The 143,070-nt window shown below is 44.2% G+C and overlaps 5 protein-coding genes and 1 long non-coding RNA gene across 20 annotated transcripts; 2 read left to right on the top strand and 4 right to left on the bottom strand.

Moving 5' to 3' along the window:
• Nucleotides 1-5,567: 5,567 nt before the first annotated feature.
• On the bottom strand, nt 5,568-13,185 carry pigo (phosphatidylinositol glycan anchor biosynthesis, class O). The gene is made up of 11 exons (XM_040198071.2): nt 12,925-13,185; nt 12,179-12,657; nt 11,585-11,728; nt 11,363-11,486; nt 11,025-11,184; nt 9,852-10,034; nt 8,187-9,771; nt 7,882-8,085; nt 7,241-7,425; nt 7,078-7,148; nt 5,568-6,842 (listed from the first exon to the last, which is right to left on the bottom strand). Exons 2-11 carry the CDS (start codon nt 12,654-12,656, stop codon nt 6,713-6,715), a joined length of 3,264 nt encoding a protein of 1,087 aa, XP_040054005.2. The 5' UTR covers nt 12,657; nt 12,925-13,185; the 3' UTR covers nt 5,568-6,712.
• A 562-nt stretch (nt 13,186-13,747) lies between these two features.
• stoml2 (stomatin (EPB72)-like 2) lies at nt 13,748-17,564 on the bottom strand. Its single transcript, XM_040198146.2, has 10 exons — nt 17,376-17,564; nt 16,718-16,870; nt 16,526-16,625; nt 16,370-16,428; nt 16,180-16,281; nt 15,941-16,075; nt 15,422-15,566; nt 15,181-15,260; nt 14,957-15,085; nt 13,748-14,859 (listed from the first exon to the last, which is right to left on the bottom strand). Exons 1-10 carry the CDS (start codon nt 17,418-17,420, stop codon nt 14,758-14,760), a joined length of 1,050 nt encoding a protein of 349 aa, XP_040054080.1. The 5' UTR covers nt 17,421-17,564; the 3' UTR covers nt 13,748-14,757.
• Nucleotides 17,565-18,022: 458 nt separating this feature from the next.
• unc13bb (unc-13 homolog Bb (C. elegans)) lies at nt 18,023-81,893 on the top strand. 13 transcript variants are annotated; one of them, XM_078088254.1, is made up of 50 exons: nt 18,023-18,303; nt 25,756-25,785; nt 35,120-35,219; nt 36,660-36,777; nt 37,391-37,514; nt 41,027-41,100; nt 41,292-41,349; nt 41,629-41,658; nt 43,716-43,941; nt 45,259-55,290; nt 56,580-56,855; nt 56,968-57,058; nt 63,811-63,857; nt 64,003-64,081; nt 64,808-64,882; nt 65,034-65,253; nt 65,349-65,576; nt 65,692-65,833; nt 65,968-66,137; nt 67,266-67,381; nt 67,621-67,784; nt 67,920-68,070; nt 68,238-68,306; nt 68,639-68,728; nt 68,895-69,032; nt 69,118-69,248; nt 69,396-69,481; nt 71,577-71,703; nt 71,854-71,950; nt 72,373-72,516; nt 72,927-73,004; nt 73,306-73,383; nt 73,563-73,583; nt 73,888-73,935; nt 74,057-74,080; nt 74,770-74,796; nt 75,011-75,076; nt 75,356-75,370; nt 76,039-76,059; nt 76,346-76,366; nt 76,746-76,834; nt 76,922-77,068; nt 77,193-77,316; nt 77,402-77,455; nt 77,536-77,613; nt 79,032-79,179; nt 79,370-79,426; nt 79,570-79,662; nt 79,743-79,902; nt 80,069-81,893. In XM_078088254.1, exons 1-50 carry the CDS (start codon nt 18,282-18,284, stop codon nt 80,352-80,354), a joined length of 15,090 nt encoding a protein of 5,029 aa, XP_077944380.1. In that variant the 5' UTR covers nt 18,023-18,281; the 3' UTR covers nt 80,355-81,893. The 13 variants fall into 13 exon arrangements, with proteins under 13 accessions (XP_077944380.1, XP_077944381.1, XP_077944382.1 ...); XM_078088255.1 differs by lacking the exon at nt 75,356-75,370; XM_078088256.1 differs by lacking the exon at nt 73,563-73,583.
• Nucleotides 81,894-82,776: 883 nt separating this feature from the next.
• atp8b5b (ATPase phospholipid transporting 8B5b) lies at nt 82,777-96,933 on the top strand. Its single transcript, XM_040197728.2, has 28 exons — nt 82,777-83,093; nt 83,968-84,051; nt 84,168-84,226; nt 84,302-84,415; nt 84,683-84,781; nt 84,921-84,982; nt 85,510-85,582; nt 86,158-86,228; nt 86,344-86,426; nt 86,622-86,780; nt 87,519-87,607; nt 87,746-87,939; nt 88,025-88,233; nt 88,329-88,372; nt 88,465-88,630; nt 88,826-89,014; nt 89,533-89,648; nt 89,731-89,895; nt 90,205-90,316; nt 90,517-90,622; nt 91,758-91,908; nt 92,272-92,455; nt 92,566-92,789; nt 93,314-93,397; nt 93,558-93,803; nt 93,977-94,115; nt 94,199-94,329; nt 95,267-96,933. The coding sequence occupies exons 2-28, from the start codon at nt 83,997-83,999 to the stop codon at nt 95,558-95,560; spliced, it is 3,618 nt and encodes a 1,205-aa protein (XP_040053662.1). The 5' UTR covers nt 82,777-83,093; nt 83,968-83,996; the 3' UTR covers nt 95,561-96,933.
• A 5,735-nt stretch (nt 96,934-102,668) lies between these two features.
• Nucleotides 102,669-108,773, bottom strand: stbd1 (starch binding domain 1). Of its 3 annotated transcripts, none has more exons than XM_078088265.1 (4): nt 108,686-108,773; nt 106,816-107,469; nt 105,893-106,116; nt 102,669-105,395 (listed from the first exon to the last, which is right to left on the bottom strand). In XM_078088265.1, the coding sequence occupies exons 2-4, from the start codon at nt 107,267-107,269 to the stop codon at nt 103,479-103,481; spliced, it is 2,595 nt and encodes an 864-aa protein (XP_077944391.1). In that variant the 5' UTR covers nt 107,270-107,469; nt 108,686-108,773; the 3' UTR covers nt 102,669-103,478. The 3 variants fall into 3 exon arrangements, with proteins under 3 accessions (XP_077944391.1, XP_077944392.1, XP_040054081.2); XM_078088266.1 differs by lacking the exon at nt 108,686-108,773 and having other exon boundaries at nt 106,816-107,248; nt 107,370-107,429; XM_040198147.2 differs by lacking the exon at nt 108,686-108,773 and having other exon boundaries at nt 106,816-107,261.
• A 25,558-nt stretch (nt 108,774-134,331) lies between these two features.
• Nucleotides 134,332-135,883, bottom strand: LOC144388240 (uncharacterized). Its single transcript, XR_013452555.1, has 4 exons — nt 135,507-135,883; nt 135,140-135,369; nt 134,927-135,041; nt 134,332-134,832 (listed from the first exon to the last, which is right to left on the bottom strand). It is a non-coding gene; the product is annotated as an uncharacterized LOC144388240 (long non-coding RNA).
• Nucleotides 135,884-143,070: the final 7,187 nt, after the last annotated feature.

The following is a 143,070-nucleotide window of genomic DNA, read 5'->3' on the forward strand; positions in this document are numbered from 1 at the left end:
TGTTGTTGGTGTGGGGTTTGGTCTGGTAGGTCTGGCTACTCTGTAGCAATCGTCACACAGTCAGCTGCACTTGATCAAATCCCAACGCTTCCTTTCCCGTGCTCCATTAATAAACAGAAACAGAAAATTTAAGTAAAATATGAAATTCATTGGAGCAGCTGTCCAAGGTGCAGTTAAAAAATTAAAAAGGTTGTGGCCGTTTCCTATATCTCTGTGAGATTACGTTGGACAGGTGCACCCAGTGACCACATGTGTGTTCTATGAATACAATATTGTGTATGTAAAGAAAAAGACTTTTAAAAAGTTTATGAAATAAACATCAAACGTTTGGGCTTGAAACACATACATTAAGAAACATTGTCATAACAGAGGAATATCGGTTTCATCTGACCCACTCAGACTTAAGATAATTCTGGTGGAATGTTGTTAGAAACCAGATTGTTTGTGTCATCCATCTGCGTTTCCTCTGCTGACGGGCTGCAAATCACAAATCAGTTCACTGGTGTTCTCTTCTAAGAAGCTCGCCATTTCCTCCCTGTCCTGCTTAGTGCACACCTGCTACCAATTCCCTCTCCAGCTCCAGTATAACCCAGTATAGCTTTGACACTTGCTGTGTCATTCAAGCTGCAGCCTCTTTGGTTCTGATCTTGTCCTTTTAGCAATAGCCTGGTTTGTTTCTCATGTTTGTGCTCTTTTGGACTTGGGTGCTCTTACCAGGTGCCCCACTGTCTTTCCCGGCAACACAAGCAAGTAAGACAAGCAAAATGAAGTGCGAGCAGAAAACAGTGCAAGACACGTAACCTACACTAAATTTATTTTTGTCATGGCTGAATACCTTAGTGTGACAATAAATTGAGTGATTGAATCAATGCATGGATCAACTGTTAATTTGTCTTCTTAAAACCTCATAAAGCATTCCAGATTCCCTAAACCTTGCTGCAAGAATTAGAAACTTCTGTCCTCGCCAAAGCAACCAAGCAAAAGACCTAAACAAATGCTGTTTGAAGGTGGAAGCTGCTTTGATTCCCCCCAGGGTATATTGTCTGACCACCATGTGTTTGTTTAGAGGAGAACAAGACTACTGAATCTTTCGACTCACCTCAGGCTCTCAAACACATTCCTCATAAGCAAGTCGGGATAGAAAATAATGTGGGTAATTTGTAATATGCCCATAAGTTGACAGCAGGAATCTTTGATTCAGATTGATCAAATTTCACAAAGGTTTGAGTCAATGCATAGCTGTTGAACCTCTTTTTGGACTGTGGTTCTGAAATATTAAATTCACCATTTTATCTGCCACCAAATAGTTTTTTTTCCAACAAGTGAAGTGATGTAACCAAATCTAGACCAGGGGGAAGTGTGAGGCCATGAGTGAACTACGATGGCACCTGAAGTGCAAAACACAACGGCAAACGAAATTAAATTCTCACGTAAAGGGTAGGGCCTTATAGCAGAGGACAGACCCTTCTGATTGGACTATCTGCTATAAGGCCCTACAATTTCCGTAAGAAGTTAATTTCATTGTGCTTTCCTACTTGCCGTTGTGCGTTCCTATTTGCCAATGTGTTTTGCACTTCAGGGCCACCGTAGTAAACCACACAACCTGTCAATCAAATAGTAGCAGCGCACTAAAGCATAATTTACAAAATGACCATAATTTACAGAACGAAGAACATGCTGTATTGAAAAAAGAAAAAAGAGATTGAGACCATAAGCTCATGTTTACAGAGGTAAATAATCAAGTGAGAAGTACAATCATTTTCTCATAGACTTCTAATCAATTTTGACTTATTTTACCAGGGGCGTCACTCCCTGATGGCACAGAGAACACAGGTTTAAACCATTTAGCCTATGCTATGTCCAAAATGGGGTTAATAGAATGCACACATTTCAACAGTCATTCTTTTTAGTAATTTACTTTTTAGACTTTCACAACACCATCCAATATGGCTTGATGCAGTAAACCCAGTCTGTGCATCCTGCTGCTGTATTGGCCAGCGACACACTAGCCATGTCCCAATACAGTGGTATTATCCTCCAGAGGCTGCTCATCATCCGTCGACCGCATGCGCCACAGGCCGTCCCATTCCTTCGCCTCCTCCTCAACCTTGGAGTCTACTATTTGGAGGACAATTTAGTTCCAAATTACCGTAAAATGTTCTTCTCTCAGCTGGAAATATATCACACCCTAGGGGTGGAGCGTATCTTACTAAATTAAATAAGAAGAAGATTACCATCTCTATCAGCATTTTATATGTTTTTCAAGTTATAAAGCTTTCACGGTCCAGCGCAGCAGGTTGCTAGGCAACCAAGAGAGCGGAGGAAAAAGCTGGTGACACAAGCAGGAAGTCCCCCACAAACCAAACTGCTTGGTTCAGCCCATGCAGCCGTTGAAGGACCCAGCCCACATCGACCGCAAAGGATGCAGCCGCCAAAATGAAACCCAGCATCTCGACCTTTGACATCTCGCCCTCGGGAAGATGGAGTAACATCACAAGGTCACTGTTAGGCCAGCCAGCTGATCTGTCTGTGCCTTTCTTCCACTCCAAACCAACAGTGGTGAAGTAAAATCCTCTCAGCTGTGTATTTAGAAGCTTCTGAGCTCTGTGACCTTTAAAAAATGTAGGGGAAAACTGAGGTTTCCCAAAAGCTCAGAAGCTTTTACCAGCTTTCAAAAGCAGCGATGAAACCCTCATATCAACAGGAAATAACTGTAAACTGTGTGATGCAATCATTGTCTTATTAAAGCCATAACCTCTCTTTCCCACTTCAAAACACCTACAAGCTATTTCTGTTTCTCCAGAAATATAACAACTCGCCCAATATTTATGGTTTATTGTCTGTATGTTATTCTTTGGGCTTTTTTTTCAGTTGAAGCGAGGCTGGATACTCCACCCAGCAAGTTCTTGTCAAAGATTCATATATGCACTGATGAGGTCACTGGCCAGAGATGAGAACGTCAGATTACAAAGCGTACCGACTTTGAACTCTCAGAATGGATGCTGGGATAATGCTTGAGAGGCAGAGGTTTTCACAGCAGCAGTCAGCGCCCTTGTGTGTGTGTGTGTGTGTGTGTGTGTGTGTGTGTGTGTGTGTGTGTGTGTGTGTGTGTGTGTTTGGTGCCAGCTGGGTGAAAGAGCATGATTGTCACACTCTCCCTGTGCCATCTGTGTTTGCTGTAGCCTTAGCCTTTGCTATAGCCTCCTTGCTCCACCGTGCTACAACGTTTTTTTTAATTTAAAAACAATAAAAGGCTCATGTCTGTTCAAAGCGACAAAACAATTTCCCCAACGCTGCGTACCGTAGCGCTTATCGCCGCTGCTAACGACCAACGCATCGGCCCTACAAATTATAATCAGTTCTTAGCAGAATGTATGTATCCAGAAGATGCAGAGCATCATTCATCTCCCGCCCACGTTGGAGGAGGCGAGGAGGAGGAGCGGGGAGTTGAGGTGATGGCCATTTTGTGGGCAAAATATGAAAATGTGACCATATAATATATGTAATCTATGTTGTCGTGTGAGGCACCTTTAAAAATAAACCTATTACATACATCCATGATTAAATCCTGTCCATTTGTATGATGACATATAATATAGCGTTTAGTGATTCATCTATTTATAAAGCCGGCAGTTTTCAACTGCAAAACTCAAACTCAGGATGGCAGACTTTTGGATTCTTGTGTTTTTATTGTGACTTTCTCATCTAGAGCCATGCAAGGAGAGGCGGATCACTTTTTGAACTCCTTCTGCGGAGCCTTGTGCTGGTTGTTCCTGGACATCAGGACTGGTTCAGGGCCTAAAGTTTTGCGGTCATTCAGAACTTTTTGTTTGCAAAGTTGTTACATTTTTGTAACGTGCAAAAAGCGTGCAATTACCTCTGTCTCAGAAAAAAAGTACCTCTGCTAACCCAAAGCATTGAAGCAACAAACTGCCTCCCTGCGTGGATACACACATGTCAATCAGGGGATGAATCTCTCCCCGCGGCTGTGCATGTGCACGTCACTGAGGCACAGGTGACTTTTGACTAACAGATACGGCACAGTATTACAGTGTTTCTTTGTGTGCCACATTCATTTATTTCCTAACGAGTAACATATAAACTAATATTTACACATCAGAACACTCCCAGGGGTTCCCCTGTATCCTGACAGAAACGAATTATTGTCCAGATAGACAAAGTAGTTCCAGAGTAATAACTTTTTATCGTGTGTATGCACTTTTCGGAGTCGAAGCCCAAAAAACAGGCCAGTCACCAACGGGCAGTTCAAGGACAAAGACTAGGGCAGCTAGAATTTTAGGTCAAGTTTAAGAAATAGATTTAAATGAAGGTTGAGTGTACTCACAGGTACAGAGATCCACGGTTGAGGGTGTGAGTCTGTATGTTGACATTATCGGCATAATAGCTGTTCCACAAACATCATATTATGGGCTTACACTCACTTGTATATGTAAAAGGTGAAAGGTCCATGATGGGATTCAGATTTTAAGACTCAAAGTAGAGTCACATGTCTAATCCCAATTGAAATGCCCTGCTGACTTCAGAAATACTTATTAATAATCCATTCATATATTCTCAGTTACACATAATATGATTGTACTGCATTCATTCTATTTCATTAAACCCATATTAAAGAAAACATCAACCACTATTAGCAACTCATATCCATTATTTCCCCCCATCCCTAGAACTCGAGAGTGCAAAACATCAGAGGGCAGCTGAAAGTATTTTTCTCCACCCCCATGACACAAAATTGCTCTGACTTTAATGGTGCATGCGAGGAGGAACTCGAGCGTTGTTGTCCAAAGGGCGCGTTCATCGGATAATGAGCCATTAGAGGAGCACCGACGCCTCGAATGAGAGCTGCTGCACAATTGTAATGGGGTTCCAACTGTCAAATAAGACATCCAAAAGCTTCAAAGAGCGGCCTGACTTTATTTTCAAAGTTTACTTTTCTGACTCAAACCAATAATTGCTGAGAGGTTGGAGGGGGCTGGGAGCAGGACGTGGGAAGGCCGTGGCCTGATTAGAGGCTATGTGAGGGGATTGAATTACAGTGTGAGCCCGACTGGCAGTGGACAATAAAACACAAAGTAGATTCTCCTTTTGTGTTGTTGTTGCTGTGCAATTCACTTGTGTGACGGTGGGCCTCAGATTGCAAATAAAAATATGAAATGAAACGGACTGATATGAATTATCGGTTCAATAATGAGTTTGTGGAAAACAGGTCCGAGGCAGGCAGAGGCAGAGAGAAAATCTTGATTATGATTTTTGACCTCTGCCCGTTCGTAGAAGTGACATGTTTGACAACTTCCAGACTGATGAGAGGAAATGTTGAAAAGCAACAGTGAATAATGGATGAAGAACCGCAGTAAAAACGTCTTGGCAGCCCCCTAACCTCCCATCAAGGCCTCGGATCTATGAACAAAACATTAAAATTCACTTTTGAGCACCAGATACATAGTTTTTTCTGCAGCAATGAATAAAGTTGAAGCAGTGGAACGCACAGTAAATCGCAAACGGGGGAATCTGGAGATATATCCAAATTAATCAAGGAGGCCAAGACGTCACATAAAAATGTTTTTATTGCATTTTTTTTTCTTTTACAGAATGAAAAACCTTTTCATTGATTCTGAATTAATCAGATATTAGTATATTAAACATTTTCAAACAGGAAAAAAAAGCACTCTGTCATCCCAGCAGAACCGTCATTACAGCGTTGACATCATTAACAAATGAGCGGTCGCTCCCCTGCAACCAGCAGGGCTTTTGCTTTGTAGCCGACTTAATATCGTGCATCGCCTCATGTGTGTTAGCTGCACTGCGGGAACACAACTCAAGTCGATCAGCGAGCCCGACCCGCCGCAGAGATCAATCAACTGTCGGCGTTTCTGGAATTCAGCCATTTAATGAGGTCAGCGTAATGACATCATTCAGGAGGAGGGGAAAAAAAGGCATCGGTCAGAGCTGAGCACCTCTTCCAGAGAACAGGAAATACGGGTCTAGTCCCAAATCAACACAAAACTTCAAATTTCAGTTTTTTTTTTTGTTTAAACGTATGATTAGTAATTTAAAAAGAATCAGAGTTAGAAATAGAACCAAGAATCACAAAACTGTAATAAAAAATAAAAAGATTTTTAAAAAGTTCAGAGCAATACAATACAACTGCAAGTTGGCAGTAACCAGATGTGTTGGTTATTTCGGCATCCTAAAAATACAAAAACAATACAGCTGTGACACTTACTCGTGTAAACTGGTTCATGTGAAGGCCTTTTGCAAGCCTGCCCTCGAAAGGTTTCATCCACGCTCTAAGTAAGAGACGGCTGTTCCTTCTACGACCAAGTACAAATAAAAGCTTTCCCCTTATGAGCTGAGCGAGGCCGTCTACAAGCGTATCATCTCACATTTGTCCAAAATAAACAAAACAACATAAAACCTCTTCAATGCTACTCAGGATTTGATGTCCAGGATTTGAGATCCTGAAGAGGAGGCGCTCAGTAACGCACGAGTCCTCCAAGGAGCTACAGGAGACGTGTTTTCAAATATCCTAGACACAGATGGCAATATTTCCCTATGCAATTGTGAAGGATCAAGGTCAAAAGAAGAAAAAATATGTTACAGTGTCCCAGCCATGTCATTTATCGGTGCGGCACAGCGAGCTGTGGCGGGGAGGGGGGGATCGGTAGCAGCAGCAGCACCGTCAACACCGTCGCTACCTGGATGCATCGGGGATGAGTCTCTTAAACCAGCGGCCCACGGCCACGTCCACCCGCAGCACCAACGTGACCCCGATCAGCAGAGACGCGCTGCTCACCAGGAACCCCGAGGCCTCGAACATGAGCCTGCAAGCAGCACACAAAGGGCTGTGTAACTCCCTGATTTCTACTCAGCGTACTTCTAAAACCATGATGTTCTGCAAAGTCCCTACCTAAGATCAGTATGTATTTTTCCTTTTCACAATGTTTCAAAAAAATAGTTTAATTATAAGCCAGGTATTCAAGATTAGCAGGTGTAACTATGTACATCTCACAGTGGTCGCCTGCGGCTAAGGTGTTAGCGGTCCTTTGAGGCACTCACTTGGGCGCGAACACCTTCCACACCATTAGGTGTCTCCTGAGGATAGCAGCGGCACACACCGACGCAAAGACCTGAGGAAGTTACACAGGGGGAGGGGGTTGTGACACACTTGTGATAATGAAACAAAATGGAACGGGGCCGAGCGGACCGGAGGATGGCGTACCTGCGCTCCGAGGACGAAGAGGTAGCGCGTGGAGAGCTGCAGCAGCGCCGAGCTGAACTGCTGGGGGTTTTCCCTTAGCCTCATCTCCATCACGGCGTCCTCCCCCTCCTCGCTGCAGGCTGTTCCTGGCCGGCCCCCGCGCACCTCACACACCAGGGGCCAGAACAGCAGCAACGGGCATCCCACTGGCGACAAAGAGATGAGAATCAACAGTTTTGTCTCCTGCAGCGAGTCAACAGCTCTATCAGAAGGCAACATTATTTCATTCGATTCCTTTTTAACTTTCTCATAGATTTTTCATACTGTATATATTTCATTGTTTAAATACATTCATTATTTAATGATGAAAAAGTAAAAAATATGCATTAGCCTTGCTATTCACCATGTATTTACTTTAATTCTTTTATAACAAATTGCTGTTTTGGGGGAATTTGTGTGTTCCAACTGCTTTTAGGACTGCTCTGAGAACACTGTATTGTATTGCATTTTAAATCATGTTATCTTATTTATTCTAAATATTCTTTAATCTTCTTGGGTAATCTTTGTTCAATCTTATTACTTTTACAGATGCTACAGGAGAATTCCTCTAAATCATCATTAAACGAACACTTTCGTTGCCTCTTATCTTTAAATATATCTACCAGAGAAAAGGATGTGTGAGGCAAAAGTGTTGAGGGTGACCAGGGAGGCGGGCAGCACGGTGCCTGTGTGTCCCTCGGGGAATCCCACGAAGGCGGCGCCCCACTGGATGGAGGGGAAGGTGGGGAGGTGACCCGTGGCGTGGAAGAACTGGGTGGCAGCGAGCGACCACAGCACCACTGGAGTCCATTGCACATTAAAGCAACCTGGAATGGGGGGGGGGGGGGGGGGGGGGTCAGATCAGAGGGAGGACGTGTGATGGTGTACAAACAGAGCACCAAACGGGAAAACAAGAAGAGCATCTCACCGGAACCCGCCCCGTGCAGGCCGCTGAGCGTGGTGGAGGAGGCGTGGATGTGCAGCACCGCCCCCATCTGCAGCAGCAGCAGGAGGAAGGACAGAGCCATGCCCTCCGGGTGCAGCAGCAGGAGTCCCATCCCCAGCAGGCCACAGAAGAGCACCAAAGGGGCCGAGTAGACCGTCCCCAGCCCGTAGGCCTCCACAGCGGGCCTGCCGTCCGCCTCACTGCCCGCGCTCAGCTCTCCGTCGTCGTCGAGGGAGCGACGCATGCGCTGGTAGATCTGCGGGATGAGATGGTGCAGCTCGGCTTGGGGGCTGATGGCCGTGCTAGCCCGGTAGCGCGGCGGCACCGAAGGACCTCGGGCCGAGGCCTGCACCTTGGTCTTTGCGTACACAGTGAGGGGGTCGAGCCAGATCAGAGCCAGACCCAAACCCAGGAGGCAAAAGGCCGCCCTGGGGAGGGCCAGCTGGGCCATGGCGATCAGCTCGGCCAGATTCCTGAAGCTGTCCTCCGGGGTGGCGCTGACGGCCCAGTACAACGCCAGGCACACAGATAGCAGCAGGAGGACCCAGCGAGCCGCGAACACCGCCCCGCTTGCCGAGTTGAGGTTGCCGTAATGCCGGAGGCAGCGGCGCAGCAAATATGTCCACAGGGCCAGGGCGAAGACGGAGAGGACGTAGTGGAGGTTCTTCAGCCGGCTGTCCTGCAGCCGCGAGAGTGGAGAGAGGAACGGAGATGGCTGGCAGGAGCCCTGCTCCTCCCGGCAGGCGTGGAAGGAGAGGGAGAGGTACAGGCTGCCGACGAGGAGCCCCAGGCAGGCGAGGAGGGTGCCACTTTCCTTCCTCACCGTTGACGGGGACAGGGCGGGGGGCGGCAGGATCCCTGCCGCCTTCAGGGAGTCGTGGCTGGGGGGCAGGAGTAGACCGTCCCAGTTGAGACGGATGGGAATATAGAGGGCCAGGGAGAGCACCAGGAAGGTCACGGCGCGGCCCTCGGCGATCACGTAGCTGTCCGAGAGCAGGGAGGCGCAGCGGAGAAGCGGCACCAGGACCGGGGGGGCAAGGAGGCGCCGCGGAGTCAGCCAGCCGGACGTGGGGCCGATCTTTTCCGCACCGGCAATCCCCGATCGACGAGCCCTCCAGAGGAAGAGCAGCTCCGAGCTGAGGGCGGCGGCGGCCAGACACCACGCGACCTCCACGTAGCCCCGCGCGCTCAGCTGACCAGCGGCCACGCACCCCCCCGTCATCAGTGCCGCGGCAACTGGGGCCCGCAGTCCGGTGCCGTCCTCCCTGATCAGTTCGAAGGAAAGCTCGGACAGGACGAAACACGTCAGGCAGGCAAATGCCAAAATGGCTAGGCCCGCCGCCATCTTGAGCGGGTTGAAACGAGCCCAGGTGGCTCGGCAGGTGTCCCTCACAGATGTGAGGTAGGCCTGCAGCGAGGCGGCCAGCTGTGGGGAGGGGGGCCGACCCCGTCGAACCGTGGCGAGGTACTCCGAGGAGAGGCGGGAGAAGTCGGCCTTCAGCCGAGAGAGGCTCTCAGGTGGGATGTCTTTGGCCATGCCAGAGTACGTCTCCAGGAAACGGTTGACCTTCAGACGACAGAACCGTCACAAAAGTAATGACACACTCACATCATTTTTTCCGGACGGTTTTTAACTGAGCTTTCTACCTGTTTCGCATTGATCCACAGCGCCTCCAGCTGGCTGAGACCTCCAACTGCGCCCTTTGTCTGACCGTGGGGAGGGAACACGGGCAGGAGAACCTGCCCCACGCTGCTGTATGGGATGGGAACCCCCAGGAGCAGAGCCAGGGTGGGGACCAGGTCCGTCTGGGGCACCACGTCCGGTTCACTCTACAGACAGGAGGAAGATAAAAAGATGACTATTGTGATTTGAAGGTTTGCTCTTATATTACAATGTGTCCGTATTGTGACAAGAAGAAGTAAATAAGCCCCCAGTAAGTCTTATTTGCAAAAAAAAAGTATTCTTGAGGAATAAAACCCTAATAACTGCAGGACATCACCTGGTCTGCTATGACTAGCAGCTCATGGGGGCTAGTAGAAGCAAACTGTAGACGGACGTGCTGTGTACACTGAGTCTAGAAAAAAAAAATATGATTGGGCTCTTCATATCAGAAACTCATTTGAGAGAATCTTGGGAAACTCATGCCTCATCTTTCATTTACCACCTGTGACCACATGGTGGAGCTGTTCAGCTAAAGTTACTAAGCATTGGCAAAGCTGCCTCTGCTGCTGCTTGGGACCAAGCCAAAAATCGAAAAAATTAATTTTTAGCGTCAGACTTCTTTTCCAGTGGCGGTTGGAGAGTAATTTTTGTTCATACATTGCGTGAGAAATGTTGTAATTACCACATTTTTTTTGTTGTGTAAACGTTTCACAGCAGTGTTTTCCCCTACGTTTACAACTTCAGAGAGGGGGTAAACGGTTCAGCCGACCGGGGGAAGGGCGTAGTCACTCTGGTGTTGCGAGCGCCACAGTGTAGAACTGTCGTCGTTGTTTTTTTATTTTTATTTTTTTTTAATTGCAGTGTTCTTCTCTCACACTGAATTACCAGCTACTTAACCAATTACCGCATTTACGCTTTTGCGTGACGACGTGGTCATTATTAGTTTAGACTTTGCAGGACTGGTTATGATCCCTTTGTATGTAGCTTAGGTTTAAATTAATTAACGTTAAATTGATGTCCTCCCAATGGCACAAAAGTATTTTCTAAGACGGAGCTCTTCTCATCGAGTCCTCTGCCACAAAACAAAATTTCCCAGAGTATGTCCCATGTCCACCACGTTCAGACCAACTGAGAAGACTTCCTACTCTGCCACCGACCTCGCTCGGCGCTGCAGGGAACAGAGGCGAGGGGCTGTAGAGGAAGATAGCGGCGTCCGTCTCCTTCTGACTCTCCCCGCCGTGGTCTCCGGTGTCGGTCATGCCGTGGTCCCCCATCACCACCAGCAGCGTGTCATTCTGCAGGCGGTCCATCACAGACCTGCAGGGGGAAAAGCATGAAGATCAGAGGAAAATAATGGTCCTGCATTAAAACCTCATGTCTCTGCAGCAGTTGATTAATAACTATCCAACTCAGCGTGTTACAATAACAGTGTTGCTAAGCATGCTATGCTTTCCAGGTGAAGGGTATGCTGGGAAAAAAACTCTTGCGGTCTGACCTGATGACGCCGTTCATCTGGGTGAGCTTGTCGGCCATGGCCGGGTGGTCGGGACCGAACCGGTGACCGCAGTGGTCCACGCCGAGGAAATGGGCAACTAGGATGTCCCAATCGTCGCTGACCACTGTCCAACAGAAGAATAAAGGAGAAGGGACAGAGGGAGAGACGTGAGGCACGAGCAGAGATCGGGGACGGCGCACAGGTGCGGGCGTGAAAACGTACTGGTAGTGTAGAGGTGCTGGAGGATGCCGTTGTCCACCGTGTGCAGGTCCTTGACATTGAAGGAAGGGAAGGGCAGCGAGCGGTGGAACTTCTTCGGAAAAAGGTTCTCCCAAGTGTCATCGCCCATGAACACCACCCGTTTGCCTGTGAAAAGAAGAAAAACAACGTCATCATCACTCTGATGAAAGGGGTTGGACTCGTACAAAGTGTGGAACTGAAATAACAGAATCTACAGTGATTATTTGTCATTGTATAATCTTTACCGGCAGATTCTGCTCATCCGGCTGTTTTAAAAAAAATATAAACAATCACAAAGAGAAGAAAAGCTGCCTTTAACAGTTTCACCAACGGTTCATGTGGCTTTTGTTTGTTTTATCTCCATGTTTTCATCAGTTTGTTTCAGTCTCGTGTATTCTCTTTGTTGCAAAGCACTTGAACTAAACGTCCTGTACAAAAAGGTGTTTTATGAATAAAACAAAATAAAGAGGGTATTCTTTATTTTCCCACTGTATATATCATGAAACCATGGAAATCCATCCTTTCTTATTTTGCTCCTTGATGATGACTATGTCGATCTACTGTGGAGCCACTCACCCACTTGCCCGAACTGGTGGATGAGGTTGTCCTCCAGAATGGCACTGGACGCGAAGTTGTTGCCCACGTCCACGAAGGTGGGCAGGGAGCCGGTGGTGAAGCCCTTGATCCTCTGCATGGTGGTCGTAGGCGGGTCCGCGCGGAACGGGTAAAGGCGGCTGTGCGCGGGCCTGGAGGACACAGTCTCCTCCAGCACCGGCAGCTTGTTCTCGTAAGGTCGAGGCGCGGCGTTGTCCGGATCGAACCAGGTGAAATCGATCTTGAGGGCGTCGACGATGAGGAGGACAGCCCGGCGGAAACGCGGCTGCACGCGGCAGAAGTCCGCCGGCTCCTCCCCGGGCTGCAGCACGTCTCCGCAGGTGCTGGTGCGGTTCACCTCAAGCCTCACCAGCAGGAACCCGCCGACGAACAGGTAGATGCCCGCGGAGTACAGCGCGCACACCCAGAGGAGTAGCCACAGCACCGGGAGCCTCTTCATGCTACCCGGACGGGCCAAAAGTGCAGGTTAAAAAATAAAAAGAATACCTCAAGCACACTTGTTTCACACAGGGTAAAGAACAGTCAAATAACCCATGCGGCCGCGGAAGTTATGTGGTAATTATGACCACTTTGAGCCAAACGCGAGGCAAGCGCCGTTAAGACATTAACGGTGGTGCGAACCAGCTAACGTTAACGTTAAGAGGGGGCACGGTGGACAAGTTAACGGCTGTTACCCGCGGCTAGCTTGTCTCGCTCTCGTCACTGACCTTGTAGCAGTCGGGTCTTCGTCCTGTCGCGGCCGTAGGGAGGCGGGGTGTGTGTGTGCTAACAACACCGGGGCCCAGGTGTCTCAGGTACACGGCCAACAGCGCGACCCCTCCCTCACCTTCATATGGGACTCCTGTCCGATGAGGTTAGGTGGATGGTGACAGCTAGGAACTGCAGCGCGCATGCAACCCGGCGGAAATACGGAGCGGGCGGCTTTCGGTGTAACACCAAATTATTTGGAATGTTGGTGCCCTGAACTCGGGCTAACAGACACAACGTTGTCATGGATACGTTGTGTCTCATGAAACGTTTTCTAAGTTCAAATTGTTAAATGTTGGTTAAATAACTAATTGGTGGTATCGATGTATAACTCAATATGAAGCCTAAATTAGACGACAGGCTTCCATACCGCCTGTGATGCAAAGACGAGGGCTGTAATAACCCGTATAGGGCGAAAACAAGCTGATATGTCACGCTGTCATTGGTTTTTTTTTAAAAATTTTATAGTATCTGGCACCCTGAGACCGGTTGTTGAAGAACGCATTATAAATAACCCTGCACGTTTGGGGATGAAATACAAATTGCATTTAGTACTTGTAGGACTAAACACTGGAAATCCGTTTTAGTTTAAGGTGTAATGGTATTAGAGAATACACGTATTCAACACCATTTCTTCCATACTTCCACAGATGTGAGAGGGAATTGCTCTATACATTTGTTGACACATAGAAGTCATCACCTTTTTTGTTATTCTTAAGTTAACTGAAACTAAACACAGACTGAAAATGACATAGGTCAACTTAACTTTAACATCCATTGGTCTTTCTTCGACAAAAGTAGGTTTTTATTTGAGAATGTCCAGCTGTTTCTGATTAATTGTTCTACACTACTTCCTCCAACATCATTTTCAGCATTTCACAGCATCCTATTCCACTGCGTCAGAAAAATAGCCAAACACTCTTAGCTTCATGATAACCCCAAAGTGCATACACCAGCCAATTTATGTTTGTCAACCTGTGAGCACTGCTGAAAATCTTGCTGTCTTTGTACAGTCATGACATTTAATAAATATTTTTGCATAAGACACAGGAGTTGAAAACAAATGTGAGGAGTAAAGGAACATTTTTCCCCTACAACCCCCTTCCACACCAGAAAGTTATCTAGAAAAAAAAGGTTGAATAATATTAGAAAATAACCTTTCTTAAAACTACATTATCAGGGAGATTTCCAATCGAACATAAACCAGATTGTGAATGAACTAAACTTTGGGTCCCTCGCCGCCATCATCAAGAAGCATCCAGACATCAAACGTGGCAACTGAAACGGAAGAATTGTCCCTGGGGGGGTTTCAGTAAGGTTTTTTTTTTCAGCTTGATCACTGGATGCCACTAAAAACCTGCACACTGCTCCTTTAAAGTTTAATCCTTTAGGTCCAATTCAACCAGGGTCTGCTCAACAATACCTTTACAGATTGCATGCACGATGCAATTCCCACGCAAGTAATGTGTTATAATAAATCATATTTTCTAGCATTTCATTTCTCCATTTTCAGTCAGCCTGCCAGTGTCATTGGGGTGTGAGTATATGGATGAAAACTGAGCATGAACAGTCAATGACAATTAAAACTCCGTTTTCAAAAGATATTGTTTTTCCCAACACTCCCAAAAGTTTTTGAAGTTGGCAGTTTGTTCTCCTTCTGTCCTGTCTGTAGAAGGTATGTGGGACTTTACCACAATCTCTCACACACAGCGACGTCTTGAAGCCGTAGATTGCTTCTTCTGCTGCTGCTTCAGTGTCTTCCTACTGTGTGGAGTCATTAACCGAGTCCTCTGCTACGGAGACGATGGGCACCGAAAGTTGTCGCTCTTCTCCTCCAACACCGCCACTGCTGCTTTCGGGCTTGACTTGGCCAACGTGCCGTAAATGGTCATGGCCTGTGTGCAGGGAGAGAGAACTCAAGAAGCTACTCATAGATTCAAGAAAAAATCTAAACAAACATTAACACAAATCCAAATGCACATGTGCAAATACCTGTGTGACCATTCCGCTGATGTCCCCGGCGCTCGACGGCAGCAGGATGGTGTTGGACTCTTTGGCGAGGTTGGAGAAGGCGGATACGTACTGCTCGGCCACGCTCAGCGAGGCTGCTGCTCCTCCATTCTGTATGTGGCATGATAACAAAAAGAAATCCATCAAAATTCAATGAATGAGACAGACTATGGATGTGTCACGAGAACAAAAAAAATCCTCTTTACCTGCTCGGTCAGAGCATCCGACAGCATGCCGATAGCCTTGGCTTTGGCCTCCGCTTTGGCCAGGATGGCCTGGGCCTCACCTTGAGGGAACACAGTAATCGGTTAGTGATGTTGTGATGTCTTGGTAACTGATTCAAGTACGTTTATTATCTTTGTGTCATGGACTTAAAACGTCAAAGAAGCGTCGTTAAAAAAACAACAACGCTGACACGACTGAACCGGGTCCTGTGAGTGCACACACCGGACGCCTTGTTGATCTGCTCCGCTTTCTGGCCCTCCGAGGCCAGGATCTGGGCTTGTTTGCGACCCTCGGCGACATTGATGGCCGCCTCCCTCGTACCTTCGGACTCTAGCACCGTGGCTCTCTTCTTCCGCTCGGCCTCCACCTACACAGGACAAAATAAAGGATAGCAAATATCACCGTAAGTGTAGAAGTCCATTTGGAGAAAAACATTTAGTAGGTCTTAATACATGTTGTGTTGAATGCAGTGTGCCAAAAAATACCAGCATATCCAACTGCATTGGGTCATATTTGGCAATATGCAAGCTAGCATGCTTTATTTGGCCTTTCCGACCCACAATGCTCAGAGTATGAGCAAAGGGCCAAAGTTCAAGGTGTAGTAGTGCGTCCAGATTGAATGCATACTACTACATACAACAGTATTACTTTGCGACACTAGAAGAGTGAAAAGTATATAATGTCTGAAGCAGGAATGAGGAAGGATGAGGAGACTTTGTTGTTCCGTTGTGTTCGCCCCACCTGCATCTGCATGGACTCTTTGACACGAGGCGGAACATGGATGTCCTTGATCTCATAACGGAGGCAGCGGATTCCCCACTCGTCCGACGCTTGGTTGATGGAATGGACGATGTTGGAATTGAGGCACTCCCTTTCCTTTAAAAAAATAATTAAGAATAATAATTGCAAAAGGTCCATATCCAAAGTGCTTCTGACATTTTTCATAACAAGCCTGCAGAGTAATGCAGCAGCGTTGTTACCCGGAACACTTTGTCCAGTGTGAGTTTGCCCAGCTCCGACCGCATGGTGGTCTGCGCCAACTGCGTGACGGCATACTCTGGATCCTCCACGCCGTAACTAGCCTGGGGGCGCACACGGAGAACGCTGAATTCTATGATCGGACTACAACAAAGCGTGGGAGAGGCAGAGAATTGTTCCAGCGTGGCGTACCTTGAAAGGGTCGAGGATCCTCAAGTAAAGAACTCCGTCTATCTGTAGCGTGACATTATCTGAAAAACAAAACAAAAACAAGATGCACTGAAACTAAGTGCTTGCATATTACATCAGGTAACACTTGGAATTGGATCCGACATGTTGATCCATCACCTAGAGATACGGCAGACTGCTCCGGGACATCGATGACTATCTCTTTGAGACTTTGCACGTAGCGAATTCGGTCAAGTATAGGTATGAGGAAGTTTAAACCCTAAAAGAGAAAGTTGTCATGTTTTTTTTATTTCCATTGTTAATATTTGGCTATATTTGAACGGCGGTCTTGTAAGACAAAAGGGTAGATACCGGCTCTAAGATCCGGTGGAAGCGACCCATTCTTTCCACCACCCAGGCTTCTTGCTGAGGCACAAACAGGACCACGGTGTTCACAGGCAGGCTGGACGCCCATCTCTGCTGGGCCGGCAGGACCCATAACCTCGGGGTCGCCCGCTGGGTTTGCTAAAAACACACACACAGTTAAGAACCGAACATGCTTTTAAAAGCACGCTATTGTACCAAAGTAGGATCTAAATGGAATTGAAAAGGAAGGGAGAAACTTAAACCGGTCTATAAATTATGTATGAGTTATTAAGAGTATGTAGTGGGACACACAATACTCTTAGGGGTAGGCAATACAATATATTAGACTTATATTTGGTTTCTGCTCACTTCGTATTTGGTTTTGATGATAGTATATAACGGTAACTTTGATTTCGACGTAACATTAAATGGTTATGTATAGGCTAACACTGTAAAGGTATTATAACACAATAGTAAATGGCCCATCTAGTGTTAATAAAAAGGATGTCAGTCAGTCAAAAGACGTATCGAGATGGGGAGCCACATTCGGTGGATTTGCGACCCTCTCGTGCACGCTGAATGAGCCCCACTTCACCAACGAATGGCCATGAACCTTCGCTTGCACGAGCTAACATGCCGGATATGAATACATTAGTTAATTTACCCGCAGAAGGGCGCCACTGGTCCGAGACAGCGTTCGCAACATCATTGAAAGGAACTTCGGTGGCCTTAGTAAAGGTTCGGCTCCGTAAAGTGGACTCTACACAAACTACTCATGTGTATGACCCTCGCCAGGCAGGAAATGGAAGTTACATCAGTGGTGCAACTGTAAAAGAAGTCCCTCAGTGTGAGTTGCAAAAACCGAACGGCGAAGCTTCCGCTTGCAGGATATATGTAATCTACAGCTAATTCCACCACTACGACAACCACTATTATTACAACCACTACTACTGTTGATAATAATAATAATAACAATTAATAATTAATTAATAATAATGATGATATAAATAATAATGAAAATAACCACAATAATTATCAAATCGATGCCGCAGCATTTAAAGAGTATTATGAAACTTTTTATAATGTTTTTATTTTATTAATGAATACAACCAATTTTTAAGCCACAAAAAAGTAAAAAATAACCAATGGAAGCCATCTCTAAACATAGCGTCACCTGTTTCTTATTTCAACCTCATCCCTCTTAGCGATTGGTCTGATTTCTGCTGTTCCGAAGGACTCCGCCCTCGAGCGTAATGCTGCATTCTCATTGGACATGGCGGACGCCGGTAACAGGTGCCTCTGCCCCGCCTCTCCGCTCTCCTCCGTTCCCTCAGGTTGTTCGTCGGTCGGTAAAACCTCTGATAAGAGTTTTAATAATGGCGTGGCCTCGGCGGGGGGCTGCCGCTCTCTGTCCGAGTCCAGCACCATAAAAAACCGTGTAGAACATCATTTCGGAGCTTACAGGCGGTTTGAAAAATCACTTAACCGCGTCACAACGATGCCGGACGGAGTAAATCTCCGCTGAAAAGTGAGTGAAACTACCGGAGCGTCTCTGGAGAAGCGCGGAGACATGTCGCTGCTGTGTGTCAGAGGTACGTTCAACTTGTCTTCTCTCTCCCTCCGGTCGAGTCCAAGTGTTTCTTTTTTTATTCAAACTGATAATATCAATGAAATCTTGTAGAGCAGGTTTCCTACCAAGAGTCCACTCCCTCTCCCCCGCTAGTATTCTAAATATGTCCTGTCGTGATTTAAGTTACATTTTCTAATATTCTCTTCACGTGGATAATGACAGCACTTGTCACGTGGCTGTTTCCCCGAGTTATCTGAGTTTTATCGGAGCTTTCCACTGGCTGCCGCACCAGCTGTTGAGCCATGATCCGTGCTGGATTGACTTTAAAGTACAACACAGCATTTATGATCAGTGTCGGACTTTAAAATAAGAGTCAGGGATCAGGAGAAAAAACTATCTGATAAAGTGATTGCGAAGGGTTATGTTTATTTTTGAAATAACCAGCAGATACTAAAAACAAAAAAAATCCCAAATGCTTCTTTTATCATCTTCCCTGTTGTCTTGGTGCAGATGTCTGCCCTCTCTCCAATATAAGTGGACTCAATGACAAAAGGCTTGTTTTGCTCAAAGCACCATCAAGAAGTCATCACCAGATTTTTTAAGATCATTCATAAACCTTGCAGTGAGCGGTTTCATGGCTCCTACTTTTGGAGTGGAACAGTCCCTCTTTAAAATGATGTGTACAGCAACGACAAAAGAAGTATGGTTTGGTGTATACCTTTTTGTTGGATATTTTATCTTCTCCGACAAAGATGTTAACGTTAAACATATGATACGATTAAAAGCAGTTGCGGGGTACAGTCATTTAGCTGACGCTTTTATCCAAAGCGACTTACATTGCATTTTTAACCCATGGCTTTTTTACATCAGTCCGGTGGAAGTTAGCTTTTATTATTCCATTGCAGAGAAAAATAAAACAAACAAAATATACTATACTTTTCTTTAGGGATCCAAATGATGATAATAACAACAAAACCAATTACTTTTTTGTCTATTCAAAACAAGCTCTGTGAACATTTACATGTTCACGGGCAATAACAAAAAGACTGAAGCCAACAAGGCTGGGGCCGGTTAACGCATCGTTTAGTGCAGCAACGCACATAATGCATCTTCCTGTTCTGTGCCAAGAAGACCAATGGCCAGTCTTTGTCCAGTCTGTGAGGATGGAGCCCCTACCTGCCAATCAAGTATCTCATTCATTTCATATAGAGTTCGGCACAAAGTGTTGTTTTATTTGGTTTGAAAAAATGGCCTAAATAAGGATAACGCTTCATCTTATTTTTCTTCTCTGTAAATGTTTCTTTTAAACTATTATAAATAAAACATCATATTGACATTGTTATAAATCATGGTGTTTTAACATCGAGAAGAGTGCAGCAGATCAAACCCTAATTACACTGCACCAAGACCGTTTGGGGGGGTCTTACCATTTGATCCGTCCATTGACAGGGCGCTTTTTAAAATGTGGATTGGTGACTAGCGAGCTTTAACTCACACAGGTTTCTTTATTCGTTTCCAACATAATTATGTCAAGATAAGTACGTAAAAAGTGTTGGCCACTTCCTCTCAAAAGAATCCCCAAGCCCTTTTGACAAAGTATTAGGAGGTGAACTCGTTGCTGAATTCTAAAAAAGAGACAGCTTTCCAGTGAATTTAACGGCACATATAGGCTGGTTCTTATGAACTATACAAATATCCACCCAATATCCTCTGAAGAGCCCAATGTTTGGCAAACTGAGGCTCTGTGTTCATCCCCCGTCAGATCCTGTTTTGTCCAGTTATGGTCATTTCGTCGTCTAAAGCTCCAAATTATATAATCCGTTCATATTATGCATTTTGTGCCCAGCAAGTATGAGGAAATAACTGTGAGTGTGAAGCCTTTATCTTCCCTCCCTCATCTTTTTAATCTAAATGCTAAACTCTTCAGGCGTCCTCCGCTCATGCATGTTTGCGATCAAGCAAACGCCTTCTGTTGTGATCGGAAGTCTCTCTAATGCCTTTGCAAAGTTCTCACTCTATGCTGTTCTTACAGTACAGCTTGCTAAGCTCAGTTTTAATGACAACTAACTCATTTAAACCACAAGTCGACAGCATTTGGGAAGGTTTTCGCAGTACGATTGTTGCACCGAAGACAAACTAGCCAACTTTAAATGTTACCTCATCGGGAATAAGTTGTGTTTTGAACTAAAATGATGCCCCCATCACCACCTTGCACCTACTTAAACATCAATTATGCAACCACTGCCAGCAGATGTTGTGCCACAGCTCGTTTTCCCTCATACTTGATACACCTACTATAATTCATAAAAATGTTATTTTTTGTGATTCTAGAGGACAACTTTTTTATAATGTTAGACAGGATAAACGCGTTGTTGGCTGTTGGGAAATGTGGCACTTAAATTTACTTTTTAAAGACATTATGACAACTAATCACATCAGCCACTCCACATGTGGCACTAAAAACAAATGCAGGCGACCCAAGCTGTGTCTCACCAAGTACACAACAAGTCCTGCAGAAAATCCTGTGAATCCTTTCAACAACATGCTTCAAAAAATCTCTTGCATCAATTCACAGGGCTAGGAAGGACAGGCTCCTCGCAGGGAAAAGGTCATAAACAAGGCAAGTCGGCTCGGCCCTGCTTACTTCAAAGAGTTCAGCCCGACGGCGCCGACCATCGAGAGTTATTGTGCCAAACGGTCCCCAGAGCTCGCGCACAGTCTTTTTTATTGATTCTGATTGTGGAAAAAAAAAAGTACACTGGCACAGGAACTATGCAGCCCACAGATAACAGAGGGAAAGGGGGGTTGGGTGGATTTAGCCCAATGACGTGACTCATCCCCTGATTGTACAGCTTCCCAATGTCGCTTATTTATCGGTAGTCGAGATGCCCCATCTCCATGGCGATGTCTTTGCACAACAGATAAGTGGTAACCCTTACAAGTGTGGTGGTGGTCGTGGTTGAGGGGAAGGAGCGACTCCTGCTGTGGATCAGGCCAGGGCTGACTGCACGCGTGGCTCACATGGAGCCAGTTATGCAGCGGTGTTGGAGCAGTACAGGGTTAGACACATGATGCTGGAGGACCGGTCAAGAGGCTCATGCACTGGCAGCTTTCAGGGAAATGTCTCTGTCACAAAAGGGTCTCCTGCAAGTCAGTTGAGGGAATGAGTTGTGGATGGCGGAATTTTCTCTCATTGTCCACCGTGTCGTGTGTCATGACCTGTTCAAAGTAGACAGTTTTACTGGGACATGAGGGACACTTCGGGACATTTAGGCAATAAAGCCATTGGATTTTCTAAATAGCGGGTGAAAGTGGGTTACATTTAGGGTTTCATAGATGGCTGTTTTGGGTGAAAGTCTCCCATACAGCCTAAAAGGCTGGATCTGTCCCGGCGAGGACATAAGTCTCTGCTCCAATGAGACGTCACGTCGTTCTGTCACTCATCAGCTCTTTACACTCCACAGAAACTGCAACAACACGCATCACTCGCTACCCGATCCGCACATCCTGTCTGAACAGTTCAGGGCGACGCACCTGGAGTTAGGAAACCCCGAGGGAATCGTCAGGAGGAGACCTAGCTAACGTCAGTTAGCAAACTAAAAGAGGTGAATTAGGATGCGATGCCAGGCAAGGTTTTTATTCCTGTTTGGTGCCAGTAAACCAGCTCCGTGCTGCTCTTGTATTTTTTTTTTTGTGTCCACACACAGGATGTTGAGCTTCTAATGCATCACCGCGCCTTTTGTGTGCCAAATTATCTGTTGACATACATTCAAAATTAATTTGACTCCGAAGAAGTGATGTAGCACTTCTCTGCTACGGCACACGCTCTAGTCATTCTAGTGGGCTAGGAGCAGAGCAGTAGTTAACGCAACTACACGACTGAGAGGAGGAGAAGATATCACAAAAAAAAAAAATGGATTGAAGGAGAAAGGAGGGGCCTCCCGCAGGACAATCACACAGAAGAGAGGCGGGCCGAGTGGGGTCGAGGGTGGCGAGCGGCAGAATAGTGGAATTGCGAGAGGCGGAGGCAGAGTGAGTGCTTAGAGATTGTGGGAGTAATCCCCATGGCCATCTGTTACTCCCCTCTCTGCCTCTCTCCCGCCTACACTGATCACATTCAACAAGACCGTAGATCTACAATGTCACTTCCTGTTCCCGTACTTCCCCACTCTATGCCTCACCTTCCTGCTGACCGTGTGCTTTATATGGAAGGTTCAGTTTCTTCAAAATGATCGGCAAACCTTTTTGCCACAGTTTTTGGGGGGATTATGTATGATGCATCTAACTAAGATCGTAAGTTAAAATAAGAATAAAATGTTTTAGTTGACAGGGGGTAACCAACTACGTCCAAGGTATCAATAGTTATGGTGGAAAGAGGGTGGAGAAATTTAGACTTTTAAATCAAACATTCAGAATAGACCTTTTTATTTTTTAATATGTCATTTCATGAGCTATGTAACTCAATGGTGCGTCTGATCCGATAGACTTTTCCCCCCACTAACGTTTTGACTTTAAAATAAGAGTCAGGAATCAGGAGAAAAAACTATCTGATAAATTGATTGTGAAGGGTTATACATATAATGTTAATGATAACATCTATAATGGCTCTGTGACACCTTTAAAGCATGACAGTGTAGCAGTGAGCCAGTGTGCACGGCAACAGGACCGTGAAATGAGCAGTGGAGTTTAACTGACTGCTTGTTTTATTGTGTAGAAGGTAAACCTCATGGCTAGGAAACAATAATCAGAAGGGTGAGAGGGTATTTGTGCACGTCGCCCTGCTAAATGGCCTGTAAGGCCTTGGAGGCCCTGGAACAGAAGATGATAAGCATCAGTTTCCACTATTAAGGCCCTCTGGTTTATTGCCCTCCGCTCTGGGTCCCACAGTTGGACTGGGCCGTTTCTGGACTGAAAGGCTTCAGTGAAAAGCCCCCCAAAAACATCACACCACTGGTTTCCTTCCCGATGTGCACCGCTCCCTTTCCACTTCACAGTACAAGACAGGAAATAATGTGGAAGCAGTGACGAGTCCCTTAAATATTTATTTGCCCCTCCCCCGCCGCCCCCCCATTATACAGACACGTACATTTTTGGGGACTGAGCCGACTAAAGTTTTGAAAGATTATTATTATTCTTTCACCACTTCAATCACACTTTTGAGGCCTTTATCATATTCAAAAACTGTTGAAGTTTGGCATGCGCATCAGAGGTTCCGGGGTATAACAAAATGGCTCTCTAACAAAAAAGTAAATCATGGTATGCAATAGGCGCCGAACTTCATTTTCCGCCATTTTGAATGTTGTGAAAAACGTGTTTTTGCGAACTTCTCCCAGATGCTCGGTCTGATTTTCACGAAATTTTCAGGGAATGATTATTGAGTGAATGCCTTTTAACGTTTTTTGATATCCCCAAAAGGTTATGGACCAATGAATTTGTTAGGATTGTGGCCTAATAGTTAAAGACCTATAACTTCCAAAGTAAGCTGCAGTCATTCTCAGAATTTGTGCTTGTTTTTTTCCAATATCCATTGTATTTTTGATTCTTAAACAAACTAACTCCTCCGAGAGTTTTAACCCAATCAATTCCAAATTTGAGCAGAATGATCTTGACGCCTGTCTGGTCAAAATGTATCCAAATCAAGAGTTTTCGCAAACTACCTGGGTGTGGCCTGGCATCCATTTTGGATCCAAGGAACATTCATATTTCTGTCTAATTCATGATGCTGGTGTAGCATTCAGAAAATTATAGCGCCACCTATTGTTAAAGGGAAATGAAAAAGCTTTACACTTTGATGAGCTTCTCCTAGCCATTTAATCTGATCAACCTCAACTTTGTGTAGATAAGCCTCAATACTATACTATATACAATACTCAGTTGGGAGTTTTTGAAAAACTTTGTTGGCGTGACAACATGGTCTTCGCATGAAATTTCAAGCCAATATTTCGGTGCCTTGGCAAACTCAAAAACTCTTAAAGTTATGTCAGTGTCCTAGGTGATGACATTACAGAGCTGAGCCACTTGATAAAAGCAGAGATCTGTGGCGTGACACTTGACCACAGCTCTGCTCTCTTCACGAAGCCACCCATGTCCTATAAGTTTAAATGCTGGTAACTTTGTTCTGCAGAGACACTTTCAGTGTGTTCAGTTCGCAAAATATATCTGCTAGACCTACTCAGTCAAAAAGGCGTGTAGTTCACAAGTTAATACTTAAGATGGGTGATTAGCTCCCGTTCTTTGCCTTGAATGAATGGAGGTGATCCTACATGTGTACTTATTGCAGGTTTGTACAGCAAGGCAAGTAGCCTGGCGATGAGGTGATCCGTTTAGGAAGCCACAGGCTTGGGTTTGAATCCCACACATGGCATTGATTTTTGCTGTCTTTTTTTTTTTTTTAATGTATTTTTGACCACGTGTCCGGCTGACCGCTGCCCCCCCGACATGCAAGGGAAGGCGAAGGGAAGTTCATTGCTGCTTGCATCTTTAATTTGGAATGTTTCTGTATAAATGGTAAAAAAACATCTGTTTTCAGAGCGAGTTCCAGGAAAACAAAAATACACTTGTGGTATCAAAGAGGAAGAGGGACCGGTACATGGAAATATGAAAGCTTCATTTGTGGCCGCATCATCCCGTCCTGTCCATCTGCCGCTGCAGGGCTTGGAGGCTTTAGGAGTTTATGTGCCTGAACACACATCCCGGGCCACAGCAATCACGATTAATCCCCTGCAAAGCGCTCCACCATCCAATAAACGTTATTGTGTGCATCAGGAGGCCAAAGAGGGTCTAAAAATACACCACAAGGCTGCTTTTCCCGCTTAAATATTTTAAAGGTTTTATGTCATGGTCGCGAAATATCTGTGCTTTACGTTTTTATCTTAATACCCATCTGACCTGGCCCACTTTTTTTCCATTGTTATATTTGTGTTTTTTTTTTTTACCAGCTGTTTTTTGTGATCTGTCTGGGCTTATGCTTCTTGATTTATATCCAAGTTGGAATTGAGCAATCAGATGAAAATGCTTTCCACTGCTGTGACCCAATGTGGTCCTCGCATGTATTATTACCTTATGTCATGTAAAAGCTCTCACCATTATAACTCGACAACAAACATTGTGATACACATGTGCTCTAATTTCCAAATGATTAGCCGACCCAAGCTGCCATGTTGCTCTTTGTCACAACGTGAATATTAACTGAACCATGTGAAGGAAATGCGACTGCTTGTGGACAAAGACTGTTATCAGCGACTCAGCATTTTCACAAAGCATTGCTGGAAGAATAGATCGCCTGTCAGGAGTGTAAGGACAGGAGTGTAGTTCTGGATGTATGTCCTCTTTTTAATAAATACAGTACCAGTCAAAAGTTTTTGTGTGGTTCCGCTGTGGCCTCAATGACACCAGATCGTGTCCACTTACTCACGTCCACACATGTTTAATACTGATTTGCCTAATCTTTGTCTTTTTCTGTTTTGTGTTACAGTGAAAAAAGCCAAGCTCCAGGGCCCCCCAGGTAAGAGCTGCTGTATCCATGTCCCCCGTGTTGTTTGCTGTAAAGCCATGTGTTAGGTGCGCTCCAATGCAGGTTCATCAGTCAAATTCTGTCAAGTTGGCTTGATTTGATTTTGCATTATGTAATCCGCCGCCCTGCTGCGGCTCGGCCGTGCTCAGGTGAGTTTAGATTGGTCGCCGCTAAATCCAAATCCCCTCGCTCTCCACCTCGGCAAATCCCTCGGGCGTTCAGCCTCGCTCCCTGCCTCCCGGCGCTGTGACACGCCACTGCGGTGACATTTCACTTTCATTTCCTTTTGGAAAATGTTTGTTTTTATTAAGATATTGTCAGTCAGTCAGTTATTAAAAAATTATTATGTTCTCGTTTTTTGTTTTACTATTCTTTCCATATTGTGTTTATATGTTCAACTGGGTATGAGTGTATGTCGGTGTATGCATGTGTGTATACGAGGGTGTGTTTGTGTCTATATGTATTCGTGTAGATGTGCATATCTACGTATGGGTATGTGAGTTTATGTGTATGTATATTGATGATAATGGATGGTTGATTTTTAATGTATATCTGAAAATCAATAAAAAACTGATCACAAAAAAAGCCTTCTCTGCCTGTCCCTGCCCCCCCCCCCCCCCCCCCCCCCCCTCCCTCTGGGCCACACCACATGTGACACCTGTCCCAGAGCAAACATAAGGGAGATTGAGTTAAGCCCGTCGTCTCCGGCTGGTGAAATGTAAACATCAGGCCGCTCTGGGACGGAGGAGGTTTTGTGGCCCCGTCTGGCACGACATCCACAATTCTGTTGTAATTAGTGCGTATGACTAGCCTGTCTGCGGCTGCTTTTGCAGCTTAAATTTATTTCCTATTTTAAATTTCATTAGTAAGTCAGAATTCAGAATTGGGGGGAGATGAAATCATTATGTGCTTCTGGTAGATATTAGGATACACTGTGTATGCTATGATTTATTTATTTATGTCTTCACGTAGATACAAACGAGTCATGTTATCCCCCATCTGTCATTAAACACTGGCAGAATTTGAAGTTTCTGTCTGACGTAACACAGTTCTCCACGTAGAACCAATTTGATTGTGCATTCTGTTACAGTATACACCCATATTGTAAATATAATATTACAATATTGACATTACTTTACCAAACACCAGCATCACAAACAAACCTCTATAAAAAAGTAGATAAAGTCAAAGTCAATGTCAGAAATACTGAAAATAGTTGATGATACAGATGATATTGAAATAGAACCTTAATATGAATTACATTATAAGAAGATAAAAGCCAAACTGTACAAAGCAGTTTTTTGCACACGTTGCACAGTCTTTGATCACACAGTTGTGAGGCTGCTTGAAAGCTGCCCTATCCTGCTTCTTCGGGGTCAGGCTGTACTAGTTACTACCGGTAACTAAACAGAAAAAGTATACTTATGATTCCTCTGACTCTGTGAGATGTGGGATTGGGCTGAAGAGGCCTCACAGTTGACACAGGGCTGGTCTGGGATGTGTGTTTGCCCTTCGCTTTCCACCACGTCTTCAGGTGGACATCTCGGAGGCCCTACGCTGAGCCCTTTCTCTAATGACGCGCATGTGTGGGGAAGCAAAGGGGCCCTTGGGTGGACTCTCCACTGATTGCCAGGGGGGAACAGGGGATTGATAAGGTGCCATGTGGATCTGTGTCAGATCTGTTTAGAACCAGCTTCTTCTTAATGTATACACGTCATATATCGTTCACATTATCGTCGCTCCGGAAGCCTTTCTTACCAAAGATGGTGAAACGTCTCCTTTTGGTTTATGCTTTTGTGTCACATACAATAAAGATGAGTGGTTTGGATGTGAAATGTCATCCTTCCAGCCGCCTGCGTTTCTTTGATTCAAATTCCTTGAAAAAACTCATCACTCAATAATGGATGAAGACGCTCGGCCGAGGGCTCAGCAGAGAGTGGGTCGTCCGCAAAGGACATGCCCAGCGCAAGAGGGGCCACATCATCGCACATCTCTGCCTCTTTACGAAACACACGAGGGACCAAAGTGACTGCATAACAGTTGTTGTGTGTGTGCTTGAGCAAGGTGTGTGTCGCAACACATGACATTGATGGTTATTAATGATCATGTTATTGTCAGTTATAAGTCACTATTGCATTATCAATGACATGTCCGCAGATAGTTAGGAAGTCGTACTGATTCATGTTTGAGAACATTTTTCAACGTTGCTATGACGATACGTCAAGAACTGGAAGTGTTCGTATGTGATATTCACAATCCAAGTGATGTCAGTCTGGTTAGCTTAACGCACAGTTTGTCAAAAGTTTACATACACTTCTAAAGAACATAATGTCATGGCTCTTTTGAGTTTCCAGTTATTTCTACAACTCTTGTATTTTCTACAAGATTTTTCTCTGATAGAGTGTTTGGAACAGATACTTTGTCACAAAAAACATTTGTTAACCCATAATAAAGAACCAATCTGCTGAGTTAAAAAAATACATACAGCAGTGCTAAAATTTGGTTACATGTCCCTTGGCCATTTTCACTTCAATTAGGCGCTTTTGGTAGCCATCCACAAGCTTCTCGTTGAATCTTTGACCACTCCTCTTGACAGAATTGGTGCAGTTCAGTTAAATTTGATGGCTTTCTGACATGGACTTGTTTCTTTAGCATTGTCCACAGGACTTTGGGAAGGCCATTCTAAAACCCTAATTCTAACCTGATTTAGCCATTCTATTAACACTTTTGATGTCTGTTTGGGGTAGTTGTCCTGTTGGAACACCCAACTGCGCCCAAGACCCAATCTTCGGGCTGACGATTTTTGCTTATCTTGAAACATTTGAGGGTAATCCTCCTTCGTTTTTGATAAAATGTCCCAATTTCAAGTTTAGGTTGTGTTTTCTGGTGGAAGAGTTTCCCTCTCGATGTGTTTGAGCAGGCTCAGAAAGCTGAAAAGGGGATGATTAGGACTCATGTTCTTCTGGCAGTGATAAACAATGTGATATTGGTGATTGTTTAAAGAAAAGTTTCCTTCCTCCAGGCGTGTTTAAGGGGTTCCGAGGGTTTTTGTGATTTTTGCCAGACAGACCCAGTCTGTGTATACTGAGTTTCTTTAATTATTATTTACTTATTGGTGCTTTCTCCTCAACAGTGGCACATTGTGTGAAGCACCTGCTGTAAAGGGAGCGCGGCCGCTAAGTGGCTCTCATCTAATCCATGCATCCTCCTCCCTTATCTCCTCTAATCACGGGAGCCGGCCCAAATGTGGCACAAGGCATGGTCTATCTAATTAAGGAAAAGGCTTGAGCATCCCTCAGGCTCCTTTGTAGTATAGCTTGCCCCCCCCAGACACTATTTAGTTCTGTCTCTTTTCAGTCAGGAGGCTTTTAGCAGCGGCAACGGACAATGATTTTCGGTAGGATGGGTCACTGGGGGGCTTTCCACCTGTGTTTATGTTTTAAGGGACTTATTGAATCTTTATTTATGCTGCATGTCGCCGTAAACCGCCTGTGTCAATTGTCGATAGTTGTCATTGTCTCAGGAGTTGTGTTATCTGGCTGCTGCCTTATTAAAGGCTATGTGCAGAGTAAATGTTTCAATACGTTGCCGCAGTAACCCGGAGAAAAATCTTTGTTTAGTGTTGTCAGGTGATCCGTCAAAGGAGCAGCTGATGCCTTGCTTTTATTTCCCAGGGACTGTGTGTGTGTGTGTGTGTGTGTGTGTGTGTGTGTTTTTAAGTGTGTGTGTGTGTTGATAATTGGATTGATTTATTGTTAGCATTTGGACTGTAAAGCTGACATATTTTGTTTTGGCTTTACAGTTCCCCCTCCCCTATATGATTGTAGTAAAACACTTAAGTCCATCCTAAGCCTTTTTAGGAGCAGTGCTGAGCTACTTTGAATGCCCGATCCGTCAACCTTGTGACTGAAGGAGGTCCCGTTCTGTCCCCCAAGCCAGGGCGACCTATAACCGCTTCTCTTTGTGCATTTCTCTACAATAAATCAGACCTTTTATTACGAATGATAATGTTTAAATTAGGGCTGTCAACATAAACGCATTAATCTACGCGATGTGGCCAAGATTAATGCAACAAAATATTTTAACGTAGTTCACGTACGTTTGTTTACTTCCGGAAGTTGACCGTGAAAACTAATCGACCGCTCGCTGCAGTCAGTTACATCGGAGAAAGCAAGACAGTAGCTGAAGATGGAGAGAGCTTAATTTTGTAAAACAAACAGAGGCGCAACATACAGCGGAGAACTGTGCAAAGGAATTCCTCCGTGTGTGAAACAGAAGGGGGGTGAGTGGCAAACACACCACTTAAAGCACTGCTATGCTAAGCTAGCTGCCAGGCTAAGCTAGCTAGAAGAGTTGCTAGTCCAACATGTTCCACCAGGTGGGATTTTGCCTCCAAGATGATCAAATGTGTGTAGATTTGTGTTTAAAATAACATTAACAATTAAACAACAGTGTCTAAAATACAATGTGCGATCTATTGAACGCCCTAGTTTAAATGTGTTGACCTATTGATTCGTCATTTCCTTTTGTAACCTCTAAAATTGTCTTGTGTTCCAAAGGTTGTTCACCATAGATAGACTAGGTGGGTAGACTTGCCAACTAGTGTGTCCGCTGGTGCGAGAGCCATGTGCGTGCATAGACGGACATACAAAAGTGGCACAGATTGTCCAACTCCTCCAGGATGGCACATCCACGCGTGCCGTTGCAAGGAGATGTGATGCGTCTCCAGCACAATCTCCAGAACATGGAGGAGATTCAAGGAGACAGGCAGTTACTCTAGGAGAGCTGGACAGGGCCGTAGAAGATCCTCAACCCATCGGCAGGACCGATATGTGCTGCTTTGTGCAAGGAGAAGAAACCGACTTCCTGTGGGAGGCCTTAGGATGTCCTGTAGTGTTCCCTGTGCTAACTGATCAGTACCGTGGATCATTTGCTATAGAACACCAGGATTGTGCTTTTCAAAGATGAGAGCAGGTCCACCCCGAGCACCTGTGATAGACATGAAGGGGTCTGGAGAAGCCAAGGAGAACGCTATGCTGTCTGCAACATGGTTCAGCATGAGCGGTTAGGTGGTGGGTCAGTGATGATCTGGGGAGGCGTATCCATGGAGGGACACAAAGACCTCTACAGGCTAGAGAACTGTAGTCTGACTGCTATTAGGTATCTGGATGAAATCCATGAACCCATTGTCGTTGGTGCAGTAGGTCCTGGGTTCCTCTTGATGCACGACAATGCCCGGCCTCATGTTACATTACATTACATTACATGTCATTTAGCTGACGCTTTTAACCAAAGCGACGTACAAGTGCATTCAACCATAGGGTACAAACTCAGGAGAACAAGAAACAAGAAAGTCCAATTTCCTCAAATAAGCCAATTTACAATTTGCTATAGATGAGTGACGTTACAAGTACAATTTAAGTGCTACAATTTGTTAGTCTTTAGTCGAGGTAGAGTCTGAAGAGGTGTGTCTTTAGTTTGCGGCGGAAGATGTGAAGGCTCTCTGCGGTCCTGATGTCTTCAGAGAGCGCGTTCCACCATTTCGGCGCAAGGACAGCGAAGAGTCGAGACCTAGTCGAGTGTTTTGCTCTCAGTGAGGGAGGGACGAGTAGTTTTGTAGATGCAGAGCGGAGAATGCGGGTTGGGATGTAGGGTTTGACCATGTCCTGGATGTAAGCTGGACCCGATCCATTCACAGCATGGTACGTGAGCACCAGTGTTTTGAACTGGATGCGGGCGGCCACCGGTAGCCAGTGAAGAGAGCGGAGGAGTGGAGTAGTGTGGGAGAATTTCGGAAGGTTGAAGACCAGTCGAGCTGCTGCATTCTGAATGAGCTGCAGAGGTCGAATGGCGGTGGCAGGGAGACCTGCCAGGAGGGAGTTGCAGTAGTCCAGGCGGGAGATGACAAGAGCCTGAATCAGTACCTGCGCTGCCTTCTGAGTGAGAAGGGGACGTATTCTCCTGATGTTGTAGAGCGTGTATCTACAGGATCGCGTTGTCGCAGTGATGTTGGGAGTCAGGGAGAGTTGGCTGTCGAGTGTGACGCCGAGGTTCTTAGCAGTCAAAGTGGGCGTTAGCACAGAGTTTCCAAAGTTGACTGTCAAGTCCTGGGTAAGCGAATCTTTTCCGGGAAAGAGAAGTAGTTCAGTCTTGTCGGGGTTGATTTTCAGATGGTGGGCGGACATCCACTGAGAGATGTCAGTTAGACAGGCAGAGATCCGAGCCGCCACCTGGGTGTCCGAGTGAGGGAAGGAGAGAATTAGTTGGGTGTCATCGGCATAGCTGTGGTAAGAGAAGCCATGCGAGCGAATGACAGCGCCAAGAGAGTTGGTGTAAAGCGAAAACAGGAGGGGACCCAGCACGGAACCCTGAGGAACTCCAGTAGTAAGAGGACACGGTTCCGACACAGATCCTCGCCAGGTTACCCGGTAGGTGCGGCCATCGAGGTAGGACGAGAGAAGGGAGAGAGCAGAGCCTGTGACACCAAGTTCCTGAAGGGAGGAAATAAGGATCTGGTGGTTGACCGTGATGTTGCGAGTATGCAGGCATTTCCAGCAGGATGGAGCAATTGATTCCATTGAAAGGCCCTCACAATCACCTGACCTAAATCCAATAGAACACACCCCACAAGACTGTGTCAAGCATGCATACGTGCACGTGGGTGCTACATAAGATATTGAGAAGCATTTTGAGTTGCAGAAATTTAGTTTTGACAAAATCTACTTGCCTATATATATGTAATTTATTTTGCTTTGATTTTCAGCGTGTCCATAAAGTTAAGCCCTTTTGTACTAAAATTTTATTCAATCAAAATATTTGGCATCCTTTTGTTCCTGAGACCGTAAACTGTCCATATATGTATTTATATGAAACATTTTATTTTAACATTGAGTTGTGATTTGTTTTCAAAGTGATTCAAACTTGAATTTTTTGAGCAATATATATATGTATATATATGTATATATGTATATATATATATGTATGTATATATATATATATATATATGTATATATGTATATGTATGTGTATATGTATATGTATATGTATGTATATGTATATATATATGTATATATATATGTATATATATATATATAATTGTATATATATATATGTATATATAATTGTATATATATATATGTATATATAATTGTATATATAATTGTATATATGTATATATAATTGTATATAATTGTATATATGTATATATAATTGTATATATGTATATATAATTGTATATATAATTGTATATATGTATATATGTATATATATGTATATATATGTATATATATGTATATATATGTATATATATGTATATATATGTATATGTATATATATGTATATGTATATATATATGTATATATATATGTATATATATGTATATATAATTGTATATATATGTATATGTATATATATATATATATATATATATATGTATATAATTGTATATATATGTATATATAATTGTATATATATGTATATATAATTGTATATATATGTATATATAATTGTATATATATATATGTATATATAATTGTATATATATATATGTATATATGTATATGTATGTATGTATGTATATATATATATATGTATGTATGTATGTATATATGTATATATATATACTTGACTTGTGTGTCAATGCTGCGTCGCCTTGAGAGAAATGAAATGGTCATGGCTGTGTCACCGGCCGTCTAATCCCCCCCTTCATCCCTCAGTCACTGCCAGGGCTGACAGCTGGCGTGTACGGTTGTTACTGGTGATGGAGATTCACCGGGCGCGGAAGTTGTCCTGACAGTGCCAGTTCAAAAAATAAATTAAATTAAAGCTGCGAGCAGCGTTGGACGAGTCCTCGCTACTCTGCACGTCGGGGCACCGGCCAGACGGCTAAAAACGCAGCCAAGAACTCCTGCAGCCGTCGAGCAAAGCATCCAAGAGTCAGTTGTCGTTAACCATAAGGATCGACGCCAGGAATGCCGATTTGCAAATTCATCTTTAACATCCAATTTTCTTTCGAAATCTAATTATTAAAAAAAAATCTAAACTTTAGGTCAATTTCCCATTAGATTTAAAAGGATACTATCAATAGTTACATGATCATTTCACTTCAGACGGACAGTACACATCCCCAAGGTGACACTCGATAACCAGGACATTCTGATGTCCATCCATCCATCCATTGTCAAACCGCTTATCCTGCACACAGGGTCGCGGGGGGGCTGGAGTCTATCCCATCCAACTTCGTGCGATAGACCGGGTACATCGTGGATTGGTCGCCAGCCAATCGCAGGGCTACACAGAGACATGCTACCATTCACACTCACATTCACACACCTACGGGCAATTTAAAGTCCCCAATTAACCTGATCCCCAGAGCATGTCTTTGGACTGTGGGAGGAAGCCGGAGTACCCGGAGAGAACCCACGCAGACACGGGGAGAACATGCAGACTCCACACAGAAAGGCCACTGGGCAGAGTCGAACCCAGGACCTTCTTGCTGTGCACATGTGTGCCAAATTTCAAGTCGATCGGACATCGTCGGAGAAAACTGGCCTAGTGTGGTACTTTTTTACCTTTCTAGGGGGCGCTAAGGAGACATTTCTTCGTACCCAAATGCGAGACCCCCAAAATATCAAATTTTTCACCAGTTCTGATAAGCGTGCCAAATTTAACAACTTTTTGAATCTGATAAGGGCCTCGAAAAGAATAATTCCTTGAAATACAATAGGTTCCTCTACGACTAGTCGTAGCGAAGACCCTAAAAAGAAGCCAGCAAGCAGAGTGCATGTACTACTCTGCTTGTAAAGGCTGTCACCTATTGATCCAAACCAATCTCCCTGTTTCAGCCTTGACAGTATCAGGACTGACGGAGACCTTTTCCTGCAGCAGTGAGAGGTCAGGAGTGACTTGTACTCCACTGCAAGTGGGCTCTCATTCAGAGTGTTTTCGGGAGAAACTGCAGCGGAGTCACAGCCGCCAGTCGTTTCTGCTGCACTGGGCTTAGCGGAGTCAGTTTACTGGACTCTCAAGGTCTGATATAGTTGTCGGGGGGGGGGTGGGGGGGGTGGGGTTTGGACTCATCTGCTTTCACTCTCAGTAGAGCTCTTCTGTATTTCTCTAGCACACAAGGCCAAAGTACAACTGGAACGGTTGGCATTACTAAGCATTACTTGATTGTATTTTGGCTCAGGGTATGTAAAATTCCTGCAGATCTGTTCACACTGTACTAACACGTCTGTATGTTCTGTACTGCTCATCCACTCGCATCCATATGTGTGTGATATCACCGCCTTGCAGTGATTCAGTCTCCCTTTTTTTCTCGTTTCAGACAAGTACAACACCTACGTGACGCTAAAGGTCCAGAATGTCAAAAGCACAACCATCACGGTGCGGGGCGACCAGCCCTGCTGGGAGCAAGATTTCATGTTGTAAGTTAACGGACGCGGTGAGGTCAATAATAAATGCTACGGCAGACTGTTTTTTTAAACGGCCATAATGTTCAACTTGGTATATTGGGATTTGCGTCCTGTGACGTCATCCATATCGTCCCTAAGCGGCGTCTCCCTCCTCTGAGAGCACACGATTTTAGGTATTTTTTGTGAAGTTTCCCTTCCGTGACCTTCACAAAAACGTCTTGAATGTGTACCTACATGCAATGTACAGTGCTTCTGATAGTGGCCCCACAGTATATCCACGCCGCCCTATGACTTAAATCTCTTAAATCACAGGAAATGACTAAACGGATCTAAAAAAAGGAAATGGGCCAGGAGCTCTGAGAGGAAAATGAGCTGCGTGTTTTTATTTCCCCACCATAGTTCCTTCCTAGTGCTTAGTGCGACAGGAGAGCTGTTGTATCTCGTTGAACACCTGCCATTCATTTCCTGCTCGTAATTCATTGCTTCAATTTCCTCGTTTTACTTTCACTGGGAAAGGTTTCTATGGCGACGGGAGAGCCAAGCACGTCGTTGCGAGTGTGTCATTGTTTGTCTTTTGTGAACTCTCTCATTGACGCGCGGTTTGTTTTTCCACACGGTCATCCTTCTACTGTCTATCAATGATGTGTCAGTGTGGTGTCACCCATCTTCTAACATAACCATTCATATGCATTCTTTACAGCTATTTTCCATTACCACCCGATATAGCTAACTGCATCTTTTAAGAATAAAATCTATTCAAAGGAACTCCACATTTACAGACCGTGAAGCTCAGCAGCTAACGGGCTAACTCTGCATAACCTCCACTTCAGAATAACCCAAGCACAAAATGTCCAAGTGGAGGTTTCAGAAGCGCAGTCAGGTCAATTTATTCACATGTTTGGTCTGTACATCTAGAGTTCCTGGAAGGCAAAGGTTGTATCCTTTAGAAAGCCATCTGTGTAGTTCTGCACCTGGACGGTTTTCTCATTTAACTGCTGTCTTTGATTATCTTTCCTCTCATCTTGCTTTTGTTTGTCCCCTCGATAGTTGTAAACGGCCACATATGAGAATATGCAAATGCACTTCTTTCAAAAATGAATGTTGCCGCCATCAAGCTGTTTTGAGCCCTCTTGAATAACAGGCTGAATTAAAATAAACAAGGCCCTGAATCTATTATGACAGCTATTGCACAACAACACATGGATGTAGCCTTGGTTACGAGCCGCTGGGAGGGGCGGACAGTAATTATGGAGACACTTTCTGCTTTATGTAAGAAAGTGTCTTTAAGTGGCTTTAAGTGTGAGTCGAGTGAGATATTAGAAAGTTTTCCCGCTTTAAAAAAAATCTGTAATTGTTGTGCTCTTCTATCCACTTACATTTCACACGCTGTGTAATATTTTATAGAAACTTGACATTACTTGATTCATGAATACTGGAACTTTTCCCCCTCAGCGAGATCAACCGGCTGGACCTTGGCCTCATCGTGGAGGTGTGGAACAAAGGCCTCATCTGGGACACCATGGTGGGGACGGCTTGGATTCCCCTGAAGGGCATCCAGCAGTCAGAGGAGGTCAGAGCGCCGCACACACACACACACACACACACACACACACACACACACACACACACATTCAGCAACGAAAAGACAAACATACAGTAATGTAATTTCCTTGCTCGCATTATTATGTTGTTATTGTGATTCAGTGTGGCCTCTGTGTTAATATATATACGTGTGTGTGTGTGTGTGTGTGTGTGTGTGTGTGTATTCTATGTACAGTTTTGCAGGTTTTCCCACTTACAAACCATGTAGTAGTCTGTCATTTTTATCATGGGTACTCTTCAACTGTGAGTTTGAAAACAAAATCCAGAAAATCACATTGTATGATTTGTATTCTATGACCGAGGGAGAGTGACCGTCATCTTGAACATTCTAATAATTTAACTTTCTCACAGTTGTTGCCTTCTCACAACTAATAGGTCAGTGAGAGCCGGAGTTCTTACTGGTTGGTAGGTGATCAAATATTTTTTTAAATCCTACAATGTGTTCTGGATTTGTGTTTTAGATTCCGTCACTCACAGTTGAAGTGTACCTATGATAAAAATGATAGACTCCTACATGCTTTATAGCTGCTTAATGTGTGTTTTCATAAACCAATACCAACAAATATACATCTCAATTGCAGGAGGGCTTGGGCAACTGGATCTTTCTGGACTCGGAGGTGCTGATGAAGGCGGATGAGATATACGGCACCAAGAACCCGACGCCCCACCGCGTCCTGCTGGACGCGCGCTTCGAGCTGCCCTTTGGTGAGACATCATCAAAACCCCTATCCCTTTTTTCATAATTTTCCTTTTTTGCAAACGGCAGTACCTGCTAGCCACAACAGTACGGGGCACATCGTAAATCCGGGGTGGGGGCGGGGCATTGTTGATACGGGGTCCCCACCAGGGCAAATCAAAAACTCGATGCACGGAGTTACACAAAGGCCGCTCATGTTTCCAGCCCATGTCAGCTGCCTCTTCACCAGGCCTCTCGGGGAAGAGCTCCTCAGCCTGCAGCGCTGCCAGAATAACGGATGATATATTGTGACCCGGTGCCCCGTCGTCTTATGCAAGCATCAACTCAACTTGTGTAAAACAAAAGGTCCGTATGGACCACATGCACGAGTATGAGGGGAAATTAAATCAATCAAAGACAATCCCATTATCTCAATCGGTGATGTGAAGGAGGACACTTGAGTTGAACAGGAAGTGTACATATGTACATATGATTTATTTGTCTTGCTGTCTAATGTTCTCTATCTTCCACTGGGGATCATGACTTCTGTGTTCTGCTTAAATTGAGTGCACTTATTCATCAAAGGCAGATCTCCTTTTATTAATTTAGGTTCAGTAATATAATTTGGTCTTGACCAGGTTTGTTCCATCGTGGCCAACAGGATTAAGCGTATATGCGCAAAAACCCATGGCATAATAGTGTGTACTTCTAACGCATTGACAAAAAACTCTGCTTTTTCAATCGTCCATCAACATTATCCGTCTTTAGCCGTAGGACTGGGCCATATGGCCTCAAAATAAAATCTGAGATTTATTTAAAGAAATGTAGAAAATCAAAACGGATTTTCTTTTTTAAACATCTTTCTGAACCGGTAATTTGAATGCATTGATGTTTTGGCCCTCCGCTAATGAAGTCTTCTCTCTGTCTGCATGACTGATATGAGTCCATATAATAAGTTCAATATTCTATTGAAGAATTCTAGTGATGAATTCATCTCACAATTAAAAGCCGCGTGCCGGACCGGAGGGTGAGGGGTCCCCCCCATGCTGCAGCATTCTGTTTGAGCGCCTCACATCGGCCTCAGACATTGCGATCAAAAGGCATAACAGCCGCAGCAGGGCTGCCTTGTTTTCCATTTTTTTTAGAGGAGACCTTTCAAAGCAGCAGGAGGCCATCGTGGCTCTCTGAGGCATCAGAGCCACTCATTAAAGCTGCAGGCCGGTATGTCTTTGAAACCCAGGCTTTTGTGCGTGTGGCCTTTTAATGTGCGCCCCAAAGCACCCTGAGAGGTGGGACTGGCCAGAGCATCCGACCTGACACTGCTAGATTTATCTTTTTTGGTATTTACTTATTTACTTAGCAGCACATTTCTGCCTGACACAACTAAAAAAGGCTTTTTTAGACGATAAATGCCCCACCAGAGAGGAGAACACGCTGGATCACTGTTACACGACAGTAAGCAGGGCTTATCATGCCGTCCCTCGTGCTGCACTAGGACACTTGATTCCTGTATACAGGCACAAACTAAATCTCTGCAAACCTGTGGTGAGGGAATTCAAGAAGTGGACCAGTGAGGGGCTGGAGGATCTTCAGGCGTGCTTGGACTGCACAGACTGGGATGGTTTCAGGACTGCTACTAACAGTCTGGTTGAGTTCACAGAGGCTGTAACTTCTTAAATCGACTTCTGTGAGGACAGCTGTGTTCCATCAAGCACCAGGGTGAGTTTAAACAACGACAAACCCTGGTTCACAGCGGAACTCGGAAATCTACGCCTGCGGAAGGATAAGGCATTCAGTGGGGACATGTATACAGAGTCAAAATACAAGTTTAGCAAGGCGGTCAGAGATGCTAGACGGACCTCTGTAGTCATGAAGTCTTTTGAACGGCTAGTCCTGTCCCACCTGAAGACCCTCGCTGACCTCCTCCTGGACCCCCTGCAGTTCGCCTACAGAGCCGACAGATCTGTAAACGATGCTGTCAACATGGCCACTACATCCTCCAGCATCTGGACTCCCCAGGAGTCCATCAGTGGCTCCCCTGTCACCACTGTGATCGCTTCCGTTTCCTGGGCTCCATCATCACCCAGGACCTCAAGTGGGAGATGAACATCAGCTCCATCACCAAGAAGGCTCAGCAGAGGTTGTTCTTCCTGAGGCAGCTGAAGAAATTCAACTTGCCAAAGACGATGATGGTGCATTTTTACACGGCCATCGAGTCCATCCTCTGCTCCTCCATCACCGTCTGGTACGCTGCAGCCACAGCCAAGGACAAGGGCAGGCTGCAGCGTGTCATCCGCTCTGCAGAGAGGGTTGCAATCTGCCGTCCCTGCAGGACTTGTTCGCTTCTAGCACCCTGAAGCGAGCTAAAAGGATTGCAGCCGACCCCTCTCACCCCAGACAAAACCGGAGGCTGAGGTCCATCAGGACTAAGACCTTCCGCCACACGAACAGTTTCTTCCCGTCGGCAGTCAGGCTCATCAACAGAGCCCGGTCCCCCACTGACTGACTGACATTCCACCGGTCACTTTCTTTCACACTGCACAAGTCACTTACACTTGTCACTTTCATTTGTCACTTTCTGTTCGCTGGTGGACTTTATTTTTTAATTTTAAAATATTTTACGTATTCCTTTATTTTAAACTAACCCATAGCCTTATTTTTTATTTGATTCCTCGTGCACTTGTCTTGTCGTACTGTCTGCTGTTACGCACCAACCGCCAAGTCAAATTCCTTGTATGTCTGACATATTATGCCAATAAATGTTTCCTGATTCCTGATTCCTGAAACTGAATGAAATGAGGAGAGGTAACAAATCTTTGATATTCAACAAACTTGTAATAATTACTATGTATCAAAAGGTCACAGTGTTCATTTTTGAAACCATAAAGGGAACCAGGCAACTCTGAAGCTTGTATTCAAAACGACTCAAGAAGGACAACTGTTTTCTCTCAAACAGAAATTATAAATCCACCAAGGTTTTTACGTCAGTCCTGGTTAGCTTATTGTTTATTACAGTCCATAACTGAATAAAGTAAGCTTGAGTTCAAAGGATGCTTTATGCTGCCCAGAGGGTTGCTGCTCTCATCTTAATTGACACAATACAGTCTCCTCTGGAACCACTGAGCATGCAAATGCCACTCCCACCCAGCCCAACCTCAACTACAATAGATATCTGATGGAGAAAAGAAAATTCTAAATTAAAGAAATACAAATAAAACATAATGACTAATAATTAAGTAACATTATTATTAGTGGTATTAGTAGCTGTTGTATTCATTCTAATGTTAATATTATTAATAGTTCATATATATTTTTCATATTCAAATTTGTTTGGTTTTCTTGTGTCATGTCTCAACTGTAGAGCCTTTGGACATCAGTTCTCCGTCACTGAGAAATGTTTTAGATGCTCCTCGTCCCCATTGTTGCCATTACTTCAGTAGCTTAGCCTCATGGGAGATGAAATCACTGTGGAAGCGTGAGGGAAAAGGCTTGAAGCGTACGTACATGTTAATCGACTGTGTTTTACTTATTTCTGTCCTAGACATCCCAGATGACGAGGCCCAATACTGGACAGGCAAGCTGGAGCGCATCAATACCATGAGCATCCACGATGAGGTGAGGTGCAACCTGACGACCTTTTTCTACCAATAAATAAACATATAGTGTCTCGCTGCTTTTAAATGTCATTTCCCAATTAAGCAGATTAAGTCAACCTTTAGCTAGTTTCCCATGTTCCCATGATAGCGAAGCTGTGCGAGTAGATGACTGTGAGACATAACGGTGTCCTTTGTTTGTCTCCCCTGTAGTACCCTCTTCAGGACGACGTCCAGAGTCGCCCGCTGCCCCTTGCGGCCTCCCAGTGCTGTGAGTGTTGCTGCCTCTGTCCTCTCTGCCTCTAGATGGACCCACTCAGCACCCTTCTGGCTCTCGGCCTTTGGCATTATTTCCCCTTCTCTTCCTTAAACTGTTGAGCTGCCTGATGGTCGATATTTTTTTTTACGTCCATTTGCATGATATACTTTCTCACTGTTGGGCTTCGCTCGTCCTCCCACTTTGACAACACAGGAGCTCTTTTCTTTGTTTTCACCACCCCTACATCCTCTGACTCTACCTCTCACTTTGTAACGTTTGCACTTCCACCAGGCAACTATTTCGGATGGGCTGAGCCACTGAGTATGTAAAACAAAAGTTTGATAATCCCCCGCTTCCCTCCAACCTCCCCATGCCAACCCTCAATGCCCTCTGCATGTCCCACCATCACCCTACTCCCCCACATGTAATCGATAAGGCTTCCAAGCATTTTACTTTCATCATTTACCCTCAAACATTTGATTTTCCTCAATGATGCCTTAATCCCCCTTTTCCCTTTGCTTCCAATCACGGCTTTTGCATTTTTCCTCTTTACGCTCCTTGCCGATGTCATATAATTCTCATGACCTATTTATAGTTTTATTATCCGTAAATTATTGGTTTAGAATGCGTCCCAGAAAAAGTCGAGACCACTCATCAGAGCACTGCCCTTTTTTAGTTTTAAGAAAGACTGCTTGAATCCAATTATAATACCAAAATAGACAATATTAAGATATAACTTGCAATATCTGTAAAAATCTAAACGTCTTCTTAACAACAAGAGCCCTTAATAAATAGTAAAGGGGCGAAAGTTGCAGTTGCGTCAGCAACCTGACAGGTGGCAGTCTTTGCTAAACTGTCCTCATGGTGCCCATCACCCTGAAAATGTTTCCCCTTCAAAGAGATATCAGCGGAATCAGTTCATCCTTGGCCCTCTCGCTTTGAAAAGATAAACTGTGCTGTCCCTTCTGGCGTGTGGCCTACCGGCTCCTGAGAGAAGTTTCCTCAGTGGAATGATTAAGGTCGGCAAGGTCACTCTGTGATGGCTGTGTGTGTCGGTGTCAAAGTATTCCATCTGAAAGACTCTGAACTTGGTCTGAACTGGTTATCCCACTGCCCTTTTTTCGTTTTAAGAAAGACTTTGCTTGAATCCAATGATAATACCAAAATAGACAATATTAAGATAGAACTCGCAATATCTGTAAAAATCTAAACGTCTTCTTAACAACAGGAGCCCTTAATAAATAGCAAATGGGCGAAAGGGTCGAAAGGGGTGAAAGTTGCAGTTGCGTCAGCAACCTGACAGGTGGCAGTCTTTGCTAAACTGTCCTCATGGTGCACATCACCCTGAAAATGTTTCCCCTTCAAAGAGATATCAGCGGAATCAGTTCATCCTTGGCCCTCTCGCTTTGAAAAGATAAACTGTGCTGTCCCTTCTGGCGTGTGGCCTACCGGCTCCTGAGAGAAGTTTCCTCAGTGGAATGATTAAGGTCGGCAAGGTCACTCTGTGATGGCTGTGTGTGTCGGTGTCAAAGTATTCCATCTGAAAGACTCTGAACTTGGTCTGAACTGGTTATCCCACTGCCCTTTTTTCGTTTTAAGAAAGACTTTGCTTGAATCCAATGATAATACCAAAATAGACAATATTAAGATAGAACTCGCAATATCTGTAAAAATCTAAACGTCTTCTTAACAACAGGAGCCCTTAATAAATAGCAAATGGGCGAAAGGGTCGAAAGGGGTGAAAGTTGCAGTTGCGTCAGCAACCTGACAGGTGGCAGTCTTTGCTAAACTGTCCTCATGGTGCACATCACCCTGAAAATGTTTCCCCTTCAAAGAGATATCAGCGGAATCAGTTCATCCTTGGCCCTCTCGCTTTGAAAAGATAAACTGTGCTGTCCCTTCTGGCGCGTGGCCTACCGGCTCCTGAGAGAAGTTTCCTCAGTGGAATGATTAAGGTCGGCAAGGTCACTCTGTGATGGCTGTGTGTGTCGGTGTCAAAGTCTGTATTTTCCCGTGTCAGATTCCTCCGAAGTTTTTTCTTGTGTTCCAACTGCAGTTGATGTAAACATTGAGTCACTATTGTTCTTGTAGAATGACACAAGAGGCCCAAATTATACAAAACTGAAAACTACATATCAAATTATACCGCAACAGCCTCTACGGAAAAACATTAGTTAATAGTTCAATGAGCTTGTATGCATAAGGGACTTTAAAGGTACCCCACCTTTGTCCCCTATATAGTACAGTATAAAGTTGTGTTTTACCTGCTATACTTTGCTTTTAAGTAGGAGGCAGCGATTTATTTAATTATCAAATGAAACCCACTCAAGGATGAGGAAAGACCGGTATGTTTAGCGCACCCTGTCTCCTTGTCACAGCTCTGGATGACCAGGACAGCGCCGTGGACGACCGGGACAGCGACTACCGCAGTGAGACGAGCAACAGTCTGCCCCCACGCTACCACACAACAGCTCAGCCCAACTCCTCCATGCACCAGTATCCCATGGGGCCCCGGCAGCAGCAGCAGCAGCAGCACCGTCTGGACTCCTGCACAGACTCGCTCCACAGTTTTGACCTGGACTACAGGGACCAGAGGGGACCCAGGTAATCAGTCGCAATATGGAAACTGCAAAAGCAGGCAGGCAAAAATGTAAATCAAATGGAAAATGTATCTTAGTTGACACTGTATTTCATTTCTCCCTCTGTAAGACACATCAGTTAAATTTGATGTCTTAGTTAGTTTGCATGACTAAGAATCCAAGTAAAGCTTCATATTTTTATTTTAGCTGGCTTTCCTATGCGCCACAGTAGCTTCAAACCACCATGAGGGATCTTTATGGAAAGGAAGTGGATTTTGTCACACCCTAGAGGGCATTCATTGTTTATTGTTTTCGACCACTCACGTGCAAGGCTTGTTGTGTGACTAAAGTCAGAATGTAGGTGGATAGCCACATGGTGTCTGTGGTTACTGGCGATTATTTAGATTCAATAAAACCACAATGTTATATTTAGGAACTCTTAAGGCAAATAAACTATTAGTGCTGTATTAATAATAATACATTGTTGATGTGATATTATTACCACTGCACAGCTATTTGACGCCAATTTTGGCCAGTAAGACAAATGGTCTCAGAGCATGGGATCTACTTTTGTGCTTTCATGGATTGTCACGGAGTACATGTGTACCAGTGAGACTGCTGCAAATCTGCCTGTGTGAACAGATAGGGAGTTGATCCGGATAATTCGACATGAGGAATACAGCCAGGGAAAGCTCATTGTTTGTCTGTTGTGTTGGTTAAAGTTCAGTAGTTAGAAAGACTCTGAACTTGGTCTGAACTGGTTATCCCTCGGTGACCAACACGCACATATTTGCTGATTGAGAACTTGTTCAGTGCTGGGCCATTGGGGTGAATTACTGTAGCAGGCCTTCCTCATGATGATAAGCATGCCAGCTGCTGTAGGGATTTACAAACATCTAAATTCACAGAGGCGACTGCAGACAACAGCACACACAAATACTTAGTTTTATTTGTAATTTTAGCTAAGCATACAAAAATGTGTAATATGGTATTTTTCAGGGAGATTCTGCTGCTTATTCTGTTGTTGCAATGTTTTAGTCTAACTTCGCTTTCTGATTAACTGAAGGTATCCTAAATCCTTAAAAGATTAACTGATATTATTCAGCATGCCGCATATGTCAATGTTTTGATACTTTTGCAACATTGACAACCAAGCAAATTGTGTTTATACTGTATATTTGAATGAGGTGTTTCTCGCCTTGAATGTGTTATTGTTCTCCTTCATTTATCATTCTGCTTAACTTTTGTTTGCACTTTTTCTTCTTTGTTTGTTTGCTTCTTCCTTTCTGTCCCTGAATCCTTTCCCACCCCTTTGCTAAATCCATTATTTGACCTAAATTAGATCATTGAACCAGAAAGGAAGGGTGCAAATTATACCTGTAGATTCTGGCATGGGCGTTGAAGATTGGGAAAAAAAATACAAAGGGCTTGGTAAGCCCCAGCTGAGTGACTTCCTGGATGATCGGGAAGACGACATTATCCTTCGAATGGGGAGACACCAGCCCGAGCCATCACATATCTCAAGCAGTGGTGTTCAGCCCTCCAGCTACCCTGAGGGCTATGACACTATTGATCGGCGGCGAAAGAAAAAGATAAGAGACCCAGGGGGGTTGCTCTGTAGAGAGGGAGACAAAATGAGGCAAGAGGCTGCTTCTTCTGACCTTCCACTCCTCCGTGAGAAGAGGGGGGAGCTGTTTATGCGGCAGGTTGTTGAGATGCAGGAGAAGGAGGAGCGTATGACCCCAGGCCTTAGGCCAAACCAAAATGCGCTTCTCCACAAGACAAGGATGTGGGCGAAAAACGAGCTGGACCACACTTTGGAGAATTATGTGGCATACAAAAAAGAGCAAGACTCTCAAAGGAGGGGAAGGTCTGATTTTGATTTAGAAAACCACGAGGATCTGCACTACCCCTTTGGAGCAGAGGAGGACATTGAGGACGTTGCCTTCTTAATGGAAGATTTTCACCCAGATAGTGCAAGGCATTACAAAGACAGGTCTTCTTACTACGGTCACATAGAGAATTGTCAGGGCCCGCGTAAGTGTGGCAAAGCTAAACTTGGAGGATGGGCTCCAGAGCCAATGCTCTCTCCTGTAGAAGAACCAAGTGATGAATATGTAGACCCAATGGATGAGCTTCAGTGTCTGGTTGAAACCGTTTCGGAATACCTTGCTGAAAAAGAGGAGGAGATTAGCAGGTATGGTTCCCTTCCTAAGTCAAGCAAATCAAGGCTATCATCTCTGGGTAGCTATAAAACCGATTCATTGGGAGAGGACCAAAACAGTTCATCAAACGATCCTCCAGGAGACACCCAACCGCGCACCCCTCCTGATCCGGGTATTTCTGGAGTAAAAAGTGCCATGAGCTCATTATTTAGTTCTCTCACTGACCGAGTGGGAGTAGGATCTAAACAGCCAGTCCTGTCTCCACAAGCACCATCTGCTCAACCTTCCAGCCAATCTGGACTAACAAAATTGTTCTCCTTTATTCCTAAATCAAATAGCTCAGCTCCCGTAGCTGTTGTCTCTCCAGTAGAAAATTCTCATGACAAATCAATCAGTTTCTTGCCTACTCAACCACCACATGAAGCCAAGACGCAAGGTCAAGAAACAAAAGATCAAACATGGATTGAGACTCAAACAAGTATAAAAGAACAACAGACATTTGAAACAAGACCTCAAAGTACTCCAATTAACTCAGTCTTGGGGAAATTGAATCCTTTAACGCTTTTTTCAGCAGGGGATAATGACAACTCCGCTAAACAGGGACCAGAGTCTGCATATTTTCAAGGCCATACACAATGGAATGAGAAACGTGCTTGCCAGGCAGTGACAGAAGAAGGAAAAAGAAAATCCGAAAAAATAACAAGTACATCGCAAGAGAAATATTTGGGGCAAAAACACGATCAAAATTTGTATGGTAGAGAAAATCCGACGATTTACGGAAAAGGAAATGTGCCTATTCCAACCAGATTATCTGGCCAAACGCAATCAGCGAACACTGGATTCTTTAGCCCTTTCAAGAAGACATTTGGTTCATTGATCACATCTGCTGCCCCATTTCCACCTCAGGGAGCTCCTCCTGTGGCAGTGTATCCAGTTTTTAGATCCGCAGAGGGTCTCCGAGTAGATAAAACAGTGGACGAGCCATCATTGAGCAGTAAGATCAACCGTCCTTTCCTCTCCTCTGAAAATGTCCCCACTCAGGAGCGTCCCAAATCAGAGGGCGGAATGCTGTCAGGTTTTCTAAAGTTTACATCCAATGAAGATGTTAGGGCCTCCATAAACGCACAGAATCCTGCGCGATCGCATCAAGATTCAACTTCAGCAACAACCACCACATTGACACTCAATCCTGGTGTGACCCAGGAAAACACTGAGAAAGGATGGTTTTCCAGCCTATTTAATCCTACTTCTGCTCCCTCTGTTTCGCACCAGCAAATTCAGAACAGCAAAGTGTCATCTGTCGCACACAGACAAAACATATCAATTCAGCAACCAATAGCAGACCCCCATGGGATGCAGCATCAAGCACCCAGTCAGCCTGAATCCAATTTTTTGACAGGCCTTTTCAAAGGGAGCTCAGGTGAGGACATCTCTCACATGGGCTCTAATCAACCCAAACAAGGACTATCTGGACTTCTTAAATGTGGCAATTTGCCACAGCAGGCTTCCCCCAACAATCAAGCACCCAGGAGCAGTAGTTCCTCCCAATTTCCAAATCAACCTCCCCCACAACAAAGTTATTCTGTACCACGGATGGGGGGTCTTGTCTCCGGGTTATTGAAGTTTACATCCACAGAAAATATGCCACAAAATGTACAGCCTGGTGAAGCTGAAAAGCGGGGGAACATCCCTGGAAATAATTATTGTCAGCAGCAGATTTCAGATGAAACCCAGCAAACGCCATCCCTGCAAAAGGGCTTGTTGTCTGGCTTGCTAAAATTTGCATCTTCTGAGAATGTTTCAACCAGCCAAACAGTTCACCATCAACAAAGCAATGCTCAACACAATCAACAGGGTTACGGCCAACAGAATACCCAAGTGCCAAACCAGGGAGATCCTTTCAGGAATAAAGCATCAGGTCAGCAAGTTGGCCAACATGAGACCAATAAACCAGGCTTTGCTCAACAACAAACGGTTCCACTCCAACAAATGCCATCGCAACAAAGTGGGATTTTATCTGGTCTTTTTAAATTTGCTTCAGCAGACGACATAAATGCACAACAGCAGCCATCTGCTCAACAGCACGGAATTCTGCCCAGTAGATCCAGCTATGAGCAATCAAGAGCAAGGACTGTCCCAATTTCTCACCAAAATATACCACAAAATAGCTCAACACAAACTACTCATGCAAGTGGTCTTCTTTCTGGACTTTCTAAATCTTCCCGGGAAAATACAGCTCAACAGCAACAGCCCCAAATTATCCATGTAACCCAACGACATAATAATGTGCCAAGCAGTCAGGCCACTGCAGCACAAGTGGAACCAGCAGGTCAATCTGGAGTGCTCTCTGGGTTGTTTAACAAGTTAACCAAATCCTCTGAAAACGTCCACACAACCTGCAAAACAAGTGTAGGACAATCTTTGCGTCAGGAAGCCAATAATTACGCAGTTATAGTAAAGACCCCACTACAAACCAAATTTCCCACTAATGTAACACAACAATCCTCACATGAACATGCAGAGAAAGAGAAGAGGAGTCCACGAGCTGCCCAACAAGGGTTCTTATCTGGCCTGTTTAACAAACATGTTACCGAGGACCCTTGTACCCATAAACAAGTAGAAACAAGTCAGATTACACAGCAAGAGATGCCCTTAAATTCAGGCTTATTAAATTTTAGTGGTCCCTCAGACTTTGGAGGAGACAGCTGTACAAGAGTTGTTCGAGATTCTCTTAATCCAAGACAGAGCAGACATGCTTTCATCAATGCCCCTCTCTCAGTAGATACTGAGGGTCTAGACTTAAGAACATCTGCTACCTTTGCAAGAGCTCTTCAAAGTCAGGAACCATACTCCTCAATTAGCACAGGTAATTTATCTCAGTTATATTATTCCAACTCCCTTCAATCAGTACACCCATTAGCTTATAGTACTGGAAATATCCATTCCCTTTTACAGAGCCCTACTCCTTCCTCAGCAATGGCCATGCCGCCATACATTTGGGGAAGCACGTCCTCCTTGTATGGAGCAACGCAGCATAATCCTTACCAAGGTCAGTTGTCCCCTTATGGAAAAAGTCCCTCATATGATGAAAACCAGTGGATCCGTGAAAGTGCTCTCTGGCAGTCTTTACAGAGTGAGTCACAGAAATATCAATTCCAGGGAGAAAATCAAGTTTACAGACATAGCTGTGAAGGTGGCTCATTAGCGACATCTGCTCTTCCCTACAGCTCCTCAACTACATATCCGCCATTTGACTCCTCCATCCCAATGCAAGGTGTCATTTGCCAAGAGCAAATTCCACAATATAAGTTTGAGCGACACATTAATGACGATCCCAGGAAGAGATTATGGAACAGCCACGAAGAGTTGGGAAACCTAGAATATTCACCGAATAAGGAGGGCGCATTGAATTTAACTAATGAACAAAGTAATGCACGGTTTGGGAAATGGCACTCGTTTAATGATGGCAGCACTTACAGCTTGAATGGGGTTTCATATCACGAAGGTTATTACGAGGAGACTGCACCAAGCTTATCTTTTTCAGCAAACTGGCCATACGGAATGGATAATGCAGTCCTACAAAATGTTCATTCTGATGGTATGCTCCATCAAAGTCAGTTTAATTGGAACAGACCAATAGATTCAAGCTATCGTCCAAAAACTCAGACCGAAGACTCGTATCTCGAAGACACTGAATGGTATCAGCAGTGGCTCGCACTTTTGGAGCAAGGAATGTGGTGGCCAGCAGAAGATGGAGACTGTGGCTACTTTGTTTACACAGATCATGAGTACATTTATGCCTTGCTTACAGATGCAGCAGGTGAATATGTGTATGCATGTGCCCCTGAAAGTGAGTGTTGGGGAAATGCACAGAAATTAGATGGTTGTCCGAGTGCTTGGCTACAAAGTGAAATGGTTTTAGTATGTGGCTTTAAAATTGCACTTTACAATGAGGATGAGCTTCTTTGGCTCCCTGGTGAGGAGCACAGCGGTTCTCAACTTCTTAATGCACCCTTAGATTTGTCTGCAGCTTATAGAAAAGGAAATCAGATCATGAATTTAAATCTTGAGCAGTTCTCTGAAATGTTTGAAAATTCATTTCAGTCACAAGGTCAACCATGTGTAGATTTCACATCTTACAGATTAAACAAAGTCAGGATGGATCCCAGACTTCCCAGTTACATCTATGAAGACCAATGCACAGATGTTATTGACCTTTCCTGTCATAATAAAGACCCCATTGGACCATGTTGGAACAACCAGGAAATGAAGACATTTCTTGCTCAAAAGGTTGCAGTTACCCTGAACTCTACTCCAACTGCAAATTCAGATCAGCAGCTACTTCACAACTGTTACAACCCTTGCCAACGGCGACGGTCATCCACTGGGGTTACAGTGAAGCATGTAGATGATGTATCCGAGAAGGAATGGAGAGATAGGGTGTTTCCAGGAGAGGAACAACCCAATCGTCAAGTTAACAAGATTTCTTCCCTCATATCTTCTTTTGTGGGAAAAACATCACAGGCAGAGTTCAACAAAACTAGTATAGCCTCAAGTGAAAAAGCCCTTGACAAAAATGCAAAGAACATTCTTACGTCAGGTTTCCAAAGTGTGAAGTCAAAAATAATCAACGAGGAATCTCCAGCTGACGCAACTCAGCCAGATTTAATTGTTGATCAACAAAAGCAGGGACCAGCTACCACACAGAGAAAAATTTTACCCACAGTATATGCGACTGCTCAAGCGAATCAGCCGTCAATTCAATCACATACAGCTTCACAAAAACCTAAGCTTTTGCGTCAGACTACCTTGGTACATCAAGCAACCCCACAAACACAGCCAATTGTCACAGTGCCTTCAGAATCAGAAGAATATCTTTTTAAACCTGGACAACTTACAGCTGGTAAGCCAGTGGAAATACCAGTTGATAAACCATCTGAACAACAACCAGGCTTCATGAACTTTCTGAAATCTGCAGTGGGAATAGAAGAACCTGTACTAGATTCACAGAAATTACCTCACATTTCATCAAATGAACAGAGCAAAACTGGCATTACAGTTTCCTCACCAGTCAGTGCTCCTACAAATAAAGAGGCAACAGGAGTTTCAAATCTCTTTGGATCAATTAGCAGCCTGTTTACCACAGAGCCCTCTCCACCCCAGAAACTGCAAATGAAACCTAGTGTTACAGAGGGCTCACTGAAATTGGCATCTAGGCCCAAAAGTATACAGAGACAACAAACCACAGACCAAAGTGGTATGTATCAGCCCGTGCAGCGCCAACCCCCAAACAAAAGTCAATCCCAATCATTTACCATGGGTTCTTCCACAGGCCCTACTACAACCCGATCAGACACTATGCCATCTATAGAACAGAAAAAACAAGAAGGAGGAACTAAACCATCTGGGGGACTGTTTGGATTTTCTATTGGAGACATGCTTGCCGGATCAACAGCAGCCACTCAATCTGGACCCACAACTCAATCAGTTTCATCATCTACAGCTCCACAAGAAGAATCCCTTGGTAAAAGTATATTATCAATTTTTAGTGGGCCAAATCCTACACAGGCTGCACCTAAAACTGGGTCCTCGCCTCAAGCACATCCACCAAATGCAGCTCCACAACCTCCTCAGCAGGAATCGCTCGGTAAAAGTTTATTATCTATGTTTGGAGGATCCAGTCCTCCTCATCCTGCCCCTCAAACCAATTCTGCTGCTGATGAACAACAACAGGGAACTGCTCCTCCAAAAGACTCTCCTAATACTGGGTTCCTTTCCATGTTTGGTGGTCCGAGTAACCAACAGCAAGCCCAAACAGGATCTCTTCTAGGGGGGATCCTTCCAGGATCGTCAGGTTCAACTGAAATCCCAAAAAAGGGACTGTTTTCAATGTTTAGTGATCCCAGTCCTCCACAACCTCAGCCACCAACATCGTCAAATCAACAAAGAGTACCCCAGTCAAAAACTCAACCTCAAGGGGAACCTCAGACACAATCTAAACCACAAGCACAAGGGCAGCTACCCACCTCTGTTATTGGGGGCATATTGGGTGGTTTGTCTACCTCTAGTGAAAGTCCAAGAAAAACAATATTTTCTATCTTTAGTGGCCCCAGTACTCCTCAAACACCAGAAACTAGTGGAAGTTCAAATGTGTCTACTCCTCCAGTAACTGCAGCACCAAAAGAACCTACAAAGATTATAAGCTCTGTATGTAATGATGTTGTGTCACCTCCACAACAAACTCCTTCTTCAACACCCTTTGTTGTTACTGATACTAATGAGCCACGATCAGCACAATGTTCTGCCCAAATGCCATCCGTTTCCAGTAGCCATGTCCCAGTGACAGCAGCTGGCAGTGAAATAGTAAGTGGCGTGATTGTTAGCTCACCCACTACTACAGATTCTATACAAGATTCTAAACTTAAAGACACTGATATTGTATGTATGGAGCCAAACTTTGAATGTGACACTATGGAAAAACAAACCGGCATGGACGGTGCAACCAAAGACCCTGCTTTTACTAAAGAACCACCAGCTTCTGGCCTTATGTCTATGATAAGTGGGTCAAGCCCACAGAATCCATCCTCAAATACAGCATTCCTTTTAGATGGTTCAGGTGAAGGTTTAATTTCATTATTTTCTGGCCCCAGCACGAAACCTAGTGCTGGCCAGACAGGTCCTTCACCTATAGGGTCTGACTGTGTATCTTCAGACCCCAAGGACCCACCAGCCACAGGTTTGTTCTCTCTGTTCGGAGGTTCTGTCGCTCAATCCTCTCCGCAACCTGGAAGTTCTTTATTGGGGGCAGTGTTTGGAGGCTCTTCAACCCAAACAACAGCTTCTCAATCAGGTGGGTCGTTATTAGGCAGTTTTTTTGGAGGGTCTGTTCCTCAGGCGGCTCCCCAAGCTGCTCCCAATAAGCTTGGAGTATCTGCTCTTCCGACAGCAGGTTCACAGTCTGGGGCATCCCTACTTGCAGGCTTTTTTGGTGGATCTGCTCCTCAGGCGGCTGGATCTCAAACGACACGGCCTATTTTGGGTGGGATTTTTGGAGGATCAGCAGCTTCAACAACAACGCCTCAGACTAGTGGGTCCTTTGGTGGATTGTTTGGAAGGACTGATAACCAAACTTCTGCACCCCCAAAGAGCAGCTGTTTTTTGGAAGGACCATCTTCTCAAATAGCTACAGCGCAGACTGGTACATCTCTTCTGGGGGGAATTTTACCTGGAGCTTCAGCTCCCCATGAGATACTTGATAAAAGATTGCATTCTGTTGAAGTATCTGACCCTCCCCCAACCCCCACTACAGCAGCCACACCAATATCAAATGATGACACAACTTCACATGCAACTGTTCTACCAAAACCCAGTGATGACAGTAAAACTAGTCCAGCTCTGACTCGTCCTGACATGTGTGTAATTGATACCAAAAGCAAAGAGCAGACGGTAACACTACAACAACCTGATGATAAAGTCCAGTCTCTTGAAACAAGCCTAGCCCAAACTGGCTGCAATGTCATAGAAAAAATGAATTGCCAAGATGCTGACAAGCCAACTACCTTAGCTAAAGATATTCCGTTCCAAGAACAAGCAAAACAACTTGCAGGACAAGAATTTGTGAGTGGCCCGTCACATCAAGATAAAATAACTCCTACAGTAGATGAGGGAAAATCAGCCACTCAACCACCAAGTACTGTTGTACAGGGACAACAAAATCCTCCAGAGCCAGATAATTATATTGGTGACTCAGCAGCAGATGCAGTTACAGGCTTTATGTCATCCATTTTCAAACCAACTGGTCCTCATACTGAAGGTCCTCAGCAACAGCAAAAGAGCTCACTTTTTGGACTTGGAGGAATTTCACCTCAAGCAGGTACTGTTCCGAGTGGAGCGTCCCTATTGGGAGGTATTTTTGGAGGGTCCAACACAGACACAGCAGCTCCTCAGACCGGGGGATCATTATTGGGAGGTTTATTCAAGGGGTCTGGTTCTCAGTCTGGAGCTCAAACCACTGCCCCCAACGCTGGAGGATCATTAATAGGCGGGATGTTTGGAGGAGGATTCACTGCCAAGTCCGCGGGTCCCCAGGCTGGTGGATCGGTACTGGGTGGGATGTTTGGAGGATCTGCGGCAACATCCCAGCCTGGCGGTTCAATACTTGGAGGAATGTTTGGAGGAGTCAGTGCTCAGACTGCAGGATCACAGACTGGAGCATCAATACTTGGGGGCATAGGTGGATCTTTATTTGGGGGTATGGGACAAACACCCAACAAGCCATCTGAACAAATGCCAGCTAAACCCAAGCTATTGCCAGGAACTACACCCCAGTCACAGATTAAGAACGAAAGTGTACCACCAAAAGGGGCACTATGTGACTCTGAGACTAGCATAAATAACATAGTGGACACAACCATACCAGATAATTATCAATTATCTACAGAAAAAAGCCCTACAAGTGAACTCACCCATCAAGTGGAAAAAACGGAAGAAAAAACATCTGCTTATGAGGCAGAAACGATACATGAGAAGCCCATGGTCATTAAAGGAGATCTTCAGAGTAAAGAAAGTGGCACATCAGTGCCACCTGATACTAAGGAAGCAATTACTAATATAGCATCTCCAGTATATCAGTTGCCCAACGCAGAGGCACCTCAAGCTAAGTCTCTTTTTGGTTTTATATCAACACAGAGTGATGCAGGGAAGTCTCTTGGATCCCTATTTTCCCCAACAATGTCATCGGGAGGTCCATCAGTGCCTCAAACAGACGGAGTAAGTGGTCTGTTTTCAGGATTAAAAACCTTTTCTGGAGGCCTATTTCAAGATGAGAGACCTGTTGTTGGAAAACAAGAGCCAGCCACCACTTCAATATTTGGATCAAAACTAAGTTTTCCTTGGCAGGCAGAGCCCCCCAAGCAACAAGCTGTGCCAGTTGTAACATCTCAACCTAAAACTAACAACAAGCCTCCAAATGCTCAAACACTTACTGTACAAAAGATTCCAACATCCGATGCCCAAAGAAATGAATCGGTAGGTTCCACCGATGATATAGCAAACCCCCAGATTTGCGTCTCCGCTCCTGAAGTAGATTCTTCAGCATCCCTGACCCCAAAGGAGAAGGAAGGGCTTGTAGAAACATACCCGTCTGCAGGTCCTACCTCAGGAGTGCAGCTGGACAGCCAGTCCAAGAAGGATCTATTGAATGCAAAAAGGCTAGTAGAAGCATAATAAATGGCATTCCCTCTCACCATTTATGATGCCCTGACCTTTTGGGGAAAAAAATGTATTCCCTGTTCAGCTGTGCAATCCATCATCACTAGATCAGTTTAGTATTATTCAATCTTTTTTAGCTTGAGCCTATGTGTACCTGTATTGTGGTCTATAGCAGTGGTCCCCAACCAACGGAACACTGGTCTATAGGATAATGTGTGTGTGTGTGTGTGTGTGTGTGTGTGTGTGTGTTCTGTGGTATGGATATTTTGTGTGCATCGTCATCATTTTCCAAACAGAATTCCCGAAACAAAATTTCCATATTTATATACTTGCAGTAATAATAATTAAACATATATATTATATATATATGTAATGGTTATAAATAAATTATTAAAGAGTGCCAATATCTCTCCTACTCCTTCGATACTGATTTTCTTGTTCACCTGAACTTCTATAGTCAATAGCAAATTTCCACTCCCCTATAGTTTGTTAGGAAAGAAAATATTTATAGGCTCAAATATGAACACAAACACCCCCAACATTAAAAATAATGTAAATTTTGTTTGAGCAGGAATTCAGATTTATGTTTTAATTTATGTGGTCACAATTATATTCAAGTTACCTTTTAGGATATTTAACTAATCTGTATTATGTCCCTAAAAATGAAAATGAAATTACAGTTTTTCCTCATACACTGTGCCAATTTAACTATCCTCCGACATTCCACAGTCTCTTTTTAGGTTATAATGCGGTGTGTAGAGGTTTTCTGTAGATATGAGGCGCTTAGTACACCCTAAAAAGCTCAAAGCCTAATAGGTTGTTTGCAGATGACGTCACACAGTGGCGTGCTTTCCAGATGGAGGGCAGGCAACTGGAGGCAGGTTCAATACTGCAGCAATAATGTCTAATGGTTTGGGCTGTTAACAGTTGTTCCAACGAATCTAATGATGGGGAAAAAACTTCCTAGGAATTTGTTTTTAGCGATGCTAGCTATCTGGGCAAAAACAAGATTTCCACTATTTCGCCGCTCACAAAATTGTGGTAAGACTTTAGAGTGTCATACACCTTCATCTGGCAAGCTGTATAGTAGGAAGTCTAGGGGACGTATTAAGATTCTTTTTCCTGCCCTCCATCTCAATTTTGGGTGAATAGAGACTTGATTGCAAACAAGCTATTGTGTTTTTCTAGTACTATATAGCATTAAAACTGATAATTACAGTTTCTATTCATTCATTTAATTGACACAATCTGACAATGAATATTTTCCTCGCTCCTCTCGCCTTTGTAGTCCAGTGGAAAGTAGTCGCTTTGGATCATCTGGAAACCTGAGCCAGACCAGCTCCCAGCTTAGTGAGACTGGGCAGGAGAGCACTGGAGGGTCCGAAGTGGAGGAGTCATTCCACGCCTACCACAGCACCAGCTTTCATCCCTCCACCAATGGGCAACCACCCACCAATGGACATTCTACTGTCGGTGAGCGGCAGAAGCATGGGCTGGCCCCTGAAGTAGGACGGGGCCTGCTAAAGGACCCACCAGCAGAGCGGGGCTCCTCCAAACTGCTACGGTATGGTTTATGCACAGAATTCAACCCTGGATATGTAGATCCTCCAATGAAGATACTCAGGGATTGTCTCCAACTCTTTCTGCAACCCTGTCCTGAAATCCATGTAACCCAGGTTCAATGATGATGGGCCGCCTCTACCATTTTCCCCATCCAGAGTTCGTTGGTTGAAGGTCATCAATAAAGTGAGGGTTCAGCTCCGGGAGGTAGGCAGTGGTTCAGTTACTCCACCAAAGTTTGATCTGTCATCACCTCCTGAAGTCTGACGTTCTTTCCTTTTTTAGTTTTTCTATGTGAACATTCGCATTTTCAGTTCTATGACGGTGGTTGAGTTTTACCTTGTTGGTTGTTTAAGACACTGCATATACTGTTTATAGATGTTTTGTTAAGTTTACTCCTCTGCGCCCTCATATTTACAATTATTAATTCTGGGTAGTACACAGGCAAAGTTTTTCAGCAACAGTGGAACAACTTGGGATTCAGCTCCTGCACAGAGTCGCTCCTAAACCATTTTCAAGTTAAGGATAACAGCATTTTGTTTAGTTTCACCCAACCAATATGAAATGCAGTAAACCTTTCATAAACTCGCTCCTCAGTGCCGCAGCTGCCTAGCAGACATAGAGAGGTGAGATAATAGTGTAGAGCTGTCCCTAATGTTATTTGTTACTGAATAACAAGCGTTTTAATTCCGAGGGCTAAAGGTAAATTGGTAAAAATATATATCTCGATACTAAAATTGAACAGAATACCCAAATATTAGAACATTTTGATCCAGCCTTACCATACTGCCCAGTTTGTTAGCTTTGCATTTGCAATTCAGTTTAGATAGGCTGTGTCTGCCTCATTCCCCACTCTGTCACACTCTTCGTTGGTGGATTGTTGCTCTTCACATGGCACTGTGATTGTGAGGCTAAAGTATAGTGTCCCTCTGTTGACTAACGTCCATCACGTATTGCCTAAGGGCCTATAATTTGCCTTTGCAGATGGTGTCAGAGCCCATGCTCCACTGTCAATGGTGACTCAGTGGTGGTCACTGAGTACTTTTCTTGGGAAGTGCTTAATGGGCCTATAAACGGTGGTCCAGGGACAAGACTATATCACCCTACCATCTCTTCTCATTTGAACAGTCTATTGAAAGAGAATGATGTACAGCAAGCGATGAGATGTTACAATTCCATCGTCGGAGCAGTTTATCCCTTCATTTTAGATGTATTTTAATGCATTTGGGGCCCCTCATTTCTTTGAAAAAGTACCATTATACACACAGGAAATCATGGTGTCAAAATGCGATGCCACGTAGCCTCAGAACAACCCAATACCAATCTGGACAATTTGTACGGTAAATCTGGTCTTGAAAATAGTCAGGGAATCTTGAGAGGATGGTCATAATAAAATCATAAGGATCTCTATACTTTAACCCCTGATTATGATTTTTACAGCACAGCAGTAAAGAAGTATATATAACCTCGATTGGCTCCATTATAATAATAGGTTTGCATGCACTCACATTGTAAGTGATATCTGATCGAACACATGAGTATATAGAGAATGCACGGTGAAAGTGCCATTTATTACAGGACAAATAGGAAAGAAGTAGAGACTTATAAAGAGACACTGTAAATGAACCGTGCATTTAGGTTTAAAATACAGAGAATAGAACAAAATATTTACCGTGTTTACGTTTCCTCGAAATACAGAGCAGGAAGTGAAAACTAGCTTCCAGTGTAAGTTTACAATACTAATACCATTCATTATTTGCTGTTCTCAAGTATGGCATTTTGGATATTTTGAAGACTTGAAACTAGCAATTGAAAGGTAATAAATGAAAAGAGGCTAGTTTTCTCATACACCTAAACAAACCGAACCCACTGATGTCCAAGAGAATTAATAATAATATATAAATAATAATTAGTTTGTCACTCACACATTAGAAAAGAATAAAATTACAAAAGAAATTTAGAAATAAGCAAGAAAAACAGTAACTGCTTGTAAGCCATTGGTACAGATATATTTATAAGGGGTTATTTTCACTTTTTAAAGATTAGAAAGAAAATAATCCCAAATATTAGCAGTCAGCAGCATAAACACCGACAAAGGAGTAAATGTGACTAAGAGCTACCTTGGCTCAGCTTTGTGCTGGAATTCTCTGCCAGAGGACAGAAGGAGAGAGCGGGGAGAGGGTGTGTGAGGGGGAGGAGGAGGGGTAGCGATGGCTACTTAACCGAGAGTACCGAGAACGGCTGTGTGATCGGGGTCTGCCGCTGTGACACTTGCCGCTCCAGTGGCAGGAAGGAGTCCACCTCTGTCAATTAGAGAAGATCTGCTGGTGCAATTGAGGCAAAGCACCACTTTTGATAATAACCCCGGGATACATTTTGAAGACAAACCGGGAGCTTACTGTTTCTGGTCTACGGAGCGACTCTAATCTTGCAACATGACATCTTCAGATTGTTCTTGATTTTATTTATTTTTTCAGAATGAGGTAAGGCTTGCATTTTAATATATTTGTTTATCCTTTGAATCACCTCCAATTTAATTAAACAAAAAGAAAAAAGGCATGTTATACTGAGCAAAACTTCTGTTCCTATCTATAATGTACATAGAAAATAACTTATTGCTTCTATAGAAACTTTTCATAGCAAATACTTGTCTTGCCACAGATTTAGTTTGGTGAGAAAATTAACTTCTGCATGCAAATACTGTGACAGTTCTGGAAAAAGGTGTCAAAGCTCAATGGACAAAGTTCATGTCGCTGATATATGTTGAGACTAAATGGAAGGAGCATGTAAGACATATCCATATACTTGCTAAACCAAAGAATATTGTATGTTTCACATGCATGAATTGATTCTTATGCGCATTTAATTCCATTCAATTTATTTTATTTTGTGTAGCCCAAAATCACAAATGAAGGATTTACCTCAGAGGGCTTTACAGTCCACATGCAACATCCCTGTCTCGAAGCCCGCACATCGGCACAGGAAAAACTCCCCCAAAATGTTTTTAATGTAAATGTATACTATGCAAACTGCTGCAATTTCCCCGTAATGATTATGTATGCCATCAGATATATTTAAGTTTAGTTCAAGTCAACTGGATGAGGCTGCACGGTGGTGTGGTGGTTAGCACTGTCGCCTCACAGCAAGTTCTGGAGCAAGGTCCTGGGTTCGACTCCGCCCAGCAGGCTTTCTGTGTGGAGTCTGCATGTTCTCCCCGTGTCTGCGTGGGTTATCTCCAGGTTCTCCGGCTTTCTCCCACAGTCCAAAGACAAGCACTGGGGATTAGGTTAATTGGGGAATCTAAATTGCCCGTAGGTGTGTGAATGTGAATGTGAGTGTGAATGGTTGTGTGTCTCTGTGTTAGACCTGCGATTGGCTGGCGACCGTCTCTCGCCTGAATATGGGATAGACTCCAGCCCCCCCGCGACCCTGTGTGCAGGATAAGCGGTTTGAAGATGGATGGATCAAGTCAGCTGGTATGGGTGTGAAAGAATGACATGGCCTTAGAGGAAAGTATCGAGCTATTATCTAATTATCAAGCTTTCCACAGCATCCCAATTAGAGATGTAGGCAGCTGCATTCTGGCTCAGTTATAGATGTTGCCCATCCCTCTTCTTTACTGTAGACTCTTAAATATTAACAAATACCTTTTATAGCCAATATTATTGGCTAACAAATTGTTAGCATTATTTTTTACCAAATGATCGCATTGTCAAATGTTCGAATCATTAGATATAGGAATTTTATAACTGACAAATTACAAGTAGCACACAAAAGTTGAGTTTTTTTGGCTCAAAAAGTGTTGATCAATTTTTTCAGCAAAATAACTCTGTTTTTTCAGTACAGGCACTCAGCCATTTAAAGTGTAAAATATCAGCTTACGCTATGCTGTACACCACTGTGAGTAGGAGGAGTTACTGAAGCACTGTGTTGTCCATGTGGGGGGACAGCTGACGACCGGTGCCACTTCTCAGAGATGCTCCCCAGAGGACACCCCGGTGGACAGGATGAACTCTACAAACCGGAACCACTCCCAGTGTCGCACAAGAGGCAAGACCTGAAGAGATCACAGAGCCCCAAAGTGGGGCAAAGCCTGCGCAGAAAGCTGCAGCAGTGCCTGCAGGGACCAGAGGATGACTCCCTTCATGACCTCTCATCCGTGGAAACTATCTGCACCAAAGCTGACAACAGCACTTCGGCTTGCCTGGATGGCATCGGGGCTGTGGAGGACACTCTACCCGGGCTTATTGAAAAGATCCGAAACATTGAAGAGAAAAAGGAGAGGGGGGATGAAGAGGAAGAGGGAGGCTCTGGCAACATTGTGGAACATATTCTTAAAGAGCTGAAAGGCATCAACAAGATCCAGGAGGAGATTTCCGACCTGAGGCAGTATCTAACATCTGTGCGAGGCTCGGTCGATGAAGTATCTTGTTGTGTCGATGCAGTGCTCAGTGAAATCGGTGAGCTTTACTCTGGGGCTTCGGCTGCACCTCATCCTACTCGAGCCGCCGAAACGTCACGCATCAGGCGAGGAAGCCTGGGTAGACAGAATGCCATCACATCTCTTCAAGGGAGCGACACCGATCCACTGTTGCATCGCAGCAAATGCGGAGACGATTCCAAACGTTTGCCTTCCCATAGATCACCTAAAGATTGGCACAATGACACAGTCAACCCCCAATTGGAACACCAAACCGACAATGAGAACTCAAAGCATGATTCGAACATGAGCATGCTCGGCCCTTCTAAACCTGAACCCAGCTACTTGGATAGGGGCCATGACTACCAAAGCACCAGCTCTCTGTCCTCGTGCCACAGTTCCAATTTCCCAGGAGCGAGCCTACGCTCTGGTGACACCGAATATGAAGGGTGGCCTTCTGATGATATGCAGCACAGCGTCAGTGGGGAAGGAGCTTGGAGTGAGGAGGACATCTGCTCTTGCGGGAACAGTGGAGAGGAGCTTGAGAATGGTGTCAGTGTTTGGAGGGGGTGCACCACAGAGGGGACAAAAAGCATCACACCAGGTCATTCGTCACACAACAGCTCTGAGCATTTTGCGTTGCTGTTCGGACACCAGCACAACTCTCCTTCCAATTCTTCCAGTAGGCTTGACTGGATTAGACTACCAACCGAGCAAGAAAACCTGGAGTGCGACTGTTCTGCAAACTGCCCATACTCCCGTAGCTCTGGTTACCACACCATGGATGCTTGCGCAAACAAACTGGGCAGTGAGCCCTCCGGGAGTCCAAGTCGCTCCACTGTGCTGTTGACGGACTGCGATGATGCTTACCTGCAATCACATTCACTGTGCGATGACTGTGCGTCTTCTGGTGACACCCTTGATCTGGGGTCTGCTGATAGTTTGGACAAGGAGTGGACCGATCACACCATCTCCAGGGATGAAGCAGGAGATTCTTTGTCACAAGAGTCTTCCGAAATAGATCCTGATAGTGAAGCCAGGACCCCCAATGTAGGGGTTAATGTGACCACTTTTAGCAAGGCTGTATTCACTTTCCAGTCGGCTTTGAAAGGGGCTCTGAAAAAGTTAGAAGGATCCAGCCCTGAAGGTGTTAAAGATGATAGTGGATCAGAAGCACCTGAATCCCCTGTTAGAGACGCCAGTGATCTGAAGGAGGAGCAGAGGAGAACAGATCTTACAGAGGCAGCGGTCAGTCTGACAGAGAATCCTACCCAGCTTGGCCCTCCAAAGAAGCAGGGTAAAGCGTCGGCCCAAGTGGATTGTGGTGATACACATGAGAGGTCAAGCTCCCTTCAAGCATCCCCCCGTGAAGCAATTAACTCTCCCTGCACCCCGACTGAATGTCACTCTGGAGACATTTCTCGGGACAACAGAGAATATCCAACAGATGGGGAACCGTTCAAGCTTGCCCTAACACCAGACAGTTGTCCACCAAGGCAGGATGAGTGTTCCCTGGGCTCAGGGGTCAGTACAGATGAGGTGCAGTTAAGTCCAATAGGGGAAACTCACGTTCTTGACAGCGAAAATCAAGGAACGTCCACAGATGCCATTCACAGGGAGCGTATGGCTAATTTCCAGCGCATTCTGAGGGAAAAGCGCCAAACCCGTAATAGACTGTCCAAATCTACTCCGGGTTCCCAGGGGTCCAAAGGCTCTCAGGTGTCTCAAGGGTCTCAGGGATCCCAATATCAAGATGAGTTTACTCCAGGTATATTCTATACTTCAATTGTTGACAAGCTCAGTAATAACAGCAAAAACATACATCTCAAAGCATTTAAAGACCCGATGAACTGTGACATTATTATTATTATGTGTCGGTTATAAACACTCATACTTTCTAATCCTACTGTGATTTTTCTTCTTTTTTTTCTTTGCAGAATGTTGGACAGAAGATTATCAGGTTACTCATATAACAATAGCTATTTAAGCTGCAGTTGTTTTCCTGTTGATGTAGGTCAATGTGGGATGGTTGTTTTAGCATGTGGGTTGCTTGTCTTTGTCAAAGAGAGGGCTTGTGCACTCGGAGGTTACCATGGGGCTGATTTAGTATTTCATAGTTTTTTATTGTTTCATCTATGTTTAATCTTTAGCGAGCAAATCCCCAGTTCTTCGTGCAAGCCTCCCACAGAATTCCAAATGATTTCAGAAACTCTTACTTGGAGTTAACCCTGACGGGATCCCACATACCCCGGGACTTCCAAATTATCTGGGGTATCTGTTAAAGTTTACTTGAGCTGTGCAATAGAAGTATTCCTGTGGCATTGTGCAAGTTATGTTTATTCAATCTTGTGTTTTAAAAGAGTTATTGTTTCGTCTTTTTGTTGTTGTTCTTTAACACCAACAAGGTCAAACTCAACCAAATACAACTTTCAATTATTTCAACTTCCCTCTTCTCAAGCTCTGGTAATTCGCTGTGCAATATAATGTCAAAGTCCTTATAGGCCATCAGCCTAAATTCTGTCTCTTTGGTATCCTGTAGATCCAAGATGAGGAACCCAATGCCAGACAAGCCTGGGTCAAACCAGGGTATGTAATATATTCTACATTTTTTATATATAATATGCTTTTGCCACTATAATCGTTTGAGCTTTGTGGGGACAGTGGAAATGTCCTGAGTTATAGTATGTGAGAACCTTTTATTTACTTTGATTGTTTTGTTGTTGGGGCACAGTGGGGGGTCTGGGCTGTACGGGATTGACAGCATGCCAGATCTGCGTAAGAAGAAGCCCATCCCCTTGGTCAGCGACGTGGTCAGTAGTAACTTGTCATTTGTTCATGTCATGTCACATGTTTGTTTTTGTTCTATGTTGTCATTCTATTTGTGAGACCACCACAGACGTTGCAGTTCTCAGTTAGCAGACAATTATGAAATCAGCCTGCTAATTCCTCTCTCCCTCCTCTCTTAAACCCAAAACTATTTCCCCCAACTCTCTTGAATGCATTCACTCTCCTTGGTCAGGCTATGGTAAGTTAATAGAACCCAGTTGCCACTCCCTTTTCTCCTGAAGCTCAGAATATCAAGTAGGACACATAAAACGGTAGTTGCCTCATACTAGTATGTCCACAACATATTGATCTCTTTAGTCGCAAACCTCTTATTTAACACAAATTAAGGCATTTGCATGCATCTTGGTTAAGGGTAGCCTTTTCTTCCTACTTGATATTATCATTACAATATCAAATCATTCCCTCACCTCCTGGTTGGTATTAACACTCCCATGAAACGTTTGGCTCATGGGTTTCACTAGTCTCCTAAAAACTAATAATACTCACATGGGTTTTCTGATCATCTAGTTGCATCATTGAAAATAAATAATAACCCTACTCACCACCCTGACAAATACGAGAGCCTCCCTTTTAACTGTACTGACCTTCATTTTTATAGTAATATTTTGAGCTCTGCTTGGTTGTGGGTTGTGTATACTTTTTGAAAAATTCTTACTTGTCTGAAATGTCCTGTGTCACGCTTTGTTCAGTCTCTTGTCCAAGCCAGGAAGGCGGGAATCGCATCTGCCATGGCCGCACGGTCCTCCGTCAAGGATGGGGAGCTGGTGAGTATCACAGATTACACTTTCACTTTGACCAAAACAGAATATTGTCATTCAGAGCTGCTATGTTGTCTTAATTCTGTCGATCAAAGATTCTCTCCCACCTAGTTGGGTTTGATGTGAAAATAAGTTGTCCCACCTTATCTTTCTGCAGAAGAACCATGTGTACAAGAAGACCCTGCAGGCTCTCATCTACCCCATATCCTGCACCACGCCACATAACTTCGAGGTGTGGACCGCCACGACGCCCACATACTGCTACGAGTGCGAGGGGCTGCTGTGGGGCATAGCCCGCCAAGGCATGCGTTGTTCCGAGTGTGGGGTCAAGTGCCACGAGAAGTGCCAAGAGCTGCTGAACGCCGACTGCCTGCAGCGTGAGTACTGCCTGCAGAGCAATAAAACAACACACGCGCCGCAAAGAGTAGTGCCTTGATTTAAATCTGTACTTGGTATTTTGTGTAATTCACAGGAGCTGCAGAGAAGAGTTCTAAGCATGGAGCTGAAGACCGAACTCAGAATATCATCATGGCCATGAAGGACAGGATGAAGATCCGAGAAAGGAACAAGCCGGAAATCTTTGAACTCATTAGGGAGGTGTTCATCGTTAGCAAAGCCACCCACGCGCAGCACATGAAGACCATCAAGCAGAGCGTGCTGGACGGCACTTCAAAGTGGTCAGCCAAGATCACCATCACAGGTGAAGTTTTAAATTTAAAAGTGCAACCCTCAGCAGGAATTTCTGCGGCGATTACACAAGGTTGTTGTTCATAACAACGGTTGTTCATGTCTTTGTTCCTTGGTCGTGGCGCCAGTTGTTTGCGCCCAGGGACTTCAGGCAAAGGACAAGACAGGATCCAGTGATCCATACGTCACCGTTCAGGTGGGCAAGACCAAGAAGAGAACCAAGACCATCTATGGCAACCTCAACCCGGTCTGGGAGGAGAAGTACCACTTGTATGTCACTAAAACTCGTTGTTTATGAATATAAATGTTTACCTGTGCAAAGTTATTTCTGACTTATTACGGGGAAGTTTGAACTCTAAAAAAGTTCTTTATTTTATATATTGTATGTTTATTTTCTCCGCTAGCGAGTGCCACAATTCCTCGGATCGAATTAAAGTGCGTGTGTGGGACGAGGATGATGACATAAAGTCAAGGGTGAAGCAGCGCCTGAAGAGGGAGTCCGATGATTTCCTGGGCCAGAGTATAATCGAAGTGCGAACGCTGAGCGGAGAAATGGACGTGTGGTACAACCTGGGTCAGTACGCTGCCTCATCATGGACTTTCACCAAGACATTTACTGTTGGTACTTGATGGAACTGGATGGTAAAACATAGAAAAACTCAAAAGAGAAACTGCTCCACCTTTCTTGGTTGTTTACAGAGGATGACTAGCACACAGGTACTGAATATTGTACAAGCTACTTCTTCATTTAACCTGTCTGCTTCTGAAGAAGTGTTCGTCTTAACCTCATCAGCCATAGAGAGTAGAGAGGACCCCGAGGCCTAACAAGAAGCATGACAATACGTGCTGCCCCTCTAAACCAGCTAAAGGAAAAGGAAAAGTTCTACTCCCCCGAGCTTGAAGACGAGCCATGAATATAGTCAAGATGTTAATACGCAGGGGCTGATTTAATGGGTCCCTTGTGCTATTTAGTCAGACTACAGACACAGGTTGTATTCGTTAGCATTGTCTTCAGCGACCTTTGAACCACCACGAACGCTCACATTATGACCGCTGTCCGTTAGAAGCACTACACCCTCTCTCCGTGTGCTATGTGATAGCGAGGCGTTCACAGTCTTGTTTCCACTTTGATTGAAAGTGCTGGAAATAGCCCTGATAGATCTGCCTCTGGGACAGCGCTGAATATGAATGCCTAATAAATCGGTCACAGTTTCATGTCAGCTGGGAGACACGCAGTGCTTGATTTTAATATCCCTCTGTTAATTGCATCAACAAAACATTCCAATAGAATGATCACTCGAGTAATGCGTGCAAGAATGCCATCTTTATGTTCCCGCGCCTGCCTCTCTTCCTCCTCCCGATGTGTGATTATCAAGAAGCTGCACTCCAATCGACTCTCTTCCCCCCAGCGACACGTATAAATTACACTTAATGATGCGCCTGTCAGGGCCAAATAGCAGGGGCGCCACACGGGCGCACATCCACGCAGCCCCCCTGCCATCGTCTCCCCCACTATCAGCCGGAGCACTTGTATTAGAGTCCCAGGCTCTGCGCTACCACTGTAACAGCCTGTAATTAGCGCCACGTTAACAGCGCCGGCTGCCGCGGCCTCCTGTGGCCCTCCAGTGTCACCGATGGGTATCATCGGACAGGAGACAGGAAGCGGTGTATTGGCGTGACGCGTCTTTGTGTTTGATTACAGAGAAAAGGACGGACAAGTCGGCCGTGTCGGGGGCCATTCGCCTCCAAATCAACGTGGAGATCAAAGGAGAGGAGAAGGTGGCTCCGTATCACGTGCAGTACACCTGCCTGCACGAGGTATTTGTTGGGGCGTTGGAGCAATGGTCTAAACACACTGGATGTGTATAAAGGCGAAAGTAAAGTAACCTCATGTCATCAGCCTCTGCGTCTGTGTCGGTGATTTAGATGGCATTCAGATCACAAAGATACGCTTGTAACGCAGACATAATCCCGCCTCTACCCTGAAAAGGAAATGGCACAACTTTCCGTGATAAATTTTGCACTAAAGCCACCCAAATTACCTGTGTCTGTGGCAGAACCTGTTCCACCACTCGACTGACATGCTGGGCCAAGGCGTGGTGAAGATCCCAGAGGCCCGCGGGGATGATGCCTGGAAGGTGTACTACGACGACGTGGCCCAGGACATCGTGGACGAGTTTGCCATGCGCTACGGGATCGAGTCCATCTACCAGGCGATGACGTGAGTCAGAGTCTCATATGCTGTGTCAAAAAAAAAAACGTCGGAAACTTTTCTGTGTGACGGCGAGATGTCTTTGTGAAGTTTGACTGAGCGTGAGCGTCTGTAACAAGCTCTGCCCCCCCCCTGTTCCTCCAGGCACTTTGCCTGTCTGTCGTCTAAGTACATGTGTCCCGGGGTTCCCGCCGTGATGAGCACCCTGCTGGCCAACATCAATGCCTTCTACGCCCACACCACCGCCTCCACCAATGTGTCCGCCTCCGACCGCTTCTCTGCTTCCAATTTTGGGGTTTGTATTATTTTAGGATTACACTCTCTCTCACTCACTCACTCACTCACACACACACAATGTGTCTCTGTGTTTGTGTCTCTCGGCCTTTGTCCCCGCATTCTTTTTCTGTACAAATCTTTTTGCTTCCACTTCCTGTTCTCACTATTTTTTTTTTACCCACACAGAAAGAACGCTTTGTCAAGCTTTTAGACCAGCTGCACAACTCCCTGCGCATCGACCTCTCGACCTACAGGGTAAAATTAGGATTGTATTCAATAAATACAATGTCGGTCTCAAAAGTCCTATTCCTCTGATAAGTATATCGTTATCTATGTTGAAAAATGTACCTCTGTGGTCTCCCATTTTCTTCCCTATAAATCCTCGTACTAGTTATTGTGTGGTGTAAGTTAAGCAAAAGCTTCCATAGGAATATATTATATATATAAATATTGTATTACATTTTGTCATTCACTTTTGAAATCGTTATAATTTAATTACCCTAATTTAATTTCACAGAATGTCTGTGCCATCATATATATATATATGAGAATTTCTTCTGTATTTAAGTGGATATTCTTCTCCGTAGAATCACTTTCCCGCCAGCAACAAGGATCGGCTGCAGGATTTGAAATCCACCGTGGACCTCCTGACCAGCATCACTTTCTTCAGAATGAAGGTAGTTTACAGATTTTCATCTATCTTAATTTTCTTTTTTCTGCTGCAGGATCTCAGCACATGGTTATCAGATGATTTCTAAATGGGACACTTTGCCTCCTGTAGATGCACAGTGGTGGTCAGGTGAGTGTAAATAACAACCTTACTATCTTGCATGTGGCGAGCAGGTCCAGGAGCTGCAGTCTCCGCCGAGAGCCAGCCAAGTGGTAAAGGACTGTGTCAAGGCCTGCCTCAATTCTACGTACGACTACATCTTCAACAACTGCCACGAGCTGTACAGCAGACAGTACCAGCCCATCGACGCGGTAAGTCACGGGCTCGTGGTACAGCGACCCCCCCACACCCGGTGCCTCTGTAAGAGGGAGTGACCCGTGTTATTGTCTCATCCAGAACAAGGAGGAGCTCCCTTTGGAGGAGCAGGGTCCGAGTACCAAGAACTTGGACTTCTGGCCCAAACTCATCATGCTCATCGTCTCCATCATCGAAGAGGACAGGAACTCCTACACACCTGTACTCAACCAGTAAGTGATGAGGATGCACTTCAAATGATACGGAATACCGTGAAAGAGTTTCCCTGCTTCATATTCCCGCTGCATTGACAGGAGGAGATTTCTTTGAAGGCTCGGTTCCAAATGCTCACAACACTAAAACATTTTTTTTATTGTCAGGTTCCCCCAAGAGCTGAACGTAGGGAAGGTGTCAGCGGAGGTCATGTGGACATTGTTCGCTCAGGACATGAAGTACGCAATGGAAGGTAAATCGCACCCGTTGAGCCACATCCATCGGCAATTTGACAACACAGTAGGAGCGCGCCAATGAAACTACGACAAAAAACGGCAACAAGCCTTTTTTTGTTTCATGTGCAAGAGGAGATGATTATGTAGTTTGAAGAAGTATTTTGGTTTTGCCGGCTTGAATTGGGATCGTAAATGGGGTGTAGTTGTATAGCACTTTTCTAGCCTTGTGACAACTCAAAGCACTTTACATGTCATCATTCACCCATTCACACCCCGATGGCACAGCCTTAGGGGGCAATCTGGGGTTAAGTGCCTTGCCCAAGGACACGTCGATATGGTTTAGCAGAGAAATGGATTGAATCGCTACTCTACCAGTGAGCCACAGTTGTGTTTTTTAGAGGTTGGAAGGAAAGGACAAGTGAGGAGAAGAAAAGCTCTGGTAAAACTGGTAAGGAGAAAGAGAACAGTTGCCGGGTAGAAACTGTACGGGGGAAGTTTGCGGATGACACCACCCTCATTGGACTGATCTCTGGTGGGGATGAGTCCGCCTACAGGTGGGAGTCTGACCATCTAGTGTCATGGTGCAGCCAGAACAACCTGGAGCTCAACGCTCTAAAGACAGTGGAGATGGTTGTGGATTTCAGGACGAACAGAGCCCCACCTTCCCCCATTACCCTGTGTGACTCCCCGTCACTATTGTGGATTCCTTCCGTTTCCTGGGCTCCATCATCACCCAGGACCTCAAGTGGGAGCTGAACATCAGCTCCATCACCAAGAAGGCTCAGCAGAGGTTGTTCTTCCTGAGGCAGCTGAAGAAATTCAACCTTCTACACGGCCATCATCAAGTCCATCCTCTGCTCCTCCATCACCGCCTGGTACGCTGCAGCCACAGCCAAGGACAAGGGCAGGCTGCAGCGTGTCATCCGCTCTGCAGAGAGGGTGATCGGCTGAAATCTGTTCGCTTTTAGGACCCTGAAGCGAGCTAAAAAGATCGTAGCCAACCCCTTTCACCCCGGACAAAAACTGTGTGTTCCTCCCATCTGGCTGGAGGCTGAAGCCCGTCAAGACTAAGACCTCCCGCCACACGAACAGTTTCTGGTCCTCTGGGGGGGTCTTGAAATGACGGGCACGAAGCAGTCGGGTCCATAGTAAATGGTTTTATTGATATTGTTCCACACACAACAACACCGGCTCCAGCCTCCTCGCCTCGCTCCCCCGCTGTCGCCGGATCTCTCATACTTAACAGGAGCGTACTTGATTGCTGATTCACATCAGCTGAGGCAAATTGCCTCCCCCGGCACCGTTCCCTGAACCACTCCCTTCTCAGTCCCCCCCTGCAGCTGAGCCAAAACCACGCCCGCCACCAAAATATCTCTTAAACATATCCACAGCACTGAGGCAGGGAACCCAATCCGCACGAAGAGAAGAGATGGAATGAGCCCGGAGAGATTTTGCTCCCAAAGCACTTCCAAGGAATACTTAAGGAATAATTTAAGCGCAGAAGTAGTTTCTTACTGGGTACTAAAAATATACTTAAGTGCCTCGTTGGAGTTGAGCTGATTGTTACTATCAGTACGCTGCAGTCCGGACCAGGTCAAGACCGAATCCAGACCAGGGATAAGAATCTAAAAACAATATTGATCAGTCTTCCAACGTTTCCACTCCAGGACCACCTTTTATATGCCCATATTTATTAGATTGGATTATTGTGGTACATTTTGCATGTATGCAGGAAGTAGGAGTTCTGCACCACATTCTAAAACCAGCAGCAAGTTTAAACCTGGAGTTTGACCTGGAACATGTAATGAAGCAGTGTTTCCTGCTTCCTTACAAGTACATGGTCCACGGTGGGAAACAGGATTTGCTCTGTTTTGTGTATTAGCAAATGCATTAGTCCCATTGGTAATTGTTAATTCAAAGAATGTGAACTGTAAAGTGAAGATTACAGTTGCATTCTCGCAATTTAGCCTCGCACAAGTATTACGACCCGTCAGTCATGGTCCAAACCCCCTCGATTGCTGCCCATCAAATGCAACGTGGTGGCGTGACTTTCTCCCACCCTCTGGGTCAACCTCCTCACAGCCTGCACATGTCTGTCTTTTGTGTGTGCAGAGCACGAGAAGCTGAGGCTGTGCAAGAGCACCGACTACATGAACCTGCATTTCAAAGTCAAGTGGCTCAGCAATGAATACGTCAAGGAGCTGCCAAATTTCAAGGGTGTCGTTCCAGACTACCCGTCGTAAGTGCTGCTGACTCATTCGCTCGTAGGCAGGGGGAAATATTTCATGAATTTCCCCCAAACATGTTTTTTTGTTAACAAATAAGATATCCTAACGTTACAATATAAACCGATTAAATAAAAAAAACAAATGCTTTTTCCCCCTTGCAGATGGTTCTTGCAGTTTGTGCTGCAGTGGTTGGAGGAGAATGAAGATGTATCCATGGAGTTTATGCATGGAGCCCTCGAAAGAGACAAAAAAGATGGAGTAAGAGAATAAACATGTCCCCTCTATGTTGAAGGAGGTGGATTACAAAAAGGTTCTTTGTAGAACCCCTTGACTGAATTCTAGATGCGACCAAAGGTTCCAGATGAAACCCTTGGAATTTAAACAACCTCCTGTAAGGATTCAATGAAATGCCTCACAAATGAAATTGTGGGTTCTAGATGAATCCCTTGGAGTATAAATGGGTTCTCAGTAGAACCCCTAAGTGGGGGCTCTTGATAGTGTCCTAAAGGTGGAAAGCCTCTGGATAGAACCTGCGTAGACAGTTGTGGGTGAAACTATATAAGAGTTGGTTTCTGTAGATCCTCTCACGGGGGTTCGAGAGGGTACTGTGGGTACTGTGTGCTGAGTCGTGGGTACAACGCTGTGAAAGTCTCATGAGTTGTGTGTCCCTCTTGTTTCAGTTCCAGCAGACGTCTGAGCACGCTCTGTTCTCCTGCTCTGTTGTGGACATCTTCACGCAGCTCAACCAGAGCTTTGAGATCATCAAGAAGCTGGAATGCCCCGACCCCAACGTCATGGCTCAGTACAGTCGCCGCTTCTCCAAGGTACACCCACGAGGCTGCATGGGCGTGACTAAGAATCTCACAGACCAGTTAGGCAGGAGCCACACCACACGGCTTGTGGATTCCGTCCACAAGTTTACATTGTTGATAATGAGAAGTAGAACGATAATATTAGAAGATATGTGGTGAATTACAAAACCCCATTGTCTGGCCTCAGGACTCCATTTTCTATAAATGGAATTTGAAATTTCCTCATTAAAAATTATTGTTTGTTTGGACATAACACTCCCCGGGAGGAGGGATTTGCTTTCCTACATGTCGGAGAATACACTACAGAACATTTAGCGATATTTGTAATAACGTAGTTGGGAGAGATCCTACTCTGTAGTCATCTGGGAAAGGTTTTATGATTAATAAATTGTTTTAATGCATTTCTTCGTCTTCGCCTCCAGACTATTACCAAAGTTCTCCTGCAGTACAGCGCCATACTGACCAAGAGTTTTCCTACCTATATCGACAAGGAGAGGATTGTAAGTGCTCAAATAGTTACCATCATTCTCTGATTTAAGTCCCTGTCATGGTGTACTCATTTACTCACATTTCCATATTGATGTTAGTTTTTACACTTAATAGACCCTCCAGCGGCTTCACCTTTACACAAACAAACTTATTTTCGAATTACATTAGTGTTTCCAAAACGTAATAATTCCGTAAATAAAAATTGAATTAATTCTTACACGGCAGTGATTGCATTACTTGTGAAGTGAGGGGCTCCTTGTGTGTAATATCTCTGTGTATTCTTTGTCTGTCTCTGCCCGGGTCCTCTGGCAGCCGTGTGTCCTGTTGAACAATGTGCAGCAGTTAAGAATCCAGCTGGAGAAGATGTTTGAATCGATGGGTGCCAAACAGGTGAGACAACCTGCATTTATTGAGCGTCATGGATGACTGTACATATTTGAAACTATGAATCTCTTATTGGCTCCAAGAAAAAAGATGAACTGACCTCCACTAAGCCTGACTGGTCCACTAAGCCTTTGTCATAGAAGCAGGATTAGTGTGTCTTTGTATTTGTGTCTCTGGTGTATCAGGTTGCAACAGAAGAAGTGCTGGTACGTGCAGTAGTGCTTCTTGAGACCATGTGATGTAGACTCCTGGTAGTGTGGAAGGGTTCTCTGAAGAATCCCTGGGTGGGTTCTAGTTTGGAATAGAAACCTTGGAATAGAAAAAGGTTCTCAATTGAACGCCTCGAGATGAATCCCTATTTTCAGTATGTAGCGCTTTATTGTTTATTATTCTTTGTAGCTGTGGTCTATATTATTAGTTTTAGTATTGAATGATTGGTTGGTGGCTGGATTTTAGAGGTTGGATGCTGTAGCTAAAGTTTCAACCCATGAATTCCCTCTACAATTCAAGCAAAATGAAGAGGAGGAAGAAGAAGAGGAGGAGGAAAATATGGGGGAGGTATGTTTCCGCCATGGTCTGAGCAGGCCAGATATCTGTCCATACTGTAGAAGCACATCTTTTGGATGTTTTATCAGTTTGATGGTGTGTTTATTCTCTCCCTCTGCGGTGGCTTGGACAGCCGGTCATAGCTGACGATGAGGAGGTGAATGCTCTGGTTGGTGCTGTGCGTGGTAGATTAGATCCACTAACAGTAGGATAGTAGATCCACAATGTCCATGGTGCTGCTAGCCATCCTTCATTTATCCTTCTCCTTTGTTGGATTCGGCTTCTCTCTAATTTAATAGAGAGTTCTAGAGAGAGCAATGTGGATGAACAAAGTGAATCATCGCGGCGTCGGTAGCCCGTCAAACTGACCTTGTCGTCTTTTGCAGATGACACCTATAGGAAAAGTAGATACACAGAAAGTAGTTTCCTCTGGAGCTCTGGCTAGCTGAGGCAGAGTATCCATGCTCCCATCTCTATAGCTTATAGCCCACTGATGTCATACTCCTCCACACGTCCTCACATCTGTGAGGAAGGGCCGTTTTCTTGATTTTTGACACGATACCTCCGCTGTGGCTGAACACTCGAGCTGCATTTCAGTGGTCCATATCCCTTCAGTCATCTGCAGTTCCAACCGTGAACATAGCCCACACCAATCTCTTTACAGAGAAACACCTACCTGGGAGCATGGGGGGCATCTCTCCTCATGTAGCGAGCGTATAACGCCAGGTTCAAACTTAATTCTCTGCAAATATGTGTTTACCGCTTTACCCAAGGAGGGCTTATGAACTTAAATGTGTTTTTTGGGGGGAGTGCAAAGTCACATTCATGTTTTTTCCTCTTTTCTAGCACAACAATAGAATGCTAGCATGGCAGGCAAGTCCACTGTAAATGCAAACATGTTGTTTGAAGCATGCTTGCATCTACTCAAATGTCCCATCTACCCAAAAATAATATTGCATCACTCATGGAATATTTCATTTTTAAAAGAACGGTGATGAAGTGACCTCAAACGTTGTTGAATATGGTCGTGATATTTTGTGGCAGTGAGAATAAACAATTTTTGTTGTCTTTTCGCTGCTGTGCCTAGTTTGAGGAGAGTGAAGAAGAGGAGGAGGAACATGTAGGGGAAGATGTTGAGAGAAATGAGGTTGAGGTTTGTTGCAGGAGTCCCAAGTCCCTCTAGTGTGCCCTGTTGTTCCCACTAACAGCAGCCTGTGAGTGACACTCGGCCCTGCTGTGGTTGTCATGGTTACTTGTGTTTCGAACACGTCATCCGTGGTCCTCTCCATCTTTTTTCACCTCTTCCTGTTGCGTTTTCCTTCCTTATAACTGTCACTCACTTTCCCCTGAAGCAAAAGGTCAATTCTGAACATCGTTGCTTTGTTTTCTCTTCTTTCATTTATGTTCTGTTTGTTTGTTTTGTTTGTTTTAGACCGACGAGGAGAAGGTGGGTGTATTGTTGCTTTCCGATGTGAAAAGACTGCAATATTTGTTTCTTTCAGTTTAAATTTCACGTGGCTTAAAGATGCAACAGAAGCTTTTTATTTATCAAAACCCCCAAACATTCCCATGCAAAGATGGATGAATCCGTGAAGAATGTAGGCCACACGGACAGCAGCATCTGCTGCCTCAGCACTTTCTGACTGAGAAACCATTGATAGAGGTCGTTGGCTGTCCTGTCAGAGGCTGAAGGTGCCTTCGAGGGAAGGAAGTTGAGTTCAGGCGTAGACTCATGAGTATTAATACCCACGTGCCTGCATGTGCAAATATACTCCCGGGGCCAAACAAAAACGGCACACGACAAACTGCCCTTCCTCCCCTAAGACCTTCGCTTTGTGCCGCACAGCGGAACCCTCCGTCTCTCCTCGCTAATGACCCCCCCCCTGCCACCCCGAGGGAATCATAAATCAGAAGGCCATTGGATCTTTAGCATAATGATGCACAGCCTGGCTGAGCCTTTCCATGCTATGCTGGTTTAGATGCAGTCCGGTACACTGGAGGTATTCCACTTCCTCCCACTGGTCCCATCGCCCTGTGCTCATGACATTTATAAAACGCACATCTCCTGCAATATTAAACTCTTATTGTTTCATTTTGGTTTTGCTCCTACAAAAGTTGGAGGCCGCTGATAAAAAGGTGGGTCCGCTCGAATGTGTGCGTTGCGTTTTTGTTGTACTTTTCACGACCTGCGATCATGTTGGTTTCTGCTCGGTCGATGAGCAGGAAATCTGCTAATCTTCACCATTAAAGGATCTTATTTGACGAGGAGCATCAATTAGTTTTTGCTTTGATAAATGTGATAAATAAAAGATCCGGAGCATTTCTGTTGCCTGTCACCATGGTAATGGCTGAGGTGTACGGCTGATGAATTGCTCGTCTTCCAGTATTAAACTTTTTATTTCTTTTGTGCTCAATGCAAAAGTTGGAGCCTGCTAGTAAAAAGGTGGGTTTGTGTGTTTTGTGTATTATTTGTATATGGTGTTTGTGATGGACATGTCTGTGCCACAGGAGGGATTACAAGCCTGCCTCTCTCATCCCATCGGTATCCTCGGTTTGATTGGGTATTGAAGCTGTTAAAAATCTTGACTTCTCGCTGCCACTCGTAGCTTCTAGCTTTTAAGTTGAACTGCAGCTTTAGAGTTAATTTGTGGGAAAATACGAAATGAAAAACCTTTTAATGAATTAACAAGCACCATGTCCTCCATGGTATGCTTACTTTCCCTGCATTTTCAAGTCTGCCATGGATTTGTCTTTCTATGCATGACAGGAGCTCACATTCTAACAAAATGTGCTGCTTGGATCCTGTGCTCGTGTCTCTGCAGATGGACCCAGAGGCCAGTGACTTGCTGAACGACCTGCAGGTGAAGCTGAACAACGTGCTGGACGAGCTCAGCAGGACCTTCGGGAACAGGTAGCCCAATCCCGACTGGCGGACACCTCCGGTTTGATACCCGTGCGCCCGCTGGTTCGGATTAATCACTTATTTTTCTTTTTGTAGTTTCCAGAACCGCATCAACGACTGCATGCGACAGATGGCGTCGCTCCTGTACCAGATCAAAGGGCCACTCAATGACAACAACAAGAACCAGGTGGACGCCGACTCCGATAACATGCTGCGGCCACTGATGGATTTCCTGGATGGAAAGTGAGTGGATAGAGATGTTCATTTATTTTTGTCCTTTCTTTCTTCTTCTGTGTCCTAAAATCATCGGGTTCAAATCCCCAGCTTCCATTTTTTTGCCACTGACCTGTTTGTGGGTTCGCCGCAGGCTCACACTGTTCGCCACCGCGTGCGAGAAGACTGTATTGAAGCGCGTGCTCAAGGAGCTGTGGAGGATCGTGATGGGCAGCCTCGAAAAGACCATCGTTCTGCCACAGGGCAACGACACCTTTGTAAGCTCTGCGAGGCTTGTTGCTAATCTGGCTCAAAAAGTGGATGAGGAGCAGTAAACTGAATTTCCTTGATATCTTCCTGCAGGGAGCACAGATTCTCTCAGCTGCGAAGGAACTGGGCCAGCTCTCCAAACTCAAGGTATCATAATGTCGTTGTGTGTTGGGTCCCCCTGGCGTTGTACATATTCGCTCATCTATGGTTGTGGCAACTGTGTGCAGGATCACATGGCAGGGGAGGCTAAGAGCCTGTCTCCCAGGCAATGTGCTGTCATGGACGTGGCACTGGACACTATCAAGGTCAGTTTATACCGCCGGCTTAGGTTTCATCAGGATGCTGGGTAGATGGGTCACATTAGCCTCATCAATTATTCACCCATCAATGGAGGACCCTGAGCGGTCGCGCGGGTGGCTCGTGACCACACGTGGTCTGATTGACAGGCCGGGGGATAGGAAGAGGTCAAAGGTGGATGAAATGAGGGCTTTGGACAAATGTTGTAAAACCCAACCTGCAGTTTTGATTTCACATGGCTCACCACCATTTTGCAATACCGTATTACTCGAACTTCATTTTTACAATAGCTAAATCCAAGATTTGCAACATTTCTGTGGCCTGTCAAGTTTTTACAGCTGACAGCCTAATGGTACGTTCACACCGAACGCATCGCCAGCGTTTTGCGCCACAGGCTTACATACAAAGTCTATGCACAGACGCGGCAAAGTCGAAAGTTGAAATATTCCATCTTTGGCGACAAAACGCAGTGACGCTACAGCGCAATAGCCTATCAGCGGCAAGATGCTCCCCGTCGTCATTGACGACCTGCAGAAAGTGCAGACAGCGGTATCCCAAGCTGTACATCCTCATACCTTTATTGCGACCGGTCTGGGAAAGATCTCGTACTTTTAACAAACAGCATACAACCATATGTGCATTTTTACAGCATCCCATCACTGCACTGAATATAGTACAATAAAGTGTGGGGTAATTGTATTGTTAAACGACACACTGATGAATACTAAATATTAAGTAACATAAAGGACATTTGCTCAATGGTAACGTGTGTGTAGCTCTTAAAAGAGCCGTTTGGTTGTGCTTGAGCATACGATGTCTCTCCATGGGACAGTTCTATCGGCATGGAAGCATGATGTGAAGGCGGTGAAGTCCGGTGCCCGATCCGAGCCAACGCGGTCAAACGAGCTAACGGCTAGCACCATGTACCGCTGGAAGCGGCAGTCATCCAGACACAGTTTTTGTAGTCGGTGAAATTCACTGAGCTGTCTGCGCCTACAGATGCTTTAGTACAAAAACACGACTCTGTTTGGTGGTCTGACGTGAGTAGAACTTCCACAACAAGTACAGAGTCACGGTTGATGTAAGGGAAAAACAACGGCGGAAACTGTTTCAGGGCGAGAAACCACGCCCCCTCTCAGTCGCGTCGGGCGGGAATACGTGATACATGCAAACTAACCACAAATGTACAACGGTGTCCTGCGAGTTCTGCAGCGTGTTTAGAGCGTTTGAGGTGTTCGGTGTGAATGTAGCATAACAGTGCTTACTCATAGCATCAGTGTTAAAGGGACTTTATTCTCTACTCAGGTAAACATTACTTCACAACGACTTTACATAGCTAATAGTGGTTTGCTGATAGATTAAAGCTATCAATAACGCACCTTGAAAAAGAAACACACAAAGTAAACCCCCAGTTGTTCCACCACAGCAATACTTCCACGCGGGAGGAAACGGGCTTAAGAAGGCGTTCCTGGAGAAGAGCCCTGAGTTGTCGTCGCTACGCCACGCCCTGTCTCTCTACACCCAGAGCACGGACACACTCATCCAGACCTTTGTGACCACCCAGCATGCACAAGGTAGGTCAAACCACCACCACCTGACACACCTAAAAGTGAACTTCCCCAGTCGACCACCGGAGGGGAGTATGTGTGCATGACAAACAAAGGCTGAACATCCCTGCTCTCGGGTTTTGCTCGCATGGTTTGGCTGGATGTTTCTTTGACGCGTCCTCAATGTGTTGTCTTTGTCTCCCATGATGCCTGTCAGTGCACGGCGGGAAGGGCATGAGGCTAACTCAAAGTGAGAAAATACAGCCTAGCAAGGGTAAGTTTCAACCGGAGTCCTCTCTTTGCACACTTTCACTTTTATTCACCCGGAGCTCATGACTGCATTATAAGTCAAAGCGTGTCGCATTGGAAGCTCATGGATGCTTGGCGGGGCGGGGGGGGGGGCTGCGTTTTATCCAGGTCCGGCCGTGGACAAGCCGATCGGCGAGGTGTCCGTCGAGATCGAGCTGCACACTCATCCCGGGAAAGGGGAACGCAAAGTCGCCGTCAAAGGTCCGCTGGAGTTTACTCATAACAATCTGTCTTTTTATGTATTTCTGTATTATCTGATTGCATCGCATGCGCCCATTTAGTCATTGGAGCCAACGACTTGAAGTGGCAGACGTCGGGCATGTTCCGGCCCTTCGTGGAGGTCACCATGATCGGGCCTCACCTCAGCGACAAGAAGCGGAAATTCCAGACCAAGTCGAAGAACAATACCTGGTTTCCTAAGTACAACGAGAGCTTCCAGTTGTAAGTGCTTCTGGTTTACTCCTCCATGCGTATAGAAGACGTCTGCCCTCTTTCATCTTCACTTCATGTTTGTGTCGCGGACAACAGCAGCTACGTCACTTCCACAATTTAACGGGTTTTCAACCAGTTATACTGCAAATTCTATGTTTCTATCCCCCTCCCCCAGCGCCCTTGGTAACCAGGACGGCTTTGAGTGCTACGAGCTGCAGGTCTGCGTCAAGGACTACTGCTTCGGCCGGGCTGACCGCGTGGTAGGCGTGGCCGTGGTGCAGCTGAGGGACGTCGCGGGGAAGGGCACCTGCGCTTGCTGGTGCCCGCTGGGCCAGCGCATCCACATGGACGACACAGGCCTCACGGCCATGCGCATCCTGTCGCAGCGCTCCAGCGACGACGTGGCAAAGGAGTTCGTGAGGCTGAAGTCAGAGACTCGCTCAGCCGAGGAGGGCAGATGAGGGGAGCTGGAGGGAGGAGGGGTTGCGGGGGGGTAATAGACAGGAAGGACTCACAATAAGACAAGGGATGTCATGTGACAGCGTCTTTTTACCGAAGATGGCCAGCTGGACTCTTTTCTACGGACCTTTTTGTGTCTTAGCGGCGCCGAATCGCTTCTAACCTTCACACTCCGGACATGTCTGGACAACCCCCCCACCCAAAACACACCTTATCTCGTGAGCTGCCTCTACAAGGCAGTGAGCGTTTACTCTCTTTATTCCCCGCCTCCTCCACGCCGGACCAATTACTTGCAGCACTTCACTAGTGTTGTTGTTTTTGTTTTTTTGCAATAACCCCCCCCACACACACACATACACACACACACACACACACACACACACACAACCGTGACCGTGGGTTTTTATGCCTTACTAGAAATGAATGTGTGATGTAAAGAAAACGTTCTGTAGTTTGGATTCTAAAATAATTTAGTACGGAGCATCTCCTTCCTCCCAGGTGATGAAATATCGTTCATATCTGCTTTCACAAGAGGTGTCCCAAGAGAAGGGACTCGAACTCTCACCCCTTACTTCAAAGGTTTGGTTAAATGTGTGCCTTGCCATGTTGAGTATGGGACCCGTCCGTGGTCATGTGACGTCAGCATGTGATCCCGTTTATAAGCTCCACTAGCAGCTCCAATGTAACCAAGACGGTGCAGCCGTTTTTATTTATTCATTTTAATACATATTTATTTTTTCCGTGCTTTTTTCAAAGGCGTCATCCACCTGCCAGGTTGGTGTGATTCAAGCTGTTTGTTCAACCACAAAGCGCAGACAGTCACATTCAAAGTGATGGTGGAGACGACAGCGATAGTTGTATTTATAGAAATGTATTTTCAACTTTCAGGTGATTGTTTTCTTCCAAAAGAACTAATAAATTATATCTGAACATGTAGATTAACTTTGGTTTACATGACTGCTCAGTCTATGAGTGGCCTTATTTACATTACATTTCCTTGTTTTTCCTCTTGGCTCTGCAATGAGGACATGGCCAGTTGTTGTCCTTTTGTTTGTTTTTTGCCCATAATGACGTCCAATATGTGATGTTCTTTATCATTTTGTAACTTTTTATCTTTGACATTGCCAAAAAAGTTGCAACTGTATTTTGTGTTGTTTGTGTTCGCTTCCTGTGAATCCCCCGTGTCCGTCGTGATATACAGTGAGATGTGTCACGTTTAACGGCGGATGGGTATTGCTGTGATATCAGAACCTGTGTTTGTGTGTGTACGTGTACATCTTCCTGTAACAAAGGGGAGAGGTCTGTGAATACAGACGTCTCATTCTTTGATTAACACGTTCCTTGTGCCAAGCTACAAATGTTCACTTTATTCTTTATTTCTATCTTTTCTAAATTTGTTAACACTTGAACTGCCACCGAATCACTGCCATAGTTAACACTACCAGTGTAACTGCATTTGTGTTTTTTTTCTCTGTATTGAAATGTTGTCACCATGTGAGCATTCTCATTCATGAATTTTGTATAAAGTATCTATAAACGTATTCACCTGTTTATTCTCAGTACAGTATGACATTCACTGCTGATTGCTCAGTTATTTTCCACCTGACAGAAACCCAAAGCTGAACCACACACGGTCTCAGCCAATCAGCAGAGGGTATTGTTGGAAACCTTTAAATTCTCATTTGAATCTTTATTTTAAGAGCACATTTCATGCAGGCTATGTATCTAACTAAGAAAGTATTAAATGAGGAGCACCTCATTTATAGCCTCATTGCTCACACTCATTCTGGTACCGGGGAGCCGAGTCTGTTGAATCCCTCTTTTCTGCATTGCTAAGCACACAAACCCAGCTCTTCACTTTAGTTTTAGGGTAAATCTCAGACCCACATTTTATAAGCGGTGCTAAAATGTGGGTGAGCCTTTAAAATCAAATCACGGGAAACGTGAAAAATCCACCATCAGATTTGTTTTGCTACAGCCTGCAGATTGCTCTATATGTGTGTTTTTATGTGGTGCGTGCGTGCGTGCGTGCACGCACACACACACACACACACACACACACACACACACACACACACACACACACACACACACACTTACTAATTCAGCAAGCTGTTCATGTTGAGATCCCCTGGACGACAGACAGCCCTCCCTTTGTGTTCGAGTCAGGGTATTCAATTCCATTTCTGTCAGACAGGAAGTCACAATATTTGCTATGACCTTACTGAATCATTTCTTTTTGCGCGCTACCCTTTGAGGACAGATCTCTGTGAGAAGTCCCGGATCTGAGCACCTGTGCCAGGGTGACTGTGCTACCCGGCCGACTAGACAACGGCCTCGGCGCTGGTCCCTGATTGGCCGAGGCGGTGCACCTGTGCGTTGTGTTTTACAGCCCCCATTCCACTCCTCCAGGTCCAAAGATCGCTGCACTGTTTGCTCAAACCCTGAGCCTAATAGTTGGGGGGGGTGCTCTTCCTGCTTCAACCTGAAACCCTGTAGGCGCCTCTCTATCAGCACCACGCTGCTTCACCTGTCGCCCATCCTGCGCGTCTTTCATCCCGCCAGAGGCCCCTAGTACAGTCGCTGGTGCCTGGATGTCCAGACAGAGCACAGACTGTGAGGGGAGGTGGGCTGGATTTACTTCACCAAAGGAAGGATTGATATTTGTCTCTATTTTGTCCCCTTAAGGCCCTCGTGTGCAGGACTGGGGACAGGACGTCGCTTCTGCTTCTTGTTTTGAGGTATTTGGCTGTTTTTTCTGATTCAGTTTTTTTTGATTTGCAGATATTGAGGAAAGGGTGGGTGTACAGCACTTTAGCGAGGGGGGACCTTTTGTCATGTGAGACACATTCAGAAATCAGAGTCCTGGCCTCTTTGTTTTGTGAGTGAATAATGGCCGACCAGAACCCTCTCGGGTTTACTTGTCTGAACTGTCCACAAAGACGGATCAGGATACTGCTCAGCAGCAGAGTGTAATCATAACTAAATGCTGGATATGTAATCATCTTTTTCATGGACAACATACAATTCTATTATCTAGAGACAGAGCACAGGGGCAATGAGTTGCTGTATATTGAGGGTGAGGATCAGCCACCCATTTCTACTTCGATTTCCGCTTTATTCAGTTTTTATTGGTATGGATTTCACTGGAGACATTTTGCATTCTTCCAGTTCTGTTTTTGGTACTAATAAAATGATAATAATAGAAAAAAACTTCAGAAATTCAAAGAGCATTCTGAGCAAGTTGATCGGCCGTTTAGCTATCTTGATCTTTGTGGTGATTACTCGCCGTAGATTCCCGCCTGGTACAAAGGGTGAAGAAGGGAGTGCCTCCATGCATTTACAGCTCTGCAGGGCAGATAAACAAAGGGTCTAAAGGATGTTGCCTGACATCACCTCACGCATGTCCCAATCAGTTTTTTATTTTTTATTGCTGTAACAGCAAACCATGGTCGGAACCTAGACCCTCAATAAATGAACTTGATCCCTTGTGCACTTCTGCGTGTTTCCTCCTTTCAGTTGCTCTCTTTTTCGCCTCAGCTTTGAAGAAATAGCTCTTCTGGCTTCACAGGCTATTAATCTCTGTAATTACTGAACAAAATGCTCTTTCTCTAGACTTAATACATGGACATGGTGAGCTGAAGATGGGGTCGGTAACATCGTACTTTGGCCCCTTGTGTGGGGAAGAGCAAAAGATAGGTGAGATGTTGTACATGAAACGTTCCTCAAAAGTCCTTGTTCTGGCATTGTGTGTGTAACACGCAGCGGACTAACGCTGCACTCAGTCATTCTCCTTCTGTTCTACTCTGTCCCAGAGGAGGAGAGACACTTTCGAGGGAATGACCGACCTTTCAACCTGTCTTACCACTATGCCGTAAGTATGGAAGGTCAGAATGATCCGTGGTCCTCCTCTGAGCACCGTTCATCTGTCCCCTCTGTATTTCTGCAGGACAACGCCATCACTACCTCCAAATACAGCGTATTCACCTTCCTGCCACTGAACCTCTTTGAGCAGTTCCGGAGGCTCGCCAACGCCTACTTCCTGTCCCTCATGCTCCTCCAGGTAGATATTACGATCCGTGATAAGTGTCCATGTGAGCTCTACATCACACAGGTGATGTTAGAGGGGATCACATGCATGCCTGCTAACTGACAGCGGCGGGGAGACGGGTGTCTTTGCAAAATCTTCATAAAATATATCTGGGGTAGGACTATGACCTTTGACCTAACGGTATTTTTCTTACAGAATATACTTGATGCACGTGTGAAAAGAGAATTATATTTGCAAGGTGCATGGTTTTTAAATGTGTGCGTTCCGTTCCATTGACAGCTCATCCCGCAGATCTCCTCTCTGTCCTGGTTCACCACGGCCGTCCCTCTCATCCTCGTGCTGTCCATAACAGCGGTGAAAGATGCCAGCGATGACATAGTAAGAAGGAAATCCATCTACTGGGACTTCTTTGAAACAAGGCGCCTCGTGGGGAATTCCGCTCAAAATATTCAGAAGTAATCCAAACATGCAAATGTAACCAATGTCTGTCTGTTTTGTCCCGTGTCCCAATGATTAGAACAGGCACAGAAGTGACAAGCAGGTGAATAACCGCATGGTGAACGTCCTCATTGACGGAGAGTAAGTACTCCACTACGCAAATTCCACACTATTCACATCTTATACTTTATAAAAGTACAAATATTCAGCTGTGGCGGCACGGTGGTGTGGTGGTTTGCACCCGTGGTTTGCGTCGTCTCACAGCAAGAAGGTCCTGGGTTGGACTCCGCCCAGTGGCGTTTCTGTGTGGAGTGCATGTTCTCCCCGTGTCTGCGTGGGTTCTCTCTGGGTACTCCAGCTTCCTCCCACAGTCCAAAGACATGCGCTGGGGACCAGGTTGATTGGGGCCCATAGGTGTCTGAATGTGAGTGTGAATGGTTGTATGTCTCTGTGTTAGCCCTGCAATAGGCTGGTGACCAATCCAGGGTGGACCCCGTCTATCGCCTGAAGTTGGCTGGGATAGACTTCAGCCCCCCCAAGCGGTTTGCAGATGGATGGATGGAAATATACAGCTTTTTAAGCTTCTAGAGCTCATGTTTTGTATGTTGTTTTTTTGTAGCTTTCTGTAGTGTTGTGATCTCGTGGTGTGTTTTCATTTTTTCCGGCAGACTGAGGAGTGACAAATGGATGAATGTTCAGGTCGGAGACATAATCAAGCTGGAGAATAATCAGTTTGTCACAGTGAGTATGGCAATGCCGCAATAAAGATTGTTTTTTTAACAACACCTACACTTAGAAGCTTTCAGTGATAACAACAGGGCCCCTTAGCCCAAGACAATGAAGTTTGCACTTTCTGCTGTTCAATGCTGCCGCCTGATTACTCACCAGGACAAATACACAATCCGACATCACCCCCAAACTCACTTCACTGGCCCCCTGCAGCTTATAGTGCACACTTTAAAAGTCTCACTATATGTTCTCCAGCTGATGCGGCTGAAACAATTTGTCCCTATTTCTATGGCGTGCCCTCAGGTCAAACGTGATGAATTCATCCATCACACGCACTCACGTTGTGCTCTGCCTATTCTCCTCCGGCTTGCTGAGTCTGTGATTTTCTTGAGAAACCAGCTCAAAATGTACCTGGGTAAACCAACGCTGTTAACCCCATTTAGTCTGCTTATCTGGTTTGGTTCTTTCATGACCTCCTCCTAATGGCCCGTGTATGTCCACTTATCATTCATGTCCTTTCTTTAGTGAAGTACTCTTTGACAACTTTTGACGATCGCCATATGAATTCACTTTGCTTACTTTTGAAGGCGGACCTCATGCTGCTCTCCAGCAGTGAGCCTCTCAACCTGGTCTACGTGGAAACGGCTGAATTGGACGGGTGAGGTGTGCGCCTGTGCATGGCTAGCGGCTTATGTCTAACACATAGTCCTGGATCCCCCCCCCCACCCTCCTTCAGTCGGTCCCTTCTCATGTCCTTTTGGTGTCTCCCCCAGGGAAACCAATCTGAAGGTGAAACAGGCCCTGACCGTCACCGGAAAGATGGGGGACAGCATCCACGCACTGGCTGCCTTCAAGGGTGAAGAGGAGACATTTTACTTTCATTTGTTACTGAGTAGCCCAGCAGGATATTCAAATATCCAGTATGAATACTGCTTTCCGAGATGTCAGGATTATTTTCATTGAAATGCAACCTTTTGTGTTAGGAAACGTAGGTAAGAACAATTGCCATTAGCTAATGTTAGCAGTGCTCCGATATTTCTCTCGCTCTCAGGTGAAGTGCGGTGCGAGCCTCCCAACAACCGTCTGGACAAGTTCAGAGGAACGCTCTCCCTGGACGGACAAACCTACTCTTTGGACAACGACAAGGTGCTGCTCAGGGGATGCACTGTGAGGAACACCGACTGGTGCTTCGGTCTGGTCATCTTCGGAGGTAAAGAGCTGACCGGAATATTGTGCTAACAACAGAATGCTAGTGAGGGCCCCGGAAAACTCCACGGATGAAGTGTGGGGCATTTCATTCGAGTCTGCAGTGGCGCTGCAGAGGCGGTTCGGAGGGGGGATTATCTAAAAAAGGCCGACAATTACAAAGTCAGAAATCGGCACAAAATTAAAATACGGCATTGAAAAAGAATGAATGAAATTAGAATAATGACTAGTAATGGTTTGAGATTACTCTACTTTAGCTACGATCTGCCATTATTTGCCATCCACTGTTGGTAAATGACCAACCTGCATTCAATTAGCCTTTAATATACTAATGTTGGAACTTTTGAGTGATAAGAAATTGACGAATTGATTGAAGAGAGAAGAAAAACCTATTGAACCTAAACAAATCCAAAAGAACAAAAATAAATATTTTTAGGGCAGCTAAGAGCTGAATTTTCATGAATATTTAAAATGAGCTTAAAATACTCAAACTATCTGCAGTAATTGGCAACATGCCGCCATGCCCTTGTTAGCAAGTACAAGTTGTAGTTTTGTAGTTTACAACGTCAAAAATGTAAAATCATGATACCCGAAATAAAAATGCTATGTATTAAATGACAGATCAAGAGTATGTGATGCATGAGTTCCCCTTCAGCATGGCCTCTGCAAATGAGGCCATGCTCTCTATCCATCTGCTTGATCGTCACTGAATGGCTATTGACAAGTGATGGAATCTCTCCAGGTCCCGACACCAAGCTGATGCAGAACAGTGGAAAGACGACATTCAAACGGACCAGCATTGATCACCTGATGAACGTCCTGGTGTTGTGTGTGAGTGTCATGTGCCCACTGCCACACAAATACACCTGAGCTCCCATGTGCAGAAGAATATACACAAGTACCAAAGTGTTTTCTAATGTACTCTCAATGTATTAAATATTCAGGCGTGTGATATCTCGACTCTATCAGATCTTTGGCTTCCTGGCATTTATGTGCACTGTTCTGGCCATCGGCAATGGAATCTGGGAGGTGAGGGAGGGCTCTGTGTTCACAATCTTCCTCCCTCGTGAGCAAGGGGTAAATGCCGCCCTCTCTTCCTTTCTTTCCTTCTGGTCCTACGTCATCGTCCTCAACACTGTGGTGCCCATTTCCCTTTACGTGAGGTGCGTTCCAGCAAAGAAATTAGAAAGCAACGTGAGGTCAGAGTCCTGGTGTCACGCTCTTTTCCCCCATGTGTGTCAATGTCAGTGTGGAGATCATCCGTCTTGGGAACAGCTTCTACATAGACTGGGACAGGAAGATGTATTACCCCAAAAACGACACGCCTGCCCAGGCGAGGACCACCACACTCAACGAGGAGCTGGGCCAGATCAAATACATCTTCAGCGACAAGACGGGCACCCTGACGCAGAACATCATGACTTTTAACAAGTGCTCCATCAATGGGAAAGCTTACGGTGAGCCTCTTCGCTTACAGACACAGTCTCGGTGAACGGACACACCGGCATTGTGATGAATAATTCACTTTGGAATGTATCTCTGCATTATTCAGGGGAGCTGTTTGACTTCTCCGGACAAAGGGTAGAAATAACAGAGGTGAGACAAGAATATATACATTGGATATATTGGGGATTTTGTGTCTTTAAAGTGTCAAGCCAACTATTTTGTCTGCTTCTTCCGCCCGGCAGAAAACTGAGAGAGTGGACTTCTCCTGGAACAAGCTGGCCGATCCAAAGTTCTCGTTTCATGACCACAGTCTGGGGGAAACGGTGAGAGGGGGAAACCTGGAGGCTCGGGCCTTCTTCCGCCTCCTCGCTCTGTGCCACACAGTCATGCCCGAGGAAAAGAAAGAGGGTGAGCGTCCTCCAGAACAGAGCAACCACACTGCGGACGTTCCGTGAGCAATCTGAATACAGCTCGGCCTTGAATTAAACAGATTTCATTGATGTTTTTTCTTGTCATGTAACAGAATTAAAGAAGTACCCAGCGACAGACAGCAATGACACACTTTTTCATCTCCCCTCCTCTTTTGCCTTTGTCTCCTGGCAGGCGAGCTCCACTATCAGGCTCAGTCTCCTGACGAGGGCGCTCTGGTGACGGCAGCCAGAAACTTCGGTTTTGTGTTCCGCTCGCGCACACCGGAGAGCATCACGGCCATGGAGATGGGCATAAAAGTCGTCTATGAACTGTTGGCCGTCCTTGACTTCAATAATGTACGCAAGAGGATGTCGGTCATAGGTGAGAGACAGCAGAGGTGCAATGTGGGGTTTCACTGTGTTGTTCATGCTTCTGTAGTCTAAGAGGGTTTAAGAGAGATGGAGAGAAGAGATTCAAGCCGTCATACAAAAATAGTTGTTGCCTTCATGGTTTACTTCTAGGTTACACCAATGCCGATACTACCTCAAATAGCTGTCATCTTGACCACGGGATCCATCTTTTAGATTAAATTGTTCTCACTTTCACTAGGCATACAGCTTATTAATTACACTAATAAACACTCGTTATCAGGTTGTTTCACTGTATTCATATCAGCAACGACAGAAGCCGTTGGATCGGTGCATCCCTCGCCACAATCACATGGTCAAAGTTACAATTTCTACAATCCCCATAGGTGCATTCAAGGGCGATAGGATAACTGAGATGGAGGCATCTTTTACTAGAAGGAGCATTGTTTGCATGGATTCATTTAAATCCGTGTCAGCCTGTCATTAAAGTGATCATGTGTGTCGCCTCACAACTTGCACCATGACTTCCAGTGCGTAGCCCCGAAGGCAAGCTGACTCTGTTCTGCAAAGGAGCTGACACCATCATCTATGAAAGGCTGCACCCGTCCTGCAACAAACTCAAGGAAGTGACCACGATACACCTCAACGTGAGTTCTCACAACGTTCCCACCGGAGTATAATAAAGCCAGAGTTTTGTCACTGAGTTTTCGATTTGTCCGACTGAAACAGGAGTATGCGGGAGACGGGCTCCGCACGCTGGTCCTGGCCTACAAGGACCTGGATGAGGACTACATGAATGACTGGAAACGGCGCCACCATGAGGCCAGCACCGCTATGGGGGATCGAGAGGAGAGGCTGGAGGAGCTTTATGAGGAGATAGAGAAAGACCTGATGGTTGGTCCAGCTGCTGAATACTGTTTGACCGACTCTGAATGAGCTGGTTGTCTTCTGGCTTTGTACTCGAGTTATCTGCTCATTTGCAAAATGGATTTAATACACTTTTTATCCTCCTATACGATTGCGTTAAATCAAGATGAAACCCTGCCTCAGACCAACAAACATACCTCATATACCAATTTAACAGCAGATTAAGATTGGTTCACATTGGTTCATTTCAAATGATGTATTTATTCATGTTTACTTTCTGCCAGATGAAGACCATAAGCTTTGGAAATCAATCGTTTCCGACTGACTGTTTTTTAGCTGTTGGGAGCGACAGCTGTGGAGGACAAGCTGCAGGACGGCGTGCCACAGACCATAGAGCAGCTGGCTAAAGCTGACATCAAGATCTGGGTGTTAACTGGAGATAAACAGGGTTAGTGTCCCGTTCCAATCCCACATCCAGTAATTGTTTGTTCTCTCACTGTTGATGCCGTGCTTACTCAACAGTGTGCCTCGGTGTCTCCCGGTGTCTAGACTAACCGTGTAGGCTAACCCAGGCCCAGAGAGCATTTGGCATGTTTGAGATATGTTTCCCATCACATTAACTTTTGAGTGTCTACGTTGTTTAAACAGAGACGGCGGAGAACATAGGCTATTCCTGCAACATGCTGAGAGAGGAGATGAAGGAGATCTTTGTTGTGGCTGCCAACACGGCCGAAGGAGTCAAAGAAGAGCTACAGTAAGTCATTCGAAATAACACACAATGTGCCTGCTGACAGGAAATCTTGAGGTTGTTTTATAACGTTAAAATATTTAACATTACATGACAAAGGCATCTCAAGTAAATGTTTTTGACTCAACTTGATATACATTTGATGCTTGTTTTTGGAATAGTAACCGCTATGCCAAATGCTTCTCTGAATGACAGTGCCCCATTATAATTATACAGTTTACTATAACTGTATTTTAAACCACGTTTTAAACAAAGCTGTGCGTCTCTTTTCTAGCCGACGGCCATGTGACAGATTTTAGCTGTATGCTAATGCTAAAATTGGGCACATTGTGCAGAAGTCTTGTCTCCAACTGACTTTAAACGCTTGGAAGTCGTGGTGTAACGGACCGTCGCGTTTCGTGTGACAGCTGGCTAGCAGTTTCGCTAGCTAAGAGAACATTTTGAGGCGTTCTGGCTCTGTTCAGTTAAAGTCTTTAAATCATGACTTTTCATTTAAATTATTTTCCCTAACATTTAAATCATGTGTTTTTCCGACAAAAGAAAAAACATGAATTACTATCACAATGTAAAAGGATCAAATTAAAAACTTTGATAGTGAAACTGTTGGTTAGAAAGAAATAGTTTGTAACCTTGTAGACCACCTGCTATTTAAACAAGAAAGAGATCAGTATGGGATCATACGGATCATCAATGATCGACCATAACCATCGGAGGAACAAAGACGTGGTTGGAGAGCTCAAAATTATATTTGTGGCTGTTTTGGTCTCTGTGATCCAATCCTTGACTCAAAGCAAATGTTTGCTTATTGCAAGCTGGTTAACTATTGGTACAGAATTATAACTATGGTAATTCAATGTTGATTGGTTTAACACAACCTTGGATGGGTTGGTTGCTTACTATAGAAAAATATACTTAAACAAGGGAAAATACTTTAAAACCACCTCAATGTCTTGACACAGTATCACTGATACTGCAACATGTAGAATGTGGAGGATCTCAAAGAAAGATGCCCTTCAGAGGACCACTGAAGAAGACATTGCTGGCTTCCTGTTTTAATCGTTGGCAAATTAGTTTTGTCTAGTGTTATTTTGGAAGTAAAGTTCATGAAAGCTTTGTTTGACTCAGCCGACTCTGTCTTCAGGAAGGCCAGGAGGACAATGTGTCCCGAAGTAGCGGAGGAGCCGACTGTGATCAAGGCTCGAGCCGGCCTGTTCTGGCTCCAGAAGACGGAGAGAGTGGAGGACGAGAAGGTTGATGGAGACTACGGCCTAATTATAAATGGCCACAGTCTGGTAAGAAGTCTTTTTCAGCCACATTTGTAATTCCACCAACTGCCGAATAAAAGACAGATGTGGTCCCCTGTTAGAGCTTTTGTTTCTTTTTTTGTTATAGTTGCCTTGCTGGAACAAACATTATACAATGAATAAAATGCATGTTGATATTTTACAGCCTAACTAATCTAAATCAAAATTTAAATATCTAAATTTAAATCAAACACATTTTAGGCCTACAGATTAAATGAAGCATTAGTTAGACCTTCACTAGAAGCTTCTGTATTCCTACCAGTATGAAGAGGACTTTTTTCCTTTAGTCTTTAAGTGTGGTTGAGTTGTGTGGATCTGACCCATGACCTCATGGTCCCTTTGGGTCCTCAGGCCTTTGGACTGGAGAAGGACTTGCAGCTGGAGCTGCTGAGAACAGCGTGCATGTGTCAGACAGTGATCTGCTGCCGCGTCACCCCTTTGCAGAAGGCCCAGGTGGTTCAGCTGGTCAAGAAATACAAGCAAGCCGTCACTCTGGCCATCGGCGATGGCGCCAATGACGTCAGCATGATCAAGGGTTAGCGTGTTGGTGTAGGGGTCACATGTGCAGTAGAAACAAACGTGGGATCCGTAGCTATTGTTACTCACTACGTGGACTTTTGTGTCTTCGCTCTATCCGGCCTCCAGCTGCTCATATCGGTGTTGGTATCAGCGGTCAGGAGGGCATGCAGGCGGTCCTCTCCAGCGACTTCTCCTTTGCACAGTTCCGATACCTTCAGCGCCTCCTGCTGGTGCACGGCCGCTGGTCCTACCTGCGCATGTGCAAGTTCCTGGGATATTTCTTTTACAAGAACTTCACCTTCACCTTTGTGCATTTCTGGTACGCCTTCTTCTGTGGCTTCTCCGCTCAGGTGAGGGGCATGTTTTGGTATGATGTCACATAATTGTAAAGGGTTACATGATTCACTAATGAGTGCGTATTAAAACTTTATGATTTGTAAATAGTTTTCACTCATAATAATATACCAATATCAAATCATTTGGATATTTTGAAAGCACACAATTACTTTAAATGTAAGGTTAGAAAATAAGTGAATATTTTAACACAGGTTGAAGGGTATATCTCTAGTTCGACTTTTAACAGGTCGTTATGCTGTTGTCAGGTCATTTTAACATAATTTTTGTTACTTAGCTCCACCCACTCATGTCAACCACTGGATGCAAAAAAACTAAATAGCAAAGGTCAAAACTTCAAAGACTTCAAACCAATGGGACATGTCACTTGTCAGATAAAGGCTTTGGAAATTAGTCAGGAGATGAACAGCACAGAATAGAAAGTTTGCTAAATCGCAGCGATGGTCGCCAGTCAACAAATATAATGTAGTAAATGCTGTGCTGACATGTTTAATGTTGTGCTTGTTATTCTTGTTCATAGACTGTTTATGACGAGTGGTTCATCACCTTGTACAACATGGTTTACACAGCACTTCCTGTCCTTGGCATGAGCCTCTTTGACCAGGTATGCACCGTGGGGAAACTTCATGTTCAATTACTTTGAAATAGCTCCTAGACTCAAATTCCACATTTCCATTCGTTTGATATCATATATATTGGTCTGAGCACTTCACACCCCACCCCTGTTCCCTGGACCTTCCTCCTCTCCCCCACTGCGCTCGCAGGATGTCAACGACCGCTGGAGTTTTCAGTATCCTCAGCTGTACGCTCCGGGCCAGCTCAACCTGTACTTCAGCAAAAAAGCCTTCGTCCGCTGCATGATGCACAGCTGCTACAGCTCCCTCATCCTCTTCTTCATCCCGTGGGCCGCCATGCACGATACGGTGCGAGACGACGGCAAAGACATTGCCGACTACCAGTCCTTCGCCCTGCTGGCGCAGACCTGTCTGCTTGTGGTGATGAACATTCAGGTGGGGGGAGGCCAAGAAGCAACACACATTTCTGTATCACAGACTTACGGATTTAACATAAGTTTCATGTATTCTTCGATGGATGTTGTTCACAGAACCGGCCCCTTAAACATATATTGGGAATGATGATGCGGATAGATTAAGAAAGGAAAGTGCTTTTGCATTTTTTGCAGTTGTGTCTGGACACCTATTACTGGACGGCAGTGAACCATTTTTTTGTGTGGGGCAGCCTGGCCGCTTACTTTGCCATCACGTTAACCATGTACAGCAACGGCATGTTCCTCATCTTCACCTCCTCTTTCCCCTTCATTGGTGAGTAAATTGCAAGAAATAACACATTTCTTCATTTAGGAAAAGCCATGCGGTATGGTAATAAATACTTTTACCATGTGAAGGCACGGCGAGGAACTCCCTGAACCAGCCCAACGTTTGGCTCACCATCTTCCTGACATCCCTCCTCTGTATTCTGCCTGTGGTGGCTTTCCGCTTCATTCTCATTCAGCTTCGGCCCACCATCAACGACAAGGTGACCCAACACGGGGAGTGGTTTCTACCTCAATAAATGAAAAGCACTCTGAGTGATCAAATATGTAACAATAATAATCCTTTAAACTTCCACATTATCCCTCACATTCCAATTTAGCCACGTGATATGTATTGACTATAGGGACAGGATTACGGCAGCAATAATAAAGTGATGAAAGAAGGATGGCCATCATAAGAAGAAACTGGCTCTTGGGGTTTGAATGTTGTGACATTGGAAATATATCTTAGGGATTTCTTTGTTAAAGAGGATGGTCAGTATTACTTTGTTTTAACACATAAAATTAATGGATGGAGTCGTTAAAGTAAACTGAAGGTATAAATAGACACAAGTTAGCATCTTGTTAGCATTAACCTGAGATTACTGACAAAATCCGTAGCTAACAGCTAGAAACCAACATGAATTAGTATTAATATTTAAAGGTAAACACATTTAAAATGAATGGGCTTAGTTGGCTAGTATACAAGCCTTGTAATAGTTCTAAGGTCACATTATGTTATAGGAAAATACCAGCCAATGAGTAACTATCATTATTCTAATGATAATGGTAAGTCCACCTCATCTACTCGTTATCCATCATGGATAAGAAGAAACAGTCTCTTGGGGTGACTGTGGGTCAGTGGGGAGCACGGTCGTCCTCCAATCAAAGGGTTGGCGGTCTGATCCCAGGCCTGGCTAACCCGCATGTTGATTTGTCCTTGGGCAAGACACTTAACCCAACATTGCTCCTGTAATTGCAATAATGTGAATGTTAGTTACTGATGTGCAGGTGGCACTGTGTATGGAAGCTTCTGTCATCAGTGTATGGATGGGTTTGAATGGGTCATGTAGTAGTAGTTAAAGTGGTTTGAGTGGTAGGAAGACTAGAACAGCGCTATACAAGTACCACACAGTCCATTTACCATTCTCCTTCCTCTAGGTGCGACATACGGTGCGAAAGGAGGCGCTGCCGGCGCCGGCACCTCGCCGCCCGCCCGCCAGGCGCATCAGCACGCGGCGCTCCGGCTATGCCTTCTCGCACTCGCAGGGCTTCGGGGACCTGGTGACGTCTCGAAGGTTCCTGCTGAAGATGCCGCTGAGGAGCCGACCGGTGGTGTTCACGCAGACGGACTCTGCCCTGGCTCAGAGTCAGCCGCAACACTACCGCACCATCGCGGAGGAGCGGGAGGAGCCGCAGAGCCCCCAGGCCGTAGCGGCCGCCGCTGCACAGTGAGGCCGAATCAACAGGCTGCAGGTTTTATATCGGAGAGATGGGGCAGCGTTTACTGGCAAATCTTAGTCTGATATGAAATTGCACTTTCTTGTCTTGCTCTTCAGAGTTTGTATCCCTATGGTTGAATTCACTTATTGTAAGTCGCTTTGGATAAAAGCGTCAGCTAATTGACATGTAGTAGTGTAATGTAATATCCGTCCACGTGTGTTTGTTTTTTACTCCTGGAGGGATATCCCTGTGAAAATGCCGAAGATGAAAGCACACACGATCTTGAAGGGCCTCATAACGTACATTTTGACACTTGAAACGCTCAGATGCTTTTAATTGCTTGGATAACACATTCGGAATATCCAATAACAAAACCGTTTTTCCAGCTTTTCCAGTGTGGTTCAATCCACCTTTATTGGCATGATATTTGCATACAGGGAATCAATCTTTGAGTGAACTGTGGAAAATTGTAGTCAGGTTTATACACCAAAGACAAACACCCAAACTCACACAGTTAGTTAGTTCGTTTTATTGTCTCTAGGAACAGGAGGTGACTGATCATATCGACTTCTAACTTAGTGAAATAACCAGAAACATAAGCAACCTGGAGGGGTCAGACTTCTGATGAGCTTTAGGAAATGGCCAGAAACATTACGTGCAGACTAAAAGATGCTAAAATCAGAAACTGCAATGAGATTAACTCTGTGTCATGACCACAGAAGTGGTTGTTGTGATTTTATAGAAAGTGAACTTTCAACGAATGTAAAAGGTTGCCGCTGGTATCACCACACTGCCTGCAACACAATGTTGCATTTTGTACCTTTTTTAATTGTATGTTTGAATTGTCATTATTCAGGGTGTCATTCTTAGAAAGCATAAAATAAATCCACAATGAACCTTTTTTCACTATGTTGTTTGTATAATTATGCATGAAGATGGATGTAAAACAGTGTTTTATTATTCCTCTGCATTAATAATATGTTAACAATATTCTTGTCACCTATGCAGAGATGTATAACTGAAGAGATTTTTTTAAGGAACAGCCTGCAGCCAATTTGAATGTATATTCATTATTGGTTGCATTTCTTCCAGCCTGTAGAGATTTGGAGGGCCAGCTTTTATGTGAGCTTTTATCAATCATATTTCAGCCATCATGTCATGCCTGGGTTGAAGAAACCTGCTCTCGGGCCTTCAAAATCAACAGTGCCTGTAGCTCAAGGTAAACCAGTGTCGTTAACCAGTCAGATTTGAAAATGCAGCACAGATTATTCATAAAATCCCCTTTTTTCAGTCCAAGACCACATTTAGCCATTGTGTGTTCATTGTGTTCTTAACCCTTTTTACATGATCATCTGTAAATAAAAAACATTACTTGATTGACCCTTGATCGCTTGTCTAAAATCTTACACCTCATAACGACATCAAAAAGATCCACAAACACATGGGAGCCTCCACGGTTTTCATGGCGCTCACTACAGTGATACAGGTGATAAATAGATCCAAGGAATGCTGCTAAAGGGATAGCCTATAAATGGTTGTTTAATTTGGTTTGTTTTAAGAACAGCCTTCTTTAATTCCCTTACAGGATGTTGGTCGGATCATTGTGAAGCTTCTCCTTTACGTCCATTAAGATGAGGATAAACTGATAATAACAGAGTACAAGACTGAACACGAATGTCAGAATCTGTATATGAAAGACAAAAATATCTGATTATTTTACATATTTAATAACGGACTCTTTTAGGAAGCCTCAACCATCCAGATATGTTTAGTCTCTCTCTCTCTCTCTCTTGCGCGCTCTCTCGTCAACCTACAACTGTTACGTCTGCACAAACACTGCATTCAACCCGCAACTGCAGTGTCCTGGACTGCCAGCAATGACATCAGCGGTGGAGCGGCTGTTCCAGCATGGCACAGATCCAGAAAAACGTTTTAAAAAAGAACACAGTTCAAACCATAATTAACCCTATAGGGACTGCGTCTGCCCCAGTTAAAACTAATAATGCAGCAGTGCAACAAAATAGGAGAATTAAAGGGGGGCTTTTCAATATTAAATCTCTGTCATCTAAAGCTGTTTTAGTAAATTAACTAATATCAGTTCAACATGTTGATATATTTTGTCTTACTGAAACGTGGCTATTGAATGGGGAATATTTCAGCTTAAATCAGTGGTTGTCAAAGTTTTTCTGCCGGGCCCCACTTTTTGCCCTAACAAAAATGTAACAAAATGGTCCATGCAGAATTTTTATTGAAATAACTGCATTTTGTGACTCTATGTGTACTTTTATTAATAACAGAATAAAGAACATTTATGTCACTTTCATGTTTTAACTTGAACATTTAAGTCACTTTCATGTTTTAACAGTTAAGTTCAAATCTAAAACTTGTCAGAGTTCTTTTAGTTAAAGAGAAGAAGTAAGTGGGCGTAACTAAACAGGGCTGTAATGTTTTACAGTGCGGTTAGTCCATGTTCTCTCTATAGTTTGCATGTCTCAGTGTCCTTGAGCAAGACACTGAAGCCCCAGTGCTTCACAGCAGCACACCGCTCCTTAATTACTAAGATTGGGTAAAATGCAGAGAATAAATTCCCCATGTGGGATTAATAACGGAATATTAATAAAATAATAATAAAAAAATCTTTTAATTTAAAAAAATATATACATTTTTAAAAATCTATATTTCCCCCAGCCCCTCGCGCCCCACCTGTAATACCTCCGTGCCCCACCAGAGGGCCCCGCAGTTTGAGAACCACTGGCTTAAATGAAGCGACTCTTCATGTTAATACTCATATTGGGGGGGTGGCAGCTATTTATGACTCCTGCCTTTTAAGAAACCGAATGAATCTTAAACCTAGGCTGGATAATAACTCATTTGAAAGCCTGGTTTTCAGTCTTTTGCAACCAACCTGGAAAATAATCCAGCCCGTTCTCTTTGTAATAGTGTACGCCCTGTACACTACTACTATTCAGAATTTCTATCTGAATATTCACAGTTCTTAACAAGTTTGGTCCTCAAAATGGACAAAGTAATTATAGTGAGTGATTTTAACATTCATGTGGATGTAGATAACGACAGCCTACTGCATTTCATTCATTGTTAGATTCAATTGGTTTCTGTCAGCGTATAAATAAACTAATTCATTGATTTAACCACTTGGTTGACTTGGTTCTTGTGTATGGTATTGGGATAGAACATTTAACAAACATTTAACCTTATCAGCAGTCCAAATATGGTCACTTCACAAATACAAGACAGCGTCGGCCAAATCCATTATGACGACTGTCAATATGCCAGGCCTCAAAGCTTCAGTCTACAAACCAACGGGTGTGGACCAAGATGTCCACCTCATGTCTATGCAATGTGCCTCAGACATTAAACTAGAAAAGTACTGATAATATGAATGCCTTTTTCGTTATTATGTCTTTATTTATTTATACTTAACAACGTGAACACGTGATGATTCTAAAGAGAATTGTTACCCGAAGCCTCAGATCCCCCCAGCTTCTGAAGAGAGTCACAACAAGTCACAGCTCAAAACGGCTGCCACCTGCCACCCGGCCACTTTGTTTCCCTCTCACTGATCTTATTTACTTTGAGTGTAAAAGGTGTATAAACCCAATGAGCACCCAGCTCTCAAAAGCCGACGGAGACCGATGGCAGCTTGGCTAATTCCTTCAGGAGTTGGTAGGGACCCAAATGAATGAATAACTTAAATTTCAAGCATGGCTCCAAATGAATGATTTCCCTTTGTTAGAAGTTGACATTGAATTCATGGTTAATGCTTAAGTGTAGGGCAAAAGAGAATACCGCTGGACGAGCAGCCTATTCTGTGGGGAAATCAGGGAAAACAAGACGCATGCAAGCCAAAGGGACGAGCAGATCAGGTTGTGAAACTAATAAAATAACAAAGGCTGGTCAAAGGGCCACATGTTGAGGGTGACAATCACTAAAGGGCATCCTCTGGGGCCCATGAATATGGAAGGCTGCTCCACGCAACAGCAGATTGACTCACAGTGGTCCTTTAAAGGCCGAGTTGAAGTCTGCTGTCTCCCGTTACAGAAACAGACCAATCGCAGGGGGCCACAACCTTCCACTTGAACTTTGACCCTAGGGAGATGGATCAACACATAGTATGCATATGAATGCTCACTGTGCTTTGTCTCTGTCTTCCATTCACCCCAGTGTCTGTGCTTTTTACTCGTGGAACCATAAATATCACTATTAATAGTATAAAGGATTATACTGATCTCTTTTTTTTGTCATGGAGGTGGTGCATTGAGTAGAGAGGGTGTGCCGGAAACCGGAAGGTTGGCGGTTTGAACCCTGGCTGCTCAATGTACCATGTCAAAGTGTCGCGCTGAGCAAGACACCCAACCCCTAACTGCTCCCTGGGCGAAATGTAAAAAAAAAACACATTAAAAATGCAGGTGGCACGGTGGTGTGGTGGTTAGCACTGTCACCTCACACCAAGAAGGTCATGGGTTCGACTCTGCCCAGCGGCCTTTCTGTGTGGAGTCTGCGTGTTCTTCCCGTGTCTGTGTGGGTTCTCTCTGGGTACTCCGGCTTCCTCCCACATTCCAAAGACACGCTCTGGTGATCAGTTTGATAGGGTACACCTTGGACCGGTTGCCAGCCCAATCTCTCGCCTGAAGTTGGCTGGGATGAAGTTGGCTGGGATAGACTCCGGCCCCCCTACAACTGTGTGCAGGATAAGTGGTTTGCAGATGGGTGTTAAAAATGAAATATAAGTTGCTTTGGATATCATTGCTCTCACGGGCTTCTTCTTACAATGAAATGTGGCCAAATTGTGTGAATTTCTGTGTAATTAGAAACACATAAAGCCATCATTTATGCCACACAGCAGGCTATTTATAGAGCATACCCGTCTCTATTCCTGTTCCATACTGTTGGGTCTTTCGGTGACCTCGGCGCCTGCTGACTGTGTTGCATGGCCAGAAAGGGAACGAGCAAGGCTTAGCCTGCAGCTTTTTAACGCTTGTGCTGAATCAGACAGAGTCTTTACAAAAGTCATGAGGTCCTTCAAGACTTTATAAAAGTCATACACTTTGCAAAGTCATTTTCAGGTTCTTTTCAAAATCCTCCAACAAAGCAGTGTTTTGTAGAAAGTCAAATAATTGATTTGCGACAGATTTCTCAAGGATCCTCGAGGGAGGGAAGCTAGAGTAGTTTTCTTAAGGCGTTTAATTACAGGTACCTTGAGAAACGCAAGGTTGGCGGTTCAAACCGCAACTGCTCCATGTCACATATCGAAGTGTCCGTGAGCAAGACACCTAGACCCTACTTGCTCCCTGGGCAAAATGTAAACCAAGGGTTAAAAATGCAATGTACGTCGCTTTGAATAAAAGGGTCAGCTAAATGACATATAATGTACTACTGAGGTCCAAAGGAATACACGGCTCGACAGAGCTGTGACTCTCACAGTGCTGAAGAGAAACCTGGAGTTGTTATTTTTCTCCAATAATGAGTAATAAGCTGCTCTTGTGTTGCGGGAAGCCTTCTTATATGTTTTAGGGCTATCTAGCAAAACTAGCCTAGATCTTTCTGATTTGGTGGAACGCCATAACCTTTCGAGTTTCCGCACAATAAGAGTCGCCGCCCTCTGATGGCAGTTAGGAGGAATGCAATTGAGGCACTTCAACATTGGCTTTACTTTTCAGAACTGGACAAACAATCATTTGCCTCCTGTGATAACTTGATTAGCTATCACAGTGAGACAGGGGAACAGCTGACTAACCTTTACAGGTGTTGATTATAAGGCCGGCTAGACAACCTGAGTGTGCATGTGAAGAGCTGTACTCAGCGTTAAGACTTACGACTTATCAGGTTTCAAACATTGGTCTGTTGGTCCATGTTTCGCCATTAGTTAATGTCAGTGTGAGAAAGAGGGACATGCAAAGAGGGTAATCTAAGCATGGTCAATTGTGAGGCTTGTGTCTAAATAAGGGATTACCTTCAACCTTAGAAAGGGCCTCTGCTCCCAACTAACATTAGTACTAATGTGCTGCATTTACATGCTGCACAACCAACTCTCATGATCTCAGGCGGACACGGTGTCAGCACCAGGGTTCCTGTAACCAGGGATCTCATCAGTCTGGTCTGGTCGGTTACACACAGGGATGGAAAAAATCCCGTACATCCAAGGCCTTCAGTGTAAATAAAGACTTCGGCATAACAGGTTTTGTTACATTTGGCTCTCTGCACTGGGGGGCAAAAGTCCCCTCAACTATTTTTTTTATTTTTTATAAATCACGCAGCCCACACCTGAACAGATTCCCTTTGACCCCTATGTGAGGCAAGTGAAAAGGGTCCAAAAGGCCATCGTTTTGGGTAATGTTCAGGATTTGGATGTGGGGGTGGGAGGGCGGCTTTCATACGAGAGACCGCAGCAGGAGTCTGAAATCTACTTGTGGTTAGCTTTCTGATTTGTACTGTTTTTGCTTTATAATACTATAATTAGAAAGTGGGGTTGATTTAGTCACCTTGCGGACTGCACATGCATTAAAATCTCATTTAGAAATGTCTTCCTGTGAAGCATCTTCCACTCCTTTCAGTACTACTTACGTTTTGGGCTTTTATCCTCCAAAATAACCTCACATAAACCTTCCCATTCCCTGCAGTGCATATAATTTATAGATCTGACAAAACATTGCACTTGTGAGAGCGTACGTGCAATATGATGAGCACCCTCGCTTCAGACATAGTGAAGTCACCTCTCTGAGCCAGACTGGATTCGGAACAAAGTTAGTTGTGGCGTTTGGTCCGAAACTGAAGCAATTTAGGCATCAGGTGGAAGATTTAGTTGTGCATGTTACCCAACAAGAACCCACAGTGGTGACCGGGTGTGTTGGGCTGTTTGAATCATTAACTGCTGTTGCAACATCAAACCAGACAACATGACCTCATTGGCTGCTTGGTTGAGATAATACAGCGGCCGTATTGAAATGAGGATCTCTTCACTTATTCAGTACATTCACAGAAGGGGATCATTTCTGTTACCCTGTCTTTGAAACTCTCGCCCCAACTCACGTTGAAACCAAATTCTCCCAATTACTTCAGAACATCCAGTCATTCAAAATACATAAAACACTAAATGCCCATGTTTTAGACTTAAAAGATTATTTATTTGGTAACGAACTCCACCTCAAGCACATAAAAGAACAATATAATCTTCAGTTTAGCATAACAAGATTATCTTAGATCGAGACCATAGGCACCAATCATCACCTGAAACAAAAATGTGACTGCAGTTTTCAGAAAATAAACATTCTGTAAGAAACATGATTATAGTTGCAATGAAACAAATATAGCTAGCAAAGCGGTTTAAAAAAAGAAAATTGAAACTTAGATTATAGCACATTCATTGAAAGACTTTTTTTTAAAGGGACATTGCATGCAGTATTGGGAGATTCAAGCAGCATTAACGTTACAGTTGAGTGGTAAACACCTCAGAATACCCGTACCAGTCAAACATTGTAGAACATAGTTATTGCTGTAGTGAAAGTGAACTGTGCATTTTTTCCTCATTAATTAATTCCTTCATTAAGTCACCGTTTATCTCAAAGATACGATTTGCATAATTATAGATTCAACCAGAAAGGTAAAAAAAAAAAAAAGAACTGATCCGGCATTCAACCAAAAATCCACTTCATCACAGGCTGTCAGTGTCTCAGAAAAAGCCCCATTACAAGGCTGGTTTATCAGTTATTGTAGTTTTGGAAATGTGTAGGGGTCTGATCAAAGAATAATCTGTAACTTCGACTTCCAAACAAATTAATCCTCTTGACCCATACATTTACCAAACCATTGCTAGGATGTACCGGTCAGTAATTATCCTCTAACCTTGTTAGGGACAGGATAGATAAACTTGGCAATCTGGTTCAGGATACAATACCACAGCTTCCCCCACCTTTCACAAGCGGGCCCAACATTCGTGCACCAGCAGTTGGTCTCTGGAGCCTGTGTCCAGGAGGCGGTTGCCACATTCCTCCCAGCGGCATACCCGGCCCTTCTCCACCACCACAAACTTCCACTCTACGTGGCTCTCTGAGGGCAGGCGGACCACTGTGGCCCAGTGCCCGTCCTCCAGTCCCTCTAGCGGAACAAACTCCTTCCAGTTCCCCAGCTCCCACCGGTCACCTGTGACAGCCACCGCCTGGTTGGGCGATTGGGTGATATAATGGATGCTAAAAGTCACGTCCACATCCTGGACCACCGCAATTTTTATCATATTTTCTGGGTTTTCGGCAACAAGTGGAAGAGTGCCAGCGAGTAAGACTTTGGCAGAAGGTGGAATATCGGATGCGTCCGTACAAGTGGTGACTTCTACAGCGGAGGTGAATTTGAGCCCTTCAGAGGGAAGCTGGTAGGTTTTCGTATCGTCGTGGGCAGAAGATGGGACGGGAAGAGTCATCCAGGGAAAGGCTTTGTAGTCATTGTCCATGATCCATTCATTATGGTCCATAGTTGCCTCCATGATACTAATTTCAGTCTTTTCGTAGTCTTCATCCTCCTCGGTTTTTGTAGCCCCTATCATTTCAACATTTACTCCAGTCATCTTCTCTTCACTCTCGACAGCAGCTTTCAGGCCTTGCGGTTTGTCAGTGAAGCAAGTAACACTGCCGGCAATCTGCGCCGCGAACTGATCCATCGCACTGCAGTAACTCTCCTCAATCTCTCGGCCAAACATATCCTCTTGTGATAGGAAGGATTCATTTAAAGTAGAGGCTTTGCGCTCGCTGATAGCTGGCTGGCAGCAATGAGACGGATCAGGCCCAAGGACCATAGCTGCTGTATGCTCTTCTACCACTGCATCGGCATGGAGGCCATGCTGAGCCTCAGTCGGTCCCGCAGACACGATCATATTTTCAATGATCGTGTCATACTCGTTAAAGGAATCAGGGCTGACTGCCAGGCTTGAAATCCCACTTTCTTTCCCCACTGCACCATATGACATGTCAATATCCCTCAGCTCAAACTGCTCGAAAGACAGCATGTCAACTTGACAAAAGGGGGGATGCATGTTGGGAGCGGATGTCAAATCTTCACTATTATTTTTGGTTTGGTCACCCTGTGGGTGTTGAGTGAAGGGCTGTGGGTCAGGACCAGAGACAGACATTACAAGTGCAGCGCAGCTAGTTTTATTGCCAGCAGCTGCAGAATCGAGCAACAACTCCTTTTCAACGAGGTCAATTGGTTTGTCTTCACAAATGAATTGCTGGTGTGGACAAGACATATCTTCAACTATTACAAAAGGTACATTCGCAGCTGTACCTGGATCAATATCTTGTACTCGCTCCGATTGAGGGTCGAGATTAGCAGAGTTTGGGTCTTCATCAAGAGATGGAGTCTCATTATCTTTCTGTGGTTGTTGACAATCAAATGACATATCAGCACATTCTGCCACAATTGAGGAACCTGAAAGACCGCCATTGTGATTACCGGCCGTTACGAGTGAGCGCAAACTGTTCGGCGCAGAGGTGACTGCCACACTCAAACAGTGTTGTTCTTCTTTGCAGGCAACATTGCTGCCACCGGACGGCATTTTGTCTTCTGCCTGATTGGCACCATTATAAAGAACGCCAACCTCTTGGTCACGCGCAAAATCAGTTCCTCCCTTTTGTTCAATCTCCAGGTCTTGCTCGTTGAACTGTACCGAGGCGGCATATAATTTGACGGTTGAACGTTTGTCCAAGTGGTCTTCATCTTCACCATCTTCAGTATCACTATCCCCAATGGGCTGAAAGTTTTCCACTTGTCTGGTTGTCTCGTCAATAACATCCTTCTCCAGGGTCCCGCCCTCATCATCTTGGGATTCTGTTGTTGACACCTAAACACATGGATGAAAAGTATAATAGTTTATACATAATCTCAGTCTTTAATTGACAGTAAGATTAAAAAAAAAAGATTGAAAGTGTTCTGTGCAGAAGGAATGAGGTTGGAGGGAGACTTGGTAAATGTAGGCGAGAGGGAAATAATCCCACTGGGTTGGTGCTCCAACTGCTTGAAGAAATAGTTCAGACCAATTTGGAAATATGCTTATTTTCTTACAAAGTTAGAAATAAGAGACACTGCTCTCATTTACGGTCTGTTGCTTGCGTGTCATCCAAGCACATGCAGACATTTTGGAGGACAGGTGGTCAAATAAAACAAAGGGAACCCAGGGCCAAAATTATTCAGGAAATTAAAAAAAATAAATCTTAAATATTGATGAAGGAAGAAGAAATTATGCTCCAGCAGAAGAGGCACTTTTCTCATCCAGGGCAAAAGCTTGAGCACTACCTATGCAAGGGCCGGGTGTCACCTCAAACAGGGACGGCTGCTTACCGCCTCTCCCTGCTTCGGCTTCTCAGAATGAATCTGTTTAGGCTCCATCAAGCAGCTTTCACAGAAATCTTCCAACACATCCTTAATCGTGTCCTCGCTGGACAGGATTCCTCGTGTCCTCTGAGCAGATGTCTTCTCAGCAGCAGCACGACGGTGCCGGATTCGGAGATCATTCTGAATCAGATCGACATCCGCCTTCACGTCAGACAAGCCCTCATTCACGTCTATCAGAAGAAAGAAATACAGTTGAAATAATATATATTAATATCCTTTAAAAAAAAAAAAAAGTTATACGTTTTTTTAATCATAACCAAAAACGAGATGTTCATTGGATGTCTTTCAGTCAAAATAAGATTTGATGAACTAGTAACTTAAAGATTCCTTAAGTGACAAAAATGCAGTATCACAGGATTCCTTAAGTGACAAAAATGCAGTATCACAGGAGTAATCAATACAATCAGTGACCGTAATTGTTTGTTGGACAGATTTGCCTCTGGTGTGAGAGTTTTTCCAGTCCATTTAACCTTTGCAAGCAGATAAAACCATTACATAAAAATGTACTCAAAGTATCAAATGTTACAATTATGTAACTTTACTACGAACCCATTGTACTTTGTTTGAGAGATTCATCTTTACCATATTCTATGATCTGGTTAAAAATTTGTTTGTGACATCCAACTCCACATGTGCACACAATTTAAACACTGCTTATGGAGCACGGTTAGTGATAGCTCGTTATGATGGCCCATGCGTATCTCCCACAGTGGCACTGGAGCATATAACCCGTACTGAATATAAACACCGTTGCTAAATTAATTGTGACACGAGCATGTCCTCAGCGCATGTACCACTAAAAGACTAACAACGAATACCCCGTTCATCCTAGATATGTTTTTATCATTTCGACTTTAATGTCGTTTTACCTGTTGACTCCCGGATCACCGACGCGTCTCCCTCCGCGCCTCCGTCAGCGTCGGCCACCGCGGCCTTCCTCCGCTTCCCCCTCACGGTCCGGTAGATGACGAGACCCGCCACCACCGACACCACCGCTACGACAGCCAGAGCCACGGCGGGACCGTGGTGCCCGATCATGCAGAAGAGCGAGGCCAGGTCCACGCGTCTCTCCACCGCCACGGTGTTGCCGTTCTTCAGCGGCATGATGCACGTCTGTCGTGGGGGAAAATCACGAGCCGCGCCCCCCTTGCCTCCTTCGGAGCTTCTCTTTGTGCGTGTGGAGGACTCGAGTGAAGGTGGTGCAGGCTGCTCTTCTCTCCGTCTTTTTCTTCTCTCCACGCGTGTGGAGTGACCTCTTGTTGCTGCAGAGCTGCAGGGTTGCGAGCTTCTGATTGGCCGGGACTGATCACGGGGTGTCGGCATTCATTCATAAAACCAATCGGGGCAAAGGGAACAAATCGTTTGCACTCTGATCGTCTCTGCGCTGATAGGATCTGATCCGTCGGAGACCTCCTCTACGAACCTTTAGCTCCTCCGTCACGAGTGCAGCTGCAGTGAAATCACATCATCTCCAGTGATTGCCTCAATAAGCCCCACAGAATCGATCTGGCCTCAGTGGAAGTCTGAGGATTTCAATCAGTTAACAATCAGAGGGCTGGATAACGTCAACTTTTTCTTCAAAAGAGGAAAGTTGAATATTTATAAATTTAGTTAACTCATTTTGTATGCTGGAAAAAATATTTTATTTTGAAGAATCTTTTAATAATTGTAATACATTTTATTTGTATAGCACGTTTCATAGTACTCAAAGACACTAAATCGTCAAAAATAAAAAAGGAAGTTATAAACAAAAAACAAAAAACATCATTTTTGTCACACATTTGAGTGCAGTGTTTTCGGTGCAGGCTTGGATGTGTTTGGGGAAAGAGTTCCAGAGGTTGCTGTCAAACATGACTCCGAGGGGGGTGGGGAGGGATCGATTTTGTCAAAATTGTGACTGGTTTTTATGAGGGATTTGTGCCAATTGATGATCATGTCAGATGGGGCACAGTTGAGTTTCAGGAAGTTGGTTTGCATCCATGATTTAATATCAGTGAGGCATTCGACCATTGCTGGCTTTTGTGAAGGTGTAGAGCTGGACATTGCCAACGTAGTAGTCAAAGTGGAGACCGTGTTGACGTTTGATGCTACAAGAGGGAGCAAGTGTAGGATGAACAGAAGAGGATTGAAATGGGTCAAACAGATCGTTGGTGGTGAGGTGGGCTTGAGTTGGGCTTGGGTTGTGTAGCAATAACACATTCTAGTAATTTTGAAAGAAAGGGAAGATTGGAGATGGGCTGGAAATTTCTCCTTGGGGTGACAGCAGGAGTAGATAGTCTACATAGGGTCACTTTCACCCCTCTTTCAACTGCTCTGATCACCCACACTCTCTGCCACCTCCTCACCCAGAATTGTTGCTCACCCTCTGCTCCAAGTTGATCTTAAGATACTTTGCACACTGCTTTTGGGATCGGCTTATGCTTCACCTTTTGGTTTTATTCTAGTTTTGTGGTTTATTTTGAAGTTATTTCTCATCTCTGACATATTTTATTATTGTTGACAATATTTGGCGAAATTATTGCGAAGTTAAAGTCAAATATAAAATACTGTCAATATATACATATTTATATATGTATACAGTGGGGAAAACAAGTATTTGATACACCGCAGATTTTGCAGGTTTTCCCACTTACAAAGCATGTAGTGTAGCGTCTGTGTAGCGTCCGTATGTGTGTGAGTCTGTAATTGTTAATATGGGTACTCTTCAACTGTGAGTGAGTGAAGTATTTGATCACCTACCAAGCAGTAAGAATTCCGTCTCTCACAGACCTGGCTACGGCTGCGCTGACCACTCCGTCGTTTAGGAGACAAAAGGTCGATTGGCCTCTGCAGAAACTCCTCAATAGAAAATCTTTGGAGCGAGCTGAAAGTCCGTGTTGCCCATCGACAGCCACGAATCCTCTGGATTTGGGGAAGGTCTGTATGGAAGAGTGGCCAAAATCCCTGCTGCAGTGTGTGCAAAACTGGTCAAGAACCACAGGAAACGTATGTAATGAAATTAATTAAATACATTTTTCGAAAGCCTACAAACAAAGTTATGGTTTCCAAGTGTCACATCTGAGACAATGATTCAGCCACATGACCCAGAGCTATACAACAAAGGTGAACAAGCAGCTCCAAGCCTCCACAATCTCCTCTACATGGGTCAATACCGACCTCTAGTGCCTCAAACCGGAAACACACACTTCATGTTGGCTGCTTGGCTCCTCTCCATGTTTTCCACTGGTTTATGACGTGTTATTAAAGATTAGCAGAATGAAATCACACCCCCCCCCCCCCCAGAGCCTTTTGCTGCGTTACTGAGCCGTTCGAGCGACTAAGTACAACAATATTTATGGAAAGTATCTCTACTGGGAATGGTAGCAGTATCAAGAGCTATGCCGTGAGAACAGGACTGGAGTCAGTGGTTTAAGTGATCTGGCAGCTGTAGTTGTTGTCATGGCAACAGAAGCTTCACCTTCCGCTGGTGCAGGGTTAGTAAAATGACTGACAACTACTAGTATCACTTAAAGTAACGTGCATTATGCTCCTCAATCTTATGCATCACAAATTGATTTATTCCTTTTTTTTACTTTAAACCCCTCCATATTACTCCCTTGTGCCTTTCCATAACCATTGTTTCTCCCTCCCTCCCCACCAGGGCATGGAGTAGGGTGGGTGAGCTGGGAACTGAAGGGGTGTTGGTTCGAACTCCGGCTACTCCTTGTCCCTCTTCTCCCACTGTATTGGAAGGGATAAATGCAGAGAAGCGTTTTGTTGTCTCAGTAGCTGTACTGACAAAAAGTTGAATCTTCTTCTTCTGTTGCCTCTCTCCGTTGTCCGGCATGCAGTCACATCACATGATCCCCTCTTCCCACCTGCCTCAGAGCTTCCCCCCCAATCAGGCCGGTTGTAAATTATACTCTGTTTCAGAGGGTTAAAACAGAGGATTTTCTCCTTCACTGACACATTGTTTGTAGTGGGTACAATACACTTTTTACATAAACTTATCAGTTTTTTTCTTGTTATTGAATCTTCTAGTGAAGGCAGTGTGCGTTCTGTTATTAAATCTTCAACATGACCAAGTCCAATGTGAATGTGGAACAGAACTCAGTTTTAATACTGTCCGTCTACATCTAAGTGAGACAAGATGTTGAACCTTTGATTAGACACAAATACAAATCCCAATAAAAATAAAGATGTTCAGATTCAAAACCAGGGAATACGCAGATGAACAGAACTTTACAATTATGGGAAGAGTACTGACAAATTTGCAAATAAAACGAGTGAAGGTTATTTCTCACCAGTACGACACACAACCTTTATTCTGATTAAACTCCCTGAAAATATTGTGCTTGATATTTCTCTAATCTTCATTTAAATCTGGGAATTAATTCCATTTAGCGTGAAATGGAGTCCAACACACGTTAATGATCCGGTCATGGAGTGGAGGGAAGGAGCACCACCCAGTGGAGAACACAGGACTGGTCCCTCAGGAGATCTGTCTGTCTGGAACGAGCATTCCTTTTTTCATTTTTTATATTAAAAAGAAGTGCAGGGTAGTCACATCCACTAGATGTGCTATTTCATATTTAAGGGTGTTCTCTTTAAGATGATTACAGCAAGCAAGTGATAGTTTGTTTATGAACAAAAAAGTCTGTTGTTGAATATTTTCTTGTATCTTATAATGTATGATGTGCAAGTAGGAATAATGACTTGTCTTTTTCTTGTTTAAAACCATTCTTTTAATCATAAGCGATTCATATCAGGCTCAAAAAATGGCTCAAATTGATCAAGTTATGACGCAGCACTGACTCTGGGTAAATACTGAAGTAAAATTGGACTCTGCCTGGACCTAAAGCCCAATAACTCAAAGAAAACCTTGTGACAGCACGTTTTTCCTTCCCCCTTTCCCTATATGTTGTTTACCATCTCATGCTCTGTCTCTCCCTGGATGCCAGGGCTTTTCTTATCCAGGAATAGATGGGATTGTCCCTTGGCAACGTGGCAGCATCGTGGGGGAGGAGGAGAAGGAGGAGGAGAGAAACCACCTCAGGCACTCCCTCTGCTTTTGTTTTAACTCTCTATTTGGGGAAAGTGCTGACGGGACGCTCATTGGTTTTGGATCTTTAAATAATCCGAGGTAGTCTTTCCTCTCCTCCTTTCATCGGCCCTCGTCTACCAGTTCGCCTCCTCCTCCTTGCACTCAGCACTTCGGGGCGTTACCGTGATACCCCCCTCCTCTTTTTTGTACTTGGCATCTCTTGCTTTTCATCTCCTCACTTCTGTGAGATGCTGAGTGGCTGCCAACACATGGAAACATTTACTGACTGGTTATATTTCCTCTTTCCCTCCAGTCCCGCCCCCACCCTATCCTCCAATCATTTTTCTTTTGTGAAATCTTTCTTTTAACCCCCCCCCCCGCAAACTCACGTCCCTCTTGTCCCCGACACTGTAACTGACTCTTAATTAACAGGGTGTGTGTCTACTGTTGTCACAATAGCCCATGAGTCAACCAGCCAGCCAGTGTGTGCTTGTGTATGCAGCATGTGTGGCTGTCTGCATCTGTTTATGTTAGAAATGATGTTGTACATGTGCAACGAAATAATGTACGTTGCACACTTTAAGGTTTCAGCACGTCTGACAATGTTTTATTGAGGATCTATTTTCTTTTTTCTAAATTCGAGTTAAGTTGTTTTTGCCCCAATGCATGTACAGAGGTTGGACTGTATCTTGACCTCCTGGCTTTTCAAATGCAAATGCAAACACAACACCTCATGTGGGAGTCCTTTCCCATTGGACGAACTGGAGCAGTCTGTTTGGGCACTTTACATGACCAGCACCTCTAAGAAACAAGTTTGGGCTATGTCATTCTAAAAGTCAGGAAAAGGACTCTTAAAGACGTCACAACAATTTTATCAGGGTTATCTGTAGGTCATATGTAGATCTGTAGGGGGCATCGGGTGAAAGCGGTGGAGTGACCCCCCCCCAGAGACCCCACGTCGACATCTACAGAACATAAAATCTACTTGAACCCACAGCCCTTAAGTTAGCTGTGAGGCGACGGTGCTCGCCACCACATCACCGTGTGGCCCTTGTTCACAGCAGGATTTTTCTAATTATTTTTGTGAGTATCCCTAACAAAACACTAACAACATCGGTGACAGATTGTGTCATATTTTGATATGAAGTGAATACCATTGTTTGGACCTCAATGCTAAAAAAAGCTTTATTCAATTTATTCTGATGTCGTCCACATGAAACAAAAAACTGTGGAGCTGTATAATGATGTGTTTAGGAGTAACATTTCTGCAGGCACATTTCTCCTCTTTTATTTATTGTAGGAAAGTGTTCAAAGCAGGAAAAAGATCAACGATTTTTAATAAATTGTGCTCACAAAGAGCGGCTTCTGTACGCACGCACTTCCTGTGTGACTTTAAGGGTCTCTGGTATTTGAACAGATGTGGTCAGACTGAGCGTGCCTAGTTCCCCCTACTGACCTAAATGTGCACTTCCTGCTCCGAAAGCTAACACCCACAGAGAACAATCGCAGTTTGTGCCCTCTGAACACATGCACAGACATGAACACACACATGGTGAGTTAACGGTCACTGTGTTAGCCGTATACATAACAACACATGCTCAGAGATGCTTTCATGAATGGACGTGCAACACACACACGAAGCAGTTGGTGTGTGTGTGTGTGTGTGTGTGTGTGTGTGTGTGTGTGTGTTTGTGTGTGTTTTCAAATGAACTGGAAGCGAGAGTGAAAAGCTGAGCTGAAATGGATGGAGAGAAACAGAGCAGAAGAAGAGGGGAAAATGTGATAAAGGTAGAGGGGGAAAATGAGATTTACATGGAAAAGCAGTGGAAGAAGCTGAGATAAGTGTGGAGATATTTTAAGAGAGATTAAGATACACCAATAAAGAGAGAAAGCAAGGCAAATTAATGAAATAAAGTCAAAATAAACCAGAGAGACGGCAAAACTGAGAGACAAGGAAAAGAGTGAGCAGGAGAAGAAGAGGTCGTGGACTGTGAGCTAAATTTGTGCCAACAAAGCAGAACGGAAAACCAGAGCCGGTGACTTGTGTAAGTACTACTGGAAAGCAACACAAGAACGACACACACACACACACACACACACACACACACACACACACACACACACACACACACACACACACACACAATGAAAGTGTTTTTCTTTAATACATCCATTCCTTTTAAAAATGAGATCAGAATAACTACCCATCAAATATATGAAAGACTTGGTTTAAAACCTTAAACCAAGTCTTTCATATATTTGATGGGTAATAACTACCCGTTATTGTGGGGTACCCACCCCACAATAACTACCCATCAAATATATGAAAGACTTGGTTTAAAACCTTAAACCAAGTCTTTCATATATTTGATGGGTAGTTATTCTGATCTCATTTGGCAAGTTAACACAGGAAAAATTACACAAACACCAGAGCAATAAAATTATGTCGACTTTTCAAGTTCAAGTGAAATTCATGCACGTAAATCATATCATATTTAATTTCAGATTGGGGTTATCAATAAATAATGGCCACAAACAGCCTTCCCGGGAACGTTCCTAGCCAGGAGTTGTCTCTAGACTTGAAGCATTAGGGATTAATCTTGTGTGTAAAAGCTCTAACAAGGTCATAAAAAGATTTATATTAGCTGTTCTCACGAGCAAGTGTCTCGTCCAAGAAAAATCTTCCCGCAACAAGAGAGTTAAACATTTCCAGCAGTAGCAGCGTGCGCTTTCTTTGGAGTAAAAGTAAAAACTGGCCAACAAAGGCCTTCACAACAAAAGGGAGAGCGGTAGAAGTTTTTAGCCACGCTAGCACCTCGGCTATGGGGGTTAGCGGTCAGTCGGTTTGGGCCGTTCTGCTGGATGGATTTCAGTTAAATTACAGGTTTTAACTTCTCCAATATTTAGTTCATGAATAAATACCTGAAAAACTTATGAGCTTCAACTTTAATTTGTGTTAAGTGCTAATTCACATGCTAAAAGAACTTCAATACGGAGACAATAGTGAATCCATTATACTGTACTTGATTAGCAGCTATGCTAGCATTGCCACACTCAGCATTTAGTTGAACCCACAACGTCATGGCTCAGGCTGGTGAATCATTTTCTTCTTGACAACACAACACCCATAAATTAATTAAATTAGTCAAATTTGTTCCCCCCAAACTATTAAAACATAGTTACTATGTTTATCTACTTATACCTAACACATCCTACGGTTTCTGTGAATACACCAACTGAAAATACCTGTTAACATATGCATGATAAAACAAAAGTTTTAACTTTGTAAAAAGTATGTAACTACAGTTCTATGAATCCTGGATGTCAGTAAGGATGAAATTGAACATACGGCACCTTGTACTGAGAATTGTCTGACTAAATGTTTGAATGACATGCATCCGCAGTACATTACATTACACTTTTATCCAAAGCGACTTACACTGCATCTTTAACCCATGGTTTTTACATTTTGCCCATGGAGCAATTAGGGGTTAGGTGTCTCTCTCAGGGACACTTCGACATGGAGCAGCCGGGGTTTGAACCGCCAACCTTGAGGTTCCCAGTGCACCATCTCTACTCCAGGTGCCTAGTAGTAACAAATGGGCTTGGGATCGAGTGCTGCAGAGTAAGGAAGTTAGAAAGAAGCAAACATTTTATGTTGATTTTGAAGATTTATTATATGTGGCGGAGGCAAAAAGGGTACACTGGTTTGAAAGTGTGACACTAAACAACTCAAAAATGTATGTCCAGAAGTGAAGTTTAAATATTTTTGGGACTATTTTACAAACTGTCTTTATATTTATTTTGTCATGCGTACTTAAAGTCTGACACTAAACGAGCAGCTGTGCAGCTTTTACAGAAGAATGTCAACACTTTTCCAACCCTCCCTAGGAGGCAGGATACCTGGGTGAGTGAGACTGCCTTCCTGGCTGACTTTATGCACGCCTCATCCAGACTCGGGCCCCTGTGGCCTTCGCTGCTTGTTGTTTTGTGTCTTTCTGAGTCAGCGTTGAAAGGTTTCTTAAAGCTGTAGAGAGTAAGTTATTTTTTTCCCCATCAGATCTCCAAAAGGACGATCCCACAAGCAAATGACTTTCTTAAAGCTAACCCAGTGGTTTTGTTGAACTAACCCAAGCATTGGTTCTGTTGCCTTTGCCTAAGTATGCAGTTTATTTTCAGCTAAACCGTGAAAGGTTTTCTAAACAAAAGTGGTATTGTTGCCTAAACCAAAAACAATTCTTGTCCCCTAAACACTGTATTTAGACTGTGTTGGCAGGGTAGAGGATTCTCAAATCTTAACAGATTTCATAAATGTGGGAAAACACACAAGGACAGACTTTACTAATTTTCAAAATTTTAATCACAAGCACCCAGATCCCAGAGGATTGAATCAAGACCAAACACATTCTGCTAATAATATTATGTTTTGCATCGAAAAAGTCATGGCTGAGAAGGTGGAATCAATATGTTCCTGCTTCTGTGACCTGGCATTTTTTCACAATTTCCGAGAACAACAATTAACTAAGACTGAAAATAGTAAGTATTTTAACAGTTTATTTATTCTTTCATGTATTTGATCGAATTAATATTATGTTCTTTGGTTGTGATTTTCTCAAATGAATTGCGCTGACAAACTTTGCTCCACACTGCAGGGAAAAGGCACCATTGAACGATGCAGAGCACAGCAATGTTAATGACATTAACAGAGGCTGAGAGAGAACCTGATTCAGACAGACAATGCCTGAGTGTGTGTGCGTGCGTGCTCGTGAGACTGGGACATACAGACCATTATGACATCACTGTTTCCACAGGAAATCATGTTCCCCAAAACCCTAGTTTTCCACTCTGTAGTCCACCTCATTCCCTACTCTCTCTTAGGGATTCTGTCTCTGTCCCCCACTCAATGCTGCCTAGTGGCAGCAGGGAACTCAATCAGTTTAATTGTGTCTTCCAGTGTTGTTGTTCCCACCAGCAGAAAGGGTGAAGTCATATTGTTTTTACACATGCAGCTGATGGTTCCACGGAAAATGGATACAAGAAACCAGGTCTCATTTTCATTGTTTTAGTCGGAGTTACCAGGTTACAGTGGCGAGGTTACGCAAAGGTCCTAATTGGAAATAAAGATATTTCATTGTAATGTCAGCACAATATAGTAAGTAGACAATAGTCTATACGAAGTTTTTTGAAGTGTCAAGTGTCCCTCTTTCATACTTACAGGGTCGTCGTGGCGCAGAGGTACACAGGGTGCGCTGGGAACTGCAAGGTTGGTGGTTCAAGACCTGGCTGCCCCATGTCTCAAGTCGAAGTGTCCCTGAGCAAGACACCTAACCCCTAATTGCTCCCCGGGCAAAATGTAAAAAGCCATGGGTCACAAAAGTAATGTAAGTTGCTTTGGATAAAAGCGTCAGCTAAATGACTTGTAATGTAACACTTGCAACAACATGCATGCTTCTGACAGTGATTGTGACTTTCACCCAAGTGAGGGTAAGGCATTGACCCTTAACTTTATACGTATATGAGCAGTGGTCGTGGTGGTCTTGAAGTCACACGTTGGTTTGGGGGGTGGGATTTTGAAGCCCAAATTTCACAATTTGGTCATTATTATCTTAGTCGTTGGCCTTCTCCGTTTGCAACCAATGGAAGTGGTTCGCTTTTAGTTCACTTCCTTATTTCTTTTCATGACTCCTTTTATTTCTGACTCTGATGCTTCACAACAGAAGACTTTGCCACATCAAGATCCAGCAGCTATATCGACTTTAACTGCAGCCTTCTCTGCCCAAGCAAGTCAACTCGCTGCCCATCGTCAAAGCAGTGGCTGCAAGGATCGTCATCAGAGTAATCCCCCACGCAAGCCACAACCACGGGTCCTCGTCTTGCGCACCCGGAAAAGTTTGACGGAGATCCTGGCAAATGTACGGGGTTCATTCTCCAATGCATTGCGCAACAACCCACGCTGTATTCCACCGAGGCTGGTAAGATCGCTTTTGTCTGCTCGTTGCTCACCAGGAAGGCATTGGATTGGATAACGGCTGTGTGGAGAGATGATGGAACTGCATTCCCGTTATTCAATGTGTTTCTTCAACGCTTTCATGAGGTCTTCGAACACTCTAAAGAGGGGAAAGGTGCTGGCGATTGAACCTGAGCCCATGCAGATCCATGCTTACTATCTGTCCGCAGAGGAGAGAGAACGAAGGGTTTGTAATCACCTGTGTATGTACTGTGGCGAGGCCGGTCATCTTCGTAATGCCTGTCCATCTAAACCACTTCTAGCAGCATCTCGACCGGTGAGTCCCAATGTTGATGCTTTAAACTCCAATTCATGTGTATCCATGCCCGTTGTTATCACGGTCCACAGTCGGCAGATTACCACCAGTGCTTTAGTGGACACTGGAGCCGCCGGTAATTTTATGTCTGCTGATTTTGCTTGACAACATAACATTAATCCGTTGCCCCCTCACAGTTGAAGCCATCGATGGACGGCCACTAGGCTCCGGTTATGTTTCTCATATCACCCAGGAACTCCATCTACAAACTGGGGCACTCCACCGTGAGATCATACAATTTTACGTCTTCCATGCTCCATATATACCTGTGATCTCAGGTCTGCCCTGGCTTTGCAAACATGATCTTCTGGAGAACCAACCAAATTGCTCGTTGGAGAGATTGCTGCCACTCCAAATGCCTCGTCCAGGTCGCTCCATCACCCATCCGAGTGATCACTTTACCTGCGAGGAGAACCAGCTTGAACAACCTCCCTTCCGAATATCACGATCTATCAGAAGCCTTCAGCAAAATCAATGCATCTAAACTTCCACCTCATCGTGCCAGTGACTGCGCCATTGATTTACTACCAGGGTCTACACCTCCCAAGGGTCGTATATTTCCTCTGTCCCAACCTGAATCCGAGTCCATGAGGAAGTTTACCGAGGAGGAACTCACAAAGGGCTTCATTCGACCTTCCATGTCTACAGTGTCTGCAGGTTTCTTCTTACTCCACGAAGGACGGAGGACTCCGACCCTGCATTGACTGATTAACCATGTACAGCACGTTCGGGCCGTCCTCCAGAGGCTCATTCAGCACCAGCTATACGCAAAACTGAAGAAGTGCAAATTTGATCAGACTGGACGTGGGCAAGGTCAGAGTAGTACTAGAATGGCCACAAGCTACCACCCTGAAAGAACTGCAACGCTTCCTCGGATTTGCCAACTTCTATCGCTACTTCATAAGAAACATCCGACACTGCCAAGTCTGCAGCACCCAGAAATCATCACACCAACTATCTGCCGGCCTGTTACATCCTCTTCCCATTCTACAGCGTTCTTGGTCACATATAGCCATCGATTTGCCTGTCTCTGAGGGAAACACCACCATCCTTACCGTTGTGGACTGGTTCTCCAAGGCCTGCCGCCTGATACTTCTGACTAAGTTTCCTACTGCTTTGCAAACAGCAGAGCACCTCTGCAACCTGGTATTCAGATTTTATGGTCTACCCGAGGATATTGTCTACGATAGAGGACCCCAATTCACGTCTGGTTAGCCTTCTTCAAGGTCCTTCAGATCAAAGTCAGTTTCACATCAGGGTATCATCCTCAAAGGGGCAGGCCGGACCCATGAATCAAGAGGTCATACGATCTCTACGCTAAGTATGCCCAGAACTCCATCCAGAAACATTCCACCGGCATAACCCCTTTCCAGTGTACAGTGATCCCTCGCCACTTCGCGGTTCACTTATCGCGGATTCGCTATTTCGCGGATTTTCATAATGCATTTTTTTTTTTTGGTGCATTGTGCTCTGCATTCTGGTTCGCTAAAAACTCACTCCCGAGCCGTTCATTACAGTTCTCCAACGTAATCGATGGTGGCATGTCGGTGTACAAGGATCTTTTTGCAAAGAAGAAAAAAGAGCGACAACAGCTGCCTATCACTATGTTCTTCTCCCGAACAAACACACCTGCACCGCGGGCTTCAGAAGAAGAGAACACTGCAGAGCGCAGTCAGGATGCAGCGGCCCAGTCTGAAGAGCAGTGAAACGGCCTACACGTGAGTCACTGTATTTGTATACATGTAATAGTTGCTAATTGTAAAAAAAAAAAAAAAGTTTTCTATTTCGCGGATTTCACTTATCGCGGGTCATTTTCGGAACGTAACCCCCGCGATAAACGAGGGATTACTGTATCCTGGGATTTCAACCACCCCTCTTCCCATGGTCAGGAGAACCCACGAACATCCCAGACGTGAATGACACCTGGAATCTTCGCCAACATATATATATATATATATATATATATATATATATATATATATATATATATATATATATATACACATATACATACATACACACATACATATATATATATACACATATATATACATACATACATACACATATATATATATATATATATATATATATATATATATATGTGGGTGGGTGCCTTAACATATGGTTGACTCAGAAGGGGTCATGTCTGTAACTCTGTGTGACAGGTCAAGAATGTGCGATAGCATGCACACGAACACACACACACAGGAGCTGTTGTGCTTTTACATCAAAGTGGTGACATTTAGCACCCGACTTCAATACGAGGTCAACCCCAGAAGATCACCCACCGCCAAAGCAACGATTAGAATGTGCCTCAGTCTTCCGCGTGTGCCCATGTGAGAAAGGGAGAGTTTGAGTGACAGAGAGGGAATGAAAGAGAGACAGCATATGTATCAATGTGTGTGGGTCACATAGTCATGTGAGCCTACATGAGTCCCTTCTTTCAATGAGTTGTCCCAACACTCTTTGAGAAAGTCAACGACCTCATCTTCTGCCCCATTCACCCACACAGACTACATGCCCTCCGTGCATTCTAAGACGTGGCCTGTGCTACGTTTACGCCTCGCCCAGGTTTGCTTCCTGATTGGGTCCAGACGTGGGCTTTCTTCGTATAAAGTCCCTAATCACATGAACCATTTCCCAAAGGAAACAAGTGGTTAACTCAACACAGGACAACAGATTCCAGGTGTTGTGGACGCTCTCTCCTGGATAGTTGCTGTTGTGCAGTCCACATAACAATAATATAATAATTAACAATACTACTACTGTTTTATGTATCCATATACTGCCTTTTAAAGATTTGACTATCCTCAGGAAGTGACCAGAGGAACTCAACTAAAGAGGGCGAGCTAAAAAGAGCTGAAATGTGACTTTGTTGAAACAGACAAGGGGCTCTTTTACCTCTTCGGGCAGGGACCATTTCCTCTCCCCTCCTCCCTTCTTCCCGCTCTCCTTTTAATAAAGTCTTTAAATCATTCCTCTTTTTCCACCTGTGCTTCTCTATGGCATCTGTCTCTCACTCGCTCGCTGTCTCATGTGTGACACATCTCTCTTGCTCTTGCTGACTCCCCCGTTAAGGGCTCTGGCACGGAAACTGTGAATTAAACACATATTTAATTCACAGGTCCTCTCTCACTGTGTGTATGTGTGTGGATTAGCCAAAGGCCCTGTGGTTGGTGTGACTTCAAAGCTGAAACCAGATTCTCTCCACTGTCTGCAGCTTCCCTATAAGTCCCACATAAATCCCACCAACCATACTGGAGGGAAGACGCACATACCCGTTTACACAGCAGAGAGGGTGGGGGGGGAGCCAGATGGGCTAAAAGTGCATGCGGCCGCATGCATAATGCAAACATATCTGGCCAGAACTGACATGTACTGAAGATGTGGAAAGAAGATAAACTCAATCGGACATTTTTCAATACAGGGGTGAAGTTAATTGGAATGAAATAACAATGAGAGTCATGGCCGAGATGGTTTTTAAAGGGTTGACTAGCAGTAAACAAGGCCCAGCCTCTGATTGAATTTGCCATAAAATAAACAGGGTGTTGACAGGCAAGCCTTACGTGAATTTATTTTTGTAACTAGATTATTTCTCCAGTTACATACATGCAACTATGCAGTTGAACTGTTTCCCTCGTGTACTGTAACCACAGACTGGAGAGTGATGTCTGCAAGAGGGTTTGCTCCATTTTTATTTTGTTAGATTAGATTTCTTTTTTGTGAAAAGTGATTCACTTTCACAGCAGGGCTCTGCATGACACTGCACTTCAGACTCCATGTATGACTGTTGGACCTCAAGATATAGTGTCACATGCTGTACCTCTCAACAAGCATGAAACCTGCACTGATAGGAATGTTCAGCAAATCAAAAAATAGTACCACCAAAATCGGTTTTTGCACTTAGCTCTGCCAGATCTGGACGGAGGTGTGCCACTATCCTCAGGTGGTACAAATAATGCTGTTGGATTCTTACATGGATGAAAAATGACGCTACCATCATTGGGGGAGTTAGAAATAACGATACTCCAGAGGAAATCTAAGAAAAAACCCCACTGGATTTTAGAAAAACAGGAGATTCCCATCCACCGTCTGCATCAATGGAGCGGAGTGAGAGGTTCTTAGAACGAGCATCACAAAAGACCCGCACGGGTCATCACACAACTACGTCCTGGCTGAGAAAGTACATTAACGGCTGTATTTCTTCAGAAAACTTAACAAGACAAAACTATAACTAAGTTATTGATCACTTTTAAACTGGAGCAATACAAGTCAGTCTTTTGAGGCTTGTGATGGAAAACACATGTTATGGTGCAATCCTGTTGCATCTCAACTTGATTCAGCCAAACAGTCTTTTGAAATTAAACATGTGGGACAAAATCATTGTTAAAAGTCTCAGGCTGTAAAACCATGACCACTTAAAAGACAACCTCGGTGACCTGTTTTACCCAAAAGCCCTGAACTAACATGTAATAGTTCAGACTTTCTAAAGATGAATTGTTGAACCAGACGTTAGGAATTGTTTTTTCCTGCTCAAGGACACACAGCGACTGTATAGCATCTGGTTTCTGAGTCCTCGCCAAATTTATTCTAAAAGATTATGTTCACGTTTTTTTTGTAGTGTGTCGTTAAGACCCAGACTTGTTTATTTGCCAGGAATTTACGGCCATGAGCGCAGAAGGTAGTCATTTGTGTAATTGGTGACCAGATTTTGAGAGCGGGGTAAACATATAACAGAGGAACAGTCTCTTCTTTCATAGCATAAATAATAAAAGCTTCCCTTTATTTATACAGAGTTGTCCCTTGGGGGCAGGATAATTATTATTACTCTGTGATAATACATTCAGGAAGAATCCAACACGTGGCTCAGAAGGAGCCAGTAGCCTTTCTGTTTGCTGACGTGAATATCAGCTCGTCCAATAACCACAAAAGTGATTTTTTGACGAAAAAAATGGACCTATACATTCTGCTGGGTTTGGTGAACTTCAGCTGTTTGAATTGAACAATCTTTCAGTGCATTTAAAATAATATATGTGTATTTCTGTCACGAGGTGTTGTGTGGGGAAAAAGGCAGGACTCAAACGCAGAGTTTGCGGGAAACAAAAAGTACTAATAGTACAGTAGTAAAAGTACTAATCTAGCAGAGAGCGGACAAAGGGTGGGAGGGAGGGAAACCAGAGACGTTGGTCGGACCGCCCGGAAAACTCCGGCGGGCGGCCAGATGACCGGGGAGCCTCTGGGGGTCGGCCCGGCGGACGGTCATTTGGCCGGCTCCGGAGCGGCGACTGCAGGGCATGGAACGTCTCTGGAAGGGCTGGCTCGGGACCACGGGAAACCTCCGGGGTCGTCGGCGCCTCGGGGACACGGAACACCTCCACAGTCGGCGTCGGCGGCTCGGGGACACAGAACACCTCCGCAGTTGGCGGCGGCGGCTCGGGGACACGGAACACCTCTGCAGTCGTCAGCTCGGGGACACGGAACACCTGCACAGTCGGCGGCGGCAGCTCGGGGATACGGAACACCTCCGTAGTCGGTGGCGGCGGCTCGGGGACATCGAACACCTCCGGAGTCGGCGGCTCATTCCCCCCCATAAACCCCCCACAAACCCCCCCCCAAGGGCCGGATCCCAGAGGGCCCTCAAATCACCAACGGGAGGGTGGGAGAGGACCACGGGATGGGAGTCTCGGAGCGGGGACTGGCCGCGTCGGGGTCATGAGTCTCGGAGCGGGAACTGGAGGCGTCGGGGTCATGAGTCTCGGGGACGGTACTGACCGAGTCGGGGTCGGGGCTGAGAGCGTCGAGGACAGTACTGGCCGAATCGGGGTCGGGCTGAGAGCCTCGGGGACAGTACTGGCCGAGTCGGGGTCGGGGCTGAGAGTCTCGGGGACGGTACTGGCCGAGTCGGGGTTGGGGCTGAGAGTCTCGGGGACGGTACTGGCCGAGTCGGGGTCGGGGCTGAGAGTCTCGGGAACGGTACTGGCCGAGTCGGGGTCGGGGCTGGCCGAGTCGGGGTCGGGGCTGAGAGTCTCGGGGCCGGTACTGGCGGGGTCGGAGGAGCAAGTCGGGGAACAGCAACGGGAGAGCGCTACGGCGGCCCAGCGAGAAGGGAGTAGGTGGACCGCAACGTCCATCACACACTCCCAGTGAGTATCGCCCCCCCGACGATCACACAATGGCCTCCTCCTCTGTAGACCGCATGGTGGGCGGCGGATGGTGAGAGCGGCAAGCCAGATGCCTACTGAGGGCTCCAGAAGGGGAGACAGAGTAGAACAGGTATCCGGCTGGAACCCCCAGGGGGGACCGTTCCCCCATTATGGACTTTAATAGGTAAAACGGGCAAAAAGGCCGGAACAAGGACAAGGCAGGAAGTGAAGTTACCCAGGGAGACAAGAAGCAGAAAACTACAAAATAAGACAGGAGTCAAACCCTAAACTCTGAGTTTTGGGTTTCAGAACAGCTGTTTGGAGTAGGATGACTCAGAGTTGAGCACGTGCACCACCACAGAATGAAGGCAGCATAAATGGAGCCATAATACTACGATTTACCATGGCAACAACTACAAATAATCGGTCGGCGTACTTCACCCCTAGTGAGCTGCAAATATTAATGCAAGCGTACAACGAGTATGAACCTGTAATTAGACAAAAAAAAACACCGCTACTGCAGCAAAAGACAGAGAAGCGGCGTGGGAGAAAATTGCTGTAAGTTCCAATATAGTGTTGTCAGTTAATATTTAATGTACAGTACACCCTAATCATAATCCATACGTTTTACTAATTCCCAGTGGGAAAATTACATTTTTTACCCTGTTTGTTAGAATGCACAACACACAGGTTTGAAATGCACACCCATGGTCATATATTATCACAAGAATAATATCTCCGGTAAAAACTGGTACAATGGTATTGAACCTCTAATGTGTTTTATTCAGGTGCATTAATACACATGACTAATTCAGCTTCTTTCCTGGAGGTTTTTTTTGGTGCTTTCTCCCCTATCAGGTCTCCGTAGATCGTGGTTCCTTCGGGACCCTGGTCCTGACACCTACCGTGGCCCTGCTGACGCCTGCTGCTGCCATCATCATCATCATCATCATCATTATTTTAGACATTAATCATATTACTGTACTCATAAACCAACATTACCCTCTCCTAAAGTCTCTGTGCTCTCCCTCCCCACAGGCTTTTGTGGATGGTGGTTCTATCTGATGGTGGTTGCCCCTGCAGTGGTCCTGCTGTGCGCCTGGCTTACTACTCACAATTACTTGAATCATTTCTGTCATAGGAATTGCATGTATTATACATTGTTCATTCTGTACATATGGCATCCATTGTAGTCGGTCCATCCCGGGAGTGGGATCCCTCCTCTGACGTTCTCCCTAAGGTTTCTTCCCTTTTTTTCCCTCTTGTAAGGGTTTTTTCATTTTTTGGGGAGTTTTTCCTGTGCCGATGGTGGGTTTCGGGGCAGAGGATGTTGTATGTGTACAGACTGTAAAGCCCTCTGAGGCAAATTTGTAATTTGCGATTATGGGCTATACAAAATAAAATGAATTGAATTGAATTGAATCCTGTGGAACTCCTCTTTAATGGCTCACACTGGTTTGTGTCCTGGGAACAAAAACGTTTAAAAGAGTGAGGCACACGTTTCTCACGGCTACAGCAGCTTTACTAATATTCTAATGTTGTAAAGGAAACTGCCTTTTGCAGAAAAAGTAATACAACACAAAGAATCTGCTTGAATGTGAGACCATGTCCACGATGGGTTGACATTAGTTATATAAGCACGAATGAGGTTATGTACATATTTGATGGACTGTGAAGAAAACGATACCATTCAAACAAGTAGTTATCTGGAAATGACAATATATCTAATCGGGGCCTCAATATTCTCTCAACGTATATTTAACACCTTGCGAAGTAATACCGCCTCTTCAACAGGATCGTCCAGAAAAGGACGTGCCATGTTCGAGAAAAAACTTTAGTCTTTAACGTAACAGATTTGTTCATATGGCGAAAGCTGCGCTAAAATACACCTGATACAGAGTACTCCAATGAATGAGGAAATGAAAGAGCGCCGTGTCATTGGCTGGTCTGCTGTCAGAGGGAGGAGACTGTGAAAGAAACTCGAGGTTTATTGAAGAAAACCTGCTCCCGACCAGGGAAGGTTTGTTGTAGTATTTTGTTTACTTGTTATAGTTATTGGTGGTAGCAATAGTTTTAGTTTTAGTAGAAGAAGTAGCATTCTATAAATGCATATTAATGAAGCTATAATCTAATAGTTCTATAGATTATATCTATTAGCTATATGTAATAGTTCAAGATTATGTAAATACACTCAAAATATGACCTTGAATGACATTCAATGTAAACGACTTTCGACCTCATTCTCAATCGTTTTAAAGGATTTCACTGATCTGGTTATGCTTTGTGCTTAAATTCAGCTGCAGGTGAAGGGACATCTAGAATCACATCTAGCACACCTGGCACAGCAGCCAGTGAAACAGACCAAAGATACAGCATGCAGCAGGTAAGTCTATTTAATAATCTTTTTTTACTTTACACATAAAAACTTGATTTATTTATACCGTATGCCAATTTCAAATGTTTGAATAAGTGTTTACTCCATTAAACAGCACTGATCTTGTTAAAAGAAAATGCTACAGGGTTGGCTGTAGATGATGATTTAGATGTATTTACTGCTTGTCATATTATGACTTACAAGATCAGTGATACATCTCAACATATGAACAAGAGAAAAAATCAGTCATTGTATTGCCTATTGCCATAATGTATCTGTATTAAAAGATGAACATCAATTTTATGTATTTGCTTTCAGGTGAAGGAGCAACAGACGCAACACGCCCTGATTCTACACTACAGCCTAATTTATCTTTTGTATTTGTATTTATTTGGCAGGGACAGCGCAGAATGTATGAACGAGGGACACAAAAAAACAGATAGCTAATTCATTTGTTGTTGAAGTTCTAAAGTTACTAAAAATGTTAGTATCGCCTAGGGCAGCCAATGGGCTAGAGCAGCGATTCCCAAAGTGTGGGCCGCGCCCCCCTGGTGGGCCGCGGAGGTAATTTACAATAAATAAATAAAAAGTTTTTAATTTTCAATTTTGAAAAGTTTGAACCTGATTTGCGATCTCGAATTTTGACAGTGATTTGCGCTGATAGACTGCAGTATCTTATGCGCCTTATAGTGCGGAAAACACGGCACATGAGCTCCGGAGAAAATGGTATACAAAACATACATTGTCGGTTAATACATTTTTAATCGGTTAAATTCTTAATGTCATTTAATCATCCCTAGTTTATGTTATGATCAGAGTTGTGATTAAAGGTTTGGGTGGGCCGCAAAAGATTTTCAGATTTCAAAGTGGGCCGCGGCATTCTTGAGTTTGGGAACCGCTGGGCAAGAGGGTTAACAAACTCTGAGTTTCCACTAAACCCGCTTCTTGAAATGGACCCCTCGCCCAGTAGTCTGTCTGTTATTTAAATCACTAAGGACCTGACCTGGGATTTGATTTGGATGACCTCGTCTTGGACGTGCAGACCGTCGGACCTCCAGCTGCTGCCTCGGCTCGAACATGCAGCTTTTCAGAGTCGATTGTCTCTTACGTGGAGTTTTAAGGGCTCGTTTTCTTCACATAATGCCTGAGAACCGCTGCAGTCAGCACAGCGTCACAATGGGTGGTAGATCCACATCCTCCCCTCAGCCATTAAAACAAATAGCTCTCCAAAAATGTGTGTGACTATACTGGGAGAGGGTGTTCTATGAGCGGACATGCACATGTTTACTATTTGACTATCAGTGCACACATTTCTATGTAACTGTTATGTGAACTGATATATGGCTATATGGCTATAGCATATTCGTACCACAAGCTATAAATGTTAAGGTGTGTAAACAGATTCAAACGCAGATGCAGGACAACCAAAATCTTTCTTAAAACAGGAATGTTTATTATCTCAGATGGGAGGAAAGAAACAGAAAAGTCAGGTTCTGAGGCGGCCATGCATCTATGATGACAAATTGTCCCTTGATGGTCATATGACGACTGTGTGACACCCGAGGCTCGACAAAGGAGTAGAAAAGTTAACAGAGCTGGGCCCTGTTCCTCGTACGTGGCTATCCATCCATCCATCGTCAAACCACCTATCCTTCAGGGTCGCGGGGGGACTGGAGTATATCCCAGCCAACTTCGGGAACCCACCCAGACACAAGGAGAACATGCAGACTCCACACAGAAAGGCCACTGGGCGGTTGCAGACTTGCTGTGAGGCGACAGTGCTAACCACCACACCACCGTGCCGCCCTGGCTAACTGAGTGACGTAGGTCAGGCTTTTCAGCTCAAATGAACCTGCTTCATCTAGACATACATACAATACATAAGCTGATACAGTACATATATCCTATTCATTCGTATCAATTAGATTCTTCGGGCTTGTTTTTATCTACATACTCTGAAATAGTTGAGATCATTATTCTCATTGGATGAAAATGCATCCATGAAGCCTCCTTCTAGCAGCCACATTTAAAGTAATCTGATTGATTAGAGTGATGAGGCATTTAAAATGATCCTATACATTTTACCAACACTTACGCATTTAACGTTAACTTGTGTGCGATACTTTGTCGGGCTTGTAGCAGGGGGGCGCTGTCAGTTTTTGCCATGATTATATGATTGATTTAATTTTATTTTGTATCGCACAATATCGCAAATTTATCGCAAATTTGCCTCAGAGGTCTTTACAGTCTGTACACATGTGACATCCTCTGTCCAGAAACCCTCACATCGGCACAGGAAAAACTCCCCAAACAATGAAAAAGTATTTGATGGGGAGAATAAAGGGAAGAAACCTCTAGAGAGACACAGGACGATCCTCCCTGGGACGGAGAGACTGCGATGGACGTACAGAATGAACAACGTAAAATATGTATAATACGTTAAATTCATCCGACAGAAATGATTCAAATTAACATATTATCTCATCATATGTGTTCATGATCATCTCCTGCTCGTCAGGGGAGAAAAAAGACGCTCCTCCTTTAAGTTTATTTGCCGTTATACTGTTAAAAAATCCTTGTTTCAGTTATCGACTCTTCCGCCTTCTGCCGTAAGACGATTATCCTGATGACTGACATCTGGTTCAAACTAACAAGATGTTTTGAGCGCCGATCCACCTTCGAGGAATCGAGATAGCCTGATGTCAATCATCTCGATAATTTGAGCTGGATAATCGGACATTTGATCAACTTAGTAGAACCACGTACGAGGAACAGAACCCTAATCTCTGAGGAACGCGCTGGAGGACGACACTTGACACTGGACGGCAGGAGTGTAGCAGAGATACAGGAGATAAATGCCAGAATCTTACAGGGTAAAAACTCACGGGGTATACCAGGTAGGATAATGGACTGGAGTGCCTCACCAGCCACAAACCTCACCACACGTCACTGGTCCACGCGGCAGAAAAACGACTACTGACGCAGAGTTGTCCATGCCGGAGTTCTTCACATTGCCGTCTCCAACGTCTCACCATTGATTCATTAATGGTTAACGTGCAGCCGCTCTGTTTCCTTCTCCGACAGCCAGATTGGTTGCCCGTAACTTGCACCCGCCTGTTTCACTCTAGCGTATAAAAATGATATGATTAGCCGCACCGTTGTATAAGCCGCAGGGTTCTAAGCGTGGGGAAAAAGTAGCGGCTTTCAATTAATTTTGCACATCGTGCTGTGTAAAAAAACAAAAACAGAAATACAGAGAAAGTAGAGGAAGAGAAGCACAAGGACGGAGCAAATGTCTGAGGGTTACCACAATCATGCCATGAGTGGTGTGTTTACATGGTACGACACCACTGTGCTTTCAACCGCAGACGTGGACCCGCTCAGTGTGTGTGTGTGTGTGTGTGTGTGTGTGTGCATGCGTATTCTACTTACTGAAACGACAACCGCATGCCTGTGGGACCAGATTCAATATGTGAATCTTATTAACTTAAGGAATGCCACCCGTTCATAGAGAGGTGGCAGGCATGTATGTGCCAGGTGTACATACTGTACATGCTGTCCTGTATTGGGTACATGTTCCGCTCTTTGCTCGTGGCCCTGTTACTTTCACAATGGAGAGTAAAAAGAATGCCTTCCGGGCGCAATTCTGCAGGTGAAAGTGCTGCACATGGCTCTCAAAAGGTTTGGGTCCACTCATCCTACAGGCAAATGCTGAAATACACAGAAGGTCTGCTAATAACACAAATAAATAAAAATAAAATAATAATAAAATAAAAAATAAAAACAAAAAATAAAAGCGAGCGTCTTATGAAGAAATCAATGATGAGTAACAAGTAACTCTTGCGTGAATCTGTGTGATGCTGCATGGCATTCGTTGTCCGACATGTATATTATATATATATATATAATAGATGAAAAACTCTTCTCTGCTAGAGGCACAATTACTGTTTTAAAGACTAAAATACTTGTTTTATCATGTGTCCAATTGTTAATCATTGTCTTGTTATATAATAAAGTAGATGTCAGTTTTTTTATCCGGTTGGTGACCCCTGCTCTAAATAGTGAACTAAGCAGTATGGAGAGAGAAGGGAAGAGACATGTTTCCATTTCCGTTACAGTATAGCGGAGGTCCAACTCATTCAATTAAAACTGCTGATTTCACCTGCCTGTATCGCAGTGACACAGAGCTGTTTCCCCCCTCAAGCCCCTGTGTGTGTATGTGTGTCTCTGTGTGTGTGGATCCAGGGTTGCAAGATCTGTGTGACAAAAAGCCGAACAGCCAATCAAAACCAGCCCAAAACCAGCCCAATGGCCAATAAAACCAGCCCAAAAACCAGCCCAATATCAGAATCACTCAAAATATGCCCCTGCCAAACCATATACAGTGCTTTTAAAGTCCAACAGCATTGCTATCATTGCCAAATGTATTGTAATATATACAAAGAAACACCAAATGTTTAGTATGCCAGCATTAAAAGCAGTTTTTTCACCTAGGTCCTAAAATGGCCTTGTGTAATTAGATACAGTATATTATCATAAATAAAATATAGATCTGTGAACGTGTAGACCAAATCACTGACGGACAACCTAACCTGTTGCTTTGTCTTTAAGCTTTCTCTTCCCTTTTCTCTCTTCCTCCCTGCCTGGACAACATGAATGTACTGTTTTTACTTCATATGCCTTTACTGTAGTTAACGCAATACCTTATTTCAATTGAAACACCTTATCATGTTGCTTCACTATATTTTAATCATATACTTATAGTTCATACATGTGTAAATAGGCTATGCATTTACTGAATTAAAATAATTTCAGCTTACCTGTTTGACTTGTAGACAGTAAAAAAAGAAAAAAAGAGAAAAACTCCTTGAAATGGAGATCCAATCGAGCGGGAGACTGAGAGCATTATGTGTATGTGGGTGTGTCCCATGTCCATGTGTGTACGTGCTGATCTGAAGTCAGTTTGGTAGGATTTGGGTATAAATAAATTATTTCATTTAAAATATGGATTTTTATTTAAAGATATTCATGTAATTTGCATTCAAAATATGTCTACCCGAACCAGCGGACAAAAAATTCAACCCGCGGCAACACTTCAAAAGTAGCCCAATTCCACGGGGAAAACCGCGGAGCTGGCAACACTGTGTGGAGCCGACAGTCTTTTAGCTCCTCATTGCACTAAACTCTAAGCCAGCCCACTTTTTAGCAATCCAATAAAATTCAAACCAGACCAAGCTCAAATATTCCATTTCAACAGCAAAGAAAAATGCCCCAAATTCTGTTGCACTCTGACCATAAAGTGTTACTGATTTGTTTTCTTTAATTCTCTTAATCCCTAGTGTAAGTGTAAGGAGATGGAGGAAGATGATAGGGGCACAAAGAGACCTATGTGAAAGGCAGAAGGAGCAGGAGCTAGAGGGGGGATGCTAACAAAGGACAGGGATTGAAAAGAGAAACATAGGTGTGGTGCAGAAAGAGCTGGGCACAGGGGCAAATAAAGGTTACGAAAGTTAGAAATTCGGAGAGCATACAAGCAAAAGGTTAGTTAGGCAGGAAAGGGTGGAGGAGAGAAGAGTTAAACCAAATAGAGAGGGACACAGGAAGGAAAAGGAGGATTAGCTGAAGAGTGAGAGCGGGAGAAAGAGCAAGAGAGGGACGAATAAAGTAAGAGAGGAAGGTGCTGGCTTTGGAGAGGGGAGGGAAGGGTGTGGGGGGGGTGCGGTTTCAGCTGTTTTTTTATTTTTTTGTAGAAAGCATTTGAAAGTAATTGGTTCCTTATGTTAACCTGGGCTCAGAGCTCCAAATAAAAGCCCTTTCTGTCAGCTGTAATGGGGACTGCATTAGGTACGCAAAGAAATAAAAATGCACCAAAGTTGGCCCGATCAGCATCTGAGGGCGATAGTACAATCTGATGTGCAGGAGATCAGATAACAATCCAGGCGTTGAACTGTGCGACGCAGAAGAAGACTGTTGACGTTGTTGACGTTGTGCAGGGAAGAGGAAAAAGATAGTTTCAAATTAAACTACGCTACCAGGGACGATCACACACACACACACACACACACACACACACACACACACACACACACACACACACACACACACACACACACACATATACACAGACATACACACACACACGCACACAGACTGATGCCACACTGGGGGTCTGAGCCACTACAAACACCCGACCTGACTGACCTTACAGACTCAATAACAAACAGCTGTCACATAAGAGCCCTCAGTGAGTGTGTGTGTGTGTGTGTGTGTGTGTATGTGTGTGCGTGTAGTTGCCTGAATGCCTTATTTCTCTGTGGGTTTGCTTACCTGCTTGCATGACAGCATTCATTTGAGTTTGTATAGAGGTGGGTGGGTGCGTGCACAAGTTACACAGGTGATTGATTAGGTCCTCAAAGTCTGCGCATGTCTGTAGGTTTAGACTAATTTCCCATTGGCAATAAACCAGCTGTAGACTGTTTTTTTTAAATATTCAACTTGTGCTGTTCTGAGTTTTTAAGTTACGACTTGCAATGTGTTCGCTGAAGTTTCCATGAATCACAGAGCCCGTAGAAGTACATTCATTTTCGCTAATTAATGAATGTGAATTTATTAATATTAGCAAAGATTTGTCATCTTGTAACATGTTTGAGGAAAATATTACTATTCCCCAATGACCTTATCTTTTTTCCTCTGTCGTTGTGCCTTTATGTTTGATGACTAAATCAGGATTACCTTGATCCCACCACAGAGGTGGATTTGAGGGAGATTACATGTAAAGGTTTGAACAACCTAAGTTGAACTGTTCCCAAAGTTCTTCATTTGATACAAATATTTAAGTTTCAATATGAATGCCTTATTTATTTATTTGTTAAGTTATACCAACTGTAAAGGCCTCCACTTAAAATCAGTCAAATGTATTTATTTAACATGCATTCAGCAGACACACTTAATTTTCATAGCCAAAGCTCAAAAGGTTATGAAATTTGGCGCAGGTCTGTATAAGCGGGCTGTCTTCTCTTTCCACAAACAAATATTGAGGTTTTAGGGCTAAATTTACACACAATGGCTTTATAATTTGCACTGTGGACCTGACATACAGACGCCAGCCTATCTACTAAAACAAACTGTCTTTTTGCAAACTAAAGATACACCTTTATAAAAGCACTTAGAAAATAGAGAAGTGGGATTAAGGATTTCATTGTGGCCTAGTCTTGTGAGAACAAACGAGCACATGATCTGAACAGAGTCTGCAAGGCCCCTGTTTTTTTAAACAGAAGGACTGTGATCAGGACCACCATTAATTGGGGGTGGGGAACACGAAGCACATGCTTTTGGAACGTTACAATATGACGGCCAGAGATGAATAGAGACTACGGTTACAAAAGGGCTGAAAGACAATAAGAAAAATTCTTAATGCCAGAGACTGTGAGAGGACACACTGTCTGCAGAGGGGCTGCGAGGCATGGTTTTGAAGTTTCCTCAAAAAGAGGAACAAAGACTTGTTATCCACCATTGATTGGGGGTGGAGAATACAGAACATATGGTTTTGAAGTTCCCTCAAAAAGAGGAACAAATACTTGTTATCTACCATTGATTGGAGGTGGAGAGTACAGAACATGTGCTTTGGTGATTTCCGAAATGGCAGCCGGCGATGAATAAAGAAAAAAGTTGTAACGCATGGTATCAGTTTTTGCATGTCCCGCCTCCATTTTGTATTCACATTCAACAGTGCCTTTCCGGCCTCCATTTTGAAATGATTCTAATATTTCTTTCCCATTTTTAAGACGATGTGATTTTTCTTCTTGCATTTTAATAAGTCCTTAAGCAATTTCTAGGCTCTATGTGATTATTTCTGTCTTTCTGTCTAATTTTTCTCTGCTTACATTTAAAATTTTTCCCATTTTCTAGGCTTCATATGATTTTTTTCTGCTTGAAATTTAAAAATAACATTTTTCCTTTTTTCTAGATGATCTGTGATTTTCCCATGCATGCTGTTTTGTTTTATAATTGTTTAAACATTTTTTTTGCACACCGGTGTCTGTGGACCCGGTGCACAATAGCACCAACAGCTTTTGTGCCACCAAGAAACCCAACAGTCGTCATCATCTCCAATCGATCGATCGACAAACGAAACTCAAGGAAACACCGAAAACCTAAATCTAAAGAAGTTAGATTAGCATGTGTGTTTTTTTGTTTTGGTGTTTACTGTATTGTTTAATAAGAGATTGTGTATGTTTATGAACCACCACCATCGTGCCTCACTGTTCCGAATAAGATCTGCTTTGCTTTGAGTCCTTCCTTCTGTCTTTGGTTTCAAATTAACTAACACACACACCTGTCCATCCACACATATAGAGTTACCTACAGACAGAGGTTTAACTATGTGAGGAACACACATGGTGTACAAACACAGCCTGCTAGCAACAGCTCAGCCATGTGGTTGGTAGCTTAGCATCCAGCTAGCTCCCTTACTGAGCACTCCCCTCCTTATCTCACAGACAGACACACACGCACACCATCCCCTCCATATGGATGAATGAATGTTTTTATTTGTTGTTTAGATATTAGGATATTGTCACTGCATGAAAAGTGAGATTTTCGTCCCCGTAAACGCCCGGAAATCTCCCTAAATTCCGACAATTTCCGACAATTTGCAACCCGCGCACGTCGCGTTTGTCTGTGCCACAAATTGTCGGAAACGAACCATGACGTAGGTGGAGAGCTGGCGGAGGTGCGAATGGCCCGAATTAGCATATGAATGCAGCGAAACCGCGGCGGTTTAAAAACTACAGCTCAGTAAACTGTCCGTTTGCCTCCTCGAGGTTGTAGACCGTCACTGGCGCCGTGTTTTCCGAGGCAGGTCTGTTGTGCAGGCGGCTAGTGTGCGTGTGGCGACCGTACAATCCACCCGAGACCCCGCCAACAACGCCGTCCCCTCCGTCCGACGTGAGCTCTACGGTGGCGGAGTTCCAGAGTTCCACCTCGTCATCAGCCAGCGCACTTTGTCTCGATTCCAGCAGCTGTAAAAACAACAATGAATCAGTACTGTGCGATGCGTACGGACACAACACATCTATCAATGCACCTGAAACAAGTCAGCAAATAAACTCTGACCCTCTTTCTTCTCGCTCGACTCCGCGCTGAATCCTTCGCAGCTTCCGCTCGCAATGAGTGTTCCGCCTGAACCTGAAGCTCCTGCGTCCCGTCTCACAATACGTCTCACAGGGAGCTGGAAAACAATTAAATGAGTGTGGTATGAATACAAAAAGAAAATCAAACGCAAGTCACAGTAACATTTAACAAGGAAGGAGAAACAGTGTCACTTACACACAATGACGTCGTCTAAATCTGGACTTTTCCCGGAGCAAATACGAGGTCACCGCCTCATTATGAGGCGAGATTAGTTTGTGAAAACAAAATGTACAGTTATGATCGGTATCTATACGTATATATTCCCTTATAGCGCAGAATGAAAGCATATTCTTTAAATCTCACCCTTGCTCCGGTTCGTAGCGCCTGTAGTTCGTCTCGGAGTTGTGAAGACGGCGCACCGCTTCCTGTAAACGACACGGCAAAGAAAATACACTTTAATAAAGCAGTTTCTGCTCACTTGTAAGGCTACTAGGCTACTCTTAGCTTAGCTCGAGGCTACGCAACTTTTAGCTTAGCTTGCAGTCATCGAACGTGTTCTTACCGCTATCGTGGGATCGTGCGCCCGTCTCCTCTTCTCTGAGTCGGTTCCTCTCCTCCATGGACAGAAACCTGGAGAGTCCCGAACGCTCCAGTGGAGCGAACCGCTCGTTGATATCGGCAGTTTGTCGTTGGGAGTTGACGAGACGATCCACTGAGAGCATTCAGCAGCTTCTTCTCGTCTGTCTGCGGACTGGCCGAAAGTTGGTGACCGCGGAGAGGAGTTGAAGGCGAGTTGAACGCGAGACGTCGTCCAGCCATTATTCACGAAGCAGCAAAAACCAAACAAAGGAACTGGAGATACAGTTCTTCTGAATATAGTAACACACACGTGTCTGTTTGTATGCTCGTCTTGCAAGTACTGCTGTATCAGTCATGCCTATGACCTCACACGTGATTGGACGAGGAGTCTAAGGGTCCTCCAATCACATACGATGTTATTGTTATACGGAAGGACCAGTATTTTAGGAAGACAAATGGTTGGGACTTTGAAACAGCTGATATGCTTTATGTAAAGCAGTGTTTTGGTGTCAGCAGAACGACTTTCCCTAGAAAACCCGTCCTTGACCCTGTAGCAGAACTACGACCAGCCATTATAAAGCAGTTTATAGTTGTTAATGTTGTGTCAAAGGGTACGGCATTTAAACATGTTCTTGCACAAGTTTCCTGGCTTCATCTCCACCCGGACAGACATTTTTATGGAAAGCCAATAGAAGTTTGGGGCTTGCAGGGAACAGATACGTCATACCCAGCATCATTTCTGCCAGTTGAGCGCATTGCTAGAAGATGTGTGGTTAATACATCCTCTGTGCATTTAAGTAAGACCAAAGAAAAGGTCACTGTAGTCCTGCCACTATGCACTGTAGTTGAGCTCTAGCAGACTGATCTCTGCAGACACCTCATTCTGATTCAAATGTTGTTTGCATGGAATGCTCATTTTTCCTTGATTAAAACTCATTTTTTTAAGAAGTTATTTTGTGTATCTTTTTTACATAACATTTGCCATTGCTAATGGCGTACACAGTAATCTAGCATATTTGAATTAAATAAATCAATTCAAGCTAAAATGTAAGAGTCTATAATTAGGCTACTGAGCCTGATCTATTTGTACCAGAGATTTTCTTACCTTTTAAAAAAATGTCACCTGGGCTAAAACTCCCTCTGCGACCCTGATTTGCATTTGTATAGCTCACAGCATTTTCATTTACATGTCAAAGCCTCCCCTAGAAATAGGAGGAGGGGGGTCATGGGGGGACAACTGCCAAGGGAGGCCCACGTCAATTTCTGACAATTTACGGCAGTTTTCGGCGTTGCCTGCAAATTGCCGCAAATTGCCGCAAACCTGAAATTCCACGACAATTTTCAGTGCCGCATACTGCCGAAAATCCCACTTTTCATGCAGTGTGTATAGTAGCTTGGTTGATTTCAAATGGTATTGATCAACCTTCAACTCCTTGCTCTTAATGAGTGAATATAAATTATGAGACTTGATTTTTAGTTTGGTTATTAGTCCCTTTTTAGGGTGGTGCCCCGTTATTTATTTATTTTGTGAATTATCTTAGCGATTATTAATAATTCTATTGATGTCAATGATTTAACTTCATACTAGCTATTAACCAACACCCTACCCCTACGTCGTGCCCAAGAAAATGGTGCCATGCGTTAGGCCGTGCCCAACAACATGCCTCAACAGTAGATATATTTACAGCATAATGGTACGTTCACACTAAAAGCGAAGCGAATTATTTGCGCGAGTAGATCCCATGTAAAGTCAATGCACAGACGCGTCTGGTCGCCAATGAGGCGAATTTTAAACGGGCGGCCCAAGTGACGCGAAAGACGCGACGCGTGGGACAAAACAGACTGCTTTTTCATCCAAAGTTGAAATATTTCCTGATGGGAAAAAAAAAGGACACGGGGCAAAAATTTGCTTTGCCTTTGGTGTGAACGTACCATAACTATGTTATTACTAACTAAGATGTTTTCCAAATTGAATGAGGGAAACACCAAATAAATTACATGGTCCAAAAGGTTTTAGATGACGGAGGAAAAGAGTTGAATCAACAGCTCACAATTTGACTTCTATTTCTGGAATGAATATGAAATATCATTGTCCTTCTCATTCAGTCAGCAGGACTGAAGGAACAAACAACTGGTACAGTTAAGCTAAATTAAGAAAATAATGACTAGAATGGAAAGAATTTGGTACAAGATGAGTTATGTTTAAATTTGCACAAAAATATATAGCTCCAGAGGATCACCTGGGAAGAGCACCAAGCAACGGCGTGGTGCACAGACACAAACACACACACACACACACACACACACGTAGGCACCCCATTGTGCTTTTCTATTCAACAGCTGAACAGGAATCCTGATCTTTCAACACCTCTTGTCCGATCACACGAAGTGCGATATTCACAGGATCAAGAAGCGAGAGTGGATCTAAATCACACGTCAATAATGACCACTATGCATCGTCTGACCAAGCCTCTATTAACAGAGGTTTCAACAGAGAAAAAGGACAGAGAGGAAGTATACACTTAGTTTTTGTACACGTTATTACCACACACCACTTTCAGATTAAGAAAAGGGACAGCAACTCATGCTAAAAATGATTGAGATGCGTACAAGCAAATACCAACAGTTGATATTATTGTGAGAACAAGAAATCAAGGTTATTGATTTAGTCCAGAGCCACTAATTCGGTCATAATGTCCAAACATGTCCCTGATATCGAACTATACAGCAGATAGACATATTCACATTGAACATCTGGACTGAGAAAATCACCGTTCCATTGAATTGTACTTATTCAGATAACAGTAAGCTATAGACACAGTTCACAACAGACAGGAATACTTTCACATGAACCTAAAAGCCACATCAATATGTAAGAATGGAACCTATGGGAAAACAGGGGGGGCGGGGGGGGGGGGGGGGGGGGGTCTATTTGGACTAGACTGGAGACTTAGATCAAAATAGTATGACAAAGTTTATTTGCAACAAGAGTTTTCTGTCCTGCAGTTCAACGTGCACGGACCTATTTCAAGCAGTTTAACAACAAAAAAGGCTCTTAATAAATGGTAAATTGCCTGTACTTGTATAGCGCTTTTCTAGTCTTCTGACCACTCAAAGCGCTTTAACACTACATGACATCATTCACCCATTCACACCCATTCATACACTGATGACAGGAGAACCATACACAGTGACACCTGCCATCAGTAACTACCATTCACACACTGTAGTCGCAGCTACAGGAGCAATGTTGGGTTAAGTGTCTTGCCCAAGGACACAACGACATGCGGGTTAGCCGGGCCTGGGATTGAACCCACAACCCTCTGACGACCATGCTCCCCACTCACCCACAGTTGCCCCAACTAATACAAAACCCTAATGCAAAATGCGCTCGAATTATATAGTCTCTAAGAGCATTTTTGATTGGTTATTAAGATTGAAGCGCTTCCTGCTTAGAACCCTCAGAGAGCCCCATTGGAGCATAGGGATGTCCATCCCTCTAGGCTCTCGGATCATCACGCCTCCTGTTGTTCATTAGTTCTACATATCAGGATGTTTGCAAGATGTGTGCAAGATAATAATAATAATAATAAATGTTTTGAGTGCTAGGTATGGACATGTTATTCTTAGAATGGGGAACAGGTGGTTACTGTTGAACTGCATTTGACCCAGATAGTGCGTGCATCTTTTTGCAACATGTTCGTGTGCTGGTGTTGTGACTTGAAATACATGTTGTTCGTCCGGCCTTTAAGCAGCCTTCACCCATTATTACTATGCATTTATAGTTCAAGTGTAATTTAATTCTAGCTTAAGCGTGCATGTTTATATTTTAATACTCTAAAGCTTCAAGTAAACAACCAGGATCTGGAACACGCACTTCTACCCCTGCTGGCGCAGAGGGGTATGAACCCACATGGCACAGAAGAGGACAGCCCTCCTGTCAACAACTTGAGCGGCGCCAAAGGAAATAGTGAGCAGCGACTGGACACCCGTCATCTCGCAGAGAGCAAGAACTTCCTCAGCCCAGAGTCTGCTTGACTGTGTCAATTTATACTGTACACATGACATCCGCAATGAAACGTTTTTTTAGTCTTTCTGACTTCTCCGACAGATTTCTTCCTCGTTTTACATGTTGTGATTAGAATATGTTAGATCAAGCATACCATATAAAACAAATCATGCCCCTATTCGGTATTAGACACATAGATGACACATCCGACAAAACTGATTTTTTTACACCAAAATTGGTGCAAGGGGATGGATTGTAGAGTATAAATATAATACAATAAATAAACTGACAACCATGTTCATAAATTAATAAAATGCATTTAGTGTACACCAGAATACAGCCATGATTCCGGAAGTGTAAATCAATGAACTAACGAATATTGTAAAACAACTGTAATTTTTAAACTGTAATCAATAGAATAATAATGTGCAGCTATGATTGTATTCAATGTAATGTAACCAACCAAAATGCATGCATATAATACTTGATAGCACCACAACTGATATTGACTGAGAAAATCCGAGTTACTCACCAGGAGACCACTCACAGGGGTGTGGACACTAACTTTCACACCTTTACTGATCTGTATAAATACCTGTAGGCACCCAGTTCGCTGGTGGAGGCAAGAGTGGCCGGTTGATTGCAGAGAGCAGCGGCTCCTCAGCTGAGATGTTCTTTTCAACACAACACCTTTAAAAAAATTTTTTTTAAATCAAATTAAATTAAATTTGGTTTACACTCTTTAATGCAAGATGTCTTCTGTCCGTCCGTAAAGTGATGCAGAAACTGGGTACTGACCAAAACACCTTATTTCATTTTGTCCGTTGCTTTCTTCCTCGTCATTGTCAAGTTGCATTCTTATGGAGTTTTTTTTTTCATATCCAACCAGCTAAGTGTTTTGTTCATTCTGTGATGTAATTCATCTGCCCACCCCTGGGCTGTTTATATAGCCATCCCCCCTGACCCCTTCCCTTTCTCCTTTATTCTTCCATTTCTTCTATCTCGCCGACCTAACCCCTCGGCCCCTTTCCCTCTCTAGCTGCACTGCTGAAATTGAGCTCTGTTTTTCAGAAGTACCTCCCTCTCCCTTCTCTCTGCCGACATGTCCAAAACCTCCTGTTGAATTCCAATCTGCGGTCGTCTGATCCTCCCCCCGCTCCGACATGGTGGCGATTGTCTTTTTGGTTGATCATTACTTGCATTGTGAACGCTGAAAGATCTTAAAGGAGGTCTGTCTTGGGACACAGAGCTGGGGCTGTGGTGGTGCAGTTGGGGCTCAAAAGAGATCCTTTGTTTGCTTAAATGCACAAAATGTCATAAGGAAATGGAGTTGGCTCCAGGCAAATACACCATTTCACACCCAGCGATTTACAATGCTGGCAAATTATTGTGGATTTCGTCATATTTATTTAGTTTATCATATCAGCATGCTAACGTTCTAATTAGCACTCAACATGAATATACATTGGATGGAAATATCATTAATTTTATATGTATTTGTTCGAAAACCTTTAGCATGTATATAAATGAATAACAATTGTATCTTCTTTGGAGGTAAAATATCTTTAAAAATACTCTGTACCGCCATAGAGGAGGTTGAGGTGGAGAGAAAGCTCCCAGGTAGGATATATACTTTGAATATTTTATTTCCAAATGTAAAATGATTGTTTGTCTTTCTTACTCTCAAACAACCTCATCAAATAGAATGTGTGCAAATGCTGTGCAGATTTTATGTAATTTTCCCAATAAACTATTAGTTAACATACTAATGTTTTATCAAGCGTATTTCTTCTAGCACTACTTATTTTCAATCCATATATCATAGCAAAAAAAAAACTGATAAGTAATCAAAATGCAAACCTAGAAATAGATGCAGCTTTTTAGTCTTCTCTTCCAATCCTACATTTAAGTTGGTTTGTTTACTACAAACACTTCAGTAAATGATACCAGATGGAGCACCACCCTGTGGGCGTGACCCATCTTAAAACAACACTTGTGGATTGGGTTTACTAGAACTACGTGGTGAAAAGAAAATAGATGTTTTCAGAGTTTGTCACACCTCTAAATGAAATGTGTTATTAATCACACAGCCAAATTGGAATGATTGAAAAAGTGGTAGTTGGCCTGTATAAAATTGGGTTTCAGACAGGAAAAAACTCAGGATCTTTTACTGATGGTCCACATGCTGCGGGTTATAACTGGCAATCTACTGGAACCACTGATGCCATGTCCTTTAGTTTGCCTAGCCCTAGGTGGCTCCAGTGTGTCGCCACAATCGGTCTACACTGCACAGTATTTGACCCCAATTCTTGCTCAGTTACAATAATAGATATGATCTAAACCTCACCATGACGAAAAACTATGACACAAACCACAAGCAAGTCCCCTGCAGATAGCTTTAACCCTCCCGCACAGATATTCTGACGGGCACAGTGACTGAACATAAAAACGAAAGTCTCAATGAGCCTGCCCGTGTCCAAAGAATTCTACAAAGAACACTCTGTGCATAACAGTGACACGTTAAGGTCAAGAGGAGACCTACTGTACATGGGACAAAGATAATATCAACACGGGGATGGACAGTAATGTCTAAAAGTTTCATTATAAAGGCCAAAAGGAGTGTATAACACAGAAGAAGGAAAGATGAAACTGTATTTAGATAATGCCTCAGGTAGGTTTAGGGTGTAGTCTCACAGCCTCAGTAGGTGAACATACTGCTTGTAACTTAAACAAGGAGCTGTATGTGTAGATATGCCACCAAATCATCACTTTCGTCCAGCTCAGGATGAGTGAATGAATTGAACTTTTGTCTCACTTTCCACTTTACTTTTGTTTGTTTGTTTGTAAATACTTCCAACTATTAACTTGACTATTGTTGACAAATTCAAAGCAAACAGATTTCCCCATTGACATTTTTTTGTGTGGTTCCTGTCCCGTTTTTGTAACTGAGTATCTCTGCCTTTTCCTTCTCTCCACATCACTATGTTGTTCTCTTTACTTAAAAGGGGCGGAAATGAACCGCAATGTTGTATGGGAATTAGTTCCTGTTTATAACTGTGCGGGTTGAACCAGATGCTGAAGCCTGGCAAAGTTATTTTGTTTTAATAGAGTTGAGGGATTTTAGATTTCCCATCAGGGTAACTTTCAATGTTGTTGAAGGCACACAAATCCAACTCTCCGCTTGGTCAGTGCCCAAGGACCAACACAGGATCACCCAGGTGACTGCTGTTCCTGTCCTGCGTTAACTTGCGTCGGTTTTGTGACAAGTTTACTTATTTTACATACCACACAAGTAATACCATGCTATTTGATCATATTTAGTGTAAGAAAACCTACATTGAAAATCTACTTTTTAAAGAATATATGGATAATAACAAACAGATACTGTAATTTTAATGTTGGAACATGGGATCATAGTCATAGTTTGACGTGTATGGCTACTGAGTAAGCAGTAGTATTTGGCGAGTAGGGTGCTGACAAATCATGGTTTAAAGTCTTTAGAGATTTGTCGTGGACCACGACACTATTTAGAGGCAAC

The sequence above is a fragment of the Gasterosteus aculeatus genome, chromosome 14 (genome assembly GCF_964276395.1).
Source record: "Gasterosteus aculeatus chromosome 14, fGasAcu3.hap1.1, whole genome shotgun sequence".
In the NCBI taxonomy this organism is placed as follows: domain Eukaryota; kingdom Metazoa; phylum Chordata; class Actinopteri; order Perciformes; family Gasterosteidae; genus Gasterosteus; species Gasterosteus aculeatus.

Coding starts and splice junctions, on each gene's coding strand:
- pigo (XM_040198071.2), bottom strand. CDS start 12,656: ATGAAGAGGCTCCCGGTGCTGTGGCTACTCCTCTGGGTGTGCGCGCTG. Junction 11,729..12,178: donor CCACCAGTTCGGGCAAGTGG/GTGAGTGGCTCC, acceptor TTCTTTTCACAG/GCAAACGGGTGGTGTTCATG. Junction 6,843..7,077: donor TGGAAGGTGTTCGCGCCCAA/GTGAGTGCCTCA, acceptor TGCTGCTTGCAG/GCTCATGTTCGAGGCCTCGG.
- stoml2 (XM_040198146.2), bottom strand. CDS start 17,420: ATGATGTTGCGAACGCTGTCTCGGACCAGTGGCGCCCTTCTGCGG. Junction 16,429..16,525: donor GCAGTCTGCCGTATCTCTAG/GTGATGGATCAA, acceptor TTTGTTTTTCAG/ATAATGTCACGCTACAGATA. Junction 15,261..15,421: donor GCAGATCAACAAGGCGTCCG/GTGTGTGCACTC, acceptor TGTTCCCTCAAG/GTGAGGCCCAGGCCATCCTG.
- unc13bb (XM_078088254.1), top strand. CDS start 18,282: ATGTCGCTGCTGTGTGTCAGAG. Junction 41,101..41,291: donor CCATGAGCATCCACGATGAG/GTGAGGTGCAAC, acceptor TCTCCCCTGTAG/TACCCTCTTCAGGACGACGT. Junction 65,577..65,691: donor AGCCAAGATCACCATCACAG/GTGAAGTTTTAA, acceptor TCGTGGCGCCAG/TTGTTTGCGCCCAGGGACTT.
- atp8b5b (XM_040197728.2), top strand. CDS start 83,997: ATGGGGTCGGTAACATCGTACTTTGGCCCCTTGTGTGGGGAAGAGCAA. Junction 91,909..92,271: donor TTATAAATGGCCACAGTCTG/GTAAGAAGTCTT, acceptor TTGGGTCCTCAG/GCCTTTGGACTGGAGAAGGA. Junction 94,330..95,266: donor GGCCCACCATCAACGACAAG/GTGACCCAACAC, acceptor TCCTTCCTCTAG/GTGCGACATACGGTGCGAAA.
- stbd1 (XM_078088265.1), bottom strand. CDS start 107,269: ATGCCGACACCCCGTGATCAGTCCCGGCCAATCAGAAGCTCGCAACCC. Junction 106,117..106,815: donor GGTGATCCGGGAGTCAACAG/GTAAAACGACAT, acceptor TTCTTCTGATAG/ACGTGAATGAGGGCTTGTCT. Junction 105,396..105,892: donor AGCCGAAGCAGGGAGAGGCG/GTAAGCAGCCGT, acceptor CCATGTGTTTAG/GTGTCAACAACAGAATCCCA.